The 114,229-nt window shown below is 43.9% G+C and overlaps 6 protein-coding genes across 6 annotated transcripts; 2 read left to right on the top strand and 4 right to left on the bottom strand.

Annotated features, from left to right (window-relative positions):
* Window positions 1-2,501: 2,501 nt before the first annotated feature.
* On the top strand, window positions 2,502-11,015 carry hapln1a (hyaluronan and proteoglycan link protein 1a). The gene is made up of 4 exons (XM_070965457.1): window positions 2,502-2,802; window positions 7,332-7,676; window positions 8,681-8,980; window positions 9,152-11,015. Exons 1-4 carry the CDS (start codon window positions 2,712-2,714, stop codon window positions 9,439-9,441), a joined length of 1,026 nt encoding a protein of 341 aa, XP_070821558.1. The 5' UTR covers window positions 2,502-2,711; the 3' UTR covers window positions 9,442-11,015.
* A 2,007-nt stretch (window positions 11,016-13,022) lies between these two features.
* LOC139332128 (brevican core protein-like) lies at window positions 13,023-73,318 on the bottom strand. Its single transcript, XM_070963849.1, has 12 exons — window positions 73,090-73,318; window positions 65,529-65,912; window positions 64,328-64,502; window positions 64,120-64,247; window positions 61,600-61,893; window positions 20,758-20,871; window positions 20,486-20,599; window positions 18,489-18,647; window positions 18,134-18,216; window positions 15,588-15,732; window positions 15,283-15,465; window positions 13,023-15,164 (listed from the first exon to the last, which is right to left on the bottom strand). The coding sequence occupies exons 1-12, from the start codon at window positions 73,316-73,318 to the stop codon at window positions 15,007-15,009; spliced, it is 2,166 nt and encodes a 721-aa protein (XP_070819950.1). The 3' UTR covers window positions 13,023-15,006.
* Window positions 24,307-47,893, bottom strand: LOC139332095 (serine-rich adhesin for platelets-like). The gene is made up of 23 exons (XM_070963808.1): window positions 47,095-47,893; window positions 45,742-46,134; window positions 45,112-45,411; window positions 44,218-44,784; window positions 43,750-44,142; window positions 43,120-43,419; window positions 42,484-42,792; window positions 41,758-42,153; window positions 41,134-41,433; window positions 34,660-35,241; window positions 34,048-34,332; window positions 32,788-33,288; window positions 32,192-32,466; window positions 31,822-31,870; window positions 30,961-31,332; window positions 30,780-30,894; window positions 29,662-30,686; window positions 29,038-29,337; window positions 28,402-28,710; window positions 27,778-28,077; window positions 27,145-27,450; window positions 26,366-26,820; window positions 24,307-24,321 (listed from the first exon to the last, which is right to left on the bottom strand). Exons 1-23 carry the CDS (start codon window positions 47,891-47,893, stop codon window positions 24,307-24,309), a joined length of 8,646 nt encoding a protein of 2,881 aa, XP_070819909.1.
* LOC139332094 (uncharacterized) lies at window positions 47,952-50,212 on the bottom strand. Its single transcript, XM_070963807.1, has 4 exons — window positions 50,159-50,212; window positions 49,327-49,696; window positions 48,551-49,002; window positions 47,952-48,080 (listed from the first exon to the last, which is right to left on the bottom strand). The coding sequence occupies exons 1-4, from the start codon at window positions 50,210-50,212 to the stop codon at window positions 47,952-47,954; spliced, it is 1,005 nt and encodes a 334-aa protein (XP_070819908.1).
* A 4,431-nt stretch (window positions 73,319-77,749) lies between the features above and the next one.
* On the bottom strand, window positions 77,750-101,472 carry LOC139332921 (DNA repair protein XRCC4-like). Its single transcript, XM_070965104.1, has 8 exons — window positions 101,363-101,472; window positions 96,740-96,881; window positions 95,767-95,960; window positions 85,724-85,890; window positions 85,016-85,180; window positions 84,028-84,128; window positions 81,131-81,263; window positions 77,750-79,380 (listed from the first exon to the last, which is right to left on the bottom strand). The coding sequence occupies exons 2-7, from the start codon at window positions 96,876-96,878 to the stop codon at window positions 81,139-81,141; spliced, it is 891 nt and encodes a 296-aa protein (XP_070821205.1). The 5' UTR covers window positions 96,879-96,881; window positions 101,363-101,472; the 3' UTR covers window positions 77,750-79,380; window positions 81,131-81,138.
* Window positions 101,473-101,543: 71 nt separating this feature from the next.
* tmem167a (transmembrane protein 167A) lies at window positions 101,544-105,593 on the top strand. Its single transcript, XM_070965105.1, has 4 exons — window positions 101,544-101,623; window positions 103,064-103,173; window positions 104,558-104,592; window positions 104,683-105,593. Exons 1-4 carry the CDS (start codon window positions 101,621-101,623, stop codon window positions 104,751-104,753), a joined length of 219 nt encoding a protein of 72 aa, XP_070821206.1. The 5' UTR covers window positions 101,544-101,620; the 3' UTR covers window positions 104,754-105,593.
* The last annotated feature ends 8,636 nt before the right edge of the window (window positions 105,594-114,229 follow it).

Here is a 114,229-nt window from a genome sequence, read left to right as displayed (position 1 = left end):
TAACGTTGTGAAAAGTTTGCGCTTTAGTTAGCTTTAAGCACCAGAACTCTTTTGCATAATTTCACAAAAGATCATGGCTTGACTTTGAAAAACTACACTACTAAGGTGGCACAGTGGCCACCATGCCTTCAGTGCCTGCTGCTCGAGGAAAAAAGGGGCCTTTCTGTGTGGTTTGCATGTTCTCCCCGTGTTCACCTGGGGTATCCTCCATAAAAAACCCCCACTGAGAACATGCAAGATCACCACCTGACCAATGGTGACAGAGAGCGTTGGGTCCCTGGGCGCCGCTGTCGGCTGGCAGCCCATCGTGAAAGTTTCACGAAGCATGGTGTGTGCATTTGCATGATGTTGTGCGTGTGATAAAAATAGTCTTTTTCTGTTTCTGCTTACGCACATTAAGTTACATGCACTTCACTTACAAGAGAAATCAACCTTGGTTTCACATGGGACGCAAACCCCACGTTTCTTTCCTCCAAATCTATCTATCTATCTATCTATCTATCTATCTATCTATCTATCTATCTATCTATCTATCTATCTATCTATCTATCTATCTATCTATCTATCTATCTATCTATCTATCTATCTATCTATCTGTTTCCCTTCATGTAGCTGAAGTTACAGCAATGATGTAATGTAATTATGTAATGCTTCATCACTCTCGTTTCGTCGGTAGAGAACTCCGAGGAGTCTTCATGTTGAGCTGAAATCTCACACTGAGCACAAACCATACAGTTTCTCAGTGGTTTTTAAGTGAGCTGCCAGACTCTTTCAAATGCAGTTATGTTGACTGCTCAAATACAGTTTCATAATATGGCCGAGATATCTGTCGATGGATGGGTAACACATGTTCAGCCAAGCAGCTCTTTTCATTCCTCGTGCATTCACATTATATTGAAGCTCAACTGCTTCAATCTATTCTTTGGATTCTTTTGTCACGCAGGGCTGAATGGGAATATTGTAGCACTGAAGTATTTCCTTTCAAACACTTGTTTGGAAGACTTTTGTGCTCTTCTCACAAATGCCTGTTTGCTGGGAAGGAAGGAAGGAAGGAAGTGCTGATTACGTACAGCAATCTTGCTGTCAGCGGTAAAATTGCTTCAGTTGGGGACTTTATTGGCTTTAATGTCCTCTGAGGATGTCACAGATGCTGTCATGGTGTAGCAGGTGATTGCAGCTCTGTTTCACGGACCGTGTCCAGACTCTCTGCCCTCACACTGGGGCCATGTATAATTTCACTCTGAGCCTATGGCTGCCTTATGTGGCAGTTCTTCAGAGGACTGAGGGATTGAAGGCAGGGGCAGAGGGGGTGTGCCCAGGGCAAAAGGGACTTCAGAATATACAACAGAGTCCCACCATGCACTCTTTTGTAATCTCTGCTGGGTTTGAAGGATTGACGGACACGGCAGCGAGACGGAAAGAAAACAGTTTGGGTTGTACCAGCTGTAATAACTGCATTGATGGAGTGGTGCAGAACAGCTTCTGCAGCGTGTTGCTCCACTCCCAGCCTTGCCATCCTTCAAAGACAATGTGACGGCTGAGAAAACGTTTAGGAGAGACCGCACAGGCCCCCCCTGCTCATGGCTGGTCGCAAATCCATGCCCTGCCACCCGAGAGCTGCTCTGCTGTCCACGCTTCGCTACGGTATCAGAGGAGATTGAGAGAAGCATGCTCACACAATTTCCACTGACAGTGGAAGTGTCTGACTTTAGGGCGGGTGGGTTTTAGCTTTGTAGTTATAGATGTCTGCAGCACAACGTTCAATACATGCAAAAAGGAAGAGACTGAGAAAAATAATGTCGCCTCGAGTTCATGTACAGAACAAATGCTACAGGTAAAGAAAGGCAGAGGGTAGCAAATAAACGAAGCAAAGGAGGATAAGGCAAAGGTATGACAGACCCTCTGTGTGCATCATCTTTATGGCCCTTTTACATTTAATAGTCTTACATCAAATATACATATAAGGCAACAAGGATGCAAAAAGACAACACATCACCTCTACCACAAATGTGTGTGAGAAGTGTTCAGGGCATTGAGAGTAATGCATGACAGCAATATTTAAACTATGGACATTAATCTTGATTTGTGTAATTGAAGCCTAATAAAGAGACCATAAAAAGAGAAATAATTAAATGGGGCATAAAATCAGATTGAATCACTGAAAACATGCCAAGGCTGCAAGTCATGGGACAATGGGTGCGAGGCAAAATTTCCCTTGCTGCAGAGTGAGGATAAATGTGTCAATGACAATGCCAAAGTCATTTTTATTGGATTGCATTCCTCACAGGAATCAATGAAGTTCCACTTCTGTCTAACATGCATATTACTCTGGATAATGATCTGCAGGTTAATTGTCTGGAGTTTTGCTGTACTTCATTCTCCCAAGGGAGAGGAGGGAGTTTGTCTTAAGTAATGTGGCAAAGGGGGCTGTGTGCATGGTGATGGGCTGAGGGGTTGGGGGGAGTGGTCTCAACCATGCTAGGCTACAATAAAAGGCACTTGTCTGGACCTCTGAGGAGCCCAAACTTTCCAGTAGCACCACAGGCGGCTGCTGCACAAAGACAGACAGAAAGAGGGACAGCTGCATGAATTAAAATTAAAAGAGAAGAAAAATTGTTCATTTAATATTTAAACTTAGCGCAGTTTTTTTTTTTCAAGTGTTATATTTATATCTTTATTGAAGAGGGCCCTTTGTGTGAAAAAAAGAGAAAATGACGAGTCTGCTGTGCATCACAATAATCTCCTTGATCCTGGTTGCGAGTGCATACAGTCAGGTGACGAGCTCTCCCCCACCACTGCAAGGTAAGGTCACATTTATGAAATAAAAAAAAGTTTGATGTGTATGTATGTGGAGGATTGTGTATGTGTTGTCACACCTCTTGTGTGTATGTGCAATTGTGTTACCATGCATGGAGGAAAAGAGGATGAGCACACTGGGAGCTGGCAGCACAGCTCAGGCTTGTAACAACAGGGTCGTTGTAGCAGTAGGTAACAGAGTCGTCTCTGGGGTAACACGCACACACGCTTAGTGACTCACCATTGGCTCATTGACTTGCTGCAGGCAGACCACCACAGCACGGGCTGGCTGGTGCAAACTGTAAATCACCCTGTCACTCACAGTGGCTCACTGCCTGTACTACTGAATGAGGACGACACCATTAATACCACTGGCTGCACCCTTGAAATGGCTCACAGGTGGCTGAAACTAGGCTTGTAGTGCTTGTCCTTCTCACAGTTAAGTCTTGACCCTTCATCATTTTTCTGCCCTTTTATCACCTGTCTGTCTGTCTTCCTCTTCCTGCAGCAGAGATGAAAATAAAAACCTGCAAAGGCTTGTTATAAGAGAGCACCTGCACTCCATCATGACGCTGTTATAATTCAAATTCACACCTGCCAACAGGATGACACACTGAGATGGTTGCTGCAACCACAAGCTGTGAAATACCAGAATAGATCCACCGCTGTGGTGACGGGGGGAAAAAAATTGGCTGGCCACAGTCGAAGCTCTTATGTTGTATGAGTGATATTCAATGCGCTTTCAGCAGCCCTGCGAGCTGACTCAGTAGATGTCAAATTAGGGACTACTCAGCTCTCTCTCTCTTCCCAGACAGGAGGAAATGGCTCGTCTGTGGGGGGAATCATTCCTCTCTGGGAGGAGATTATGCTTTTTAATCCAAACACTGTGGTCAGTGATGGTGTGCGTCTATACAGCACATGTGTGTTTAAACATGACCTCACTTTGTGCATTATGTAAAAGCGTCGGCTCAGCTCACTCATTGTTCCATACAGTACAGCTTCTAGCAGCCGTATGAGCAGTGTACTCTGTCTGTCTGCGGGGCGTTGCCTGTCCTTATACCTACTGACTCACTCTGGCACTGAGAGCTTCTGGAAATCTGCCACAGTAGCAGGCACCCTGACAGGAGCGAAGTTAAGATTAACGACCCGCAGCCAAACATATAGAGCCCCATGCCGAACAGCAGCCAAATGACTCTGTTTTTCCCTGTGAGGTAATAGTCTGTTAAGTCTAATGCTTACTGTAGTCGTTGGTTACTGAGGCTTGGCCCGGTTACCAGGGCTGGGTGGGAGTGGGAGCTTGGCCGGAAATGGGCTGAGGCTGGGGGCTAAGTTGAAAATGTGTGCAGGCTGAGAGATGAGGTGCTGGTGCAGCAGAGTTTGATGTAGCTGCGTTCACATTCATTCACAAAGGACTCAAATGATGCCAGTCTACTGTGTGTGCTGAGGATCACATACGTCCCCGTGTGAGCGACACACACCCATGTTCTGTGTTTGCGCTTGTTCTGCATGACAGAAAGCAAGAGAGAGTTTATTGGAATCACTGTGTCGGAGTTGGCCTGCTGCGTTTGTCCCAGCTGTGCTTGTTAATTCTTTCTCCATATTGACACAAATGGGCCGGCAGCAGAGGAGCATAAAGCTGCGGGGTGTTGTAAAGTGTCTCATGTCGTCTAGCTGCTCTGTCAGAGGGTGTGGCGCAGATAGAAATGCGAAGATTTCAGCCTTCTGTGAAGATTTCCATCCTTGCATAAAGGATGTGAGCAAATTTCGCCATGTTGCTCATTGAGTATCTTAAAGCCAAATTACGCTCAGGGCTTGAACAGCATAATTAGACCCTTTTGCGTTCAGAATATAGGTCACTGAGTAGACGCATCACTGTGATGTTGTTGTAAATTTACAGTTCGGCACATGGCTCCAATCACTTGCTAATACGACTTTTAACGGAGTGAGAGAGAATTGTGCTCGGTCATAAAATGCCAGTAGGTCTTGGCTGCAGCTGCAGAGCTTTTTTATTGTCATGTGCACATGTGTTCATTTACTCCTTTGCTGTGTTTTCCCTCCCAGCTTCACTCCACCCAAGTTTCAGATAGAGGCCGTTCTGAATTATTTGACGACCCACTTTTATGTTAAACGTGACAATTTGGCGCCACCTTTGACCTCAGAGGGTCTTATATAAATAGGATGCAGTTTGAGGTGTGACAAAGAAAAAAAGGGGGCTTCCTCCTCTTCCTGAAGGGCTAAGTACACACAACAGGCTGCTGCTTTATGAGTGCAGTGTGCCCCACATGGTCGGGGCCACATTTCCCTGTGGGTCATTGTGTCTGCCCGTAAATGCAGGAGCAGGAAAGAGTGTGGAATTACTTTCAACATGCCTGTCTCTCTGTCTGCTCCCACTGTCTGTCAGGCTTCATTCAAGGTTCCTCCACAACATGAAACAATGTCCCAGAGACAGAGGTCTTTGTTATGCTTGCATTTAGTGATCTGTAAGGTATTAGGTTAGTATATACAGTAATTTGCAAGCTCTTTTCTCGGCATTGTGTTGGCAGAGCGATGTTTAATCAATCCCGTCCTTCCGTCTCACGTTTCAGGACTACAAACCGCATCCAGCAGTTGGTTTTCGCCTCTGAGCAGAACAATGTTTCCATAAGACACTACAATGAACCCCTTTATTCTGTCAAGTCTGATTTCCTGAAATTTGGAAATATTTATTCAGAAATGTTGGATGGCGAGCCAGCACAGACGTCATCGTCGCCTTCACCTTTGCCAGGGCCTTTGATGAGCAGTTTAGTCATCCTGGGTCTCACAGGTTTCAATCACACTTCATGCAACTGCTACCCATGCAGAGAATTTATGAGGCACGACGAAGCTGTGAGTCATTCCTCATTGACAGAACAGGCAAAGAGCACTCTTGTCCGGACTGCTTTTAAAGTCTGCACTGCTTTTAACGGCATTAGTAATTAGCAGCTGCGTAAAATACCTGCCATGTTGTTGACCAGTCAAGAAGGGAGTGAGGCCAGAGGGTGTGGTGATTGAGTAACAGAAGTAGCCTCTGGCATATGAGGAGGTTTGCAGTCTAATGAAAAAAAATGGAAAAAATGGAAGAAAAAGTGGCACAAGTGTTGGACTGAAGGGTAGATTAGGTCTGTCAGCAGTGCCTCTGCTAATTAAATCCTTGTGCAGGAGAGCTCAATACTAATGATCTGAGCACCAGTGGACAAAGTCCAGACATGCGTCTGCTGTGTGGTCAGAATGCAGAGCTGGGACAGTTTAGGCACGGGGCTGCTTAGAAGTCGTTTCAGCGTCGCTCCCCTGCGTGTGTGTATGTGGGCTGTGGGGCAGGTTGATCAGAGCGGAAGGCTGCAATCCAGTGGCTCCAATTACTTCCTGGATTGGCCATGAGGGAAACGTTGCCCCGCTGAGGGGCCGGTGACACAGTATTCCAGTCATGGCTCTGGAGCTGCTGCTCAATGTGAGGCGCCCCAACACAAACGCTTGCATTCCCAGTCAGAAAGGATCCACTGGTTTAGACGCAGATATGGAGTGAGTGTGAGGAAAAGAAATCAGAAACAGAGCGGCTCAGCAGCAAGGGACACTCAAGGGACAGTGTTTAAGACTGAACCTGGACTCAGCCGGGAACTGCTCGGCTAAGATTAATGGTTGTTTCTGCAGACTGCTTATAGCTGACAGGCCAGATGATTTACTCAGTCATGTAATGACCATATTATCTTACAGGTCCTGTGCATTGCAGTTTGACTCCACTTACAAGGTTGATTTTTGAAGGCTGTACCTGTGGTGGGGGGGGGGGGTCAGGAGCTGTGTGCATCCATCTGGTGCTTATTATTATTGGCTGGCACAGGCCACCCCTTGCTGGCTGGGGTCGTCTTAACAAAGCAAACCCTGTGAGGTCTAAACACGGAGGTCAAGGAGACCGTAGAAACCCACGGTGAGAGTTAAATGGTGGCCCAGTTTGGTCAGGGAGGATAGAAAGGAACGGCGCAGGGTGAATAAAACGGATGGCAGCTGGATTCTGTAAATCGCTAACTATATTATCTGCTTACTTTTCCTGTTATTCACATTGTGCCTGATACACTTTACACAAATCAGATGGAGCGGCTCAAAGATAAGCACTTCTTTTTGAGGGTTAATGCTCAGAAACACAGCTTTACAAGTGCCAAGACTGACGAGAGCAGGAAGGAGACTGAAGAGGACGGTTGACTCCAGGGGCTGAAGACTGGCTGCATTCCAGTACTGGATCTCATAAACCGAACAGGATCCCCCCTGACGCTTTGATGGTTTTGTGGGAGAGAATGCTTTTAACTGCATGTGTGTGTTCGTGTCTGCTAAAATGTACAGCAACATACAGTCCACACACGCCAAACATGCTGTGGGAGAACTATGTATGAAGAATAGTCGGTGAAGATGGAAGAATTGGGGAAAAATAGTGTTTTTTTTATCCTTTAATGGCTGGATGCAAGTACCATAATCACTCATCACCACCAAACTCCACTAATGTTGTGTCATGTTTTCCTCTTTTCCAGTTAAGGTTTTTGCTGACCTAGGTTCCAACGTCACCCTGCCCTGCCGGCTCCTGGACAAGGACACCGTGTCCTTTGGCAGCATTGGTGTCCGAGTCAAATGGACCAAGGTGGCGCACGATGAGGCGCTGAACGAGGACGTGCTGCTTTCAATGGGATTCCACAAGAAGACCTACGGAAGCTTCGAGGACCGCGTCTTTTTGCAGGAGCTCGACAATGAAGATGCCACCTTGGTAATAACTGACGTCTCCATGGAAGACACGGGAAAATACCGCTGTGAGATCATCAACGGGATGGAAGACACCATCCAGGAGGTTATGTTGGAAGTGCGTGGTGGTCTCATTGATGGTAAATGCTGTTTTTTTACATGAGTATTTTAGAAAAGTAGCTTGGGGATGTGTCTTAAAATATGATTTAATACAACAGCTGTAACAACATTAGGGGCACTTTCACCAGTCATAAAATGTATAGTTCATGATTAATCATCTTCCACAGCGATATTTGTGTTTCTAGTTATTGAAAACATTCACATTTTCTTTTCTTGTGGAAAAACAAAAGCACGGACAGCTTGTGCTGATTTATCCAAACCGCTGTAATGATTCTGTCATTATTGTATTTGAACACTGTTCACACACGTAAGTAAACAGAAACACATTTCCCATCTTTTCCGCTTCATGTACTCATATACACACCTGATTTACTCATCAAACTGTTTTCCTTTTAAAATGCACCGTTCAAAGCGAAACTGCTTTTCATTCAAGTTCAGGTTATTTCCATATTTATGCAAAGATTCCTGAAAGCTTGCATGGTAACACACTAAATGACTGCAGCATGTTGAGCTGCTCCCACCCAGTTTTTCACATGTGTGAAGGATCAATCTGGGCGGAGGCTGAGCACGCACAAGTCAGACAAAAGCCATTTGAACAGAATAATATTAACCTTAAGCTGTTAAAATTTGAGAAATCTTAAAATAATCATGAAATACAGTTGATAATGTATTAAGGTAAAACTGAAAATCAGCATTTCTGCCATTAAGTCTGCAGCGTTGTGCACATATTTCTCTTAAATTGGATCGCACTGATGTGTAGATTCACATTTGAATCATTATTTTATTACTTCTTGTTGGATCCATGTAGTTAAAGCAGCGTAAAGTACTTCGCTCTGGTCTTGCATGGTATGCATAAGACCATCTTTTCTTCCATGCAGAGGGGTAGACAAGCACAGAATTAGCAAACTGCAGACATTTTGCAAGCTGAAATACTTAGAGGCCTTGATTTACTAACAGAAAACTGAACATAGACTAATAGGTTGGCATGTTATCGGATTCATTTTGTCTCTTTTGCTCCACTTAGGTGTTGTGTTCCCATACTCCCCCTATTCGGGCCGCTACAACCTGAACTTCGACGACGCCGTGCAGGCCTGTATGGAGCAGGATGCTGTGGTCGCCACCCACGATCAGCTGTTGGAGGCCTGGAAGGGCGGCCTGGACTGGTGCAACGCTGGCTGGCTGAGCGATGGCACAGTGCAGTATCCCATCACCGTACCCAGAGAGCCTTGTGGCGGCTCCAACAACGGGCCTGGTCTCAGAAGCTACGGCCGCCGTAACAAAATGAGCCGCTTTGATGTGTTCTGCTATTCCCCTGAATTCAAGGGTGAGGTTTTTTTATTTGTTTACTATTTTCTTGATTCATTATGTTTTTTATGTGTTATTCTCGCGGTGGGAACCAGGATACATATTTAGCATTTTCATGATTTGGCCTTTGGAAACAGATTCTTTGACCAAGAAAATATAGTTGACCACCTATTTCCTTCTCTGCTGTCAGGACGTTTCTATTGGCTGGTCCAACCCGACAGGCTGACCTTTGACGAGGCTGTGCAGGCGTGCTTAGACGACGGTGCAGAGATCGCCAAGGTGGGCCACATGTTCTCCGCCTGGAAGCTCGAGGGCTACGATCGCTGCGATGCCGGCTGGTTGGCCGATGGAAGTGTCCGCTACCCCATCTCCAGGCCTCGCAAGAACTGCAGCCCCACAGAAGCCGCAGTGCGCTTTGTTGGGTTCCCAGATAAATCGCAAAAGTCTTACGGCGTCTACTGTTTCAAGGCTGAGCAGTGAGAGGGGTAGTTGAGAGTAGGGAAGCCGTAACCACCAAAGAGCAGCAACAACCACAACCAATAAAATCAACAATAAAGCATACGAGCTTTGGATCTTAACTAGCATGAACTCAGTACCTTTCTGAAACTGTGATAACCCTTTTTAATGCCTAAAAAACATGCTGTACGTCTTCCATCCATATGCAATGAATGAGAAATTATTTTGTAGCTATTAAGTTTTGTTTTTCTCTAACTGTGCATTCATTCATTTTACACAGACTGTTAGGGAAAAGGCACCAGTGTTAACGTACGAGTGATGTGACAGAGACAAGAGCTTGATGGTTGTGAAACATCCTCCAAGCTCGGTTTGTCCTCCGCAGAACGATTAGATGTGTGACGTTCAAGATTTCGAGCATTGACGCTCTCGTGCAGACGATGTTTGCTGCTTTAACATCCGTCTAAAGAACAAAACGACGTGATATGTTATGAATTTATCAGGTGTCACATCAACAAAAAGGCCTCAGTTTGATTACAGAGTCATGAACAGAACTTGGCTACCACTCCTGAGCTATAGATACATACATGTCGTATAGCAGTAAGTATTCAGCTGGATCCCTCTCTGATCAGAGCTGAAGCTCTTTTTTCACCTCTTAAACTGCCAAAAGGTTTTTCCACCTGAGGAGATGACATCACATTTACTGTTTAACCTGCAAATGAATGTAAACGTCTTGAAGGACTGTGACCTATTCTGCATTGATAGCTCCCAACAGATCGACTCCCAGTTACAATTTGAAAGACATTTTTGCTATTGTAACCTCATGTTTGATCATGTTAACAAAATGTTTTTCCTTTTTTTAATGATGTTTTTTAACTATAGTTTTTTTTTTTTACATGTTCGTAGTGTTCTTTTTAAGTGCAAAAATAAAGATTCTGCCTAGTTTTTAGACATCTTACATCGGGCGCATTCAAAACAGCAAGATTTCAGCCAGTTAGTGAATGCAGACTCTTTTGCCCTGAACACGATTTTGTGCCAAAACATAACTCTGGTTGTCTAACAGTTGTAGCACTTCCTCGAGATAGGCATCTAATATTACAGTAGTTACATCTGAAAAATGCTTGTGCTGAAATCCACTCTGACCGCAGTTTCACAAACTCTGAGAGGTTAGGAGCTATAAATGGTACATTTCCACCTGTGCTCTATTCTACAGTAACACTGATGACACTCCTAAATAAGGATTGATAGATAGTCATGCTGTCGTGACCGGATCTGAAAAAGTGTTTGGGAATAAAAACAACGACAGCATCGAGAGCTGGTAATGTAAAGGTGTGCCACAACCAGAGGACAGCGCCATTTTCAGACATCAGTCACAAAAATAATTAGATGTTTTGCTTTTTGGTACATTATCCCTTTATACTTTTTCTAACTCATGGTGCACACTGCAGGTTTCATGTGGTAATTTGGTGATGCATCGTCTGTAAAAGCAGTACTTGCGTGTACACTCGTGCATGAAAAAAGGGTGAGGGTATTTTTGCATCTTATCGCCATGTACCTTTTTCAACAAAGCAGTTTGAAATAAAGAATACAACCTTTAAATCAGTCATGTCCCTTTTTGAACAATGAACATTTCTATTTCCACTGGAAGCAAATCAGCATGTATTATGTGGAGACACAGAGGTTTAAGCAGAGATTTAAACAGCACTGTCTAAGCTGCCGTGGCCAGGGGCCATGTATCTGGCATGAGCCCATGTCGCTGAGAGGACTTAAGATTAGACTCTCCTCACATTTATTTATTCTTTGGCATTTTTTTATTCAGTGCCAGGCCGCCAGCCCACCACACATTAGACAAAGGGAACAGTACCACAGTCTTTAAGAGTGCCGTGGGAACGCGTGGGAATGGGGTCAGGTTTAGGTTGATACATCAGCAAAATGCCAGACAAATGTAAATGTCTGTGATGCTGAAAAGTCCATTGATACAAGCTTTTTGTTCTGCGGACACTGAGGCAGACAAAAAGAGAGATTAGCAGAACTTTTCATACTTAGAAATTCCTAAAAATTTCTAATAAAGTTGCATTTTAAAATGTAAATGCACAAAACATTTAAGTTTCTGCACGCTTAAGTCATAAAGTGAGCTTTTCTTTGTCTCTGGGTTTGTCTATGCTGAAAGCAGACAGCAAAACCAAGTATTACCAAGCATTTAATATGGTTTGCTTCTGTGGTTTCAACCAATCAGATGTTGTGCTGACTTTCAGCAAGTCCAATGATGCTACATCCCAAACGTTTGTCACTCAGTGGTACCCATATTAAGTAATGTGACAGGGAGATTGTAGGGTAATGAGTGGTGAATGATAGACACTCTGCATCAGACCAGACAGTCTGAGGCGTCTGTCACGCCCCAAGGAGCTATCAGGAAGAGCCAGGGCGCATTTCCTTCCCAAAACAAACCTCGAAAGCTTGTTAAATCCCGCAGGGACCGGAGCTCAGAGGTCTAGGTTTTTCCACTGATCACCCATGAGACATCTGCATTTCATGAGACGGGAATGTGGGTTTTACTCTCGCTGGGGCATCCAGGAGCAGCCTTTAATCACGAGACAAATCTCCTGTAATGACAGAGTAGGCAGTCACAGTGAAAACCGCAGCGACCCCGGCTTACACAAAGATTACATCTACAAACTTGATGTTATTACCCTGGTAGTGGTGCCTTGTGCTGTTAGTAAGTGTCAATGTGCACTTCAAGTCACTGCTGCATAAGGAGGCGGTCTAGGAATAGTGGTGAATTGTAATGTACTGAAAAAGCTTCTGTTTTTACACCAAGGGAATTAATCTGCTTCCTTTATGCAACGCCATGTAGGCGTAAGAACTATTTGACATTCAAGAGGAGCCACCTACAGCCATGCTATTGACTAAAAAAGCTGTAGCGTGGTATGCACGTCCACAGTTCTGCAGCATCAGCCATTTCAGCATGTGTCACTTTCACCTAATCCAGCTCTTGCTCCATATGTTTGCTGTAATTCACAGTGCCACCTCCTATCTGCTCATCCTGAATGCACCGTCTGTCTACCAACAGGCTTGTAGAGCATGTCTGATAGGTTTTTGAGAGGTGTCTGATGTAGGTGCCAGACACCGCAACACTTTGAGAATGGGACATCGATACGATGTTTTAGAGAGAGTGATTGTAATTCAGAGAAGTCAGTACAAATTTTTCACATTATATTTAGAGCTTCCGTGAGTTGTGTGAGTTTTTTACAGAAGGAAATGAAATATCTATCCTGTTCCAAGGTACCGAGCAGACAAAAATCTCAGGTTTAGGGCTTAGTCCGATAGCACTGCCTGCTGGTGAAACCTCTGCACTACTTACTCCATGCAAAACTTGCAAGAGGATCTAAGCGTGCAATAAAAAAATACTATTAAAAGGTTGCTGCTCCATCAAAGCACTAGAAAAACTGTGTGGACTCCACCAAACCCACATGTCTTTGAAAAGAGGAAACCAAAAAAACATCTGAAGAAAACCTACACGAACACAAGCAGAACATGCACAAACGCCATACAGCAGTCCCAATGCCTCTCCCGAAATGTCTGTAAAAAGTCCAAATTAAATGTGATTAGTATATAATATCCATATATTTTATTTCTTTGGTGATTTAAAGCAGGAAAAAAAAAACTGTTTGATCTCGTTAAAAAAAAAAAAATTCACAAACATCCCAGACATTCACATTGTAAAATAAAAAACAGACTGTTATAAATATAAAATGATATTATAGGCACATTAAGGCTGAAACACACATACAAACACTCACACACGCACGCACGCACGCACGCACACACATACACACACGCAGACATTCACAGGCAGACAAAACAAACATTTTTTTTCCATTTTAAAAAATAATGCTGGAGACAAACCATCCACATCTATGAATATTTTGTTAATGTTACAGAACAACATTATTGCCGCCGATGGGGCCCTCCATCTTTGGTCCACTGCTGGCATTACAGATGTAAAAAAAACATGAATCCATTGTATTGTTAAGAGTTTTTCATCTTCATTGCATCCCATTTAGACAGTCTGTGATTGTGGCTGGTCTCCTGTTGCACATACAATAAAAATATATGAAGAGCACTGCTGGGTCAGGTGACAGCATCATATTTTACCTGTGAGTATAAAACAAGTAAGGAGATCAAGAGCAGCTTGAAAATAAATTATATGGATCTCTGCCTAAACAGCCGTTACGTTCAAGTCTTTTTGAGTGTTTCACAAAATACATTCTCTCAATGGCTGATTCCAATGGACCACAATGACGGAAAGTGTGCAGGAGAAAAGCGTAACACAACAGCAACAGATGAGAGCAAGACTCTTGGGCGTGTAATTAGGAACAGCATTGCAGTTATTGTAAACATGCTGCAGCGACTAAGAGTGAGTTATGCACTGAGCGCATGTGAGCAGACAATACAGGCTACTTGAGCCACGCTTCCCTTCTTTCACTTTAAAATAGCAGATGGACATTGGTTTCCATCACTTGACAGAGGCTTTGTAAGTACTTAGAGAGCACTCGCTCATATTAAATTGCATAATATTATACAAAAGAAGAAAAGAAAAAAAATCCGTAAGTTTTTAAAAAATTGCCTCTATAGAAATCTATCCAGAAACATTTCACTTGACAAGATGTCAATGAGATCCAGTGAAGGCTGGAGCTACTGAAAGGTGGTAATTTGGTACTTTGAAAGCTGCCACTACAAAGAAAGTCTCCAACATTTAACCGAGCAACTTGGTGAAACTTCCCCAAAACTTGTGTGTATTATTAATCTGGAATCTGAAAAACGATGGTTAGAAAACTTTTGAAACCATGTTTCAGAATATGATTTGTGCCTCTGCTGATTAGATCTGAAGACTGCAGAAAGATTCTTTAAAAAGGTTTAGAGTCCTATAAATGTGATATAATATTCTACTAATGCAAACTAGTCTGCTGCGTGATCAGTCATTGCCAATGATGCCTCCATTGTGTTGTGAGAAGCCAGACTTGGACAGAGAATAAACATAGCTAAAACTTTGGGGACTTCAATATATATGCATAATGCATGCATGCTCGTTAAAATGAAGCCCAGCTTAAAACAGCACGACAACATAACGGATTCCTTTACATAAGCGCTATAATTTCACAACAGCTTTGTTTTCTATGAATAAGGAACACTTATGGTGATTTTAAATAGCACAGTCGGTGTACAAAGGTATCGGACAACAATGGTGAATGTGTTATTTGATAAGGACAAAGAAAAATCTTCCGCAGTTTCAAAAAGAATGATGAGTGTACTTTTTGCTTTTCCAGTAGCCAGCTGAAAGTATTTTATCCACATTGGCATTGTTATAAAACAGTGCCCCTTGATGAGAAAAGTCATGGATCAACATCTCTTTGAAAGGCACTTCATAAGATTCCGTCGTCATCCAAAATGCAAGAAAACTGCAGGTTATTCTCTCGGTTTCGTTGGTGAGTTTTCTCTTGTGCTTTTCCTTTGAGAATCCTTTTCCTCTTTCCACACGAGCGTCTGCCATGTGTTCTCGTCCCGGGGAGGCTGTGCCATGTTACACGGCAATCACTGTCTCTCCTGCTTATGTGCAGTCCTGTCTCTCCTCCCCCGGTAGCGCTGATGGTGAAAGCGGACGGCCTCATCTTGCCATCTCTTGAAGTTGTTGATGCTGTAGAGACTATTGTGTTGATGTCTTCTGATGAAGGTCCTCTGATAGCCTGATGCTGTCAGAGAAAAATCATGTATTAGCTCTAAACAATGATAGTGTTTGTCAAAGTGTCATACAGTGGGAGACACACAGAGCAACGTCTATCTATTAAGAGCAGCACTTGCTATACTTACGATTCATGCAGGAGATTTTAGGGCTGTCCCATTGTCCATCTCCACGACAACGGATAGTTGGGACGTGCCTCTGAATAAAGCCTGTCCGGCACTGGTACCTCACCAGAGAGTTGATCTCATATCTCTCGCGCTTCTTACCAAAGGTACTTGCATTCTCCACCAGAGGGGGCTGACTACAGGCCACTGAGGAAGAACAGACCACAGACCATGTTTTTACAGTAACAGAAGGCATTCAGCAGAGCTCTGCTTTATGCATCCATGCATATGTAAGAGATGATTTGAGCTAATTCAGCGGAATTTTGTACCTGTGCCCTTCTTGCAGGTGAAGGTGAGGTGGTAGTTGCATGGAACGTCATTCCACTGGCCGTCCTCATGCCATATCATCACAACACAATCCTCTCCAGAGGTGAAGAAGCTGTCGGGCTGGTTGGGCCTCCAGTTTTCATATTGCTGGAATGAGAAAAAAGCATAAAGAGTAAGACATTATGACAGGATTTACGTCCTTTAGGGCAGTGTCTCCCAACCACTGTGCCGTGGCACATAAGTGTCCCATGAGAAATCATCAGGTGTGCCGTGGAAGATTATCCAATTTCATTTTCATTTTTCATTTTCCTGTGTGTCTTTCTTCAATTCCTTCAAGAATATCAGCTTTGTGTTCAACAGACCCAGGTTTCACGCTGAGTAAGTAAATTGAGTAAACTGAGATAAGTTTACATTATATTTCAATAAATATACTTTTTGTGACATTTTTGTTTGGTGGTGGTGTGCCTTGGGATTTCTCTAATGTAAAATATGCACTGTGGCTCAAAAAGGTTGTGGAACACTGCTTTAGGGATTTGAATGCAAATGTATCTTATGAAACCTGTCAAAAAAACACACATATTCTAACCCCAGCATAGATATTATTGTTATTATAACCTATTTTAGGAGTGGTAGTTGCCTGTTATGTTTGTCTGATAATGTGCATGACATCTCATTGAAGAGACCAATGGGATAAAGGTTACCAAGTCAGCGCATAATATTTGTTACAACCATCCCAAAAATAGAGATTCTGTGCTGATTTTGGCAGCAGTTTCCCATCACTGTGATTTTAACTACAGGCCACAAGAGGGAGCAACTGCATCTTTCCAGTGGGCATGTCAAACTGAGCTTGGTGACCTCATCACAGTTCAAGCTGTGAGGGACCCTTGCAGGCGCTGTATAACACAAGGCACAGAAACACACTCGTAAAATGGGCTCGTAAACTATATTCAGATTGCAGCCAGCAACATTACTGCACTGCAAATCTAATTTTAAGATACAGAATGAGCAGCTTTAACAGTGGGCAGGAAGTTTCTAAAAGACAGTGCTGCCCAGTGCACTTCTAGTAAGATCATTTATGAGCAGTGAAAGATAATCACACACTTCACACACTAGACATGATCAGTATCCAGAAATTGCTACGTGTACTGGACTAGAGGGCCTTATGATGATGGAAAGCTATATTATGTCATCATATCACACAGTCTGCATGCCTGGCATTACTGTATATGTGTAATTGTGCAGGCAAAAAAACCCACACACGCTCTCTCTCACACACACACACACACACACACATTTACACATTAATACAGTATACACACAGCTGTAGTGCTGTGGGGCATTCAACCACGAATCGATGCTACCTGCAGTCTTTCAGCGCGTTCTAGGTTCAAACAGTCTCTTCAAAGCTGTGACCCCCCCCCCCCAACTCCTCCAGTCATGCCTCGAGGCTCTGCTACTCTGTCATTATGGTGAGCAAACACACACTGACTTCCTGCTCAGCTCACTTCAATTTAACAAATGGTGACCCATCAGCTGCACAGCAGGCCTGCATCCTCCTCAAAATAACCAAACAAACTTTGATCACCCACACACACACAAACACAAACTCAAATATACACCAGCTTGGGTGTCTTACTATCAATATTAGTCAAATTTCTTTTGCTTTAACTAAAGATAAATATTTCCCAGTTGTTTAAAAGTAGTCTTATTTATTATATTTATATTAACTGGAGGTGACCACCCACCCAGACCCCCTGGGCTGCTTCCCCGGGCACAGGTGCTGTCCATCTGTGTGTCTGTCTGCCTGCCTGGTGGCCCTTTCCCTGGGTGGCTGCCTGCTGGCTGGGCCCTCTGATGCATGTGGGGGTTGTAGGGGGACCATACCTGTCCACGCCTGCCAAACTCCCCTCCGCACAGCGTCACTCACGTCCTCATCACCCTTCAATCTTTCAGCTGAGAAAGAGTCTCCACAGGCAGCCTGTGCTTATCTTTTAACCCCCAGGCTCTCTATGCTTCCCCTATCTCTGGTCCTGGAGGATTATCTTTGAAGTGAGAACATCAATCTGTACAACACGGATGCACATAGCAATTAGCCACTTTCCTGTCTAGTGAGGGGGATCTTCAGCAGCTACAACCACTAAAGCAAACACACTCCCACTTACTGTATGTGCTGTTTTAGAAACACTACATTTATGAACAGTGTGCATTTCTCTCCCTTTCCTATTCTTTTACACTGGATCGAAAACTTCTTGCGTCGTTGCAGCTCCTGGTTTTCTTGCCCTGGGCTCACGTTGATTAAAAGGATCCAGTGGTGCCTTACGGCATGTTCGACAGTACATCAGATTTATTACCAGAGCAGTCACCCAACAGGGTGTAGCAATATGAGGCAGAGGACAGTACGTCATGAGAAAGTCACCACAGCCCCTGAAAAGAACGACTCTCCCTAGATGACTCTATCTGCCATTGGCACTTTTTCCTCCAAATATTTACACTGTCTCTGTGCCATGTTAGTTGAGACAAAAATATGTGAGAAAGCAACCTATCTTACCACGGGGCTGCCGTCAGTCCAGCGGAAGTCATTGTCAAACATCTTATCATTCAAGCCGATCCACTGGTAGTCCTGTCCAAGGCCTGCCATAGAGCGAAACACAGCAGATTATGTCTGTTTGTTGCCACAGTATGTCCTTTTTGGGACTGTTCAGTTGCAGTGCAAGATGAAGAGAGATAGCAAAAGCATTTTCGGCACCTGAATCATTGCAATGCAAGAGCATTTACTGTAAGACTACATTTGTGTATTTGATGTGGGAATTTCTTCATTTTCATTTAGTAGGTTTCCTAAAGTAGGACATGAACACATTCCTGCACTTATGATCGATTATCTACAACTAAGATCTTTAACTTACGGTTGACAAACTGTTGCTCCTCGTGGGAGAGGATGCTGGTCAGATGAGCCCCCTGCATGCGGCACTCTCTCTCTGCTGTGTCCCAGTTTCTTCTGTGGGGGAAGTACTTGTAGCAGTGGCCCTGAAACTTATGCCAGCCATAGCCACACGTCTCCGTGTCTGATGGGACAGAAGGCAAGAGGGAATGAGGTATACAGGAAAAACTGATGACAGATCAAGAGACATTTTCAGAGGACAGACTTTTAGCTGTTGCTTTCATCCACGCATCTACATATTTAACATCACCATGTTGAGATTCATGACATCATCTAATCTGCTACATCAGCAGCTCTCTTTAACACTTGAGTATACTGACCCTTCAGGCCTGCTGTTATCTCTGACTATTGTCTCTAATCAAGATAAAAGAGGAGCAACTTGATGGATTAGTACATCTACATCTTCTAATATCAGTACTGTAAGGACGTGGTGGCAAAACGAGAAGGAATTCTTCTAAATGAAAGTCTACTAAAGAATGGGATTATTCCGCTGAAGAAGATTATTCATCCCAGTTGAGTTAGAGTCAGTGTTATGCAGTCAGAAAAAGTTCAAATTCCTGTTAAAGCCTGAAACTTGACAGGTTTTAAGATGAACAGTAGGTTAAGGTGCAGTGCTAAAATGGGTACATTTTGAACTATTTCACCAAATACGAAGATTTTTCCAGTCACTTGACCCCCCCCCCCCCCCCCCCCCAACCCGACCAATGCTATGTGTGTATGTGTAACAACATATTCTGCTGCACCTAAATTTACTGTCTGTTTGTTCCTCCCTCCCCTCCTCAATCCAGCTTCCAAACATTAACAGACAAAAAGAGAGGCAGACTCTTCCACTGGGTTGTTCCTCTTCAAGTTACATTCTCTCCCTTTCTCCTGGCAAAGCCTTCTGAGGCAGCAGCTGCGTCTGAGTACACAATCTGGGTGTGATTCACTGATGAGTGATCCCAACAAAATTTAGGGTGTAGACACTGGTTAAGAGAAATCAGCCGAGGCAGATGATGCCCTGGGTTCAACACACTTGGGATGAAAGTGGGGCGCAACTGGAAAACTAAAGTAAAATTAGAGGGGAATGGGAACTTCAGAATAAATTAATCCACATTACTCAAGAAAGGCTTTGTGTAGATGAGTTGGGTTATCCAGTAAGTACTCAGTGTAATTCCAGTCTAACTGTGTTGTCGTAGATGGAAATAAGAAGAAGTGATTTGAAGTCTGCAGTGAAGCGTACACCACATTTGCAATCCCTCTTTCAACTGAATGTCTGAAACAGGGTACAGTGAAAATGTGTCAACTGTCTGTGTGTCTGAAACTTGTGGAAACTAATACTCGACGGTGATTGAAGTAACACGAGTCTTATCAGACACGAAAGACCTTCAGGCAATACTAAAAACAGACTTTAAAAGGTGATTGTGGTGATGAGATAAATATGGTGTTAATGACTCAGTCAATGCCTGCCAGGTGTCTGAACACATTATCAAATACAAGACCAGCAATAGTTTATTCTATCATCCATCCATCCATCCATCCATCCATCCATCCATCCATCCATCCATCCATCCATCCATCCATCCATCCATCCATCCATTTTCTATACCCGGGGTTGCAGGGGGGCTGGAGCCTATCCCAGCTGTCAACAGGCCAGAGGCGGGGTACACCCTGAACCGGTCACCAGCCGATCGCAGGGCAACATATACAAACAAACAACCATTCACGCTCAAACTCACACCTAAGGACAATTCAAAGTCACCAATTCACCTAATGAGCATGTTTTTTTGGTCTGTGGGAGGAAGCCGGAGTGCCCGGAGAGAACCCACGCATGCATGGGAGGAACATGCAAACTTCACACAGAAAGGTCCTGCCCGACCCGGGGATCGAACCGGCAACCTTCTTGCTGTGAGGCACGCGCACTACCTGCTGCCACACTCAGAAAGAACCTAAAGGAAAGAATCCAGTAAACCACACACTTACCCTCCTCACAATACAGCCCGGAGTAGCTTGGCAGGCACACACATGTGAAGGAAGCCAGCCCATCAACACATGTACCTCCATTGCGGCAAGGGTTTGACTGGCACTCATCAATATCTACAGAAAAAAAACACACACGCAATGAATAACAAAAGACAAACAACAACACCAAGTCCCTACTACATTTAAACTGGTCTCAGCTTAATTTGATGCATCTCGGTTGAAGTTAAGGCAGTGAGATATTGTGAGAGGAATTTATGATATGATGATCCTACCTGTTTCACAGCGGTCCCCACTGTAACCAGGAGCACAGCTACACATGTACATGCTGCCACTCTTGTAGCAAGATCCTCCATTCAGACAAATGTTTTGTGAACACAAGTGAAGTGCTGTTTAGAGAACAAAAAAAGCAAAATAAACATTTTTAAACTGGAAATTAAAAATCTGATCTTATACATTTTGTTGTATTCCAGTGAAAGCCTTTTAAAGAAATGTACCTGGGATGTCAACAGTCTCGCCAACGACGGTGTGCCCCAAATCCACTCCTGTATCAGGTAGTGCAGTTGTTTCTTCCCCACCTAGTGGTGGTTCTCCTCCAGTTAGTGCTGGAGGTGGAGTTAAATCAGTGTCCTGATTCTTGTCCACCTCGGAAAAAGGAGATGATGGAGTGGTGGCTACAGATGCAACTGATCCTGGCTGGCTTTGTGCTTGAGCTAGTTTCACTGTTGTGAACTCTACATGGGTCCTTGTGGTTATTTCAGTGTGAGGGGACACATTTCCCTCAATCTTTCCCACAGCTTCCTCATTCCCAGAGGTGCTATCAACATTAGCGGAGTCCATCTTTGAAGCTGTGGTGGCATCAACCTTGAATACAGTCTGGATTTCATCTGGGGACAGAGACTGTTCATCTGTACTGTCAATCTTTGGTTTCTCTGTAGTCATTGTCTCTCCAGACACACTCTCAGAACTGACTGACCCACTTTCAGCCCCAGTGTTAGGGGTGGAGGGTGACTTAGTTGTGGCAGATAGAAGCGCAGAGCCAGTGTCCTCAGACTCATCACCATCCATCTTAACAGTGCTTGCTGTGGACATGCTTTCTTCTGAGCTGCTGGTGCTTTTTGAATCACTCTCAGAGCTAGAGGAGGAATTTCCACTGACAGGAGCTGAGGCAGAAGGCAAGACAGTGATAGCTGCTGCTACTACAGGTGACTTGGTTGCTTTTTCTTCTGAGTCACTTTCAGAACCGCTCACAGAGTCAACAGGATGACTCTCAGATGTTTGAGCAAAAACAGGTGGTGTAGTAATAGACACGACTACTTCTCTTGGTGTTGTAGTTTCTTTGTTTCTTGGATCTGCTTGAAGTATGTCAAGGTTTGGTGCATCATAATCTGGGGTCGGATAATCTATATTCCCATAAAGACTGTCATCTGGAGAGGAGGGATTTATTTGGACATTTGTATCTGGAGATGGTTCAATCTTTGCATCACTTGAAACCTGCTCAACAGTGGGCTCAACTGTCTCGTCTTCAACCGAAGCAGATACAGCTTCATCCACCACAGGAGAGGTTTCAGTGGTCAGTGATACATCCTGGGAAGAAGTATCAGTGGGAGGACGGTGTGTTAGTGCAATCTCTGACCTGGCTTGTTCAAATGACTTCTGGGGAGTTGTTAGGTGTTGTACAGGTGAATCTGTTGTTTCATATTGCACAGTGACATCAGAGTGTGATGATGCTGAAAGGACATTTGAAGTAGGTTCGAAGGAAATGTGTTCAGATGGCATTGTGGTGACCACTACTTTAGTATCTGAGCTTGCAAGGTTTGGAGTTGTGTATTCAACCCCAGCAACCTCTGTCCCGTTAGAATCTAGTGTTTCATATGTAGGATGTGACATTATTGCAGCATCAGTTGATGTTTCATGGTCTTCATTGTCTTTATTTGCGCTATCTTCAGCCTCAGTTGAAACTTCTTTGGTTATAGGTATTCCATTTGGTGCTTCGGCTGTCTTATCTTGCAGGGAAGTGGTTGCAACTCCAGTCTGGGGAGTCACATCACTTGGTCCAAAGTGCTGGTTTGACTCCTCACTGGGCAATATTGAGCTGGCTGTGGCCAACACAGTTTTTCCGGAGGAAATGTCAATGTGGGGATGATGAGTGAATGTGATCTCAGACCTGGCCTGTTGAAAAGACACCTCAGACGGTGTTGTATCTGATTCTGAGGTGGTGACAAACTGAATCACCACATCAGGCTTTGAAGTATTATGTGGGGAAGAATCTGCAGATGTAGAAATTGATTCTTCTGTAGATATGGAGGTGATGTGGTCCCTTGTGCTGTCTTCATGCAGTGGCATTGACGTTGCTCCATCAGTAGGAGATGAAACCGTTTCCGACAATGATGCTTTCGCTACCTCTGGGGTTAGCTCACTTGTTTGAGTTTCATCCTCTTGGGCCATTGTGGTGGGTTTTTCTGTGCTAAACAGAGGAGATACTGGAGTGGCAACAGTCTTTTCACTCTCAGATGCTGCTGTCTTCAGTGATGCAGTTGTGATATCTGAGATCTCTTCTCCAGAGCTCCCCATGCCTGCTACAGCTGTGGTAATTGCCACTGAAAGTTCATCAGTGTTGTAGGGAGGAGAAAATGTTGTTGTGGATAGCAGTTGGTCCATGTTCATTGCACTGTGCAGAGAAGCAGCTGTTTGTGTCAGGGGCTCTGTCACATGGAGACTGGAAGCTGTAGTTGATGCTACTATTTCAGTCTTCCCAGTGCCAGGTTCAGGTGAGGTAGCTGAAAATGATATTGGTTCAGCCTTCACTGTTGAAACTGTCAGTATACCAGAAGTTTGATCACTTGTTGTGTCTGTATCTAACACAGAAGTGACAGATGGTTCAACAGCTTTTTCAACTGTGCTGACCATATACTCCTCACTGGACACCGGAGATACCGAGCTTGTTTCTGTTGTTTCAGATAAGGTAAGTTGAGAAGGCAAAGATGAGGAGGCGGCAATCTCAGTGACTACCTCTGTGACATTATCAGTGTCCTCGCCTGATAAATCATTCATCGTGACTTCTGGAACTGGTTTGGTGTATGTCTTAGTAGGAAAAACTGTATGTGGTATAGTTAAATCATGTGTTTCTTCAGAGCTTGACACTGTGGACACAGTAGTGGCTGGGTTGGCCTGTGGTGTAGATGTGATTGTCTCTTCACTGGATGTCTCCATACTAGAAAGAAGATCTCCCACAGTTGATGGTTTTGAAGTGGATAGCAAATATTGAGAGGATGTTGAGTCTAATGATGAATCAGTGGCTGAGCTTGCATGTACAGTTACTGGTGTAGGAGAAAAGATGGTGCTACTGTCAGCTGCTGACCCCTCTGGTTCTTCTGTTATCTCAAACTTTGGTGTCATTGTAACTGCTGTGACACCCCCAGCTTCCTCAGTCTGGACGGTTTGGTAAAATGAAGAGGAGGGAACTATGGAGATATTATCTGCATCAATTATACTATTATCTTTGGTGAAAAACTCAGGAGCGGGGCTGCCTCCCCTTGTACTGTCTGTAACTGCAGAGAACAGCTCATCTTCATTGCTTGCATCCTCTGTGAATATGATGGTTTTGCTGGTTGAGGGTTGAGACACATGTAGGACCATAGTAGGTGTTTGTTCAGTTAGGTCAGTCTTGGCCTGGCTGCTACTGGGAGTGATGATCACGACCTGTTGATCTGTAACGCCGTGATATATAATGGAGGGAATGGGGGTGGACATCAATGTGAGCCCATCTTGCTTATGTTCACTGCTAGAGCTTGCTGTGGTGAAGTCAACTACAGTGTGATCACTTACTGAAGCTCCAACTGTATGGGGAGACATAGTTGTATGAGAGGATTGCGTTCTGTGCTCAGCTTCAATAATGTCATTTTTCCCAGTGCTCGAAACAGGAGGATCTGTTGTTTCAGAAGTGACGGGGCTTTCTGTATCTAGAGTAATTTCACCCTCTTGTGAGGAAACCTGCTCATCAGAGGTTGGTGTAACTGAAACAAAGGTTTCGGTTTCACCTGTTGCTTCTCCAAATGTGACACTGTCTATTAGTGATGGCTTTGAGGTGAAAATCTCAGTGGTTTGGTCACCAGAAATCTCTCCCTCTGTCGAAGTCAAGGCTGGACTTGGTGTTTGTTTTTCAGTTGCAGATACAGACGTGCTAACTGCTTCGGTAGATGTGACGGCATATACTGTTGTTATGTTTGGCTTCTCAGTGCTGTAGAGAGATGAAGCTGAAGTTACAGCAGATTTTGGAATATCAGATATTCCACTCTCATGCAATGCTGTTGTTGTTTTAGGTTTCTCTGTGCTGAACAGGGAAGACACTGTAGGCAATACATTAGTGGTATGGTCGCCTGAACCAACCTCTTCTGTATACACTGAGCTCATATATGTGGAGGTAGCAGTACTACTCAAAGGCAGCTCAGCTGGCCTTTCAGTTAGTCCTGTGGAGGAAGGCGCTGTTTCCAAAAGTAAGGGTTGTTTGCTAACAGCAGAGTCAAAACTCTCAACAATATCCAATAAACCTGAAGATGTAACCGTGGAGACAGCTGGAGACTCTGTGTTATAAACAGCTGAAGATGACACAGAGGACGTTGGAGAGAACATATCAGCTGAGCTCTCCTGAACTGTTGAAGTGTACATTTTAGGAGACACTGTTTTCGTATTGTCAGTGCTGTAAAGCGGAGAAGCAGCAGTGCCAGCAGGTGTTTGTGTAACAACATCGTCAGTGGACATATCTGTTGTTTGGTCACTTGAGCTCTCGTCAGTGACAGCAACAGCACTAGAGGACAAAGTGGTTTGTTTTGTAGCTGCTGCAGTAGTGGACATCACTGGAGAGCTTGTGACTGGTACAAATGTCGTTGACCCATCAAAAGAGTCATCCTCACCTGAAGAGTCATCTGTGAAGTTTCCACTGAACAGTTCAATAATGTAAGTCTCAGTGCTAGTCATATGTGGTGATTGGGTTGATGACATAAATTCCTTGGTAAGCAGTGAACTGGAGTGAGTAGCAGATGCAGCACTTAACATGTCACTCTCAGTCTCATCTGTGGCCACAGCAAATTCATCCTGCGGTCTTGTGGTAGTCTCAGTGGATAACTCTGCACCAGATCCGTCTGGACTTGAACTGGAATCATCCCCCTCAGTTGAGCTCTCTATGTCAATATAAGGAGAGGTTTCCCTTGAGGTAAATACTGTGACACTGGGGATTGCCATGGGTTCAGAGGTTTTAAGTGTATAAGGACTTGTCGTGACTGTTGTAAAGTCTGTATTACTTGAACTTTCCTCCTCAGTAAATGTGGATGTAATTGATGGTCTGAATGTGGTTGTAGCTACAGTTTGTTCGATCGAGGGTTGCTCAGCTGCTGTTGGTGTTTTCAGGGGAGTTTCATTTGTGGATGCGGATGAAATAAAATCACCACTGCCTGACTCAGATACTGATGCTGTCACTGCCTCAGTTGTGGTAGAAAATTGGGTGACAGTGCTGGAAGGCTTGGTAGTTGTTCTCACAAAGGTACTTAAAGATTCAGTTGATGCGATTGGCAGTGCTGTTGTCGTCTCTGTGCTAAACAATGAGGAGACTGTGGGAACTGTAGTGTCTTTGCCAGACATCTCAGTAGTCTGTTCACCTGAGCTCTCCTTACCTGCCGTCGAGAAAGAAGAACTTGTCTCTTGTGCTTCAGCTGGCACTGATGTTGGTTTCTCAATACTGTAGAGTGATGAAGCTGATGGAAAAGCTGTTGTTGAAGTATCAGTTGTTTCACTTTCTGATGCTGTTTCAGCTTTTGTACTTGATACACTGAATGGAGAAAAGACCTCCTTTGTTGTTTCAATACTTTTGTCTCCAATGTCTGTTACTGCAGATGATGTATCACGAGATGTGGCTGCTGTTGTCCCAGTGCTATCCAGAGAAGCCATAGCTGTTACAGAGGAGGTTTGACTGGACATGTCTTGGGTTTGGATGCCTGAGCCATCGTCGTCTGTTGTAGTGAGAATGGAACTTTGACCTGCCATTCCAGTAACAGGAGAAATTGAGGACTTCTCTGTCCGACTTGTGACAGCAATTTCTTGTTCTGTGACTGACAGTGCTGTTGTCTTCTCTGTGCTAAACAATGACGAGGCTGTCGGACGTTCAGTGTCTTTGCTGGACATCTCAGTAGTTTGTTCACGTGAGCTGTCCTCATCTGCCTTTGAGAAGGTAGAACTTCTCTCTGGTGTTACTGATGCATCCTCAGTCTGACTTGTGGTTACAGTCTCTTGTGTTTCAGCTGACCCTGATGTTGGTTTCTCAGTACTGTAGAGTGATGAAGCTGATGGAAAAGCTGTTTTTGAAGTAGCGCTCGTTTCACTTTCATGCAATGCTGTGACTGATGGTGAAACTGTACTCAACACTGAAGAGACAGTAGTTGCCATGATGATTGAATCTTCTGTGAAGTCTACAGTGATGTCTCCAGAGCCGTCTATCTCTGTGGTAAAGAGGACTGATGCTGTTTCAGCTTTTGTGGTTGATCCACTGAATGGAGGAATGAACTCCTTTGTTGTTGTTTCAATACCTTTATCTTCAGTGTCTGTTACTGCAGATGATGTATCAAGAGATGTGGCTGCTGTTGTCCCAGTGCTATCCAGAGAAGTCATAGCTGTAATAGAGGAGGTTTGACTGGACATGTCTTGGGTTTGGATGCCTGAGCCATCTTCGTCTGTTGTAGTGAGAATGGAACTTTGATCTGTCATTGCAGTAACAGGAGAGATTGAGGACTTCTCTGTCCGACTTGTCACAGCACTTTCTACTGTGACTGGCAGTGCTGTTGTCTTCTCTGTGCTAAACAATGAGGAGACTGTGGGAACTGTAGTGTCTTTGCCAGACATCTCAGTGGTCTGTTCATCTGAGCTCTCCTGATCTGCCGTCGAGAAAGAAGAACTTGTCTCTTGTGTTTCAGCTGACACTGATGTTGGTTTCTCAGTACTGTAGAGTGATGAAGCTGATGGAAAAGCTGTTCTTGAAGTAGCACTTGTTTCACTTTCATGCAGTGCTGTGACTGATGGTGAAACTGTACTCCACACTGAGGAAGCAGTAGTTGTCGTGATGATTGAATCTTCTGTGAAGTCTACAGTGATGTCTCCAGAGCCGTCTATCTCTGTGGTAAAGAGGACTGATGCTGTTTCAGCTTTTGTGGTTGATCCACTGAATTTTGTGGTTGATCCACTGAATGTTGTGGTTGATCCACTGAATGAAGAAAATGGCTCCTTTGTTGTTGTGTCAGTACTAATACCTTTATCTTCAATGTCTGTTACTGCAGATGATGTATCAAGAGATGTGGCTGCTGGTGTCCCAGTGCTATACAGAGAAGACATAGCTGAAACAGAGGAGGGTTGACTGGACATGTCTTGGGTTTGGATGCCTGAGCCATCTTCGTCTGTTGTAGTCATAATAGAGCTGTCCTCATCTGCCGTTGAGAAAGTAGAACTTCTCCCTGGTGTGACTGATGCTTCCTCAGTCTGACTTGTGGTTACAGTCTCTTGGGTTTCAGCTGACAGTGATGTTGGTTTCTCAGTACTGTAGAGTGATGAAGCTGATGGAAAAGCTGTTTTTGAAGTAGCACTTGTTTCACTTTCATGCAATGCTGTGACTGATGGTGAAACTGTACTCAACACTGGAGAGACAGTAGTTGCCGTGATGATTGAATCTTCTGTGAAGTCTACAGTGATGTCTCCAGAGCCGCCTGCCTCTGTGGTAAAGAGGACTGATGCTGTTTCAGCTTTTGTGGTTGATCCACTGAATGGAGGAATGAACTCCTTTGTTGTTGTTTCAATACCTTTATCTTCAGTGTCTGTTACTGCAGATGATGTATCAAGAGATATGGGTGCTGTTGTCCCAGTGCTATCCAGAGAAGTCATAGCTGTAATAGAGGAGGTTTGACTGGACATGTCTTGGGTTTGGATGCCTGAGCCATCTTCGTCTGTTGTAGTGAGAATGGAACTTTGATCTGTCATTGCAGTAACAGGAGAGATTGAGGACTTCTCTGTCCGACTTGTCACAGCACTTTCTTCTGTGACTGGCAGTGCTGTTGTCTTCTCTGTGCTAAACAATGAGGAGACTGTGGGAACTGTGGTGTCTTTGCCAGACATCTCAGTGGTCTGTTCATCTGAGCTCTCCTGATCTGCCGTCGAGAAAGAAGAACTTGTCTCTTGTGTTTGAGCTGACACTGATGTTGGTTTCTCAGTACTGTAGAGTGATGAAGCTGATGGAAAAGCTGTTCTTGAAGTAGCACTTGTTTCACTTTCATGCAGTGCTGTGACTGATGGTGAAACTGTACTCCACACTGAGGAAGCAGTAGTTGTCGTGATGATTGAATCTTCTGTGAAGTCTACAGTGATGTCTCCAGAGCCGTCTATCTCTGTGGCAAAGAGGACTGATGCTGTTTCAGCTTTTGTGGTTGATCCACTGAATGCCGTGGTTGATCCACTGAATGCCGTGGTTGATCCACTGAATGAAGAAAATGGCTCCTTTGTTGTTGTGTCAGTACTAATACCTTTATCTTCAATGTCTGTTACTGCAGATGATGTATCAAGAGATGTGGCTGCTGGTGTCCCAGTGCTATACAGAGAAGACATAGCTGAAACAGAGGAGGGTTGACTGGACATGTCTTGGGTTTGGATGCCTGAGCCATCTTCGTCTGTTGTAGTCATAATAGAGCTGTCCTCATCTGCCGTTGAGAAAGTAGAACTTCTCCCTGGTGTGACTGATGCTTCCTCAGTCTGACTTGTGGTTACAGTCTCTTGGGTTTCAGCTGACAGTGATGTTGGTTTCTCAGTACTGTAGAGTGATGAAGCTGATGGAAAAGCTGTTTTTGAAGTAGCACTTGTTTCACTTTCATGCAATGCTGTGACTGATGGTGAAACTGTACTCAACACTGGAGAGACAGTAGTTGCCGTGATGATTGAATCTTCTGTGAAGTCTACAGTGATGTCTCCAGAGCCGCCTGCCTCTGTGGTAAAGAGGACTGATGCTGTTTCAGCTTTTGTGGTTGATCCACTGAATGGAGGAATGAACTCCTTTGTTGTTGTTTCAATACCTTTATCTTCAGTGTCTGTTACTGCAGATGATGTATCAAGAGATATGGGTGCTGTTGTCTCAGTGCTATCCAGAGAAGTCATAGCTGTAATAGAGGAGGTTTGACTGGACATGTCTTGGGTTTGGATGCCTGAGCCATCTTCGTCTGTTGTAGTGAGAATGGAACTTTGATCTGTCATTGCAGTAACAGGAGAGATTGAGGACTTCTCTGTCCGACTTGTCACAGCACTTTCTTCTGTGACTGGCAGTGCTGTTGTCTTCTCTGTGCTAAACAATGAGGAGACTGTGGGAACTGTGGTGTCTTTGCCAGACATCTCAGTAGTCTGTTCATCTGAGCTCTCCTGATCTGCCGTCGAGAAAGAAGAACTTGTCTCTTGTGTTTCAGCTGACACTGATGTTGGTTTCTCAGTACTGTAGAGTGAAGAAGGTGATGGAAAAGCTGTTCTTGAAGTAGCACTTGTTTCACTTTCATGCAATGCTGTGACTGATGGTGAAACTGTACTCCACACTGAGGAAGCAGTAGTTGTCGTGATGATTGAATCTTCTGTGAAGTCTACAGTGATGTCTCCAGAGCCGTCTATCTCTGTGGCAAAGAGGACTGATGCTGTTTCAGCTTTGGTGGTTGATACACTGAATGGAGAAAAGACCTCCGTTGTTGTTTCAATACTTTTGTCTTCAATGCCTGTGACTGCAGATGATGTATCAAGAGATGTGGCTGTTGTTGTCCCAGTGCTATACAGAGATGATGTAACTGTAACAGAAGAGGTTTGACTGGACATGTCTTGGGTTTGGATGCCTGAGCCATCTTCGTCTGTTGTAGTGAGAATGGAACTTTGATCTGTCGTTGCAATAACAGGAGAGATTGAGGACTTCTCTGTCCGACCTGTGACAGCACTGTGTTCTGTGACCGGCAGTGCTGTTGTCTTCTCTGTGCTAAACAATGACGAGGCTGTCGGACGTTCAGTCTCTTTGCTGGACATCTCAGTGGTTTGTTCAAGTGAGCTGTCCTCATCTGCCGTTGAGAAAGTAGAACTTCTCTCTGGTGTGACTGATGCATCCTCAGTCTGACTTGAGGTTACAGTCTCTTGTGTTTCAGCTGACAGTGATGTTGGTTTCTCAGTACTGTCGAGTGATGAAGCTGATGGAAAAGCTGTTTTTGAAGTATCAGTTGTTTCACTTTCATGCAATGCTGTGACTGATGGTGAAACTGTACTCAACACTGAAGAGACAGTAGTTGCCATGATGATTGAATCTTCTGTGAAGTCTACAGTGATGTCTCCAGAGCCGTCTATCTCTGTGGTAAAGAGGACTGATGCTGTTTCAGCTTTTGTGGTTGATCCACTGAATGGAGGAATGAACTCCTTTGTTGTTGTTTCAATACCTTTATCTTCAGTGTCTGTTACTGCAGATGATGTATCAAGAGATATGGGTGCTGTTGTCCCAGTGCTATCCAGAGAAGTCATAGCTGTAATAGAGGAGGTTTGACTGGACATGTCTTGGGTTTGGATGCCTGAGCCATCTTCGTCTGTTGTAGTGAGAATGGAACTTTGAACTGTCATTGCAGTAACAGGAGAGATTGAGGACTTCTCTGTCCGACTTGTCACAGCACTTTCTACTGTGACTGGCAGTGCTGTTGTCTTCTCTGTGCTAAACAATGAGGAGACTGTGGGAACTGTAGTGTCTTTGCCAGACATCTCAGTGGTCTGTTCATCTGAGCTCTCCTGATCTGCCGTTGAGAAAGAAGAACTTGTCTCTTGTGTTTGAGCTGACACTGATGTTGGTTTCTCAGTACTGTAGAGTGAAGAAGGTGATGGAAAAGCTGTTCTTGAAGTAGCACTTGTTTCACTTTCATGCAATGCTGTGACTGATGGTGAAACTGTACTCCACACTGAGGAAGCAGTAGTTGTCGTGATGATTGAATCTTCTGTGAAGTCTACAGTGATGTCTCCAGAACCATCTGTCTCTGTGGTAAAGAGGACTGATGCTGTTTCAGCTTTTATACTTGAAACACTGAATGGAGAAAAGACCTCCGTTGTTGTTTCAATACTTTTGTCTTCAATGCCTGTTACTGCAGATGATGTATCAAGAGATGTGGCTGCTGTTGTCCCAGTGCTATCCAGAGAAGCCATAGCTGTAATAGAGGAGGTTTGACTGGACATGTCTTGGGTTTGGATGCCTGAGCCATCTTCATCTGTTGAAGTCAAAACAGAGCTGTCCTCATCTGCCTTTGAGAAGGTAGAACTTCTCTCTGGTGTGACTGATGCTTCCTCAGTCTGACTTGTGGTTACAGTCTCTTGTGTTTCAGCTGACAGTGATGTTGGTTTCTCAGTACTATCGAGTGATGAAGCTGATGGAAAAGCTGTTTTTGAAGTATCAGTTGTTTCACTTTCATGCAATGCTGTGACTGATGGTGAAACTGTACTCCACACTGAAGAGACAGTAGTTGCCGTGATGGTTGACTCTTCTGTGAAGTCTACAGTGATGTCTCCAGAACCATCTGTCTCTGTGGTAAAGAGGACTGATGCTGTTTCAGCTTTGGTGGTTGATACACTGAATGGAGAAAAGACCTCCGTTGTTGTTTCAATACTTTTGTTTTCAATGTCTGTTACTGCAGATGATGTATCAAGAGATGTGGCTGTTGTTGTCCCAGTGCTATCCAGAGAAGTCATAGCTGTAATAGAGGAGGTTTGACTGGACACGTCTTGGGTTTGGATGCGTGAGCCATCTTCATCTGTTGAAGTCAAAACAGAGCTGTCCTCATCTGCCTTTGAGAAGGTAGAACTTCTCTCTGGTGTGACTGATGCTTCCTCAGTCTGACTTGTGGTTACAGTCTCTTGTGTTTCAGCTGACAGTGATGTTGGTTTCTCAGTACTGTAGAGTGATGAAGCTGATGGAAAAGCTGTTTTTGAAGTAGCACTTGTTTCACTTTCATGCAATGCTGTGACTGATGGTGAAACTGTTCTCCACACTGAAGAGACAGTAGTTGCCGTGATGATTGAATCTTCTGTGAAATCTGCAGTAATGTCTCCAGAACCGTCTGTCTCTGTGGTAAAGAGGACTGATGCTGTTTCAGCTTTGGTGGTTGATACACTGAATGGAGAAAAGACCTCCGTTGTTGTTTCAATACTTTTGTCTTCAATGTCAATTACTGCAGATGATGTATCAAGAGATGTGGCTGTTGTTGTCCCAGTGCTATCCAGAGAAGTCATAGCTGTAATAGAGGAGGTTTGACTGGACACGTCTTGGGTTTGGATGCCTGAGCCATCTTCGTCTGTTGTAGTGAGAATGGAACTTTGATCTGTCGTTGCAATAACAGGAGAGATTGAGGACTTCTCTGTCCGACTTGTGACAGCACTGTCTTCTGTGACCGGCAATGCTGTTGTCTTCTCTGTGCTAAACAATGAGGAGACTGTGGGAACTGTAGTGTCTTTGCCAGACATCTCAGTAGTCTGTTCATCTGAGCTCTCCTGATCTGCCGTTGAGAAAGAAGAACTTGTCTCTTGTGTTTCAGCTGACACTGATGTTGGTTTCTCAGTACTGTAGAGTGATGAAGCTGATGGAAAAGCTGTTCTTGAAGTAGCACTTGTTTCACTTTCATGCAATGCTGTGACTGATGGTGAAACTGTACTCCACACTGAGGAAGCAGTAGTTGTCGTGATGATTGAATCTTCTGTGAAGTCTACAGTGATGTCTCCAGAGCCGTCTATCTCTGTGGCAAAGAGGACTGATGCTGTTTCAGCTTTTGTGGTTGATCCACTGAATGTTGTGGTTGATCCACTGAATGAAGAAAAGGGCTCCTTTGTTGTTGTGTCAGTACTAATACCTTTATCTTCAATGTCTGTTACTGCAGATGATGTATCAAGAGATGTGGCTGCTGGTGTCCCAGTGCTATACAGAGAAGACATAGCTGAAACAGAGGAGGGTTGACTGGACATGTCTTGGGTTTGGATGCCTGAGCCATCTTCGTCTGTTGTAGTCATAATAGAGCTGTCCTCATCTGCCATTGAGAAAGTAGAACTTCTCCCTGGTGTGACTGATGCTTCCTCAGTCTGACTTGTGGTTACAGTCTCTTGTGTTTCAGCTGACAGTGATGTTGGTTTCTCAGTACTGTAGAGTGATGAAGCTGATGGAAAAGCTGTTTTTGAAGTAGCACTTGTTTCACTTTCATGCAATGCTGTGACTGATGGTGAAACTGTTCTCCACACTGAAGAGACAGTAGTTGCCGTGATGATTGAATCTTCTGTGAAATCTGCAGTAATGTCTCCAGAACCGTCTGTCTCTGTGGTAAAGAGGACTGATGCTGTTTCAGCTTTGGTGGTTGATACACTGAATGGAGAAAAGACCTCCGTTGTTGTTTCAATACTTTTGTCTTCAATGTCAATTACTGCAGATGATGTATCAAGAGATGTGGCTGTTGTTGTCCCAGTGCTATCCAGAGAAGTCATAGTTGTAATAGAGGAGGTTTGACTGGACACGTCTTGGGTTTGGATGCCTGAGCCATCTTCGTCTGTTGTAGTGAGAATGGAACTTTGATCTGTCGTTGCAATAACAGGAGAGATTGAGGACTTCTCTGTCCGACTTGTGACAGCACTGTCTTCTGTGACTGGCAATGCTGTTGTCTTCTCTGTGCTAAACAATGAGGAGACTGTGGGAACTGTAGTGTCTTTGCCAGACATCTCAGTAGTCTGTTCATCTGAGCTCTCCTGATCTGCCGTTGAGAAAGAAGAACTTGTCTCTTGTGTTTCAGCTGACACTGATGTTGGTTTCTCAGTACTGTAGAGTGATGAAACTGATGGAAAAGCTGTTCTTGAAGTAGCACTTGTTTCACTTTCATGCAATGCTGTGACTGATGGTGAAACTGTACTCCACACTGAGGAAGCAGTAGTTGCCGTGATGATTGAATCTTCTGTGAAGTCTACAATGATGTCTCCAGAGCCCTCTATCTCTGTGGCAAAGAGGACTGATGCTGTTTCAGCTTTTGTAGTTGATCCACTGAATGTCGTGGTTGATCCACTGAATGTCGCGGTTGATCCACTGAATGAAGAAAAGGGCTCCTTTGTTGTTGTTTCAGGACTAATACTTTTATCTTCAGTGTCTGTTACTGCAGATGATGTATCAAGAGATGTGGCCACTGGTGTCCCAGTGCTATACAGAGAAGACATAGTTGTAACAGAGGAGGTTTGACTGGACATGTCTTGGGTTTGGATGCCTGAGCCATCTTCGTCTGTTGTAGTGAGAATGGAACTTTGATCTGTCGTTGCAATAACAGGAGAGATTGAGGACTTCTCTGTCCGACTTGTGACAGCACTGTCTTCTGTGACCGGCAATGCTGTTGTCTTCTCTGTGCTAAACAATGAGGAGACTGTGGGAACTGTAGTGTCTTTGCCAGACATCTCAGTAGTCTGTTCATCTGAGCTCTCCTGATCTGCCGTTGAGAAAGAAGAACTTGTCTCTTGTGTTTCAGCTGACACTGATGTTGGTTTCTCAGTACTGTAGAGTGATGAAGCTGATGGAAAAGCTGTTCTTGAAGTAGCACTTGTTTCACTTTCATGCAATGCTGTGACTGATGGTGAAACTGTACTCCACACTGAGGAAGCAGTAGTTGTCGTGATGATTGAATCTTCTGTGAAGTCTACAGTGATGTCTCCAGAGCCGTCTATCTCTGTGGTAAAGAGGACTGATGCTGTTTCAGCTTTTGTGGTTGATCCACTGAATTTTGTGGTTGATCCACTGAATGTTGTGGTTGATCCACTGAATGAAGAAAAGGGCTCCTTTGTTGTTGTGTCAGTACTAATACCTTTATCTTCAATGTCTGTTACTGCAGATGATGTATCAAGAGATGTGGCTGCTGGTGTCCCAGTGCTATACAGAGAAGTCATAGCTGAAACAGAGGAGGGTTGACTGGACATGTCTTGGGTTTGGATGCCTGAGCCATCTTCGTCTGTTGTAGTCATAATAGAGCTGTCCTCATCTGCCGTTGAGAAAGTAGAACTTCTCCCTGGTGTGACTGATGCTTCCTCAGTCTGACTTGTGGTTACAGTCTCTTGGGTTTCAGCTGACAGTGATGTTGGTTTCTCAGTACTGTAGAGTGATGAAGCTGTTGGAAAAGCTGTTTTTGAAGTATCAGTTGTTTCACTTTCATGCAATGCTGTGACTGATGGTGAAAATGTACTCAACACTGAAGAGACAGTAGTTGCCGTGATGATTGACTCTTCTGTGAAATCTGCAGTAATGTCTCCAGAACCGTCTGTCTCTGTGGTAAAGAGGACTGATGCTGTTTCAGCTTTTGTGGTTGATACACTGAATGGAGAAAAGACCTCCGTTGTTGTTTCAATACTTTTGTCTTCAATGTCAGTTACTTCAGATGATGTATCAAGAGATGTGGCTGTTGTTGTCCCAGTGCTATCCAGAGAAGTCATAGCTGTAATAGAGGAGGTTTGACTGGACATGTCTTGGGTTTGGATGCCTGAGCCATCTTCGTCTGTTGTACTGAGAATGGAACTTTGATCTGTCATTGCAGTAACAGGAGAGATTGAGGACTTCTCTGTCCGACTTGTCATAGCACTTTCTACTGTGACTGGCAATGCTGTTGTCTTCTCTGTGCTAAACAATGAGGAGACTGTGGGAACTGTAGTGTCTTTGCCAGACATCTCAGTAGTCTGTTCATCTGAGCTCTCCTGATCTGCCGTCGAGAAAGAAGAACTTGTCTCTTGTGTTTCAGCTGACACTGATGTTGGTTTCTCAGTACTGTAGAGTGATGAAGCTGATGGAAAAGCTGTTCTTGAAGTAGCACTTGTTTCACTTTCATGCAATGCTGTGACTGATGGTGAAACTGTACTCAACACTGAAGAGACAGTAGTTGCCCTGATGATTGAATCTTCTGTGAAGTCTACAGTGATGTCTCCGGAGCCGCCTGCCTCTGTGGTAAAGAGGACTGATGCTGTTTCAGCTTTTGTGGTTGATCCACTGAATGGAGAAAAGACCTCCGTTGTTGTTTCAATACTTTTGTCTTCAATGTCAGTTACTGCAGATGATGTATCAAGAGATGTGGCTGTTGTTGTCCCAGTGTTATACAGAGAAGTCATAGCTGTAATAGAGGAGGTTTGACTGGACATGTCTTGGGTTTGGATGCCTGAGCCATCTTCGTCTGTTGTAGTGAGAATGGAACTTTGATCTGTCATTGCAGTAACAGGAGAGATTGAGGACTTCTCTGTCCGACTTGTCATAGCACTTTCTACTGTGACTGGCAGTGCTGTTGTCTTCTCTGTGCTAAACAATGAGGAGACTGTGGGAACTGTAGTGTCTTTGCCAGACATCTCAGTAGTCTGTTCATCTGAGCTCTCCTGATCTGCCGTTGAGAAAGAAGAACTTGTCTCTGGTGTTTCAGCTGGCACTGATGTTGGTTTCTCAGTACTGTCGAGTGATGAAGCTGATGGAAAAGCTGTTCTTGAAGTAGCACTTGTTTCACTTTCATGCAATGCTGTGACTGATGGTGAAACTGTACTCCACACTGAGGAAGCAGTAGTTGTCGTGATGATTGAATCTTCTGTGAAGTCTACAGTGATGTCTCCAGAGCCGTCTATCTCTGTGGCAAAGAGGACTGATGCTGTTTCAGCTTTTGTGGTTGATCCACTGAATTTTGTGGTTGATCCACTGAATGTTGTGGTTGATCCGCTGAATGAAGAAAAGGACTCCTTTGTTGTTGTGTCAGTACTAATACCTTTATCTTCAATGTCTGTTACTGCAGATGATGTATCAAGAGATGTGGCTGCTGGTGTCCCAGTGCTATACAGAGAAGACATAGCTGAAACAGAAGAGGGTTGACTGGACATGTCTTGGGTTTGGATGCCTGAGCCATCTTCGTCTGTTGTAGTCATAATAGAGCTGTCCTCATCTGCCGTTGAGAAGGTAGAACTTGTCCCTGGTGTGACTGATGCTTCCTCAGTCTGACTTGTGGTTACAGTCTCTTGTGTTTCAGCTGACAGTGATGTTGGTTTCTCAGTACTGTAGAGTGATGAAGCTGTTGGAAAAGCTGTTTTTGAAGTATCAGTTGTTTCACTTTCATGCAATGCTGTGACTGATGGTGAAACTGTTCTCCACACTGAAGAGACAGTAGTTGCCGTGATGATTGAATCCTCTGTGAGGTCTACAGTGATGTCTCCAGAGCCGTTTATCTCTGTGGCAAAGAGGACTGATGCTGTTTCAGCTTTTGTAGTTGATCCACTGAATGTCGTGGTTGATCCACTGAATGCCGTGGTTGATCCACTGAATGAAGAAAAGGGCTCCTTTGTTGTTGTTTCAGGACTAATACCTTTATCTTCAGTGCCTGTTACTGCAGATGATGTATCAAGAGATGTGACTGCTGGTGTCCCAGTGCTATACAGAGAAGACATAGCTGTAACAGAGGAGGTTTGACTGGACATGTCTTGGGTTTGGATGCCTGAGCCATCTTCATCTGTTGAAGTCAAAACAGAGTTGTCCTCATCTGCCATTGAGAAAGTAGAACTTCTCTCCGGTGTGACTGATGCTTCCTCAGTCTGACTTGTGGTTACAGTCTCTTGTGTTTCAGCTGACACTGATGTTGGTTTCTCAGTACTGTAGAGTGATGAAGCTGATGGAAAAGCTGTTTTTGAAGTAGCACTTGTTTCACTTTCATGCAATGCTGTGACTGATGGTGAAACTGTACTCAACACTGAAGAGACAGTAGTTGCCATGATGATTGAATCTTCTGTGAAGTCTACAGTGATGTCTCCAGAGCCGTCTATCTCTGTGGTAAAGAGGACTGATGCTGTTTCAGCTTTTGTGGTTGATCCACTGAATGGAGGAATGAACTCCTTTGTTGTTGTTTCAATACTTTTATCTTCAGTGTCTGTTACTGCAGATGATGTATCAAGCGATGTGGCTGCTCGTGTCCCAGTGCTATCCAGAGAAGACGTTGTTGTAACAGAGGAGGTTTGACTGGACATGTCTTGGGTTTGGATGCCTGAGCCATCCTCGTCTGTTGTAGTGAGAATGGAACTTTGATCTGTCATTGCAGTAACAGGAGAGATTGAGGACTTCTCTGTCCGACTTGTGACAACACTGTCTTGTTCTGTGACTGACAGCACTGTTGTCTTCTCTGTGCTAAACAATGACGAGGCTGTCGGATGTTGAGTGTCTTTGCTGGACATCTCAGTAGTTTGTTCACGTGAGCTGTCCTCATCTGCCGTTGAGAAGGTAGAACTTCTCTCTGGTGTTACTGATGCATCCTCAGTCTGACTTGTGGTTACAGTCTCTTGTGTTTCAGCTGACACTGATGTTGGTTTCTCAGTACTGTAGAGTGATGAAGCTGATGGAAAAGCTGTTTTTGAAGTAGCACTCGTTTCACTTTCATGCAGTGCTGTGACTGATGGTGAAACTGTACTCAACACTGAAGAGACAGTAGTTGCCGTGATGATTGACTCCTCTGTGAAATCTGCAGTGATGTCTCCAGAACCGTCTGTCTCTGTGGTAAAGAGGACTGATGCTGTTTCAGCTTTTGTGGTTGATCCACTGAATGGAGAAAAGACCTCCTTTGTTGTTGTTTCAGTACTATTACTTTTATCTTCAATGTCTGTTACTGCAGATGATGCATCAAGCGATGCGGCTGCTGTTGTCCCAGTGCTATCCAGAGAAGTCATAGCTGTAATAGAGGAGGTATGACTAGACATGTCTTGGGTTTGGATGCTTGAGCCATCTTCGTCTGTTGTAGTGAGAATGGAACTTTGATCTGTCATTGCAGTAACAAGAGAGATTGAGGACTTCTCTGTCCGACTTGTCACAGAACTGTCTTGTTCTGTGACTGGCAGTGCTGTTGTCTTTTCTGTGCTAAACAATGAGGAGACTGTGGGAACTGTAGTGTCTTTGCCAGACATCTCAGTAGTCTGTTCACCTGAGCTCTCCTGATCTGCCGTCGAAAAAGAAGATCTTGTCTCTTGTGTTTCAGCTGACACTGATGTTGGTTTCTCAGTACTGTCGAGTGATGAAGCTGATGGAAAAGCTGTTCTTGAAGTAGCACTTGTTTCACTTTCATGCAATGCTGTGACTGATGGTGAAACTGTACTCAACACTGAAGAGACAGTAGTTGCCCTGATGATTGAATCTTCTGTGAAGTCTACAGTGATGTCTCCGGAGCCGCCTGCCTCTGTGGTAAAGAGGACTGATGCTGTTTCAGCTTTTGTGGTTGATCCACTGAATGGAGAAAAGACCTCCGTTGTTGTTTCAATACTTTTGTCTTCAATGTCAGTTACTGCAGATGATGTATCAAGAGATGTGGCTGTTGTTGTCCCAGTGTTATACAGAGAAGTCATAGCTGTAATAGAGGAGGTTTGACTGGACATGTCTTGGGTTTGGATGCCTGAGCCATCTTCGTCTGTTGTAGTGAGAATGGAACTTTGATCTGTCATTGCAGTAACAGGAGAGATTGAGGACTTCTCTGTCCGACTTGTCATAGCACTTTCTACTGTGACTGGCAGTGCTGTTGTCTTCTCTGTGCTAAACAATGAGGAGACTGTGGGAACTGTAGTGTCTTTGCCAGACATCTCAGTAGTCTGTTCATCTGAGCTCTCCTGATCTGCCGTTGAGAAAGAAGAACTTGTCTCTGGTGTTTCAGCTGGCACTGATGTTGGTTTCTCAGTACTGTAGAGTGAAGAAGCTGATGGAAAAGCTGTTCTTGAAGTAGCACTTGTTTCACTTTCATGCAATGCTGTGACTGATGGTGAAACTGTACTCCACACTGAGGAAGCAGTAGTTGTCGTGATGATTGAATCTTCTGTGAAGTCTACAGTGATGTCTCCAGAGCCGTCTATCTCTGTGGCAAAGAGGACTGATGCTGTTTCAGCTTTTGTGGTTGATCCACTGAATTTTGTGGTTGATCCACTGAATGTTGTGGTTGATCCGCTGAATGAAGAAAAGGACTCCTTTGTTGTTGTTTCAGGACTAATACCTTTATCTTCAGTGCCTGTTACTGCAGATGATGTATCAAGAGATGTGGCTGCTGGTGTCCCAGTGCTATGCAGAGAAGACATAGCTGAAACAGAGGAGGGTTGACTGGACATGTCTTGGGTTTGGATGCCTGAGCCATCTTCGTCTGTTGTAGTCATAATAGAGCTGTCCTCATCTGCCGTTGAGAAGGTAGAACTTCTCCCTGGTGTGACTGATGCTTCCTCAGTCTGACTTGTGGTTACAGTCTCTTGTGTTTCAGCTGACAGTGATGTTGGTTTCTCAGTACTGTAGAGTGATGAAGCTGTTGGAAAAGCTGTTTTTGAAGTAGCACTTGTTTCACTTTCAAATGATGCTGTGACTGATGGTGAAACTGTTCTCCACACTGAAGAGACAGTAGTTGCCGTGATGATTGAATCCTCTGTGAGGTCTACAGTGATGTCTCCAGAGTCGTTTATCTCTGTGGCAAAGAGGACTGATGCTGTTTCAGCTTTTGTAGTTGATCCACTGAATGTCGTGATTGATCCACTGAATGCCGTGGTTGATCCACTGAATGAAGAAAAGGGCTCCTTTGTTGTTGTTTCAGGACTAATACCTTTATCTTCAGTGCCTGTTACTGCAGATGATGTATCAAGAGATGTGACTGCTGGTGTCCCAGTGCTATACAGAGAAGACATAGCTGTAACAGAGGAGGTTTGACTGGACATGTCTTGGGTTTGGATGCCTGAGCCATCTTCATCTGTTGAAGTCAAAACAGAGCTGTCCTCATCTGCCATTGAGAAGGTAGAACTTCTCTCCGGTGTGACTGATGCTTCCTCAGTCTGACTTGTGGTTACAGTCCCTTGTGTTTCAGCTGACCGTGATGTTGGTTTCTCAGTACTGTAGAGTGATGAAGCTGATGGAAAAGCTGTTTTTGAAGTAGCACTTGTTTCACTTTCATGCAATGCTGTGACTGATGGTGAAACTGTACTCAACACTGAAGAGACAGTAGTTGCCATGATGATTGAATCTTCTGTGAAGTCTACAGTGATGTCTCCAGAGCCGTCTATCTCTGTGGTAAAGAGGACTGATGCTGTTTCAGCTTTTGTGGTTGATCCACTGAATGGAGGAATGAACTCCTTTGTTGTTGTTTCAATACTTTTATCTTCAGTGTCTGTTACTGCAGATGATGTATCAAGCGATGTGGCTGCTCGTGTCCCAGTTCTATCCAGAGAAGACGTTGTTGTAACAGAGGAGGTTTGACTGGACATGTCTTGGGTTTGGATGCCTGAGCCATCCTCGTCTGTTGTAGTGAGAATGGAACTTTGATCTGTCATTGCAGTAACAGGAGAGATTGAGGACTTCTCTGTCCGACTTGTGACAACACTGTCTTGTTCTGTGACTGACAGCGCTGTTGTCTTCTCTGTGCTAAACAATGACGAGGCTGTCGGATGTTGAGTGTCTTTGCTGGACATCTCAGTAGTTTGTTCACGTGAGCTGTCCTCATCTGCCGTCGAGAAGGTAGAACTTCTCTCTGGTGTTACTGATGCATCCTCAGTCTGACTTGAGGTTACAGTCTCTTGTGTTTCAGCTGACACTGATGTTGGTTTCTCAGTACTGTAGAGTGATGAAGCTGATGGAAAAGCTGTTTTTGAAGTAGCACTCGTTTCACTTTCATGCAATGCTGTGACTGATGGTGAAACTGTACTGAACAATGAAGACACAGTAGTTGCCGTGATGATTGACTCCTCTGTGAAATCTGCAGTGATGTCTCCAGAACCATCTGTCTCTGTGGTAAAGAGGACTGATGCTGTTTCAGCTTTTGTGGTTGATCCACTGAATGGAGAAAAGACCTCCTTTGTTGTTGTTTCAGTACTATTACTTTTATCTTCAATGTCTGTTACTGCAGATGATGTATCAAGCGATGCGGCTGCTGTTGTCCCAGTGCTATCCAGAGAAGTCATAGCTGTAATAGAGGAGGCATGACTGGACATGTCTTGGGTTTGGATGCTTGAGCCATCTTCGTCTGTTGTAGTGAGAATGGAACTTTGATCTGTCATTGCAGTAACAAGAGAGATTGAGGACTTCTCTGTCCGACTTGTCACAGAACTGTCTTGTTCTGTGACTGGCAGTGCTGTTGTCTTTTCTGTGCTAAACAATGAGGAGACTGTGGGAACTGTAGTGTCTTTGCCAGACATCTCAGTAGTCTGTTCACCTGAGCTCTCCTGATCTGCCGTCGAAAAAGAAGAACTTGTCTCTTGTGTTTCAGCTGACACTGATGTTGGTTTCTCAGTACTGTCGAGTGATGAAGCTGATGGAAAAGCTGTTTTTGAAGTAGCACTTGTTTCACTTTCAAATGATGCTGTGACTGATGGTGAAACTGTACTCCACACTGAAGAGACAGTAGTTGCCGTGATGATTGAATCTTCTGTGAAGTCTACAATGATGTCTCCAGAGCCCTCTATCTCTGTGGCAAAGAGGACTGATGCTGTTTCAGCTTTTGTAGTTGATCCACTGAATGTCGTGGTTGATCCACTGAATGTCGCGGTTGATCCACTGAATGAAGAAAAGGGCTCCTTTGTTGTTGTTTCAGGACTAATACTTTTATCTTCAGTGTCTGTTACTGCAGATGATGTATCAAGAGATGTGGCCACTGGTGTCCCAGTGCTATACAGAGAAGACATAGTTGTAACAGAGGAGGTTTGACTGGACATGACTTGGGTTTGGATGCCTGAGCCATCTTCGTCTGTTGTAGTCATAATAGAGCTGTCCTCATCTGCCATTGAGAAAGTAGAACTTCTCTCTGGTGTGACTGATGCTTCCTCAGTCTGACTTGTGGTTACAGTCTCTTGTGTTTCAGCTGACCGTGATGTTGGTTTCTCAGTACTGTAGAGTGATGAAGCTGATGGAAAAGCTGTTTTTGAAGTAGCACTCGTTTCACTTTCATGCAATGCTGTGACTGATGGTGAAACTGTACTCAACAATGAAGACACAGTAGTTGCCGTGATGATTGACTCCTCTGTGGAATCTGCAGTGATGTCTCCAGAACCGTCTGTCTTTGTGGTAAAGAGGACTGATGCTGTTTCAGCTTTTGTGGTTGATCCACTTAATGGAGAAAAGACCTCCTTTGTTGTTGTTTCAGTACTAATACCTTTATCTTCAATGTCAGTTACTGCAGATGATGTATCAAGCGATGTGGCTGCTGTTATCCCAGTGCTATCCAGAGATGCCATAGCTGTAATAGAGGAGGTTTGACTGGACATGTCTTGGGTTTGGATGCCTGAGCCATCCTCGTCTGTTGTAGTGAGAATGGAACTTTGATCTGTCATTGCAGTAACAGGAGAGATTGAGGACTTCTCTGCCCGACTTGTCACAGAACTCTCTTGTTCTGTGCCTGACAGTGCTGTTGTCTTCTCTGTGCTAAACAATGATGAGGCTGTCGGACGTTCAGTGTCTTTGCTGGACATCTCAGTAGTTTGTTCAAGTGAGCTGTCCTCATCTGCCGTTGAGAAGGTAGAACTTCTCTCTGGTGTGACTGATGCTTCCTCAGTCTGACTTGTGGTTACAGTCTCTTGTGTTTCAGCTGACACTGATGTTGGTTTCTCAGTACTGTAGAGTGATGAAGCTGATGGAAAAGCTGTTTTTGAAGTAGCACTCGTTTCACTTTCATGCAATGCTGTGACTGATGGTGAAACTGTACTGAACAATGAAGACACAGTAGTTGCCGTGATGATTGACTCCTCTGTGAAATCTGCAGTGATGTCTCCAGAACCGTCTGTCTCTGTGGTAAAGAGGACTGATGCTGTTTCAGCTTTTGTGGTTGATCCACTGAATGGAGAAAAGACCTCCTTTGTTGTTGTTTCAGTACTATTACTTTTATCTTCAATGTCTGTTACTGCAGATGATGTATCAAGCGATGCGGCTGCTGTTGTCCCAGTGCTATCCAGAGAAGTCATAGCTGTAATAGAGGAGGTTTGACTAGACATGTCTTGGGTTTGGATGCTTGAGCCATCTTCGTCTGTTGTAGTGAGAATGGAACTTTGATCTGTCATTGCAGTAACAAGAGAGATTGAGGACTTCTCTGTCCGACTTGTCACAGAACTGTCTTGTTCTGTGACTGGCAGTGCTGTTGTCTTTTCTGTGCTAAACAATGAGGAGACTGTGGGAACTGTAGTGTCTTTGCCAGACATCTCAGTAGTCTGTTCACCTGAGCTCTCCTGATCTGCCGTCGAAAAAGAAGAACTTGTCTCTTGTGTTTCAGCTGACACTGATGTTGGTTTCTCAGTACTGTCGAGTGATGAAGCTGATGGAAAAGCTGTTTTTGAAGTAGCACTTGTTTCACTTTCAAATGATGCTGTGACTGATGGTGAAACTGTACTCCACAATGAAGAGACAGTAGTTGCCGTGATGATTGAATCTTCTGTGAAGTCTACAATGATGTCTCCAGAGCCCTCTATCTCTGTGGCAAAGAGGACTGATGCTGTTTCAGCTTTTGTAGTTGATCCACTGAATGTCGTGGTTGATCCACTGAATGTCGTGGTTGATCCACTGAATGAAGAAAAGGGCTCCTTTGTTGTTGTTTCAGGACTAATACTTTTATCTTCAGTGTCTGTTACTGCAGATGATGTATCAAGAGATGTGGCTGCTGGTGTCCCAGTGCTATACAGAGAAGACATAGTTGTAACAGAGGAGGTTTGACTGGACATGTCTTGGGTTTGGATGCCTGAGCCATCTTCGTCTGTTGTAGTCATAATAGAGCTGTCCTCATCTGCCATTGAGAAAGTAGAACTTCTCTCTGGTGTGACTGATGCTTCCTCAGTCTGACTTGTGGTTACAGTCTCTTGTGTTTCAGCTGACCGTGATGTTGGTTTCTCAGTACTGTAGAGTGATGAAGCTGATGGAAAAGCTGTTTTTGAAGTAGCACTCGTTTCACTTTCATGCAATGCTGTGACTGATGGTGAAACTGTACTCAACAATGAAGACACAGTAGTTGCCGTGATGATTGACTCCTCTGTGGAATCTGCAGTGATGTCTCCAGAACCGTCTGTCTCTGTGGTAAAGAGGACTGATGCTGTTTCAGCTTTTGTGGTTGATCCACTTAATGGAGAAAAGACCTCCTTTGTTGTTGTTTCAGTACTAATACCTTTATCTTCAATGTCAGTTACTGCAGATGATGTATCAAGCGATGTGGCTGCTGTTATCCCAGTGCTATCCAGAGATGCCATAGCTGTAATAGAGGAGGTTTGACTGGACATGTCTTGGGTTTGGATGCCTGAGCCATCCTCGTCTGTTGTAGTGAGAATGGAACTTTGATCTGTCATTGCAGTAACAGGAGAGATTGAGGACTTCTCTGTCCGACTTGTCACAGAACTCTCTTGTTCTGTGTCTGACAGTGCTGTTGTCTTCTCTGTGCTAAACAATGACGAGGCTGTCGGACGTTCAGTGTCTTTGCTGGACATCTCAGTAGTTTGTTCAAGTGAGCTGTCCTCATCTGCCGTTGAGAAGGTAGAACTTCTCTCTGGTGTGACTGATGCTTCCTCAGTCTGACTTGTGGTTACAGTCTCTTGTGTTTCAGCTGACACTGATGTTGGTTTCTCAGTACTGTAGAGTGATGAAGCTGATGGAAAAGCTGTTCTTGAAGTAGCACTCGTTTCACTTTCATGCAATGCTGTGACTGATGGTGAAACTGTACTCAACAATGAAGACACAGTAGTTGCTGTAATGATTGACTCTTCTGTGAAATCTGCAGTAATGTCTCCAGAACCGTCTGTCTCTGTGGTAAAGAGGATTGATGCTGTTTCAGCTTTTGCGGTTGATCCACTGAATGGAGGAATGGACTCCTTTGTTGTTGTTTCAATACTTTTATCTTCAATGTCTGTTACTGCAGATGATGTATTAAGAGATGTGGCTGCTGTTGTCCCAGTGCTATCCAGAGATGCCATAGCTGTAACAGAGGAGGTTTGACTGGACATGTCTTGGGTTTGGATGCTTGAGCCATCTTCATCTGTTGTCGTGAGAATGGAACTTTGATCTGTCATTGCAGTAACAGGAGAGATTGAGGACTTCTCTGTCCGACTTGTGACAGCACTGTCTTGTTCTGTGACTGGCAGTGCTGTTGTCTTCTCTGTGCTAAACAATGAGGAGATTGTGGGACCTGTAATGTCTTTGCTGGACGTCTCAGTAGTTTGTTCAAGTGAGCTGTCCTCATCTGCCGTTGAGAAAGTAGAACTTCTCTCTGGTGTGACTGATGCTTCCTCAGTCTGATTTGTGGTTACAGTCTCTTGTGTTTCAGCTGACCCTGATGTTGGTTTCTCAGTACTGTAGAGTGATGAAGCTGATGGAAAAGCTGTTTTTGAAGTAGCACTTGTTTCACTTTCATGCAATGCTGTGACTGATGGTGAAACTGTACTCAACACTGAAGAGACAGTAGTTGCTGTAATGATTGACTCTTCTGTGAAATCTGCAGTAATGTCTCCAGAACCGTCTGTCTCTGTGGTAAAGAGGACTGATGCTGTTTCAGCTTTTGTGGTTGATCCACTGAATGGAGGAATGGACTCCTTTGTTGTTGTTTCAATACTTTTATCTTCAATGTCTGTTACTGCAGATGATGTATTAAGAGATGTGGCTGCTGTTGTCCCAGTGCTATCCAGAGATGCCATAGCTGTAACAGAGGAGGTTTGACTGGACATGTCTTGGGTTTGGATGCTTGAGCCATCTTCATCTGTTGTCGTGAGAATGGAACTTTGATCTGTCATTGCAGTAACAGGAGAGATTGAGGACTTCTCTGTCCGACTTGTGACAGCACTGTCTTGTTCTGTGACTGGCAGTGCTGTTGTCTTCTCTGTGCTAAACAATGAGGAGATTGTGGGACCTGTAATGTCTTTGCTGGACGTCTCAGTAGTTTGTTCAAGTGAGCTGTCCTCATCTGCCGTTGAGAAAGTAGAACTTCTCTCTGGTGTTACTGATGCTTCCTCAGTCTGACTTGTGGTTACAGTCCCTTGTGTTTCAGCTGACCCTGATGTTGGTTTCTCAGTACTGTAGAGTGATGAAGCTGATGGAAAAGCTGTTTTTGAAGTAGCACTTGTTTCACTTTCATGCAATGCTGTGACTGATGGTGAAACTGTACTCAACACTGAAGAGACAGTAGTTGCCGTAATGATTGACTCTTCTGTGAAATCTGCAGTAATGTCTCCAGAACCGTCTGTCTCTGTGGTAAAGAGGACTGATGCTGTTTCAGCTTTTGTGGTTGATCCACTGAATGGAGGAATGGACTCCTTTGTTGTTGTTTCAATACTTTTATCTTCAATGTCTGTTACTGCAGATGATGTATTAAGAGATGTGGCTGCTGTTGTCCCAGTGCTATCCAGAGATGCCATAGCTGTAACAGAGGAGGTTTGACTGGACATGTCTTGGGTTTGGATGCTTGAGCCATCTTCATCTGTTGTCGTGAGAATGGAACTTTGATCTGTCATTGCAGTAACAGGAGAGATTGAGGACTTCTCTGTCCGACTTGTGACAGCACTGTCTTGTTCTGTGACTGGCAGTGCTGTTGTCTTCTCTGTGCTAAACAATGAGGAGATTGTGGGACCTGTAATGTCTTTGCTGGACGTCTCAGTAGTTTGTTCAAGTGAGCTGTCCTCATCTGCCGTTGAGAAAGTAGAACTTCTCTCTGGTGTGACTGATGCTTCCTCAGTCTGACTTGTGGTTACAGTCCCTTGTGTTTCAGCTGACCCTGATGTTGGTTTCTCAGTACTGTAGAGTGATGAAGCTGATGGAAAAGCTGTTTTTGAAGTAGCACTTGTTTCACTTTCATGCAATGCTGTGACTGATGGTGAAACTGTACTCAACACTGAAGAGACAGTAGTTGCTGTAATGATTGACTCTTCTGTGAAATCTGCAGTAATGTCTCCAGAACCGTCTGTCTCTGTGGTAAAGAGGACTGATGCTGTTTCAGCTTTTGTGGTTGATCCACTGAATGGAGGAATGGACTCCTTTGTTGTTGTTTCAATACTTTTATCTTCAATGTCTGTTACTGCAGATGATGTATTAAGAGATGTGGCTGCTGTTGTCCCAGTGCTATCCAGAGATGCCATAGCTGTAACAGAGGAGGTTTGACTGGACATGTCTTGGGTTTGGATGCTTGAGCCATCTTCATCTGTTGTCGTGAGAATGGAACTTTGATCTGTCATTGCAGTAACAGGAGAGATTGAGGACTTCTCTGTCCGACTTGTGACAGCACTGTCTTGTTCTGTGACTGGCAGTGCTGTTGTCTTCTCTGTGCTAAACAATGAGGAGATTGTGGGACCTGTAATGTCTTTGCTGGACGTCTCAGTAGTTTGTTCAAGTGAGCTGTCCTCATCTGCCGTTGAGAAAGTAGAACTTCTCTCTGGTGTTACTGATGCTTCCTCAGTCTGACTTGTGGTTACAGTCCCTTGTGTTTCAGCTGACCCTGATGTTGGTTTCTCAGTACTGTAGAGTGATGAAGCTGATGGAAAAGCTGTTTTTGAAGTAGCACTTGTTTCACTTTCATGCAATGCTGTGACTGATGGTGAAACTGTACTCAACACTGAAGAGACAGTAGTTGCCGTAATGATTGACTCTTCTGTGAAATCTGCAGTAATGTCTCCAGAACCGTCTGTCTCTGTGGTAAAGAGGACTGATGCTGTTTCAGCTTTTGTGGTTGATCCACTGAATGGAGGAATGGACTCCTTTGTTGTTGTTTCAATACTTTTATCTTCAATGTCTGTTACTGCAGATGATGTATTAAGAGATGTGGCTGCTGTTGTCCCAGTGCTATCCAGAGATGCCATAGCTGTAACAGAGGAGGTTTGACTGGACATGTCTTGGGTTTGGATGCTTGAGCCATCTTCATCTGTTGTCGTGAGAATGGAACTTTGATCTGTCATTGCAGTAACAGGAGAGATTGAGGACTTCTCTGTCCGACTTGTGACAGCACTGTCTTGTTCTGTGACTGGCAGTGCTGTTGTCTTCTCTGTGCTAAACAATGAGGAGACTGTGGGACCTGTAATGTCTTTGCTGGACGTCTCAGTAGTTTGTTCACGTGAGCTGTCCTCATCTGCCTTTGAGAAAGTAGAACTTCTCTCTGGTGTGACTGATGCTTCCTCAGTCTGACTTGTGGTTACAGTCTCTTGTGTTTCAGCTGACACTGATGTTGGTTTCTCAGTACTGTAGAGTGATGAAGCTGATGGAAAAGCTGTTTTTGAAATATCAGTTGTTTCACTTTCATGCAATGCTGTGACTGATGGTGAATCTGTACTCAACACTGAAGAGACAGTAGTTGCTGTAATGACTGACTCTTCTGTGAAAGCTTCAGTGCTTTCTCCAGAGCTTTCAGTAACAATAGTAGTCATAAGGGACAATGATGCTGTGTCAGGGCTCATGGTTGATCCACTGATGGATGGAACTGACTCCACCATCGTAGACTGACTGCTGCTAACATCTTCCACAATATCCATAACAGTCGATAATACAACTAAGTCCAGACTTGGAGACATTGTTACTGAGCTTGTTCGTGTCTCATCAGAGATTGGAGAATCTGAGGGTTGTCCTGTCAGTGATGGCATTTTTATCTTTTCTGTTTCAAGAGTTTCTGTTGTGCCAGGTGACACTGCTGTTAGTGCCCCAGTGCTGTAGAGAGAAGATGTATCTGTCACAAAAGAGGTCTGAGTGAGCATCTCTTGAGTTCGGTCACCTGAGCCATCTTCATTTGTTGGAGTGAGAATGGAACTTTGCTCTGTCTTTGCAGTAACTGGAGAGATTGAGGGCTTCTCTGTCTGACTTGTGACAGCACTGTCTTGTTCTGTACCTGGCTTCTCAGTGCTAAACAATGAGGAGTCTGTAGTTTTTAAAAACTCTGTACTTGATCTTGCAGTAGTCTGTTTGCTTGTGCTTTCTTCACGTGAAGACGTTTGTATTGAGACTTCCTCTGTTGGTTTTTGTGTCCCTTCATACGATGTTGCTTGTGTATCAGTGCTTAACACAGAGGATGTCGTTATCTGACCTCCAGAGCTCATCTCTGCTGCTGAAGTGGGCACTGTGCTGGTCACTGTGTCAGTGATGCCACTAACTGCTGGTTCATCTGAACTTGATATTTTTTCTGTTTGTTTCATGGTCTCGTCACTGCCTGTGCTTGCTGAAGAGGAGGGAGTTGGGGTCAGACTGATGTCAGAAGAGACGGTAGTCCTTAATGTTACTCCTGAGTCTGATGGTTTTTCCATTCTTTCTGTTATCCCAGTCTTTGATGTTTCAGGTGATATTGTCTCGGCCTCAGAACTCATCCTTTCAGTGGTTGTGATTTTTGATATTTCTGTTTGTACTGGTTTTGTGTCGTCAGTTACACTCAAGGTTTGTGCTGTTGAAACTGCGATTGAAGTAGACTCATCTGATTTGACTGTGCTAATGAATGGAGACGTAGAAGCAGCCACAGGTGTGGATGTCTGATCTCCTGAAGTCTCCTTGTCTGTGCCAGCAGTGGGAGTTTCCTCACTTGATTCCACTTTTTGGTCAGGTAATTCAGTCAGCAGTGATGCACTCTGTGTTGAGTACTGACTGAAATATTCAGTGAATGAGGCCATTGTTGTCTTGATGAGTTCGATAGCACTGTACAAGGGGGAGGCAGTAGTTGCAATGGATTCATGTGAGGGAGGAGTTGTTGTCTCATCTTGTTTCCACCCCTCATGCATAACGGTGGGTGTTGAGGTTTTTTCCAACTCACCAGTGGCAGAAGCAGATGTTTCATCTGTGCCTTCTGTTTGTACTGTTTGTAATGTTACCTCACTCTCCCTTGCAGCTTGATCTACTGCACTTAAACTTGAAGATGATGTCACAGTCCCTGCAGAGGTATGTGATGGTGGGCCAGTTGTAAACATGTTTACTGTTTGAACCCCTGAACCGTCCTCTTCTGGTATAGACATTGCATCAGTCTCAGCTTTCTCAGTAGGTGAGATGGAAGGCATTTGGCTGCCTGTGGTCCCTGCCTGACTTGTGACTGTTCGGTCTGAAGTTTCAGCCAGGGTAGGTGCTCCAGATGCTGATGATTCAGTGCTGCCTGTATCTACAGCTGATATTGTGTCAGGCTTGTCTGTCTGTTCAGGAGAGGTTGAACCACTAGATACTGTAGGAACTGTTGTGCTGAAGGCAAATTCTTTTGGGGTTTGGGTCTCTTTCCCTCCCTCCACATCTTGAGTGGAGCTCTGTGAGTCACTTGTTGTTGATAATGGTGTTTTCCCCTCAGCGTCATCAGAGGAGGGAGTGTATCCAGTCTGTAATGTAGACTGAGTGCTGTCTTCAGCAGCTGGAGTGACAGATGTGCTCTTTGTTTCCTCTGTGGCTTCAGCCTTATCTCTGGCTGTGTAAAGTTCTGTTGAAGAAGTAATAGGGGATTGGTCCATAGCCTTCTCTGTCTGAGTAACTTCTGAGTCACTTTTTACATACGTTGGAGTTCTCCCTGACTTGCCTTCCTCATCTTGTACAGATGTGGTGATGACAGTGGTGGTTTCCTCAGTCTTTGTTGTTTGGGTTTCTTTAGTTTCAGTGACCTGTGGCTCAGCTGTGACATCACTCATCCCGTCTGTGGCATCTGGACCAGCTTCAGTTTTTTGTGTAGTTTTTGATGCAGCCATGTCCTCCACTGTTGAGGCCAGAACAGTGGTTGAATCTTTCTGTGTGGGGTCTTTTGTGGTCAGCTCATCTACACCTGGGAGTATTTGAGGAGGTGTTGATTCTATTGGGATTATATAAGGGTCATAGATGTCAACATCTGGGATCTCTGTAGAGGTCAGCATTGCTGTGGGATCCTCTGTAGATTCAGTGGCGCTATCAACAGTGAAATCTGTCAAACTATAATCAAACACTGTGGTTATTTCATCGCTTCCTCCCAGAGTTGTCACATTTGTCAAAATTTGGGTACCTTTGGCCTCCTTTTCTTCTGGGCTCTGTGGTTCCAATGTGATCTCATGTTTACCATTTATAAAGCTAACAGTTGGAGTGATGGTTACAGCAGCTTGGGAGAAAAGTTCTGGGTCTCCACTCTGCAGGATGGGCTCACCATCGGCTATGGAGGGGGTGGGATGGTCAGGCACAACTGGTATGGCAGGGGACAGAGACTCTTGTGGCTGTAGAGTCTGGTCAACTGCAGAGAAAATAAGGACAATCTGATTAAAAACCAACTGAAAGGTTATCTTATGGATTTAAGTAAAAATATAAGAAACAACATCTATTTCTTATTTCTAAATCCTGGAGTGGTAGGTATAATATTCTATCTTAGTTCAGAAGTTCAATACTAAACTGACCTTTAAACACTCTAAATATGACGCATGGTTAATTTATCGCATTACGTGTTGTGCTCTCAGTCACTTCTCCATCTTCTACTTTGTATATCAGTTTTCTCATATGCTCAGTAAAACTATGGACTGAGCCAGTGCACTCATGAAACCAAAAGTTGATACACACGTTAAACAAAGCAATTTTTTACCAGTTAAAAAACATCAAATACATCCATCCATCCATTTTCTATACCGGCTATCCCTTTCAGGAAGGGGGGGGGGGGGCTGGAGCCTATCCCAGCTGTCAACGGGCGAGAGGCGGGGTACAGCCCGAACCGGTCGCCAGTCGATTGCAGGGCAACATACAAACGCCGACAACCATTCACACTCACACTCACACCTAAGGACAATTTACAGTCACCAATTAACCTAATGAGCATGTTTTTGGTCTGTGGGAGGAAGCCGGAGTGCCCGGAGAGAACCCACATTCCCGCATACATGGGAAGAACATGCAAACTTCACACAGAAAGGCCCTGCCCGACCCGGGGATCGAACTGGCGACCTTCTTGCTGTGAGGCACATGCACTACCTGCTGCATCACTGTGCCGCAACATCAAATACATTCTTTGTAAAAGTCAGATTGTTGAGTTGAAAGTCCAAACACATGCACACTGTATGAACTACTTTTTTGTGTGCTGCATCTGCAATCAAGTCAGTGGACAAATAAGCATTCACAGTTCTTATGAGTATTCTCACAAAATAATTCCTTCAAACCTGAAATAGTTCTGAAATGAATGAATGCAAAATACTGCAAATAAATCACTCTCTGACATATTTGTAGGCCTCAACCCAGTTGTTGTCTGAACTTCATCCAGACCATAATTCAAAACTTTATAATCTAAATTGATGTGAACAGAAAATATTATCAAGAGGCCACTTGAACATAGACTTTGCCAGGTCCTTCAACAATGTCAACAAAGCCCACTTGAACACAGACACTAGCAAGTCCTTCAACAATGTTAACAAAGTCTGCATCTGTTGCTTCACTAAAGACACTACTGATTTACAAAATAAATGACATGGCAGGTAAAGCAGTTCTGTCTTCACTGAAGAAGGATAAGCCATTCAACACAGAAGGTATGAATTATAGTATAGCAGTATGTCAACAACATATATGTCATATAGCATACGCAGCTATAGCTGTAGTTTGATGAAGTTTTGCAGAGGCAAATATTCACATGTATGTGGGATATCAAACATCCTGCGCCAACACCTTATCATATAACACCATCCAAGACATCATCACAGTCTACAGCTTAAAATATACGAGGAGTTGAATCAAAACTTTATATCCGATTCTAACTAAAAATGATAACCTTCACAAAGGTGACATTTATAGTGGGACTGTTCATTTGGATAGCATCCTAACGTAAAAGTGCTGATGTTCGTATGTCCACTTCCTGCAAATGATCTCATCTCAGTATATGGGTGATTTCAGATGTCAGAGAGTGTCTGCTCTTAATTTTAAGCTTCACACAGAAACAGCAATTCTATTATCATCAACAATTGTATTATCTTCCATCTAGGCTATGTTGCTTCAAATTGGGTTTATGTATTTCTATAAATAAACAAGACGTTGCCTGGCTGGAAATAGTCCCCTCCTCTTAGAGATAGTTGCCTTAAATGATGACAGCAAATCCAATCATCAAGATATTAAAGCTGTTGTACTGCAGCTCAGTTTAATAAACTAATAAATGAACTTAATAAATAATTAAACTTATGACCTTTGAAGCCAAGAGAAAGGTTTGAGTCGATGCCCCTGTCTTTAATGAAAATAAAAACTGGTGTGAGGAAAAAACCCTTATGACACCAGATGACCATCTACATAACATGCCTGTGCAAAGGTGCAAGTCGTATATGAAGACTGGCTAAACGACAGCTCCTCATCTCTGATCATCTTCATCTGACTTGTGAGGCTATCCTCCCTACAAGAACATGCATGTCCTTAATTAAAAAAAAAAAAAAAACACATCAAGAGTGAACCATAGTGTCAAGCTTTTGTCAAATCTAATAATATGCATAGCCCAGGTGGCAAAAAGAACACGGCGACGGTTAATCGTGAAATGAACAGTTTGGTGCTCTTGGGCCTGAATTGTTGAGCAATGTTTGCATAGTATACCTCAAGCAAAGGCCAGAAAACGATCATTCACACACAACAACATGAAATCCTTTGGTATATAAACTTGACTACTTCTCTCTCAGTCACTCTGCCCCTTTTCCCCTCTCTCTCTGTTTCCCACAAAGGGTGATTCAGAAAGATTACTGGTTGCAAACACGGACACCTGCAGCAGCTCAGCTCTGCAGAACAACACCTGTTTCAAAGCTCGTCCAGGCCTGGGAACTCAGGCAGTGATCCCAGCTGACTGACCCATGCAAATGTCATACTCACAAGACCTTTCTCTCTAGCCAGATGGCTATCCCACATTAAACATGAATGTCCAAATCAAAGTCCAGTGCAGTATGAGGCCACACCCAGCGGCCAGTTAGCTTAGCTTAGCATAAAGACTGGAAGCGGCAGGAAAACAAATATCTGTCCAACAGATATTTTATCCAAAATCTGCCTATGAGCGCTTCAGTAAATAACCGGTTATATTGCATGTGTTTGATTTGCACAAGAAAAATAAGTGTGATAAGAATTTGTTACTGCTTATTGGCCAGGACAAGTGGACAAGCAACTTTGTCAGATCATTCATTAAGGATCAGTTTAGGAAGACGTTTTATCATAGTGAGAATGCACTGTTGGTGTTTCTGTGCCATGTCTTGTGACATTTGTTGTTGGCACGGCTCAGAGTATCAATATTTCAAGTCAAAATGTGTCATATAAACACTTTGTAAACAGTAAATTTAATTGTCCTCAATTAATCAAAAACACAAGGACATTTTGTTAACATGCTGATATTATTGTGCAATTTGTTCCCATGCAACTAGACAACACACTTCTCACTGTGCCACAATATTTTCCACGAGCTTTTCCCACACAAACTGGGAGGGCAGAAAGAGACTTTGAGTGTCTCAGCTGAGCCACATCAAATGATGTAGCAGTAAAAGTAGCTGTAATCATTCGCTTGGGTCAGGCGGGCTACAGCTGTCCTCACAGAGAGGGGAGACTTTGCGTTAGCGATGACATCACCTCTGTGGTGGTGTCCAGTCTGCTGAAGACAGGCATCTGTGCTTACTCAGGTAGACTGCCAAATCTGTTATTGCCAGGCCTGCTGTCAGTGAGCTGGTACATGTGCACACACACAGAGAAATACTGCAAATGCATAAGGATTTGCAGTACAAATACACCCAACGCACAAACAGAGACTTTGTATATCTGCCTCTTTCTCATACAGTGCTGTGCATGTACACACAAGTATACAGGTTATGCAATGTGTACTCTTGGCAACTGAACTGACCAAACTGCATAAAATGCTGCAGAGCACACCAGCAGCTTGAGTGTGTGTGATCTGGAGTACAGACTGCTGCTCTCTCAGGCAGGTTTCGCACCTTCCACGAAGCCATACCAAAGTCCAAACACTGCCAAATGACCAGCTCATTGCTCATTCACTCGTGTACTTTCCAATTCACCAGACCCCTTTCCTCCAACATGAGCTGCTCCTCAGGGAGCTCAGCTCAGATGCGAGAGCAAATTAAAGGAGTGAAAATTATGCAGCTGCTATTTGCATGTGAGATCATGTGCTGTTGACCCGAAAGTCACGGCCTGAATCTATATTTCTAGAACTAGATTTCTTGAACTTGACTGAAAGCACACTGTACGAGAGAATCATCTCCAACATGAAAATGGGTTTCTTATCACATTTACCAATAATTAATGATTCTCAAAGCTTGATAACTAAATGATTTTTTTAGCTCGTCAATATGCTGATCTACAGTATTAACCACAGATCAAAAGCTTGGGAAGACACTTTTTAATGTCTGATATTTGAAAGAAGACAATTTGATAAAAGATGTTATGACACCCTTTGTAAAATTACAGTTTTTGTGTTTTAAACATTTTATTTGCGATACAATCCTGATACCATATCATCAAGTCTTTTTTCTCTTGCTCTTCCTCTCTCTTTCCCACCTTCTCTCTCTTGTCTATGTTGAAATCATTATCAGGACATCTGCTCAGCTGGACTGACTGAGGAGGTCCTGAGGCTAAGCAGTCTTTCAGCAGCAGTCCACACTGAACACACACAAACATGAGCCCGAGGGAAGCAGGAAACTAAACACTTCAGCTTGGTTCATTGTGGAAGAAATTAAAACTGAGTCACCATGCAAATATGAGTACCAGTACTCTGTAACTGCTTGTATATTACATTAAAATTACCCCATGTCAAGTCACTGAACTTCACTATAATTTAAAGGAACGATCATAAAGGGAAAGAGGGCAATATTGCAAGTGCAAATTTACAAAAAATCCAGCAGAGTCACTATGCATTGTCTATTGTGGGTTTATGTGACCTCCGTTTATTCACACCACTATACATTCTCATCAACAGAGAATCAAACTCCACTTCAGCACCCTGGACAGCACAGCGTCCCCTAACTCCCAGATACTGTAGTGCAACAAATCTGGATTACATTTAAATTACTCCAAAAAAGCTGTTTATGGTATTGCTTGTATGTCTTACCTGCGGTCACGTGGGTGGACTGCTCAGCAGCGACCACAGTACCCGGAGCGGTGGTTTTGTCAGCCACAGCTGAAGCCACGGGAGTGGATGTAAAGAACTCTGTGCCAATCTCTGATGCTGTGTCGCCCTCTGTCAGGATGTCGCCACTGTGCTCTGGCATCTGACTGGTGGACTCATCAAAGATATGCACACTTGTTGAAGATGTCACATCCTCGGCAGATGTTCCACTGTCGATCAGGGCGGCGGTGGCTGTCGCGGCTGCAGATGTGGTTTCCTCCTTGTAGACAACTGCTGGCGTCTCTGCATCCTGCGCTCGAGGTGTGGTTTGTGTTGCAGTGCTGGGAGTCTCTGGTGGTGCTGTGGTGGTGATCTCCACCTCACTACTGGGTTGGGTGTCACACATAAAAGTAGTGTCAGTGGGAATGGCTGTTGTTCCATCAATGCTAGTGGCGTCTGGGCTGGGTGAGAGCTCCCGGTGGGACGGTGGAGTAGGTGGTTCTGCCTCTAAAGCAAACTGAGTCTCAAACTCATCAATGCCAAGATCATAGTCGGGGAATGGTGTTGTTGAATGAAGCCCACTGGTTGAAGGTGTTGATTCTGAGGAGCTGAACACCTCCTCACTGGACAGTTCAGTGGATTCTGTTGAAGTGAGGTCAGAGGTCATTGCTGTGGAATCCAGAACAGTTTCCTCAGTCTTCCCCTCAGCAAACATGGGCTCTGTGATGAGAGAGGCGTCTGGTATGGGAACATCTGGTTGGATTGTGTTAATCTCAATTACTGAGTGATCTTCTGGACCCTCCATGGGCTTGGACGCTGACTCTGTGGTACCACTGCTTTCTGCTGTGGCCTGGGGTTCTGGGAATGTGTCACCACGTGGGGGAACAAATTCACCGGTTACATTTTCACTTACAAACTCATCAAGGTTGAAGACTGTTGCATCGTCAGTGTGCTCATGTTCCTCCCTGATGGTGGGCGCAACCGTTGTGAACAACTCCTCTTCTTGGCGAGTGGGGCGAGGTGGAGCCATACTGGTAGAGAACATCGATGGAGGATTTGTAGGAACTGAGTCTGGAGACTCTTCTGCCTCTGGTACACTTTCAGATGTTGGAGTTAGCGTTGTGGTGCTACTCTCCAGTAAAGGAACGGTGGTAGTGGAGCTTATGGTGGTGGTGATGATTTCAACCACAGACACATCCACAAAGGAAGTCTGGTTGATCACCTCTCTCCTTCCTAAGAAACACACACAGGCACATCAAAAATTAAAAAAAAAAGAAGCAAAAACTCATCTGACTCTTACTCCTTTAAATATAAAACAGAGTTGTTAGAGTGTGATTGTTCCCAAGACACTGAGCGACAAACACTCTTATCTCTGGAGTATCACCTCACCTCAATCGCTTCACTTGAGTCTTAGGTTCTATTTTAAAACCATTCCACATTTCCACAGTGGGTCTTTTGGTTGACAAGAAAATGTCGTATCTGCCCTGTTACTGAGCCAAACAGCCAGGATTCACACAGTGTTAGAACCCAGACACCGTGCTGAGGCATGAAAAGATGCCAGCATTAAATATCCAACAGTCACCTCACTTCAATCAAATGATGGAAATTTAGGATGAACGTGTAAAACTGTAAAAAGTATTACATTGAAAGCATGCAAAGCAGGCTGTTGATAAGACAAACCATAATATTTAAATAGCAGCAATACACCACAGCTGCAATAACAGTGTTACACTTAGCACTGAAGTACCAAGACTTAAAAGTTCCCTAGAAACCTTAGCGAGAAGGACTTCCTCTCGTAACTCTTCATGTTGTTTATAACCTGCACTAACATTAATTCAGTCAACGTTCCCAAAGAAACAGTGGAACCAATGTTTAGTATAGTATCTGCCTCAGTTAACTTAAGGGAGGCCAATGTTATCACGCTGATTGTCCATGTAATAGTCCGTCTTTCGGACCTGATGAAACTGGATAGCTTGTCGTCTGCTCGAGGAAGATGAGGTAAGTTTTCTGCAAAAAGCGCACTTTGTTTATCTAAACATTTCCGGATCTGCCCGAACAGATTCACATGCCTGTAACAGAGGAATTAAACAGCATATAAACCTCAAGGAATCCTGTTTTGTGAGGTTTGCTAGAGTTGCCCTGATTATTTTTGTCCTCTCTTTGCACTCTTTCATCTTTTTTGTGTTTTGTTCTGTCTTTGAGCATCTCTCAGTGATGGTATAATGAGTAAATCCATTTCACTCCTTTACGTTTCTCCTGCCTCTTCCTTGCTGCCCCTCTGTCTTCTCTTACCCTTTCATTCGCTCACACCCATAAAAAGCTGTGTTGCAGCTTTAGAAAGCTTTCCTCGCTGGCGCAGACAGATTGTGTAAAGCCAGCTGTTGGCCATTACGTACTAGCCCTCTTTCTACATGAAACTATCTGTGATGTAAAGTGTGAGACACGTTTTTTCCTAGCAGGAAAAATAGGGCCTTCTCTCAGAGTGCTTTATCTCACCAATGCATTTGAGCTGTTGCTGTTACAGAGGCCTTTGTTTTCTTCAGGCCAATCCAGAAACCAATTATCCCCCTTTTCCCTCTGCACCAACCTCCTTTCTCCCTGTCTTTCTGTGTAGTCTAACTGACGTAGGTTTACATAATATTTCATTTTTGAGATAGTATTGGGAGTGGGAAAGCAGGAAATGATGGAGTGAGTCCAAACAAGGGTACTTAAAATGCACTTAGACGGGGGCGTAAATACAACAGGACTCAGAGAGCTGACATGGAATACACAGAGCAGGAGGTGAGGGTGGGCTGTTTGTGTGCCCTCTGAACTCCATGGGTACTTATCACCTCGACAGTTAGCATAGCTCAGGGCCGGTAAATGGCCTGGCAGGGGCCGGCTTATCTGTCCAACCTCTCATTTGTAAAGATGGAAAGGCCAGGTCAAGGGTCACCAAGGATGACTGAATTTAGAAGTCCAGCAGTAGCTTTGTCCATTATCCAAACGTCTGCTCTGATAAGTACAAGTGAGAATGACAGAGGGCAAACTCTGACAGCGGAAATGAGATGAGAAAGGCGAAAAGGGAGCTAGATAGTGAGACTAAAAAGGCTGTCAGGTGTGGTATTACTTTCACTGCGTCTCCAAATGGCAACTATCACCTGTCATTCGGTTTTGCCCAGGAGATGCTGATTAGTTAAGAACACTCACATTTTGAGGGATTAGCCTAATTCTGCTAAGATCCAGTGAACCGTGAAGTGTCACCGTCTTTAGGGATGCAAAGCTAGCTGTCTTCCCATGGGCAGTAATCACTGTGGTTTACAACATGTCCTACAAGAGTCCACAGGAGGGGAAAAATGTTGACACGACTAATGAATTTCTCCATTCCCAACACCTCAGTTATTTTTAATGTGCTTCTCTCTCATGATTGGACTAACAGTTAGTTTGGCCTTTCATAAATGTGATAATATCATCTAAAATGACCACGAAAGGATGAACAGCACTCGAGTACGTAAACTGGTTTAGTTTGTTCACATCAGCAGAGAGGTTGTATAAGGATAAAGCTTAAGGAGCCTTGATTAGTGCAGCTGGAAGTAATTAAGATAAAAAACAAAACGCAGACAGATACTGAGTGCTCAGGAACTCTCCAGCAGACTATTGGTCATGAATCTCCCCATTCGAATGAGAACTGTCATATCCATTAGAGCTTACCACTATGATTTTACTCTACCCTTGGCTAATTTTGGGCGGGAAACTAAAATGTGAGACAGTGAGGTCAACTGGACACTGTAATCTGTATGACTTGTCTGGCACACAACACACAACGCTCATAACACTCAAAATCATTCCTCCAGTTGGCTCATGCTGTCGTCATCAAAGATATACCATCGCAAAGCAAAAAACAGGTACGCAGGGAACGAAACAACGGACAAGAGATGAGACAGACTATAAACGTTTTCAAATGCTGGTCTGGTTCAGATGTGGGAATGTGTACAGTGGTGCAAAGGAGCAGAAAATCAAAGGGTGGGGGAGCACAGGCGAATAGGGGATGAGATCATAGCTCCTCACAGTCCAGGCCTGGTTTTGACAGGGAATGGCCTGTGCCTTCAATCACTGTCTGCCACTCCCTGTGAGCGAGTTTACCTTTAAAACAGTAAGCTCCGAGCTTCATCCTCGGTTCTGGGAAGCCTGTCTGGTTTCTGTAGCGGTACATGGTCCTGACACCGAGCAGGCCTCCCCCACACTGCACTCTGGGTACCGCGACAGGATGTCGTGCGCTGCCATCAGAGAGCCAGCCGTAGTCGCATCTGTCCAGACCGTGTCGCCAGGCAGCGTGGAGCTGGCCCGGGGAGGCCAGGACAGCGTTCCTCCTCTGACACTCTCTGCTGGCCTCCTCAAAGGTCATCTTGTGGCTCACAGGAGCATAGTACACTTCACCTGAAATACAGAGGGCAGAAAGCAACCGAGTGTTCACAACAAGCACTAACTCAAAGGCAGCATGGCAACAAAATCTGATTACTGTGAGTAAGCAGTCACGCAGGGCAGAGGGCTCAGCTCATTGTTTAACTAATCCCACAAGCTTTGGCATTAATCAGTGCTGTATTACTAACAGATGGACGGTCATTTCATATTTCATTTTGAATTATCCGCACTGAAAACAGAGCTAAAAAGTATCGCATTCGGAGTAACCTGAAGCTACAGATTTTTAGATTATTTTGACCTTTCAGAGGAGCCATAGCCCAAAAGCAGCTGACAAAAGTCACAGCTGTGCAGGGCACGGCCCCAAAACATCTCCCACCGATCATATTTAGGACAACAGTAGTTCATTCATTATATTAATGTGAGGTGGGATAGCAATGCAGACAATGTGCCTGGCCTGTCAATGAATGCGTCTGTACTTCAAGACATTAGGTTTCCCCTCGGGGAGAGTGAACTGTCTTTCTATCTATGTTTCCTTCTTTCGTGTGGTTCATGTCAGGAACTTACCGTCGCAAAGGTCACTGCACTGTGACTGTTATGAGCTTTTGTCTTCGTCTACACAGTAATAGAAATGAAAAACTACAGAGAGGCAATATCTTAATTGAAACCAAACAACAACACAAGAGAGGACAACTGACTGACTAAATTGTTTTCAGTTAGTCTTGGGCGTAACGTTTCAAGTATCCCATGTTGGTTTCATCCCATTGATTTACAATGGCACTGAGATTAGGAGATGCTTTCCACCCAGAAATGTCTTCCCTCTTAAAAGCAGACAAGGGACATGAAATGAAATGTGAATTTTATTGCACATTTTCTGCCCTTTCAAATGTACTGATGACTTTCAGTAAGTCTTATTAGCAAAAGTTCACTTTCCATCTCTCAGACTCCTCTAGACTATGTGGTTATTGCTTAAAATTTAACTCACTGTGCCTCTTAGGGGCCACTAGGTGAATCTTTACGGCTCATTTAAAGCATTAGCGATTTCCATTCAACTTCAAAGCACGTCAAACCTCATCAGCCAAACATGTATTTTCCTAGAACATGTGAAAGGGCAGAAAACTGAGAAGACCTTCATTAACACATACTATTACACATACCGACGTACCCACAATGTCCCCAGTTGAGTTCCAGTGGAAGACATTTGTAGCGGCCGCTCCCCTAACGCCTTCGCTATGTTTTAGGTCACTCTCTACTTTAAACCATGTAATGAAGGCAAAACTGCCCGAAAAATAACGCCTATTATGCTACTGTCTATCACCAGTTAATACACAGAATAATGATCTCACATACAGTCACTAAATCAAAGCAATTAACTGTTAAGCAGAGAGTTGGGATTTATGTCTGTGAAACATAGTTTAACACACCTATGCGGCACATATAAAGAGAGGTCACAGACGCATGCATCATTCCTTTGAGAGGTTGATGAAGTAAGTGGAAGATGTATGCGCATGTCCCTGACGGCTGTGGGGCGGGGCGACGTTCCCTGGCTGACACCATTGTGTACGTCTGCTCATACCGCTGATGACACACATGTCACAATACTGACTGATATCTTCATATTCACGACCAACTGATTTGCAACTTGTGGCGGACTAATTTAAACTAATATTATGTGCCGTTGCAGGGCTGCGCCGTGCAAGTCCCAGATAAGAGGAGCAACTGCAGATGGCTGAGTGGAGTTCAGATGTGTCAGGAGGGATGTTATCAGTCATAAAGCACTCTGAGTGGAGCGGAGTCCATCAGCAATAACACGCCGTGTAACGCACAGACAGAGAAGGACTGTTGGCTGAGGAGTGAAGACTTCTCATAAGTAGTGCCAAAGAAATTTAAAAGACCCATTATCACATTTTTGTTGGTGACTTTTTAAAATACCACAATGGTGGAGAATGAATTCCAATTCATGCTTTAGAGAGAGCTTCTCTCTGGCCCTCGGTCCCTTTCTCCAACATGAGAAATTGTTTGCTGCAAACAAAATATATAAAAGATCACGCATTGTCACAATACAGTATTCTAACTAGACAATTAAGTGTATTTCCACAGTGGTCTTAGGAGCTGTAAAAGTAATTTGCTTTGGCACTGCGATAATTTGGAGGTTTAGTCATTTCTGCCAGAGGGTGTGTCAGTGCCTTTAAACGACACCTCATTACTTAGAGCGAGAAAAGCCTAATTTTGTGGTTGACTCACCATCAAGTTTGTCTACGTAACAGAACACATCATAGGTGTCCGTGGGTTTCCTGGTCCCATATGACCTAACACCAGGTTTACCCTGCAGGTTGCCATAGCAGCCCTTCCTTGGCTTTGTGATTGGGTATCTGCACAGACAGAGAAACAAAGCGCCATTATAACACTGAGAACACACAACAAAATATAGGATTAAAAGAAATGACTTTACCTCACTGTCTGGTCAGCAATCCAGCCAGCATCACACTGATCGAAGCCATCCTCATACGCTGCTTTCAGTTGGTCATATGTGGCGATGGTGGCGCCAATGTTTTGGCAAGTCTGGACGGCCGTCTGGTAGTCCAACGTGTACCTGTCGGTGCTTGCCCGGTAGTGAAACACAACACCTGCGGGGGGAAAAAATGACCATCCAGAAATGAAAGATAATGAAGTTTTGTTTAGAAACATGAACATAATAATCTGGAATTCATCAGCATAGTTTCAGAGCTATAAATTACTGCAAATGACTTGTAAAGCACACACCATGAGTGAAATAATTGCGTCTCTCAGCTTCTTTGGAAAGGAGTAACTTTGCAATAAACCAAGAGGATAAGCAAAATACAGTTCACCACAAATGAACAAGATAACTGCAGATGATGCCATGGCCCTGAAATCCCCATATTTGTGGACAGTAAACAGACGCAGAAGATATGATTGATAGTCCTAATTAACATTGCATATAGTTGGAAAAGAGGTTGTGCAGATTGTAAACCAGTGAAAACCAAAACTATCCCAGTATCCCCCCGCCCCACCCATGTTTTCTACAACCCCAAAACATGAGTTATATCTCCAGAATACTTCTCAAGTGAGAGCATGTAGAATCCACATAATGACACTAGGTGAGGAACTGTAACCCCCCCACCCCACCCCCCTGAGGAGACTATAACTTTTGGCTTGGAGGTACCACAGTAATGTTTAATTATCACAAACACAATTTCGCACTTAAATTTGAGGGGTATTGGGGAATACTGTTATTGCTCAGTGACGGCAAAGTAAAAAGACTTGGTCACACCCACTGAGTGCCCCACCAAGAGGAAAGTCCCCACTGACAAGGTGGTACCCACAATGACAGGGACGGATGAGGTTATAACATAGCTCTTGTTCTGCCCATAACATGTGGAATGCCATCCACATTTGGGCTCTGATGGCTGATTGGGTTAGATGGATGAAGGCTGGAATTAAAATATTGCGGTACTTTGAATGGACACTGACCCAAAGTCTCATCTGAGTCAAGCAAGCAAAAAGGCGCCAAAGTCTCTCGTATGGTATACATCTTTATGACCGCTCGCATTGCATTTCACTGTTATTCAGCCCTTGCAGAAACCCCCGTCTACATTCAGAGGGGAAGCGATTTTAGAGGCTGAATCTCTTACCGTTGACGTCAAGGTTAACTGTATCCTGGGTGTCCTCAATGCCGTACATGACCTCACAGCGGTAAGTGCCCGCGTCACTGGCGCGCAGCTTGACCATCGTCAGTGAGGCGTCGCCTACATCCTCAGGGTGGCTGGGCACTGACACACGGTTCCTGTAGCTGGAGCCTATTTTGATGACCCCGTTTTGTGCCACCAGCACTGTGGATTCTGCTTCCCCCTCTATTTTGGTCCATTTGATCCGCAAGTAGTCTCTGCTATAAATGGTGGTTCCATTGGGACTGATGACGGGTGCTGAGGTTGGGATGATGGAGAAGGAGCAGGGAAGATTTACCTTCCCCGAGAGGGATCCAGTGATTGGTCTGATTATCGATAATGCGTTTGAGGCTGAAAGGCAAAAAGCAAAAGGGTTAAATGTGTTTGCAATTCAGGTTGAATTATTCACTACTGTATTCTTTGCTGCTGTTCACTTTTCTTCCCCACAAACACGTCTCGTCTGTTTACTTTAATTCTCACAGATCAAAGTAAACACTATAAACTGCCCGAGTCATTTACATTGACGTGGTGTGACAACACCCAGCCTAATAAAAAAAAAAAAAAACATGCATCATGGCCTGAAAATGGCTGCTGGAAAGTCAAACCTCATCCTTAAAACGATGGGCGTGGGAGCACATTTAACACTGCCTGTAGTGTACGTGCAGCATGTTTGTATGAAGTTAGTTCTAATTGGTGGAGTCATGGTTGCATCACTTGATGTTATGCCACTGCTGAGTTCTGTGCATGTCAGTTTTCCTTCTCAAATAATCCCACCTTCACCTACATGACAGCTTACTGAAGATGCTGATGATGATGATGATGATGATGATGACAGGTAAAACCACACAAGTTCCCAGCTGAAAACTTACTTCTGATGTTACTCACCAGTACATCGCAGCACAATGTAAGGTTATTTAATTTCATTTTACAATATAAAACATTGTATTTCAAGCAGCAAAGAGTTACACTACAGCTAAACAAGACAAGGTTAACTATGTCTCTGCCCGCCCTGGGGGTCCGCCCACAGTTACAAATGTTGACTGTACCTCAGCCTCACTCCACTTCCATGTGATGAGGCAAAGCAAACGGGATATCAGACAGCATGCCAGACACAAATGAATGGCAACAGGCTGAATCACAGTTGTGGAGAGGAAGAAGATTTACCTTTTTTTTTGCTCCTCTGGGGGGGTTAGGGGTGAGGGTTGGGGATTCACAGGGAACAATGCGGGGAATGCTCTGGAAACAGTGGTGGGACAGCCCCCGAGGCATGAGTGTGTGCTTTAACAGAGGGCCTTATTAGGATGAGGGGTGAAACCAGCTGTTATTTCCAGACTGGAAGCCCAGTCTAATTGAAAGGTGTCCGTCCATACTCAGAGACAAGGCCGGGGACTAGGGACCAGGAGAGCCAGGGGGGCCAGAGGGGCCCAAGATGCAAACCTCAGGGGGCAACACTGTCACCTTCACCTCTGAGTAAATGGTCGTAGGCTTCACAGGAAGAAGACTGGAAGGGGGTAATCACAGTCTGCTACTTTAAGACCAGAGTGAAGCTTTAATGCTGTGAGGCACCGCTGACACATCAGTCAGTTGGCTGCAGATAAGCTGTAAGCAAGCCAGCCGAATGTGGCCATGTCAGATGATTCTGTGTTCAGTGCAATGAAAAGAAGGAGGGAGGAGCAGGGAGAGAGGGAGGAAGATGAAGAGCAGAAGAGAGAGAGGGGGGAGATGGGGAGAAGGAGGGACGGGAGAGAGGAGGTGGCTGTGAAAGAGCCAAAAGTAGGAGGCAGAGAGAGAAGCGTTTACTCATTCAGAGCTTACCTGTCGCAGATGCAGCTTCACAGAGACAATATAACCACAGGATATGCTTTATATTTAGTATCATCTGTTGGGAAAAAAATAAAAGGCTGCATTAGCAAACAACTCATACAAGGTCTCACTTTGATGTTTTCTCTTTCTGTTTGTGCATCCACATCTTCCTCAGGAGACACATCTGTTGAGTTGGACTTCTCAGCTAAACTTTGCAGAAATATTAAGTATCAAAGCATAACTGCAGCATACAGTCTTTCATAACTAATCAACAGTCATCAGAGATATAAACAAAAAGTTTGACCATAAAAATCAACTTTGATTTAGCTTCTTTTTTTTTCTCCAGATAATAATGGATTGATCTCCCTCTTCAGAATATGACACTTTGACAAGCCCTTGAACACAAGGGACATCACATTTCTCTGACATATCACGTTACAACATTTTTCAGCTGTTTGTATTAAAAGTAAGATTTAGAGGGAAACAATGTCCCAGGCTCATGTTTTCTGTGAATCTGTGGATGAAAGAGGTAAAGCTCCCTGAGTTCCTCGAAGTGCAGAGTTTTTGGGGACAGGAGCAGTGAGCCCACCGCCCTCATTTCCACACACAAGTGCTGGTTTGCAGTGGGAGCTGCACACGGTTCTCCATAAAAAGAAGCTCAGCGTAAAATGGCAACTGGCAATGACAAAAGATCATCATCTAAAATATTTCAGGGTGGGTACGATTGTGACTTAATGCCAGCACTCCCACAAGTCTATCCCGAGTCAACGGACCCACCCTAATGGAAACTTAATGAAATGAGACTTTGGGGAGACAAGTCCAGGACTAGTCATGACACATCTCTCTGCATATTTGTTTCTAAAATTTTAAAATGTGGTTGTTGCATGAGGCGCTTAAACTGCAGAGAGTCGCAGGAGGATTTCTAGGAAATCGGAAAAAAAAGAGTAAATCAGAGGAATGTCAGCGCCTCAGCATCACACAGACGTTTAATCGGTGGCACATTTTTGTAGTCTGTGGTCCTTCATGTGCAGCCCACAGATGCTGCTTGGTGTAAAACCAAAAAATCTGCTACTGGGAAATAAAATAATGATACTGTCATCCACTGATGGAGCCCTTTCTACTTCTTCTTTCTCCTTCACTGAAACACCTGTGGCTTGCGGATGCGCAACAGAAATCATGGCAGGAAAATTTGGCACACGGATTATTCTGATTTCAAATTAGAAAGTGTGAATTTAAGAAGGTGTGGAGTAATTGTCAATCCGCAGTGGTGTTTTTTGGACATTCACGTGCAGCACTCTGTAGCGGGACGCAGCAGGTTATCTAAGGACAACACGGCATCACTGGGTGTGTTCGTATTTTAACCTTGAGTAGAGTGTTAAGTTAACTTATACAGACTGATTTCTTTCATTCTGTAAGAAAATATTCCATATTGAGAAAAAATAAGACAAAAAGTGCATTAACAGCCAAATATCTGGTTAAGAGCAATAACGCACAATTTACAGTTAAGCTCAAACAAAAAGTATCGATATACTTACGTTTAAAGATGTTTTATTCCATAAAATGAACAAATATCGATATATGTCCTTAAATCCAGTTATTCCCAGTGAGTAGCATGCGTGCGTAAAAGTCCCCAAATATGTCCACTCCAAGTGGGCGCAGCAGCACTAATATCCCCGGTGCGCCTTTCTCTTCTCCCTGATGCTCCAGAGTTGCAGGGTCCCACTTCGGGATGATCCTTGTTCTGATCGGAGCGACAGAAACCGTGAAGTGCTGGCAAGCAACAAGTTCAATTTTGCCTAACGCACACTGTTATTTCGTCAGTGTCAGAGAGGAGGGGCAGAGTGCCCATCCGAAAAGTGAATGAGACACCTTGGAGAGGAGGAGGAGGGAGAAAAAAGCTTAATTTGGCCCTGTGCCTGAGAGGTACAAGTCTTATCCAATCAGACTGCTCCGAAATCACGCGGATCGTTTGTGCAGGTAGCAGTCTGTCATTTTAGAGAGAGTGCGTCTTCACTCCAGAGCGCCGCATCTGATGATTCCACGTGGCAGAAAAATCAATCAAATGAGAAATAAATGACACCCAGCTCTAAAGTTTATTAAAGACGTGTCACGTTTCCATCACTTGCAGCGTAAGAAACGGAGATAATCCACCACCTCTGATAAGTGAGCTGATGCCCTGTGGAGAGCGCACCGGCACAGTCACGGGTGCGCAATGGAAACGGGGTGGTACAGTCATGTCTCTGGTTGACACTGAGTCACAACCTGTTGTTTGTTCCAACAACACATTTCTGTCAATACTGCGAGGGAGTTCTCCCCCCCACCCCATTGAGCCGCTTTGGACGGAGGCGCACGTCCACGCGCCCACTGGATTTCAAGATGAAATCGGATTGGATAAATAAAAAGTTGTTTAATCATAGACACACGTTTTAATTGCAATGTGGTTGTGAAATACAAACTACAATGGGAGCTTAGAAATGAGAGCTCGTCTACGGGACAGACATGGATCACCTCAAATGGAAATCTCTGATTAAACATGACTGCCTCACTGATGTGGAGGGGAGTCAGCAAACTGTGGCTGGCTGAAACCTCTGTGCTTGGCTTTTCCACACGGGGGAGAGGCTGGACCACAGTTTATCAACTCTTGCCTAATAATCACCAGGATCGGCTACTGTTAGATAGCAGTGTGTGTGCGTGTCTGTGCAGTGTGTGTGTGCGTGTCTGTGCAGTGTGTGTGTGCGGTCGGACAAACACAACAAAGCAGATCGTTTGAACATGTCTGATATAGAGTATTAGACTGAACAACAAGTCTACATTCCCAGTGTGACATCCAGGGATGAGACACAGCACACAATGATCCAGCGTGTCGTCATACATATAGTTTGCATGTTGTGTTAAATGTTTGAATTTGGACAACACGCACTCTGAAGGAAACTTGTTTCGCTCCCATTTGTTAGTATCCTGGACAAACAGCTTGTTCGTGGATGAAATACATGGCAATCTTTTTCCGTTTGGGAGGTTCAGTGTTTCCATAAGTAATTAACCTTTATTTACCTTCAAAGAAAACTATTCAAAAGCAGGTTTAGGCCACGTTGAACGCTGTGATCTCTGTAAGATTTTCAAAGTGCAAAGCAAGCTGTGTGCAATTTTGTTATCATTTTGCTTTATAATTAAACATACAGGGAGATTGTATAGCAAGACTGCATAGCACAAAGCACCTGCACTGTATACAGAGCTTTAATTACATTTTTACCAATTTTGAAACTTGTATTTTATCTAAGCTTAGTTGCTTTGAAGGGTTACAGATTTTTTCCCTCTAACATACTTGACACAGGAGCCTTTTTATTAACAGATCAACATCATGAAAGACTTCAGCAGAAGGCTACACAATGGGATCATGTTTATAGTGTTCCCTAATAACAGCCTCAGCCGACATATTGGCTTCTGCATGTGAATCAGAACTGACGGGTAGGTCTGGTCGCTGACTCTAGTGGGGCGGACTAATTGTTCAAAATCATGGTGTTGCCTTCTGAAGACACTCACACCAGCTGAGAGCGGGAGCAGAGGTGATAAGCCTCTGACAGGGAAGATTGCCCTTGAAGCCCCAGGGGCTCTTGTAAAAAGTTGTAGGTGCCTTTTCCATACCTGCGTGCATTGTAATCATCTCAGGGCTCAGCACCAGTTAGCCACAGCACAGCTTTCCTCTGCAAGGCTGGACTGGTCTGGACAGCCGGACCCTGAGAAAGAGAGGAGGTGAGAGAAGCGCTGGGTGAGACAGAAAGGGAAGGCTGGAGTTAATAGGTTGTCATTTTTAACTTATTTCCCATCTCACACCAACAGCCTTCCACTTACTGTGGCATTGAGTCTCTTTTAGGCAACTGAAGTGGACAAAATTAGGAAATGGCACTTCATCCTCAATATGTGCAGTTTGAGACGTGTTGGAACTCAGAGGAAACAAACGTGCGTGCAGAGCGATCAATCAGTCAAACAGACTCTGACAAAGACAGACCGCATTCTGATGTCAAAGCTCCAGGTAACAGGTTTCATACACAAAGAGCTCAAACTGACCTGATTCTGGGTGGAATTTGCCACCTGACCTCAGCATAGTTAACAGCTGGGCCACTCAGTTTTAGAGTTACGGGAATCATTTAATCATTTTACTGGTTTACCTCCTTAACTGAGTCCTCGTTAAGTTAAAAGTTGCACTTACTGCCGTGTAAACCGTGTCTACTGTATGTGTAACCGTAGAAGTCCTGTTGCCTTTCAGCGCTCGTAAATCAATGAGTCAATCAAAGAGTGTTTGATCCTGGTGATCCGCTGAGCGGGCCCCAAGATGACCCACATATCACATGACCTATAAAGGTGGTCTACCTCCGGCCTCACGCCACCGCAGACGGTGTAAAAGGGGCGTTAAATTTCTCTGACCCTGAGGGATCTGCTCTACTGAACTCCTGATATCGAAAACCAAGGCTGCTCCGATTTTAATGTTTTATCAGCTACATACAAATCAGTATGTTTCTGTGGTTCTGTGAGAGGAAATCATCCATTATCTCCAAGTATACACGCAGGAGAGGAAAGCTGGAATCAATGCGAAATCACCTGATGTGTTTGACAAGATGTTTGCTCCTGAATAAACAAACTAAAGCTAAACAAACAACAAGTGGTACACATCAACATCACAGAATTACTCCTCTGGGCACTGCTGGAAGAAAATAAATTAATAAATAACCGCGTGAAAGCAGCTGTACAATGTAAGTGTCAAACAAAAGCCAAACCTGTGATACACAGAGAGGAAATAAAACAGCTTGCTCCCAAGGAACAGAGAAACAAGCTGTGAGTGAACCCCCTGTTCAGAGCAGAAAATGTGGGAAAATGAAGTTGCCTCTGGACAGACGTGAACCATGATCCTCTGGAGCCGAGTGCGGAGGCCCAGACCACCGAGGCTGATCCCTTCAGCTTTAGTGAGAGGCCAAGAGAGGCGAGCGACAGCACAGGAGCTGATTTTAATCATGTTTCCTCAGACCCCAAATCGGGTCAATGTATGCTTTGCTTGCTTTATTAAAACCAGATTTAGTGGTGAAGGAGAAAATGTACTATGGGGGGAACTTAAAAAAGCCACTGTGCATACAGGCTGGAGTCTGACTGATAAAGGATTTTTGAGGCCAATGCTGAAATTGGCGTTAGAAAAAAAGCACACAGGTGACAGTTTATCATCAAATATTCATATCAGGGAACATTTCTGGCACTGAGCCCTAAAATTTGGTTATTACCAAGAATTACACTCCATGTGGTGATGAAGGATGTTTGACTAAACTCTCCTAATAACCAGGACGTAAACTTGAATTAGGAAAAAGGAGGTCAAAAAACTGAAAAATGCACTCTGTAACAGCTTCCACTAATCATATTTCTATTCATATATGTGCCAACGTAGAGCTCAATATTGATGCATCACACAGGCCATTGCTGTCCGGTCGGTCTATGAAAGTGTATCTAATATTTTGCCTAATTTCTTATTCATATACCTAACTTTGCGAGCCAAGTCTAACACATTTTAGAGGAAATATTCCAGACTTGGAAACATCTCAGTGAACTTTGAACTGTGTTTTAAGTGAAACACAAACAGACAGCAGCGCCGCTCTTCTTCCCAGCCAACCACGCCCACTCGTTTCTACGACTTCCGAACAACATAAAAATAAATGAAAGGAAAAAGAAAGAAAAAGCTGCACACTGCCATGTGAGAACGACTGTGGCACCGCGGTCTGGGGTCGTCCGTACCAGGTGTCTATCGTGTGGCGCCAGGTGTCAATCAACGGGCAGGACTCGGTGGTGGTGGTGACAGCTGGTGGTCTGAGGGGTGTTACTGGGATACATAGCTTTGCCCCACCGTCCACTAATTGGTGCCTCTCGTGAGACCCGTTGATCCGCTCTACCTCTGCTTTAACCGTTTGGAGCTCCATTTTCCTCCCACTTCTGTCTTTACAATCTAACATCTCTTTACTCTTCAGTCATGAGTGGTTGGCAAACTCCAAACTCCAAAGGGACGCCTTTCCTACTTCAGCTCAACCACAGAGGCAGCAGATTGGATCCAAGTCAATTAAATATACATCAGTAAGCACAGGTAAAGCATAAGTAGATCTTTTAAAACTACAACTGCGAGTGGAAAAAGGTGGGAAGCAGAAAATAAACGTAAATAAAACAGAATGCAATAATTTGCTTTTTGATATACACTCAACTGAAAACAGTATAAAATGTATAAAATGTTTGACCTCATCAGCTTCATTGATTTTTGAAAATGTGTTTATTATCAATTTGATGCACAACACGTTTCAAACAAGTTTGGACAGGAGCAACAAGACTGGGGAAGCTGTGGGATGCTCCAAAAACACCTGTTTGGATCATTCCACAGGTAAACAGGCTCATTGGAAGCAGGTGAGAAGATCGTGATTGGGTACGAAAGGGGCGTCCTGGAAAGGTCTTTCGAAAGCGAGGGTTGGAGCGAGGTTCACCACTTTGTGAACACATGATTGTATAAAGGACATTACACCGTGGGCTTGGGAACACTTCGCAAAACCGCCGTCGTTAAACACGGTTCGTTTGCACAGATTGTTTAGAATTGGGGTTTGATGTAAATCATCACCTGTGACGTCAGATCGAATCCCTCAGACGATAAAGACGTGCCTGTAATTCTACTGTAAAACATGCAAAAACATCTTCCTGTGAAACTCATGTGTGTTCCCATTGACAACAAGATTTCAGAAGATGGTGATTCAACCACCCAACCCAAGCCTCGGTGTCAGAGGCCCCGTTGCAAGATCAAGTTTTGACGGTGATCGTTTGAGAGGCCCAGCAGCCTGGAACTGTATGAATCACTGCATCTGCCACCTTCGAGCGAAACACTTTAATCTGAAAGGATGGCAAAGGAACAAAGACAGAGGAAGTGACTGTGAGAGAGAGAGAGAGAGAGAGAGAGAGAGAGAGAGAGAGAGAGGGAGAGGGAGAGGAAGAGAGGGAGGAGGTGGGGCAGAGAAAATGGTTCGATAACCAGAAACAGACCATTCCCACGTCACATCTTTGCCAATTGCAGTTAACATAATGCAGCATTGTGGGAACCATTTAATTCTCTAACCTCATCCCTTCTGCTGAAATCTGCCGGTACATGACCTCTGGGGACTCAGGATTACAGTATTTCAAATTAAGTTTGGGTGTCATATTTGACAACTTAGCACCAAGGTATTTAAAAATGTGTGATCTATGACACATGTGCGTACTGTGTGAGTCCCCATGGTAGAATCCCCAAAGGAGTCATGCGTCTCACTGTACTTCAACCACAGAAAAAATGGGTGTGTGAGACAGTCAGTTATTAAGCCAGTCAGCAATTAGGCCTACACGAGAGAAGGCAATGTGGACGGCTCGTCAAGCCTTTGGTCTCTGACCAAGAGGAAGTCAAGATAATAACATAATGTATTCCCAGCCATGAGAGAAAATCAAGTCAACTGTAGAAAGTCATTTTGGTTTCTTTGGTTCCAATTACCATTTTAAAGGATGTTTTGGTAAAACTGCAATAAAAATCCATTTTGGTCATCCATCAGAATGCTTGGGTGGTACATTGTGCATTTAGAATTGCTCAGTGGTTACTGTACATTACTGTACACTTCGAGGTAGCAACCGGTTGTGAAAAATCATGAAAATGTTATGGTGACACAAGCCAGCACACTTCAAACAACACAATTCAGCTTAAGCAAAAAATGTGAGTCAGATCTCAACCGTCATAAAGTAAGTGGTAACAGTCTTCTTAATGCATGAGTAACTGTGGAAGAAGAAAAAAATATAGGTTAAAGTAAAACCTTTCGTCACAAATTACAAACTGCTTGACGACGTGAAAAAAGAGAAAGTCTCCCTGGAGCACACTCAGCAGCAGGTTGTCATTATCACACACTTAATGTTCAACTACCATCCTCTTAAAACCTGCAGAACATTTGGCTTAATTCAAATAATGAGGCCAATCAGTTCACACCAGCATCTCAAAGAGAAACCGCTGGTTATTTGTAACGATCAAAAGGCCGTTTTAACGACTGGCTGAAACAAAGCGGGGACTCTTCGCCACTGGCAAAACCTGTAGACCAGCGCGGAAAAGGCCCCGCGACTGGAGGACGAGTCAGCGCAAAATGTGGAGATATTTGATTGGTTCAGCAGCAACAAAGGTTTTACCTGCGTTGTACAGTATACAGTTTGCACCATATGAGGCTTTTATGTGAACAGTGATATCTGTGGGCGCTTATATCCAATATGTCTGATCTTTCAGGCATGTGAATGAGTTGATACTGTGTGCTTTGTTTTGTGCCTTTAATGTTTGCACGTGCTGCTTGAAACACTGCAGTGCTGCTATCTCAGCTCTTCAAAAAGAGATTTTGTGACCTCAAAGGGACTTAATGAAGGCTTAATTGATGATAAATTTATCGAAAATACGTATTTATAGACTCCCTCTTTGGTCTTTGGTCATATAGTTTAAACACGGAGCAGAAGGTAGTCCAACAGAAAGGCTCACTGCTGCTTTTCAAATATATTCCCTCAGGTTTAAACAGCCTGCCCACTGCTTTACGTCCACGTGTGTGCCGCCCCCAGCAGAACCGGCAGTACCGCCCACTGGGAGCAAAAGGAGTAGCAGGTAATGCAGTCTGACACCGCCGGCCCAATAAAACTGATTTGATTTCTAGAGTTGGTTAAAAAAAAAAAAAAAAAATCAAGAGGAAGCAGTGTTTAATTCGTTTATTGCTCTGCTAATCGTAAGTCAACGCTATTCTACTGAATGCCAGAATCTGGATGGCTGTGATGCAGTAATCAGAAGTGGCAGCACACACCAATTGGTCCAATATGTCTGAGAGGCGAGCAAACTGTTACTCATAGCGGTGAATTTGATGATACATTCGCAAGTAAGTTGTCATCTTCAGTTTTCAAACATCGCTTGTGTGACGGCAAGTTGTTTCAGACATTACAGCGTAAGGCGGTGAGCAGTGAGAGCAGAGCACGGCAGACAAAGAGCGCTCTGTCTGGCTGCAGCTCTGCGGCGGGAAAGCTGGAAGACTCCTGTCATTTCCCTGCATGATGGGAAGCCTACAGGTGCACGCAGTAAGTGAATGACGATGATAAGCAAGTGACTGAACGTTTAATTTCGGCCTGGCACGGCCATCATCGCTCCCTCACAAACCCTTTCAGCTGCACGGGCTGATCCAGAGTGTCCTTGCTAGAAGGCCTTGTGGTGGTGACTTCAGGGTTTTAGTCCAAAATGCTATGCAAGGTGAAGAAGATCAATAGACTGACAGGAATGTGTCCACCAATACGACTTACACAGGTGTGTTAGTGCAAGTGAAACATTTACCAACGTTTAGCCTAACTGTTGATTAGTCATGATTTCATTGAAACTACTATGTCAGCATGTATTTATGCTAGTAAGTGTAGCACTATAGTCATAGTATAGTAGTAGTTCGTAGTATTTCTTGTCAGCTGGCCTCATCAAAGAGGCCCTGGGCCCCAACTGACACACACTCTTATGGACTCTACACATTACATGAACATTACATGAACATGTCTCCACATTCAATGTGACACATTACATTAACGCACTTCTTTTTATTTTCACACATTGCACATATTCTTTTTTCTTTATACTGTGAACATTTGCACTTTAGTTAATATTTTGCACATTTCATCCTTCCCATTCTAAACAATGTACTGCTCTTTAATTTAGAATACGGATATTTTACAGATTTTAATTGTACATTTCTGCTTTCTTGACTTCTTCGCTACTTGTCTTTGCTTCATTTATTAATTTTAACCGTTCGGCACCATGATGACAATAAGAAATCCGTTGTGTGTGAAAACCGACTTGATAATAAAGTGGTTTCTGATTCTGATGATAAGCCAACACAAAGCAAGTTCATCCATTGGGTCTTACATTTGGTATTATTAGTTGCTCTGGTATAACATTTCTCTTGAGTTCTACTAATTTGTCCACTCTGTAGGCTGCAGTTGCTGCAGCTCATGCAACATAATTAAAGGTTCTTTATTTTTAGAAAAACATACTTTAATAATAACTCTTAATTATTAAATTCTCATTAGAAATTAATATTCTCCAGGCTATCAAATTCTTGCCAGTAATACAGGCTGAGTCAGGGTACAGCACTGTATTAAAACCATCTTCATCGCGTTGATTTAAACCGCACAGAATAAAACCTCTCATGACAGAAGCCGTTCGCGTGTAAAATGAATGAACACGTCGTGGCTTTCAGCTAAATTCACCTGATCACTCTCATTCACAAAATGAATACTCCTCACACGCTGTTTGTATCTTGGGCAGTGGCATATGATTTAGAAAATGCTGAGAAGGTGAAAAGATTGCAAAGTAAATGTTTATTTAAGTCACGCTGAAATTAACATCTTGTGGGACAAGATTTCACGACATGTATTTACCAACATAAAACATCTGAAAGAGATTTCTCATAGTAAAACACGACTTTCTCCTTCCTGTACTTTAAATACATTTAAAGGGAACATTTGTCAAATTTAAAATCAAATAAAAATAAGATTTAGAAATCTTTTAAATAAGAGAAAATGAACACCAGGTTCTGTGCAAAATAAAGAAACATGTGCATTAATAAGTGGGCGTGCTCATCCCTGATGAAACACTCAGTGGACTCTCCTCATCGTCTCGTCCTCCATCGCACGTTGCCATGCGCTCATCTGTAATTCATCCTCAGAAACTGATCTGGACTTCCCTTTATAAAATACCTTATTGATGGGATGTAGAGAGGAGAGTGTGACATTCCTGTGGGGATTACTAAAGCAGCAAGCGCGTGTTGTGGGATTATCCTGGCAGCCACCCGTGGTCTTCAGCAGACATGTAGGTATCATCAGAATCATAAAAGACAGCAGGAAGGTCCAGGAGTCAAAGGTAGAATGGTCAGATAAGACCCCGAATAAGTCTCCATACGTTCATTACTGTCAGTGTGAAGACACACTGTGATGACCTCAGGACCTAAAGCTGGTAGCAGAGGTAAAGGAAGAGGTGAGGAGGTGAGGGCGGCGAGAGACAACATAACCCTATTAACCTTCTGCAAAACACCCCTCAGGAAGTTCGGGCCACAGAACATCTACAGAATAAAAGGGCAGATGAAAATGAGAAAAAAGGGGGAGGGCAAATTATTGTTAGCAAAACGCTAGTTTAGAAAAGGGAAATGACAGAGATGGCAGGGTTTATTTTCACAATGAAAAGAAGGAGGAAAACATCAGCAAGACATGATGAATAAGCAGCAACAAAGCAGCTTCGGTGCCTTGGTGGTGACACCCTGTTCTCTGGGTGTAGCCTGCTGTCCCTCAGTAGTTGTTACTCTTTCTCTGGTCTCACACGGAGCCAAGGCCGAGGGGCTTGGAAGCCAAATGCGAGCTCAGGGCGAACTCTTGAGAGAAATTGCTCTCATATTCCTGGTCCAGATTCTCTACCATGCTCTCCAAGTCATTAGCAGCAATGGCATCAGTTCTCCAGGAGGCGCTGGAGGGCGTTAAGTGCCTGTTGTGTTATCACATGACCGCTATCGCATCTGGGCGAAGTCCTGACGGCAGCAGCAAACGGAGCACGCAGACTGGACCGTTTGGGAAAAGATATCTTCGCCGCTTGTTTGTCTTCTGATTTATTGAAGACGAGAGACAAGCAGCGAGTGTCTCGTGAGAGCTGTGGCAGGTAACTGTCACAGCTAAAGCAAACCAGATGGCAGTAACACGCTTCGGCTTTCTGAAAACTGCTTTCGCAATCTGGGACCAAATCTGGCATCGAATCTGGGGACATCTCCAGGACACCGTTGCCTGGTTGTCACTGTTTTCCTCGTGCGTGTCGAGGTGAGGGCTGACTAGCTGAAAGTTGCTCTCCATAAAGCTGGGCAGGGATCAACAAAGCTTGTTCATCATAACAGCCTTAGGTTTAGGGATTTAATCACGTTCATGATGAGTCCTGGATGTCAGCTATTGACTGAGGAGGAGGAGGAGGAGGAGGAGGAGGGTGGAGACAGGGCAGGGACAAAGTGGGGCAAAGGCAGTAGGGAACAGAGAGGAGAAAGGAGGGAAAGTTAGTGGTAATATATAATTTGCACTAATAAAACAAACAGCACATAGTTAATACTGTAACCCTCAATATGGAGACGTACTTCAGGAACGTACAGTTCAATATATTGACATGAACTCTGAGGCTGAATAATATCACAGTATCAATAAGTTCACGCGAGTTGTTTCGATAGAGAAAAACATGCTTTCTCTGGTCAGATGGTTCATTGCTTGGTTGGTCCAAGCGACACTACACACTGCAGTCATTTTCAGTTCTGTTTATTTGCCAGCCAACACCCAAATGTAAGCTGTGGGAGGATGTTATGAGGACTTCAGATTTAAAAGACGCGTCAGTCCAACAACAACAAGAGAGGTGATCAGCTGGCCAAATGTACCGTAAATGGGCTGACAACATGATGACAGCTGAAGGCTGATGTTACTGTCCAATGCAGCCACGTGATCTGGAGATCTCACTGTGTGAAAAGTACTCATTTGTGTATTTCCTGACGATATAGTGCATCACTGTGATAAATGTTGCTTTTCAGACTTTGTTTTTGCAGCAGGAGCATTCCAACGTTAGTCTGCGCCCGATTTTGAGATCTTAAACTCCAACAAACTGTGATCATTCTCCTGCAGTGAGTCAGTACAGTATGAGGACAACATGCAGCTGCTGAATGCAGACAGAAGGAACAACGTTGTACGTCTGAGCCGGACGTTCAGGAGACACCTCTGAAAAGCCAAACATTAACAGAAGCTGATTTATCTCTTAAACCCTGTCAGACCCACCAGTGAGTCCATCTTTATAAAGCCATGCTGTTAAGGCGTTCACACCCATTGAAATGTTTTCTCCCATGGGAAAATCAGAAGAAGTGATTGGATAGAGATAAGAAATATCATTGTCTGTTGTTTCTCTTTTTGTAAGTGCATTCTAAAAACTGTAATGTCTCTCGCATTTAACCCCTATTTCTTAGGAGGAGACGGCAACTACTCTTGAGCATCTGGAGACCAGCTCCACATCAGAGACCAGTGCTGTGGTCAGAGGCAGCATGAGGAGCGCTGTATGGCCCTAATGAGTAATGCAATCATTGCTACAAGAGTTAAATCATTATGCACAAATGTGCAGAGCCCAGAGCGGACGCTGGTGGATGCTGGGAAGTGTGCATGTGCGTTTTTTTCTGCAACACAAATGATGACGACAAAATGATGATTCACCCTTTTTTAATGGGAGGAGTGGAAGATAAAAATTCAGTAGGGCACCCCACATCTGTTACTGCGGTGGCTTTTCAGACGCTTGTCTGAGTGCCGAAACTGAAGAGAAGTCATGAATGAAGTTTGGGGGAAATGAGAAAAATGTTTCACAGGCCCATAAAACTAAGCTTGAAATGATTTTCCCCGCATTGTTGTAACTATGGTTTGGGGCCACCTGGAACAGTTTATTATTTCACTGAAAGAAGCGTGGAGACAATGGAGGTCTTCATCTGCAGTATGTAATCATGTGAATTTCTCTTGAACGTTCCCATCTAAACTCCTGCAGTGATAAGCTTTGTCTTTGTGCTGCTACTGTATGTGAAGTGAGGCTTCGTCCAACAGCTTCATGAACTAAAAATGTCAGAAATGCAGGGCTGCAGTGGTGATACCAAATATGGCCATCCACTGGTTGCCTTGGTTATCTGACTAACCTGAGATTTTATTCCTGCTCACAGCTCTCTGGGCTCAGGGTGTGAAGCAACCTCCGCTTTCGTCTCGGTTGCTCATCTTCATCGTCAGAAAACGTCTGGTCCAGAGAGATGCCGTGGCACACCAGATCCCGACCTGTACACAACGCATGCAGCACACACAGAACAGCTCAGAAAGCACCTCTGATGCTGTGGCTTGGTGTTCATTACATTTCTTTACAATGAACAGTTGGACTCAAATGCCTCTAAACAAATGCCTCTGAATGCCTGCACACTGGTGTCTTTGCTTGTTCCACATTTTTGGCATTACTAGCATCTTCAGTGCTTGAACTGGTTCTCCATCAGTTTCTTTTGGGGCAAATCTGTGGCAGTTTCTGGGTTCAAATTGCCTCAGATAACCTTTGTCAACCCTGGACACCTTAAGTCCTGGTGACCTTTATCGGGAATAGAGATCTGGCATTCCACACAAGCCCGGTCACACTCAGAGGGAGAAGAATCGCTTACATACGGACAGACATACAAACACACCTGTTTGCCCTTTAACACGGCTGCTAGCCTATTCGAATTCAGAGATCGACAGATTGAGCAAAAAAGTCAAACACTCAGAAGACTTGATTAGGAGAACAAGCTTTTAATGCCAATGGTGAAATTAATGCTGCCGTGAACATTCACAGTATAATGACTGAAGAGTGGAGGGAGTCTGGCATTAAAGTCCCTCTTTTTCATTTTTATCCACGTCTTTGTTCCTCATCTCAGGTCCTCCCTGATCGCTTACACCACGCTGCCTCTCTCCTCTCTATCTCTTTTATCTTCAGTCACTCCATGGTGAGTGATGTGCTTCCCATGTTCTCACAATCAGATGCTAAACCTGGAGGGAACAAGTCGAAGAGAATCTCTTCTTTTGTCTCCGATTCTGCTCTGTCATTACTCGCTCTTATCAGGCCTCGGCAATATGAAAACACGCCCCGAGGCGCGAGGGTTAACTGGGGCCAGCCGTGTCAGAGGGGAGCCGTGTAGCCCGCTATGACGGTGTAGCTTGGGTAGATTTCATGATTGTGCAAATAAATCATCAGTTTGCTATTGCAGTTTCTGATCTGGGTCAAACGGGTGGAGACTCGACTTTAACAAAACAAATGTCAGTGAGATCTCAAATTCACCAAAGTTTACTTTCTGTATGTGTTTACTGAATCTGCACACACAAAGGATTGTTGTGGCTCATGTTGTATGTTTGATTGTGACTGCGGCTATGAATTAATTGATTGCTGGGGTTACCAGACAAGGTTGCACAATATAAACAAGAAAGGGGTAACAATACGTTAGGCATCCATTAGCCTATTGTAACAGCCACCGACGTGAATATGCTGCTTGTTTCCAACAAGGTGGTTCAGGCCAAGAGAGAAACGCCCAGAGACTGATTTGTTGGACAGCTGAAATAGTGCGAGTACTACGGCGAATTTGGAACACACACACGAAATGCTAAGTAGCTCAGAATACGGAGAGAAGAAGGAAACGAATCCATCAAGGCGTAAAGATAAGAGAAAAGCGCCGGGTGATTTTCTCTGACAGGCTGACACCACAAGAAGGCTTTGTAAACCCCTTCTGGACTGCAAACAGCGAAGCGTGTGAGCCAAGACCCTCACTGCGCAATCCGCAACCTCCATCCATCTTCAGTGAGGCCATGCAGGCTGGGACGAAGAGCGGGGAGGGAGTGTGTACATGAGTGCGTGTGAGTGAGTGAAAGTGCACAAGATGAGAGCAAACAACAGAACCTGCTGAAGTCACTGTAACGTCAAAGTGTTTTGCAACTGCATTATCCTCCTGAGGGGGGGGGAGTTTGGCTCCGAGCACAAACACAGCCATTGACAACGATCGGTAGGTTATCCCAGCAGATTGCAGCTCTGTAGCACAAGGGGGGTATGACTCAGCAGATGTGACATCACGCCTGCTCTGCTTGATGCAGGAAGGGGAAGACCACCTCATGGCTGGCCGTGTTGAAGCAATCACGGCAGACTTCACTGGGTGGGTTTATGACTCACTGACGAGTGTTTCCCAGAACCCGGCTACCCCAGGGTATACTCCCTGCTTGTGTGTGCTTTAAAGTGTACGTTAAAACCCCCCGCTTACGTAATCAATTACATTCAACTGTCAAGTTTATTGGACAGTAAAAGCCATTTGAGGAAAGCTTGAACTCAAGAGTTTCACCTCAGAGTCTGCATCGATACTGAGTCACATCGTGACCTATGACATCACGAGTACCAGGAATGGGCGAAAATGTGCCACGTTCAATACGTGCCCGCCCTGCTGCACCACAACACTGTGCACGTGCAACTAACGTGTAATAGTGGAGCACAATGTGTGTGTGTGTGTGTGTGTGTGTGTGTGTGTGTGTGTGTGTGTGTGTGTGTGTGTGTGTGTGTGTGTGATGGCATGTAAATGCAAACCTCCATAAACGTGTCTGAAATCAAGAGAGGAAGCCTCTGCGGGCTGAAGTTTTAAATGACTTTCTGAAAACTCATGTCCTAACGAGTTCAGCATTTAGCTTATTTGACCCGTCATCATCTCTAACTGACGCGTGTCTTATGTGGCAGCTTTGTGTTTCTAAGCTAAGTGACCATTCTCAGCTGCACTGGTTAAGTTCTGCCTTACCCCTCGAGAAAAGCCTTTGTTACTTCATTCTGAGAGATCAGAGGGCAAGGCAGGGTTTCAATCTATTTACCATCATTGATATTGCTGTTACAACACATTCTGACGCAGGCAAAGATGAAAACACTTGTTTTTCATTAGTTTCTAACTTTCATGTTATTCATTTTTTGACATCCAATTACACGGTTACTTAATGGGTTTAGGAGCAGTTTTCCCTCTGAAAAAGAAAACCTACACTCTTAACACTACACACTCACCAGTGATGAGGATAGTTGGCTCCTGAGATGGACGGATGCTCTGGACTGTGTCCTCTCTTCTCTCCTGGCTGTCATCTTCACCATGAGTTGTGTCATTGTCACTAAAGGAAATGAAACAAGTTCGAGAGGAGAGAAAGTGTTTCATGGAGAAAAAACTGTGCGTAAGAGGGAGAGTGTGGAAAAACAAAGACAGCATCTCATTCTTCTGCGCTGGCAAAACCTTTGTGTGATCATCTTTCAGTATTTTACATTATTAACCATAAGGGACGGCAGCGAAGCCAGACACAGAAGTGGCGATTATGAGCAAAATCTTCCATCCACACACTGTGCGCTGCGATGATGGAAGGTTTAACACAGACTTGTAAAAAAAAAAAAAATTAGCCACCATCTGTGTTCTAGCCAAAGGTGCCAAAGGTGTGTCACACATGGCAGCGCTGTGCTGACCTGCTCGGAAACAAAACTTGGAAGTGTGCAACGAAAGCAATGACCTGAATATGCTGATTTACTCTTTGTACAAAAGTCTCAGTGCTAAGCAGTAACTGATCGATTGTCTATGTCAGTTTAAAAAAAGAAAGAGCCATTGGTTGGTTCCAGCTTCTTAAATGTGAGAATTACCTGCTTTTTCTTGCTTTACATTATCGAAAACTTTCATATTTCAACAAGACGTGTGATGATATGACCTTCGACTGGAAGCTGTGCGGCGTGTTGTCAGTTTTCTGATGCTATATAGAGGTGACGTAGTGTATCCACTGACTTTGTGGCTTTGTTTTTGTGTATACGTTCAGGTTGCTTTCGGTTTAGGGTTGAAATGTCAATCAGTCAAACACGCTGCGCCTTGTGAATATCCCCAGTGCAACAGACAAATCAGCGTCTACCTGCTCATTAACATTTCATTAGACCCAGATGTTCTTATAATGACCACATGTATTTATGAAGAAGTAAACGCTGCCTATAAAAAAATGAAAATATGTGAGAATCACATGCTGACCTTCGTCTCCCCTCCTCATCTCTCTGCTGCTCGCCGCTCTGTCGGAGCTGGCGGACGGCATCCTGCAGGCCTCTGATCTTGGCCTTCTTCTCGTTCAGCACCATGACGAAACGTGAGTACAAATCCGTCTCCAGCATCTCCTTCTCCTGAACCTGCTGCTCCAGCCTGGAGAGAAACAACACACAGACACCAACGCGTGTGCAAAAACATGCATACGAGCACTTGGACTGTGTGTGCGCTGGTACGTGGACACACAAGCATACAGAGTCATTGGCTGAGAAGAATGATGCTGATGCCTCCACCCTGCGCAAACACAAGTCAGGCAGTGAACGAGCAGAAAAACAATCACAGAGAAATCTATCTGAAAAGAAGCATCAGGAATACACAAAATGAAGGACATACAAGTGAATCATTTGAAGTTAGTTCCCAGAAATCCCAAGCCCAGTTTGAGAGACTGGGTGGAGCCCTCAATACTCTCAAATGGGTGACCAGTAATGAAGTCATACTGGGTGACTGCTGTGCATATAAACAGCTGGCAGCGTGACTTAAAAAGCAAAGAGAGGTTGCATGCAAACAAGACAACAAATACCAGCGCAGAGCATCTTAAGAAAATGACTAGATTCCATCATGGTTTTTTCCTTTTCAGCTTGACGTTTGCGCTCCACCTCATCTCAACGCAAAGCACAGGGCGGCTCTGCTCATCCTTACTCTCTGAGTATTCTCTGGTGCTCCTCTCTCAGCCTGCGGTTCTCCTCCAGCAGCTTGCAGTTCTCCGACTGCAGGTCCGTGCTGCGCTTTAGGGACTGGCCAATCATCTCCCGGTTCAGCTCTAGAGGGTCCGGAGCGGGCTGGAGCTCCACAGAGCCCAAGTGCACCTGAAGAGAGGAGGGAGAGGAGAGAGCAAGATTAGACTAGACCGTTACAATGCAAAGTGATCAGATCATATTGAGGGTGACGTTTTCTCTGCAGGCTGGCGGACTTCATTATTCAGAAACAGCTGACCAGCTCAGCAATGTGGGAAGACGTCAGTACTCTGCTCTGCAATGACAGGTGACAGTTAAGGTCGTTCATGACACATGGTGGGCATGACCTCGGCGTGGCCCCCTTTGAGCATGCCCGACTGGGAGGAGTCAACAGGACAGATTTAAGACTACGTCTCCCAGCTGCCCCTGGAGTACCTGAGGATCCTCTAGGACAACGTTTCTCTACTCCGGTCCTCGGACCCCCCTGCCCTGCATGCTTTAGATGTTTCCTGTTCCAGCACACCTAATTCAAATGAGTGGCTCGTTATCAAACCACTGCAGAGCTTGATGACGAGCTCTAGGAGAAGCTGGAGGAAGCTGCCTGGGAAAAAGCATGACTGGAACCCCAATCCTGACAAACAATGGGCGAGAAAACTGAAGCGTGGTTTAATGGATGTAAGGCAATAAGCTGCTGCTCACACCTAAAGCAGCTTCCGAAACCTGCTTTTACAGTAAAAAATGAGTAAGAATTTGCACCTCAACGTCATCCCAAGACGCTCAGCAATATAGAGGTGCAAAAACCATGACATCACCTTTCCTTTGAAGCGGGAGACTTTTTAAGATGAGGAGGTCTTTTCGTCTGTCCAGGAGAAGTACAGATTGAACTCACTGGTCACCAGTAAACTATGCGAGTGAGCACACAGTTCCCTCTCTGCCGCTTCGGAATCACAGGCAGGCTTCAGGTGTAATAAAACATTCCTCATTTGGTTTGCATTTTGGCCCGAAATCACAGAGCGGGGCTGAGGCTTTGCAGCGGACAACAGACAAATGCGGAAATTTACTAATGTTTAGTTGATCTGTTAGATTTTCTAAATTCCACTGCTGCGCCCCAATTTTACATAAGCAGAACAGCTATAATTAAATAAAGAATATCGTTGTTTGCCTGTTGCCTCGGAGAGTCTCCCATGCACACAGCACGCTGCCCATGATGCACTGGGAAACCAGAAGGTGATGAGGTGCTAAATCTTCACTGAGCTGCGCTGAGGTCGCAGACCCACTGTAATAAAGCCGCCATCTTCAAAAGCTCTCATAAAATACTTGTCATTTTTGTCCCGGGCTGATGCTGTCCCAGCAGGCCACACAGCTGTTTTCCCCTCCGCTGGTGCACCTGAACGTGCTTCAGTGAGTGGACATGGGCTGCACATCGCTCCCATGCCTGCTTCCATCCATCCTCTGTTCTTTAGGAATATTAAAGTGAAAATCTTGAAGATTTTCATTTAAATAAATCTCTGTTAAGTCACTATCTACTGCCAAACGAGGAAACACAATGGTGAGGCAGCTTACGGCCCACAGGTGAAAGAACTGCAATATTTATATATTTGTGGTGTTGCAAACTGGGTGTTGGTCGTCTCCCAGGTCATGTCATTTTTTTGAGAGCGGATCAGTTTGAAATATTTCAGGAGGAGGAATGGAACGAAGAGGAGGTCACAGTGAGCTGTGAGATGAAGAGCTGCAGGCGATAGGCAGCACACTTCTCAGCACGGCAGCCATTTTCTGGCTGACTTTTCTTATTAAAATGACAATAATTTGTTTTGCTGGCCCCAGAATTGTGACCCGTGGTATTTAACCGCATTGGCTGTAACCACCAGTAACTACAGGTGTCACCAAATAAACCAGAGCTGAATCCTCGAGATTGACACTTTTACTCTATTATCTTCTGCCAAAACCTTAGCAGCTAAAATCCTAATGACACTATCAGGTAGGGCTGGGCCGATAGAACGATAGCGATATGTCTCACGATAGACACGTCATCAATATCAATATAAAATGCGTTCGATAAAACATTCGCTAATTTTTTTTTCTTCGTCGGAAGAAACCTGAAGTTGCGAAGCGAGGTTGATTGCATGAACAAAGGCTCTCGCTCTCAGGTAACTGAGCAACGTAGGGAGTAATCGCTAATCAGTGAGAGAGACACGCTAACACGCCAATCATGTAACAGTAACAAGTTCGGTTGCTCCGTGTCGTTGTCACGTGTTTGTTGCTCAGTGAGGAGTGAGATGAGAAATAGAAAGTGAGCGCTGCAGCGAGCAAAGAAATCGTCGATAAAACAGGGAAAGTCAGCTCGCCAGTATGGAGTTTTTTGGATTTTATAAGTCGGACCGTAGTCAGACCAATATGGTCTGTAACTTATGCAAGACTTTCGTCCCCACCAAGACCGGTAACACCACAAACTTATTTAACCACCTTAGCCGCGCTCACTCTTTGGAGCACAGCCGTATTCGCCAACGTCCAACAACCGCAGCACCACCGCACAATGTTCATATGTGTAGGCTGGTTTTATAGTTCAGTCAGTGTTACTGTACTGTATATCATGTTTGTTTGTTTGTTCGTTACAGATGTCAAGTTTCTGCTATGTTCCGAAAACACTCCACATATTTGAAAACATTTTATTCAGCAGAGGGTGAATCAGCTTGTGAACTTTCTGCACTAAACCTGCAGAAAAAAAGTTCTCAGGTTTCTCTGTTTACATTTTTACACTTTTTTTTACATTTATTATTTGAGTGTTTTCCATGGTTGTGTTGACATTTCCTTTCCTTTCTGCCTTGATAGCTGAGGGGATTATAATCAGAGGAAGGTTAAATTTAAAATAAAAATGTTTAAATTGAATGTATTTTTCTCCTGGTCCTTATTTTAAATAGGTCATAAAAAAAAAAAAAATCAATAATTATTATATAAAACACTTATATCGCAATATAGTTTTCAGCCATATCACCCAGCCCTACTATCAGGTCAAAATTTTCACTTATCCAGTAAAACATGACATTTCCATCAGCCTCAGCTTTACTTTAGGGCTAAATAGCAAACATCAGTATGTGAACACGGTAAACATTACACGTACTACAGATCATCACGTTAGCATTACCACTGTGAGCACTGCTCCTGAGTAGAGTCTCACAGAACCACTTGCATACTTTAGACTCTTAGTCGTCTTTGCATGTGGCCTCCTTCTTGTGTTCTTTTAGGCCCTTGAACAGCAATAACCTTCAGTACATTACCCCCCCCGAATGCCTTGGCCACACGGGCTCATGTGCATCCTCATGTGCTTTTTGAGGGATCGCTAATCAAATAACGCTGCTCAAAAACCCTGCTCTGTGAATTTATAGACTCACTGCCAGCTCAAAGATAATAACTTCATTCTGAATCATTACACAATAAAAAAAATAATACAGATTAAGAGATAAATCTGTAAAAATCTCTTGTGTAGTGACATGGCTACTTGGTGCCAGAGCTGCCAATAATGCCCCGTCAGATCCCAACAAGGGACTCAGTGATTATTAAAGTAAATTTAATAGGACCTGGACACAGAGGAGACCACCCAGTATCTGAAGAGGATGAGGTTCCCCAGAACTCATAAAAATCGAGAGCAACATCAGGATGTCACAGTGATCCAGCGCAGGCTCCTGTCGGGGATTTGGAGGGAATCTGGATGACACCGAGCACCTCAGCAAGTTGACGTAGCTGTAATTCAGTGTTTGTGCAGGACAGTCCACCATTCACAAGAAACGGTGACACGAGTGTATGAAGAGGCGCAGTAAGAACGGTTGCTGCTGTTGAACAGCGTGCATCGTCGTGTCCACTTCAAAGACATAACAACGTACAGTAGACACACATTACTCTCTACGCGCACACATGCCGCTGCACTTTTAGCCAGGCGTGACAACTGTGAAGCTTTGATCTTTCCTCAAACCTCCCCTCCATCCACTCCTCAAAGCCCTCCTCTACCTCTCGCTACCTGTGCCTAAACCTACGCTGCGCTCAAAGAGGAAAGTCACTGGGCAATAAATCAGCCACGTGAGAAAGGATAATGTGAAGGCTCTGGACTCTGACATGCTGAGCGCACTAATAGCTGCGCACTTGTTGACTGTTGCAATGTCCTACATTTACCGTACGAGTCTCACTCCACGATAATGACTGGGGCTTTGTCAAACTTTGTCATCAAAGTTTTACCAACTAACACCGTTTAACACCATAAATCTTCCTGACCAGCATGTTAACATGGAATTACCAGCTAAGGACACAAGATACAGAGATCTAAACTGTGGAAGCACAGCCCTTATTTACCGGATTAACATTGGAAACGACACTCGGCTGCTGTTTATTTCTTCGGCTCCTTCTTTTAAATACCAAAGGTCGTGCGTTTCACTGTCTTTACTTTCAGGCTTTTTTAAAAGGACCTGCTGCAGTAAACATGTCAATTCCAGATCGCCAAAAGTTTACCTTCAGCCTACTGTGCAGCACGGAAAGAGGAAGGATGCACTAAACAACATAAACCTGGGAATGGAAGCAAGCGGCACGCTCATTTTTTACGCATCTGTGAATGTTTTTTTATTGATTTGAGCTCCTCGTTGAAAGACAGAAACAGGCTGAAAAGCTCCCTTTATTTTCTCGAGCTTCTGCTTCTCTCTCTCGAGACGCAGGGATAAAGTTAAAGGTCAGTGTGCACACTGCTGTCAGCCTCTGCCAAGGTGTGGGAGGTCAGACTGTTCGTCTGTGACCCACGACCCACTGCCACATTTTTCTCCTGTGCCACTTGACTAAAACTACAATAAATGAGTAAATCGTTCATAGCTGTTGTTTCAGCCTCCGGCAACATTTGACATTTGCCTTTTATATGACAGGGTGGGCTAATTTCTGACATTTAAAAAATCAATTCAGCTCATGACACAGCACAAAGAAGAGGAAAAGCCATCTGAGAAAAAACTTCATGACCTTGCAAACACTGAAAAATCAACGAGATGAAACATACGGTACACAACATCAAAAAAACAGACTAAACAAATTGAGATTAAAGATTTGGCAAAATCTGTGAATGCAAAGTCTTGGTTTCAGGATAAGTTTGTCTGACTTTACAACATGGTCTGATGTGTGTGTGTGGTCTAGCTGTTTGTTTGTGTGTGTGTCTCCAGACAGCTAGCCAGACCATAAGGTCGGACCCGTGGAGAAGGGGGGACGTAGGTGTGGCGGACAAAGCCAAAAGAACACAGTCCCACTGAAAATGATACCATAACACACCGTGGGCACAGAGGACACAAAGCTTTCCTTATCACACCGTCCAGCACATTGCTGGAGACCAAACCCACCATTTATTCCCATGGATCAGAGGACAAAAACCCCCGTTAATTAATAACCAGTTATCAATAATGATACAGTAAGCGGGCATTGAAATTCAAATCTCTGGCATATTCAATTCTCTCACTGTCTAAGAAAAACTCATACTAATATTATTACTTTATTTCATACGAGATGTGAAAATAATATTGAACATATCTGTGGCCAAATCCCTTCATTCTGTTCTTTTACTATGTCAAAACCAGAGGGAAGTGAGTGGGTGAGCGCTGTGTGCACGCCGACAAAGGGACAGTGTTCAGGGGTCCAGGGGTGCTCAGTATGGGAAGTGTGGGCACTGAGCAGAGATCAGCTTGTCCCATCAGCTCCCTCGTCCGCCTTGCAGAGGCGTGAGGCCAGATAAAGAGCAGGAAGTGAGGGGCGACGGCAGCCGGCCCATCACCGATAACACGAATGTTCCCATAAACACAAGGCATGCGATGCTACAGCACCAACTCAAGAGCAGGTAGTAAATCCTCAAAGTGCTTCATTTCACTTCGGTATCTGGCTACAGTACCGGCTTCAACGATGCTTGTAGCGAGGCAGGAAGGCCTTATTAAGGTTCACTCACACTGATATTGTAAGCACCAACCAGACAGACAAACCAGAGCCCAGCCAGCTGTGAGGTGGAACTTGCTGCTGGTGACAGCAAGAGAAATGCGTTGGTGGATCTGACTCTTCAGTGCGGTCAGGATACAAATCTGGCGTCCAGTTGTACCACAATTTCCCAGACATGAAAAGCAGAACAAAAAAACTTAACTATAACTGTAAAAGCCAAACATGTAACCAGTTTGTCCTAATTGCTGCTTTTGATGTTTGGATGATTGCAGATTGTATTTTATTTTTTTTTTCTGAAACCACAATAAAAGAATTTTGGCCACTTCATGAAAATCTTGTGGGCATTTTAGTTTGGGCCTATCAAAACGTGGCCACTGTTAACATAAAATAATGTCATTAAAAAGAGATCGGTCTCAGTGTGAAGGCAGATGGTGTTCTTTGGCACGAGCGTCGAGATGATGCGGTAAAATATCACGTCGGGCTGCAGTACAATGTTCCACAGAGGCAACGAAACAATGAGTCCATCAGCTTCCCAGACGTCAAGATTTGCTGCTTTTCTCTGTTTTAGTTCACTGTAAGCCGAGTATCTGTGTGTTTTTTCACTTTAACAATGAAAATCTGTTGCAGCCCTACATGCCAGTACGACAACCGCTTCAACACATCAACGAGGAGCTTCACGACCGATCGAGAATCAAAGGCTGAAAATCATTAGTCTATACTGGGAAAACTTCTGCATTGTAAAACCAGAAGGAACCCCACATCAAGGGCCTCATATGCTGTCATTTATCTCCAGTTTGTAGTTTGTCTAGTTCTTCTCCAACTTATCATTATGAAACATTAATTCACGCTGAACCTGACATCCATATTTTTGCAAAAAAGGAGTAAAACATAAAATTTATCCTCAAGATGGAATAACTCAAACGAAGAAAAATCCACTTTGAGGAAGTTAGGGGAGAGAAACAAGGAAAGAAAAAGGTCAGCTATTAATGTACTGTTATCATTTTATCTGTAATGCTTTTGCTTTAGGCACATTATATGGATTCCTTCCTCATTGAATAAACTGTATTCCATTTACAAATACAGTACTGGTGCTTGTAAATAACAGTGATATATGCGAGCTGAAAAAGCTGCAAACACACTCACAAGCACATACTTTCACACTTCAGAAGTTGGGATGATTCAGTCAGAATAAGGAAATATTTACCACTCCAGTCAAATTTGTGGCTGGCATCGTGTGGTGCAGCTGGAATCCCCCATGAACTGCAACGCTATTCGACAAACATAAAATGTGGAACAAGCAGAGTCACATTCGTCCACCGAGACTCAATCAGCGTCAAGAGCGAGGGTCCAGATCTCCTGAAGTCCTAGCACTCCTCAAAGACTGACGGACGGCTGTTTTAAAAGGACAGGAAGCCTCTGGGCCGTCATGCAGCTTGTCACAGCACTACATCACGAATTTCAAAAAAAAAATCCTGCACATTTTATCGAACAAAGAGAGGCAACGAAGGCAATAGCTGATTGATGTGTTAACTATAGTGGAACTGTGCAATCAACTCATGCCAGTGAAGTTACAATAGCTGAAGTTGTCATATTTGGGAGCCAAATCGAGGCAGACCTAAAAACACATGCAGGATCGGTTAATTCCACTTCAAGGCTCCAAAGTCCTGAATCTGAAAGAGCATCAAAAGTCTGGATTGACAAGTGTTGGTTCTGGAATATTTACTTTTCCACCAATGACAGATTGGTCCTTAAACAGACATTAAGGAGGAGATAATGTCTGACTTAGTCATGTTAAACACCTGCTTAGTATTAGTTTTAACAGCAAACACCCAAATTACATTCATCATTACACCTTCTGGGGTCATATTCATAAAATATTAATGTCAGGTTAAGTTCACCACCTGGTTTGTCTCCAGCCTCCTTTCTTCTGTTCCCGAAGGAAACTCGCCTCACTTTTGGTCATTTCTGCACCCTGAAATTATCTGGCTGGGAAAATATGTTCCACTTTTCAACCTCTGACGTGTTCGAAAAAGAAAAAAAGGCAAACGAGGGAGAGCGAGGGAAGAAAAGAAGCAGGTGTTAGACAAGAGTGGTAGTTTGCACTTAATGCAAACAGTCCCCCTGGATTCTTAGATGTGTGTCTACCACACACATACTGCACACTCTAACGACGGCTGTCAGACACAATGTGAGCATGGATTACAGTTTTAAAATGCACACTTGGGGCTGGAGAGATTTGGGCCACCGTCAATCATTTTGTGTGGTCTAGTTGCTCCTTTTGGCAACAACTTTTCCCTGTACAAAAAAAAACAAACACCACACCTACACAAAGTAAGAGAGGTCATTTCTGTCCCGTCAAACCTGGTGAATCTGTTTCACTTGGGAATCTAAAAGTCAAACTACGGCTGGTGACGACGTGCACAGGGAATAAGACTGAGGCATTTTGACACAGAGCATCAAAAAAGCACTACAGATGATTCAGTATCAATAACCCATTATTCCATTTCCTAAAACCTTGACTAACTGGGGATGTCCCCAGCTTTATCCCTCCTACGTCCCGAGTAGTAACACCAGTCAATCATTGTTTGTTTTATTCCGCATTAACAGATAAACTGAGCGCCATCCATTCTTTCTACACTTTATAACATAATTTCATGGCTGAAATACGGGATGTGATCACATGAGACAAAGTCACATCCTGTGAAAATAACCATTTTGTCAAGCACGGCACCCAAAGACGGATAGCCCTCTAAAACAAACACTTCGCCTGCACATGTCCGGACACGGACGCGTGCACACATATGCACACTTATATGCACTGCCAGCACTCATAGAGACAAAGAAAGCCGGGGGGAGTCTGAGACAGAAAGGAAAACAGCTCTAATAAACTGTTGTTTAACATTGTTAGATGGGGATAGCCCTGTCCATAAATCAGGCTTTTATGGTCCGGACAGCGTTCCTAACCCTCTGGCCCTTTCCCTCCGTCCTCCTCTACCTGCACGGCGGTCCCAGGACCCTGAGTGACCTGTTCCCTGGAGGCGACGGCATCGGCTCGCAGTTTGGAAGAACAACACCATGAAAAGCATCGTGACCTATGCGCACCACCTGTCACTCTCTCTGTGTCAGAGTCCCCTTACAGCACAGTGTTTAATACTATCTGTGTCCCAACATTTCCAGTTCGTGTCAGGGACTGGTGCATGAATTCAAAAAGAGGGGAACTGATTGTTTGCGTTTACACAAGACACCTTATCACTGAACAAACTTTCAGTTTACGAGCCGCGGCCATTAGACAACTACTCTGCCGTTATTGGATGACTGAACAAACAGAATGATTCCTATCTCCGGCTGTTTCCACGGGGGCCCGAAGGCAGCCGAGCCTTTCTAATTCTGCTACAATAAACCTTATCTTTTAAACAGCCCCTGTAAAAAATAAGACTTCCTTTCTATTTTGTTGCATGTCATTAGATGTGCTTATCCTCAGGGAACAGCGACATGAGGGAAGTATATGATGTTGTGGAATTCAACTGATGGCTCTATGTAGAATGACGACTCTAAAATTGGTCTATAACAGATTCCTCAACACTTGAGTTTCAAACTACCCACTTTAGTTCATGAGTTTGCTTCTTTCAGATGCTTCATTGCCCCAACACCAGTTTCAGCAAATACCATCCAACTACAGAGCCACAGTATAAGCAGGTTCAGGGCTGCAGCTTCGGTCCAGCCTTGTGTCGTACGCTGGCACTTTAAAATGCAGACATGATGATGCGCTCAAGTATGGCATTGATATTATACCATAATCAACCTGATATGTGCACTTAGACATATTTGCTTGGACAGCCAGTTGGAGGATGTTGGATTGGATTAGTGGGCCAGGTTCAACTTTATTTCCAGAGCCCTCTGCTTTGGCGTCACCGCTGTGCCAATGCAGCGGTCCCACTGAAATAACTGAGGCGGATAAATTTTTGAACGCAGTGCAGTTGTCTACCTGAACACAGCATTAAAGATGCTTCTTTCAGTTTATTATATTCTTTTTAAAACCTAAAGGTTTTTTCAGTTTTTGCTCACCGAGATGTCATTACACGTCTTCTGATATGAAAGATGACGATGATCTGGAGTGAGGTGGAAAGAGTACACCTCCTTCTCGCCTCGTCGCCCTCCTCCTCCTCCACCTCCTGTTAGTGCTTGGAGAAGATCCTCAACATACTTCTCCTTTGTGACTCCGATATCGTCGGCTTCCCTTGTCACCTCGTCTTCCGAAACTGCACACAGAAAAGGCATTTTTCTCATTTTTGCGTCACGTTGAAGTTGTACAGTTGAGAGAAACTGGAAAGCGGGCAAGGAGGTGATAGCAGGGTGCAGACCAAAAGTCTAAACATTAATTATGTAGTAATGCATGGATGCACGTGAAAGCGGATTTAAAAGGAAGCATGCAGAGAAACCGAGGGGAATGTCATCAGCTGTTGCACAGCTGCTCACACGGGGTTGAGGGTCCCAATTAACACATCAAACACAGAAACACAGACGACCCAGAAGCCCGCACATAGCTGTCACAACCCCATCTCTACCTGTCAACTCTGCAGATGGACAGCAATAGAAAACTCGGGAGCAGTTATGTTCCAGGTGTCCTTCAAGAGAAAACGTGCTCATGTGCATATGTAACCACACACGTGCACATGCACGCATGCACGCACACACACACACACAGAACACTGACTTGCACATACAAAGACAAGCCTTGTAGAGTTTAATCTACTTTATACACCTGTAAGCTGCAGCAGCAGAGCAGAGGGGGACGATGAAACAAAGTCACTGCTGTCCCTCTGAAGGACCAACAGTTACAATATTATGAGATGGGGTTCAGCCAGGTGCCTGCACAGTTCAGGCAGTCTGATGAATGGTGACAACCAGGTCGAGTCAATGGTCGAACGATGTCGGTCTTTGCAGTACATATGAGCAGAAATTTCTGGCAAACATCGCCTGAGAGTAGTCCTCCAATCTAAATGTGTTTTTGTACTGTTCGCGTATTGGAAATCAATACCTTCCCCGATCCATGCTGAGTTCCCATCGGTGAGAGCTAAAGTGAATCCAGCAGCCAGATCTCCGGCCCAGTCCACTCGCAGGAAGTAGGGGGCGTCTGAATCAGTAGTTATAGTGATCTGTCGGACTGCTCCACTCATGACCTGCAGAAAGTCAAAGATGGGAGTTAAGAACCTCTTAACAAGGCACCTTTATGGTTCATTTTTCCTGCAGCGACCCATCGCAGTGTGCTCAGGATAATTCAAAGGCCTGCTGTTAGTATTAAGCTCTCAGACCTCCTTCGGAGACAGCCCTCCAGTCACTCCAGTTTGATGTTGTAAAGTTGTGTTAGTCTTCCAGTTGCATCAATGTGCTTCATTGTTTAACTACTTGGATTTGGTAATAAATGTCCCTGTGCATGTCTTCAATGGGGGTCTCTCTGAGTCAGTGGAACCACATGGAGTTTAACAGGTTTTGGCAGGTTTTCGTGCAGGAGTGTGGTAACTGCCCACCAGCGAGGTAATTACACACTGTTAAACACAAGAAAATTACCAAAAAATCCCAGTTTTTGTCTGCTTTTATTCAGCATGTATATTTATCCAAAGCTCCACAGCACGCTCTTAAAGTGACTCAAACTACATCTCGTGAGTTTGCAGAACACGATTTAAGTCTGGAAACATCTACCTGAGAATGGATTGAGCTCCATTAATAAGCTCTTTAAAGTCACAATGCTTTGTAGTAACATTAACTCAGAAGCTGAATGAACCATTTCTAACCTCAAACTTATTAAGATGGATAGTTTGGGAGAAATAGGACATTTCCAGAGGAGTCATCATTCTTGAAAATAGGAAGCAAAGACCAATGACGGCCCTGCAAGTCATTCATCACATGAAAGACACTGATGTGAGTGAAGGAGGGAACTGTCAATCATCAGTGGCTACAGGCTAACACATCTCAGGGCTAATGGTCATGCCAGACCATGGTGAGCTTCTTCTTAGAATTAATACTGACAACAACTCATTGTTTGCCATGTTTTTGCCATGTTACCATGTACCATCGTTTGGTAGTGTCACCTTGCCCTCAGGCCCTCAGATGTCTTGGCTAACTGACTGACTTCTGCATTTAAAGTTTAGTCTCCTGCCAGAAACAGAAGTCCAACAGATCATTTACAAAAGATGCTAATCTACGACTTACAATATAATCCATGAAATTGCTCCATGAAAAGTCTTTTCGTTTTTCTCCGCAAAGGGCTTGAGAAACTTTTACTTGATTACGGATGTCCAGGCCACAACATGTGATTACTGCTTCCACGTGAAGCGAGAGGTGAGCTGGATATCTTCCCTGCTTAACTACAGGGCAAGGCGTGTGGAGATGGAGGGAAAAGGACAGCTAAATTGGCAGTTAGCCGAGCTGGACATGTTTGAAAAAATGAAAATGAGCGGCTTCGGACAACGTGCTATAAGTTAGGACGTGACAGCGAGGTTGTTTTTTTGGTATTCTTCCTTTGTGTCCTCGGCCATATACGCTGACAGAGCAGGTGGTCAAGGTTACTCAGAGTGAGATATACAGCAGAGCTCTGACACAGACATGCACATGTGCCCTCTCCACACATGCACACACACCAGTAAAGACCCTTGCAACAGATTAAAGCTGACCCCTTGTGCTTGAAGAGGGGGTGTGGCTGGACGAAGGGGCTGAACAAGATGAGGGAGCTGAAGGGTTCAACTTTAACCTCATAAAGTGAGCCCAGCTACTCATTAGTTACTGTAACATCTGTTGTGCAGGGACGATGACCTGTGGTAATGACAGAAGGACACTCCAATTAAAGAAACAGCGCTGTCTGTCAGGAATGGAGATCTGCGTGGACCCCTCAAAGCCAGTCCCAAAGTCTTCCTGGTCACTTACTTGATCAGCAGACACAATCGCTAGAACACTTAAATCATCAACCAAACCTCCCTGAGAGCTTTGACACATGGCCTTTTTCCTTTTTCCTTACTCTCTCTATCATTTTTTACTCAACATTTCATTGTCATTTCATCAGCATCGCCGCATGTGAACTGCAAGGCATAGCTGTCTGCAGGAATTGCTAGCCATGAGTGACAAAGAGAGCCTCTAATTAAGCATCTTGTGTCTTAAATGAGGAGTTCATTCAGAGTAGAAGAATCAAAGGCAGTTAATTGTCTCTTTAATGGACGCCGACAAGTGGGCCATTCCTCTCACTGTCCTTTCACTGGACATTCCCCTCATGCTTTCTCCAATACAACGGCTTCGAGATGGAAAGGAGAACTCTTTGGCTGGTCAAGTGCCATCATAATCATTCAGGGATTGAAGCAGTGCTGCCCTCCACAGCAGATGACTGTGCCAATGGCTTTCAATCATTATCATTTCAAGGGAATAGATGTCTTAAACGGCTTGACAAACAGGAATCAAATGAATCAAGGCTTAAAGGCTAAAAATCCATCTGAACTGGCATAAACTATGACCACGTCAGAAGCAGGATTAGTGAAGTGTCACTGTAACTTGAGAGACACATGCCTCAACATAAAGACACTGTAATTCAACCGTGGGCACTGTGATGTAGAGGTAATGGGTCACGCTCCGTCTCACACCATATGACAAAATATGCCTTCTCTTACATGCAGACACATTTTTCTCAACTCACAGATTAAAAAACTTCTCATCACCATAAGCTACCCAAAGCATTTGCAATTGGTGACAGCAAGTTTCAGACCTCTATCCAACATCACTGCTGGCCATGTGTCTTCTTCCTGGGCTACATGGTCAAAATTAGCTGTGATGACACTCTTAAACCACGGGGTGACAAATGAAGTGACAACAGGAGCCGAGCAACAAAAGCACTAATACTGGCAGCGTAATTCAGCTCAAGAAGTTGGTGGTTTGGTTCTGCAAGCCAACATAATAGAGTCATTATTCACGGAAAGTTTTGTGCAATAAATCAAAAAAATGTCCATAATTTAGATTTGACTGAAATCACACAAGGAATAAATTTTACCTCAGTCAATAACACATACAGAATACAAACTGTAGCACCAGCTGTCTGCACAGAAAAAGAAATCTGCAACCTACTGGAACAAACAGGAGTGAACCACAGCCGGGCAGCAATCAAATCAACTTCTGCTCTGCATTTAAACCATTGGACAAACGACCATTTTCAAGAGGGCAATCCTTTTAAACAAACATACGTTGCTAGCCCGCAAGGCTTGTCCTCCTGACCTCAGCTCTTCTGTTTAATGTTGTGCACAACAACTTGCAAACCCTGGATCCAGCTGCACAATAGCAGGTCATTTTCACATCTCCAATATTCACACAGCGACGAGTCAGAGTTGTGAAAAGCTAAGCCTTGCTCAGTCGCAAATGTAAGGCCACTGTCAGTACGGTTGTGTAAAAGCACAGAGGACAAGGCACAACACGAGTCATGTAATTAGCCTAATTTTCATTCCCATCTGTCACATTTTGTTTAGGAGTCAAAACTATGTAGAAATCAAAGTGATCATTGTCCTTGCAGTATACTTTCCCCACCATCAAATTATCAATGTGACGCAAAAGAGTTTGACCTGATTTCACCTCTAACACAAACAGAAAAGGACTGCACACATCAAGCCTTGATTCGACCGGAGTAATCAGGCATGCATGTACGGCGCTGTCGCCCAAATTGGTCAGTGTTTGCACTGTAAACTATAAAACTTAATCACATTAAGAGGAATGCAAGTCTGTTTAAGGCTGACACTTGCTCATGTCTTGCTCTTAAAAACCAGACTCTCCATTCGTAGGTTTAGCCACTTTTCACACCAAGCGTTCATCCTCACTCTTGTAACAAACTATGCGATGTCATATTTATGTGTGGTTTGCAATCTGACAGATTTTTTTTTTTCTTACATGAAGAGCTTTCTAGGAGTGTCTGTGAAGGAAGGGCCGATGGGGATTTATGAAACATGGTTTAAATGCAATCAAGATGCTGTCGTGGCTGGTTACAGGGAGGAGGACTTCATTGTGAAAACTCTGAACGGAAAGTGGACCACAAAAATTTCAGTCTTACGTCAGCAACAGAGACAAGATCTTTAAGGCTATCGACCTATAAATAAGTCAAATTTCTCTATTTCATTTACACTAAGGGTTATTAATATAAACATTAAAAACCAAAAATAAAGTGAAATAAAGTGAAATCTCAAGTGACCAACTGTCAAAAATCCAAAAGAAACCGGCAAATGAAAGTCAGTGTAACAAGTAGTAACCATCAAATCTGTATACAGATTTTTACATGACTGCTCTCGTGAATGTCAAATTAAGTAGTCTTTGAACTACATTTGCTTTAAAATACACGTTCGCGTCTCTCTTTTTGTCATAGTACGTGAGAGTTTATTAACATTTACGGCTAAATTACACTAATATAACCGCTTCCGGGTTCGGCAAGTGCTAACTAGCTAGCTTGCTACTACCTTCACCAGTGGAACAAAGTCTCAACGGTAACACAACGAGCGCAGGTAATATTTCTTAAACGGCGCGGCGCCGTGTCTTAACGTGTGCTGCACTGTATTGCTTTTCATTTACAGTGGTTTTCTTAACAGTCAGAGTAAATCTGGTGTGGGTACAACACTTAACATACACGTTTTCCTCAAACACTTACGGTACAGTATGGCTAACTACTGCGACGTCCAAGCGAAGCAATTTTTGTATGAAAGTGAAAACATTGCTTCTCTGTCTGTTGTCACTTTTTCGACAGACGTTTCAATCTTCGACGCTCGTGTTATCAGCCAATCAGCAAATGAGGTTGTGTGGCGCAGTGCGTAATTACGTAAACGGGGTACGTTACGTTACGTTACGTTGCATTACGTAAGTTCCAGAGAGCAGCAGGAAGTGTGATGTGGCTTTGACTCACAACAAAATGGTAAGTATGTTCTTACTAAGCAAGTACTTCTGTTCCTTTACACTGTCTTTTAAGCATGATCTATAACGTATATTCTGCTTGTAATCTGTTTTGGCAATACACTGTGACAACACCTAATGATAGCGTTCGGTGTAAAGCAGGACGTATAGTAAATGCTAAACCGCCTAGCTAGCATTGGCAAGCTAACACTGGCTAAACTTTTAGCCTATCCTATCTAGCGATTACGTTATGTTTATGTACTTAATATCGTTGTATTGTAGATGGATATCATCACGTAAGTTACGGTCGTGTATCGTCGCGAATAATTTGATGACAAACGATAAAGTTATCGCTAATTAACAAACCCGATAAATGCGAGCGTCGCAATGTTTTGAGGTGTGTGCCACGTAGGTGCACCATAGCTCAGAGAGCATGCATTTGTAGTTTCTGTGTCTGTGGTTGAGCCACCACTATGGATTGGCATTGTGTCGTTGTTGTCTATAAGCTTGCAAGACAGGATTTTTTAAGCAGAAGCTTGTAAGTGAGATAGCACGTGTCTTAATTATTCCATGAAACGTTTAAGGACAAGCGGATAATTTATTAGAAGATCAAAATAAGTAGGAAAAGAAACACCGCCAGGGAAAATGGATGATTTCTGCATCGTTTAACAGAATTATGTACAAATATGCAAGATGTAAAATGACTATAATGGACTTGTTTCACCGGCAGTAAGAGCGTGATAATAATACAGTATTAATATTCTGTTGCAAGAGTTTAATTCGTGACTTAATGTAGGAACGAGACCAAAAAAAAAGAAACTACATATATCGTATAAATACACTTTATTGTCCTCTTTGTCTGATAAAATGCATGATAATGTTGCATCAGATAAATAATTGTATGATGCAATGAACTCCAACAATTGATCAACACTGTGAGCATCCATACGTCTGTGGGATGTCAGGTATTGTTGGCTAAGTTACGCTCCAGCTTAGGAAACAAACCTGCAATCCAGTTTGACATTGTGAAGTATTGTGAATGTGCTGAAGTGGAGTGCCACAGTTTGTTGTAGATTATATGTAATCTGTATATCTTAAAATCAGACAGAGCAGTCTTGGTTCTCTGTTTTTGCACATGGCAGTGTGAGATTTGGAAATATATGTATGTACATACTTGAAGAGGGTGATTTTGGCTGGCACTCTTTGGTGAAAGATGCTATCTGTCCCCCAGTTTAGCATTAAGTGTGTGACAGCTAACTGCGCCCACACAGCCAGCCCTTTTTCCTTTGTCACAGCATCAGCATGAACAGCTGGTTCAACAAAATTCCTCGCAACATGTTAGTGTTACAGAATATTAACTGCACTGAATTCAGTGAGTCGGATTTTAATGATGTATTGCTGATAAGATGCACTAGATCATGTCTGTACTAAACCAAACATATGATTCTTTCTCATCTTGCAGTCGGCCATTTTCAACTTCCAGTCGTTGCTGACGGTGATTCTCCTCCTGATCTGTACCTGTGCCTACATCCGAGCGCTGGCCCCCAGCCTGCTAGACAAGAACAAGACTGGGTATGATCAGACACTGTTCCAGATGCTTAACAATGACCCTGCCATTGATGTCTTCCCAGAGCTTAACTGCACCCTCAGATACCCATCGCTGAATAACCAAATCCTCGGTGCTCATCATAGGCGACATGCTGTGTTGCATCTGTCAGCACACAACACACATTTGAACCAAAGCTTGTTCACCCTTCATTCACTTTAGGATTAGCATTTGGTCATATAATGTTAAATGTCAAGTGTGTTACTGTGATTCAGAAAAGTATTTACGGTGTTCTTGCAGAAGGAGCGTGTCTGAGTTTAACAACATGCTTTAGGACACAGTTTAATGTTCCCATTTCCACTACAGAAGGTCCTTTCACTGCCGAGGTTTCATTTTTTTTATTCCCAGTAGTTTTCTAAAGAGGCTTGTTCTCAGTCTGTGGTAGCAAATCTCATATTTACCAACAATTTCACATGTACCTGTGATAAAGATGACTCTGTTCCACGTCATAACAGAGTGTGTGTGTGTGTATAACTTAGAAGATATCCGTGAGGCGAGTAAAGAAGCAGAACGCCTGAATTTTCAGCATGATTGGATCATTATTATTTTTGGATGTACAAACTCCATGATTCACTTCTAATAAGTCTGGCACAACCCAGGAACAGCCGTGCACACACACACACACACACACACACACACACACACACACACAAGCACACACACCATTAGAGCAGGGAGGGACATCCTCATCAGACAAACTTGTGAGAGAGTGGCAGATGGGATGATTTAATAATTTTCCCTGTTGATTGATTTGTTGAGTTAAGCATGAGCTGTTAATTGTGTTTACTTGGTACCACGCACGCACACACACACACACACACACAAAATTGTTTGCCCAAATTGTAGAAAATTCAAATTTTAAAACCACAGCTATTCTGAGTCAATAAAAGAAAATCTCACAATGGGACGCTGATACCATCTGGTCAGTTTGAAAGTTGAAGAAAGTTAATGCGCAGATACACACACACACACACACACACACACACACACACACACAGCCTCATACACACACACACACACAGACAGGCTGAGAGACGCATCAGACAAGTGACGGCCTGGAATGCCACATGGCCTCAGCTGTCACTCGAGATAATAGGACTTGTCCCCCGTCTTCCTGTGCACATTCCTGACTGATGGTCACCTGGGTTTTGTAGAGAGGTGATCACAGTCCACATGTGAGGTTGAGACAGAGGTCTGATTAGCAGTTACACATCAACCAACATCCAGTCTCATTTTATAGTTTTATTATCACAGCAGCAGAGTCATCCCTGCCTTCACTTCACTTTGACAAACCAGTAAAATAAATCGAGGCTTCCTGCTTGTAATTTTTATAATTATTTTATCTTTTAGGATTCTAGGAATATTCTGGAAGTGTGCCAGAATAGGTAAGCCTACATTAAGTATTTTTCCCCCCATAGTGTAAATGAAATGTTAAACAACTTAGCCTTAAACTTTACATTATTTCTTTTCTCAAGGTGAGCGGAAGAGTCCGTGGGTGGCTTGCTGCTGTGTCATCATGGCTTTTAGTATACTGTTTCTGCAGTAGCAGCCCAAAGAACGCCACAGATGGAGACATTGGGGAAATAAACAGACAACAAGGCATGGACAGTGTGATCCTTGAAGCACAACAGGACCTCCAGTGGTCGTCACTTAGATAATGTAAAAACTGAGACTGGTCAGCACTCACCGTGAGCCACAGAGAGGGAAAACGTGTCTGTGTGTGGGGGGAGGGGGGAGCTGATAGCCCCAGAGTGTGTCCAGATCCCTCCACGGACTTCCAGGTCTGTCCTTGTGTTTGCTTATGTGGAATGTTTACTCCGGATGTATGTGTGTGGGGGGGCCAATGCTTTCTGTTATCCGCCGTTTAGTCAAGAAGAATCACATTCTGGCATCATTTGTGGGATCAAATGATACTTTTTGTCCGAGCATTTCAGATTTCTTGCCCCCTTTTGACCTTTTTGACCTTCATGAACGTTCACACCTGTAACAATTGAGGCTTGTATTTTTAAACTGACTTCTAACGAGGTGTGGCGTTGAATCACCTCAGCACCGTCTTTGTAACCTCCGCCCTGTTTGGTGCATCTAGACATGATCAGACCCCACAGCAAACAACACGCTAGCGCAGCCCCCCAGGTGTCTCATTGTCCGTATTTGCCTCAAAGAGCTGCTGATGTTTTTAAAGTCAGTCAGTTTGCCGCTATTTATTAAAGAACCTTTTTGGAAATCTGGTATGAGAAGGCTGATTTTTGTCATTGAAACTCAACCGTTTTGACTAGTGTTTGCTGTTAGCCTGTTTATGTACATTGTGATATTGCCACACTGTAAGACTGTCATTAATAATGACTTCAGACATGTTAAATACACGTTGATAATGATTACCTATAAACCTTTTTGTCAATCTTCTCTCATTCAAGGGCTTGATCGTGCACACTGCACATGTGAGACTGCAGCAGCTGCAGAGTTAGAAGATTTCTCACTTAGTAGATTAAGAGGAAAGTGCGACCTTCAGTATTGCTGCATTAGGTCACATCTGAAGCGTCGTCCTCATTGACTGAGATGGACAGTGAAGACTTTGCGATAACCTCTTCTGTAACCTTGCAGTCAGCACTCATCCTCGCAGGGTTTACTGCACAGAGCTGTCAGCTGATTGTCCCACACAGTGTGACCTCAGTAGATATCTGTGTCATAGTTAGTCCCACATATGTAGAGTTTGCTGCTTTAGAATTGAAAGCTTCATACTCAGAAGACCTTGAACGCCTCAGCGTATTGGACAGAATTCGAGAGGGAGTGGAGCGTTTTGGAGAAGTTACAACCTCGCGTATTTACAGATTTGCTTTTCAAATCCTCTCAATTTCATCTGGTAACTGTGGACAACTGCGTCAGCATAAAAACACAATCCCAGATGTGACAACATTATTCCAAATGCTGCATGTAATAAACTGAAAATTACACGATTCCTGTGAAAGTTGCAAAGTTTTCACTTCAACAAAGCATCTGACTTCATTTATACTGTCAGCCGCAAAATTTGACCAATTTATCAAATCTGACAAGTGCTGTTTAAGGGAACAGTGGACGGTACGGGTTTGTCATGAACATTTGAAAGAAAAGGGGTAAATCAAAATCTTAGAGGCAAGTTATTTAAGTGACGGCGGCTTCAAACAATCCCACGCACACTTTCTGTTTTCTGTGCGCCACAAAGGGTTTAAATACGGGAGGAAACTTGTTGACACGCTCACCTTTGATACGCTGATCACCGATGAGTGTCTACATCCCAACACCCCCGCGCTCAGTCCCTTGTTAGGGAGCGTGGGTCCATTATTGGCGCGCATCCTTTTTGGCACCGCCCGGTCGAGATAAAGCATGGAGTGAAGCCTGCTGGTAAAGTCGGGATTATCAGCCGGTGACGCAGATACAGGAGACGCAGAGGAGCAGGAAGCTCTCAGTCATCTGCTTCTATCTTGGGAAGCAGAGATACTGGGTGGCTGGAGGGACATCACCGGGTCAATGAGCCACGCTAACGTCCGGGGTGATGATGAAAGGAAAAACAGCACAGAAGGCCTGAAGCCTCTTCCTGGAGCCGGTGATGGCTGTGGAAATCATCCCATTGTGTTCATTCACACAAAATGAACAAACAGAAGAATACTGAATCATTTGTGGTGCTGTGGTAGAAAATAATAATCCCATAAAATATTAAGAAAGTGAACAGATGGCTGGAAAGTGCAGAGTTCTGGGTCAAAGTTATGACTTTTTTCTCTTTCAGAATGGAAATGATTGCTCCTAATCTCCATAAAAGTGGCACCGTGGTAATGACAAAGAGGAGTATCTGGCAGTGACTCGCTGAATGGACGCCTAAAACAACATTTGGATTGTGCCTGTTGTTTCAAAAGTGACTTAATGCGTCTTGATTTCTGTGTTTGAGTTGGATGATCGAAGTTTACTCAGCTGGATGCCAAACGGCCGAGGACCTTTTTCTTTTCAGCGCGTCAGACTTCTGCTTCACGTGTCATCTGTTGACCATCATTACTGTCATCTGACAGGTTTTCGTTTCTTTCCCCTTCAGTCCTGTGAGGCTGGCAACGAACACTCTGAACTAACTGGAAAAGTCAAACTTCCAACTAATGCTTGATGTTACTGCGGCGTCGTAGAGAACGTCTCTGCCTGGCTGCACCAAAAAATGACCTTCAGGATGATTCAGATAACCCCAAAGATTAAATTACACTGCTTGTTTAATCATGTCCAGCACTGATTTCCATTTGCATTTCATATATTAATTTTAATAAAAAATAAAGCTAAGCAGCCCCACAGGTTTTGAAATTGTATTTTACTGTTAAAACAAGGGCAAATTAATTCTCTCTGTGATGCACACTGTAGATGTCAAATATGATGAAAATATCACTTTGCTGGTAGTTTTAGCCTTAATATTTGTACTTTTATAAAAAAAAATAATAATAATAAAAAGTAAATCAATATTCCTCCCCCCTGGATTGTTTCACCGGCAGTGTGAAGAAGCCGCACTTAGACTCCATTTAGGAAAATAAAACTTACACTCAATATAATTTATAAGCAGTTAACTGGATAAATGGAAACTTAAAATATTTAAAAAGCAGGAGACTTTATTCTTCACTGTTTGTTCTCATTATTTTGAGTGCAAGGCAAAGTCATGTTTGATAAATGAGGGCTGCTCGACGCTCCTCAGGCAGAGTTCTCCATGAACCCTCTTACCTTTTACTCTAAATGGATTAGAGCAGCAGCCAAAGATGTGACAGCATGAGGTGGCATGAAATTTAGACATCTAATCCAAAACAGCTCGTTTAATTCAGTGTGGTGCTTCATGCATCATTAATTTACATGAATAATTGTGGCAAACGCCAGCCGTGTGCTGAGGAGGTGCGTGTGATTGATGCAGATCGTCAGGAGTCATGTTGACCTCGCTGATTGGTACAAAACTGAGCTCATTCACTTTCACATGCAGATGATGTTTTTTTTTATCATTTTCTTCCTCCAGCTATGGTGGACGGCCGATAAGGACTTTTACATCAAATGCTCCTGAATCGCTCACTGCATTTGCATTTTTTCCCTCAGCAGATAATCAGAAAAGTGTGATGCTCCTTGTTCACCTCTAAGATATGATAATATTAATAATACAAAAGCTCATATGGAAAGTATTTGTTCATACATCATCATCGTAAAGCTCCAGCAGAAGTGAACCCAAAGCACATTACTCCACTTTCTCCTTCCTCCTTTGATCAGGCAGCAGCGTTTCTTGCAGTCGTTTTGAGGACTTCAAAGGCAATCAGGCTAATAAAGTCTCCACCGTCTCCTGCTGAGCGCACCAGAAGTGTCCAAACACACTTTGACCCTTTAAATGATCAGTGGAGCCTGTTTGAATCACCACACCGGTGGCTGCTGTTGGAGGGAGTGAAAGATGAATGGGGGGGGGGGCTGGATGGTGAGAATGTGAGCCAGATAATGACAGAGAGAGCGAAAAAGAGGAGGAAGAAGAAACATGAACAGAGAGGATTAGTCCTTATTATACCGCCGCTGCATCCCAGTGATCAACCTCCCAGCGACCCCATATTTTACTCCTTTGCTATTTATTTATTTAAAAGCTTGTGGCCTCTTGGTTTACTGATACCTTGGAGGGCAGGCTCTCTATTGTGGCCGCTGGTGGTTCCAGCGACAAACCCAAACTTCTCTTTAGACATGGAGGATTACAGAGGCCACAGTATGATGGATTCAAACTGCCTGACATCACATTCATACTGTAAAGCCTTTGTTCTGTCCTCACTTCCTCATTAGGAATGTGCAACCTTTGTTTTCGGCCTCCGAGGGAACAAACGGCAAGAATAACGCTGCCAGCTGACAGACACCAATATCCTCCATGTAGGGCAAGCCGGGGTCGGCGAGCCTGATGAGGCTGTGTGCGAATGACTTTCCAGTGGGTCGTTTTAACTTGTATCAGTTTATATGGTCTCATTCTGAGACCCAGGCCTTGGAGGTCTCGCTAACTCCTTCCACATGTAATTTTTACCAGAAATTTTACGGCAACAAGAGAAAATTTTAAACTTAGTCCTGGCAGACAGCTCCCCATGGCCACGAAAACTGGGGCACTGCATGTCTCCTTTGAAGGTGGCATTTGCAGTTTGTTCAGAGGACATCTCACTCCATGCTCATTAGCCTGAGGCAGGAGCTGTCTCTGGCTAACAAGGCAGTTCCACAAAGCTGGAGAGCCCAAGGTCCGTGCCAGTGGGGATTTGTCAGAGGTAGAAATAGATATGAAGTAGCTGTGATCTGAATTAATGATGACGCAGAGTAAAAATTTAGACGCTTTGAAGTTTCACGTCGCACCTAAGCGAGTGAGACCACGGGGGGTCCGAGCTTTATAGTCCTGATGTAGCAATTTGTGTCCACAGTTTTGATGAAAGCGGTGAGGCTGCAACAGTGACGGGCTGAAAAAATAAATAAATGAATAAAAAGCTCGTCAGCAGCATGCGGTGGGGCGCCAGCACGCCAAAGGTTATGATGCATTTATGGTGAAACGGTTCCAAATCCTGTTCAAGAGTAAAATTGTTCTATTATGACTAAATTCTACAAATGTGTGAGCATGTAGGGCAGCTAAACGGCACTTTGTCATGTTTTATCTGCCACAAGGATGTCCAAGAGGGCTGCAGTTCAGAGACAAGCAGGCCAGTCAAAAATAGTAAAGACTGACTTTACTTACTTAACACAGGCGTAAGTGATATCATTTATTAACAGCTACATTACATTAAGCTGTGCAATAGCCCCGCTATAATACATGCTGAGCCATTTGCAGCTCATGGAAATGAAGCAGAGCCATCGTTTCATTCTTGTAATAACCATTATAATGTGTTTTTCCTGCTATGACAAGTGGATCATTAAATAATTATTCTATGGTCTCACTTTCCTCCTCTGTCTCTGCTATTTGTGTCCTTGCTCCACCGAGACCATCGTGCACGTACACAGTTCATAAATATAATTACTGTGAGTTAGTGAAAAGGACACCGTGTCGTTATTGTTCTTCAGTTCTTTCTGTGCCTGAAATGTCGAGGATTAGTGCAGGTGGCTTTGACGGCAGCAGTTCTGAAAGACGAAAATCAAGAGGATGATCAGCAAAAACATTATGCAGTGCAGGGTTAAGTACATTTCCATTGATTTATCATGTTCATGAAGTCATTTGGTGTAAGAATGCAGGCTGGAAACATACGCAGCACAACACATGCATTTTCATCTTTGCTCCTCTGATAGCAAAGCTGCACAGTCACATTACATAATTTGCTCAAACTTTTCAAATAAGCAGTGATCTCACATGTCTGTGGAGCCGCAGTAAGATGCAGAAGTCGGTGTGTGTTTCTAGTATTGTTCTCATTCCTGTCTCAAATACAAACATGAGGAATTTGGAAATCCATGTGCAGCCCTGAGTTTAATAAAGCTGGGACGCTGTGAAACAAATAGAACAGAATGTGATCGTTTGTTCATTATTTTTGACATAAACTCAATTGAAAACAGCACAAAGACGATATGTTTAATGTTTTACTTCATCAGTTTCAAACATGTTGAGACAGGAGCAACTAAAGACTGGGACAGATGTGGAACGCTCCAAAAACACCTGTTTGGATCGTTCCACAGGTAAACAGGTTGATTGGTAACAGGTGAGGGTATCATGATTGTGTAGGAAAAGGGCGTCCTGGATTGTCTACAGGATATTAATACGTGGGCTCAGGAACGCTTCTTCAACCATCGTCAGTAAACACAGTTCATTTGCACATGACGCCATTCAGTTTTTACGTTTCACACTGTGTCCCAACTTTTTGGGGAATTTTGCTTGTTGCAGCTCTGAAATACAGTGGAAAACAACCCATATGACAGGAGAAGATGATCTGACTTCAGGTTCTGACGTGTTCTGGCTATCAGATGTTACGCAAGTAGTCACTCGCTGTCATTAAAGGGGGTTTGAACAGGTTCTCTACGTGTCCGTGAACACAGTCACAGTTTCTTGTGAACTGTTTGATAAGCACAGTTTCATGTGAAACTGTAGCAATCCAAAAAATTTGCCTTTAATCAGTGTTATCTTCCAGTCAACTGATGTGTACAATTTTGCAATGAGGGCGTATTCCACAGCTGACATTGTCCTTCTTCTGTTTTCGTTCCCAGTCGTCTTCCTCTCACCAGCTACCTGATCCTGTTTCCTAGTCATGCTTACTGAAAGCGAAGAACAGAATACACTCCTCAGTATATAGCACAGGAATCCCCTTACTTTATGTGTTTAGACTGAAGGCAGAGCAGTTTTTAGAAGCAGCACAACCACACACGACGTCAATGGCAAGTGGACACAAAAAGACATTTGTTCTGTTTGTAAATGAGGACAAACGAGTCTGCAGGCGTTGAAAACTTACCCACCAAAAGAATCCACTTTATGAACGTACAGAGATGGGAGAAAGGAGATAGATCTAATGAAAAATAACCTTGAGATTAGTTTGTATCTGAGCTGTCTCACATACACACACACACACACACACACACACACACACACACACACACACACACACGCACACGCACACACACACACACACACACACACACACACACACACACACACACACACACACACACACACACACATCCTGTCAGTGGATGTGTTGCGAGATACCTCCAGCTAACGTCTTCACAGTAATTTCTGGAGAACAAAACAGGCTGCGTATTTCTGGTTAATAAGCACAGGCTGCAAAAAGACTCCAGAGGTAAGATTTGTGTAAATATATGAAGATGAAAACCATTTAGCTTTTAATCTGTGTGCTCCTTAATGTGACTCAGAGCCTCAGGATTTGGGGCCTTGTAGGAGTCCTTTTAAACACGATTAATTACGTTATCATTCACAAAACTCTGCTAAATTGCTTTTAGTGTTTCCTCTGAAAGGATTCTACATTTCAGCATCAATGTGTGAGTCTGTAAGTGGGAAGCGTCTTTGACTACCAGAGTTTTAAGTTCCTCTATCACTTCCAGGAAGATGCAGGACTGTTTCCACTTTGGCAGCTCAGATGGCAGCCGGAGTCCAGCAGGCAGCTTTCCAGACATGAGCTCCTCCACTTCTTCTCTCAGGGCTGCCATAGGAACGGTGCAGCTGATGGGACAACACACATACTGTAACAGCTTGCACTCGCACAGCTGAGTGAAGCCTGCTGATGAAGAACGCTCATATCAGACTTAGAGTGAGCATGCTGGGATCCTCACGCAGTTCACAGACGTACGCGTCTGCAGGTACGTGGCGAGCACAAACACGCACGTCAGCTACAGCAACACCTTTTGTGACATCTCCTCCGGACCGCTCCATCAAGCCTTCAGTTCAGGCTTCACAATCCAACAGTCCTCGCTGGTGGATATTGTAAGGCTCTGAAACTGAGGTTTATTGCACACCCGCAGGTTACACACGCTTTCAAATCATGCCTGAATCCACCGGATTGACCGTGCAGCGTCTTTTTTGTGGGATGAAATCATAGGAGCTCTGTCAGACATTAAAAGGGAGTGGGCTGGTTTGAAAAGAAAAGGCTCCTTCTGGAGATGTGAGTCTGCCAAACATTTGATGGCCAAGCACCAGTGGTCTCTGAAATACACCCCATTGTTTTTGCAGGCTTTCTCTCCAGTTTCTGCAAGTTTATGGCAGTCGGTACATCTGATTAGGATATTGCATTTTGCCTCTATTAGACAGTTGGCAAGATGCCATGTCACAGTCCTGGGTCACAGTCATGTGACTCTTACACTGCAAAACATTTTCAGTCTAAACGCTGGCCTGTGATTTAATAATCATCACATTTAAGGCTCTTAATAAATGCTGGTACTCGCGCTGCAGACGTCCTCTAACCACCTCTGAAGGGTTCCTATCACAGTCTGTTTTGGAAAGTTTGCACGGTGCAATGTGGAAGGCAGTTCAATATCATGCGTACACTACAGTTTTTCCACCAGAGGACTCTCTGTAAACATCTTTGATTTATCACGACCCTCCCACAGAACCATGCAGATCCTCTCTGCAGGGACACGTCTCTGTCAGTCCTCCACTGCTCTAACCTTAAATGACTTGTAGTGTTTCTCCACAAATGCAGAGGCAGTGCAGTATAGCTGGTGCTGAACTGTTGTCTAATGTTGCGGTGATCCATAGCGTACCCACGGTTGTAGACGTCACCAGGCGCGTCCTGGCAAAATAACACGTATGACAGCAGTGTTACTCACTTCTGCATGTAAACATGCCAGCTAGCTTGAAATCATTAGTTTGATGCCTACCTTGGAGTCACACTGATGGGTGTAACCTCAAATGGTGGAATAATAATAATGATGAATAATCAGTTAAATCAGAGGCTGCACGCAATGGAGCAGGTCTGCAGGCATTTAGGGCAGAAACGTCTTCATTAGACAGATGAAAACCAAAACACAAACAAAATGTTTTTAATTAGCTTACAAGTGCATTGTTGTTTTTATTCATTGGGCTCCCACTTTTTGGCACATTAGTTGAACTTACAGTAAATGATGGAATCATCAGTGATGCAACAACACCATGACATTGCACAGGGCCACAAACAGGACATTTTCATACTCTGCTGGCCAGAGATTTGGCTCTGTTCAATCAAAATAACACTCCTTTGAGTAACAACAGTCCCGCTTTGCTGAGGCCGCTTGTTTTCTGGGGAGAAATTGTGGAAAAAGTTAGAATAACATACAGCGTGTGGTACTATCGTCACACTCAATGGCGTATTCATTGTATACCACGGTTAGCGCAATCAGCATGTTCACGTATGAGCCAGCGGGTCCGACTCCTCCACTGACTTTACATCAGAGGCCTCCACGTATCGGCTGCGCTGGTGCAGACATGGGATGGAGATGCAAACAATGGTGAGAATGTGAGCCAGATACAAAAAATATAAATAAATGTAAGTTTGCAGACTCCTGTGAGCACTGAAGGATCTGAGCCTCCTCAGAAAATAAAGCTTTCCTCCACAGGGCTTCGATATGTCC

This window comes from Chaetodon trifascialis, chromosome 6 (genome assembly GCF_039877785.1).
Source record: "Chaetodon trifascialis isolate fChaTrf1 chromosome 6, fChaTrf1.hap1, whole genome shotgun sequence".
In the NCBI taxonomy this organism is placed as follows: Eukaryota; Metazoa; Chordata; class Actinopteri; order Chaetodontiformes; family Chaetodontidae; genus Chaetodon; species Chaetodon trifascialis.
Note: the sequence above shows the minus strand (reverse complement) of the source record. Positions and strands in the feature narration are given on the sequence as shown.

Bases quoted from the DNA above. Each gene is read 5' to 3' on its own strand.
- LOC139332128 (XM_070963849.1), bottom strand. From the start codon at position 73,318: ATGGAGCTCCAAACGGTTAAAGCAGAGGTAGAGCGGATCAACGGGTCT. The intron at 20,600-20,757 runs GTAGGATCATCA...TTTTTTCTGTAG, and splicing joins TGGGGACCGCTGTGAAACAG to ATATTGATGAGTGCCAGTCA. The intron at 15,466-15,587 runs GTACAAAATTCC...GTTCTTCCTCAG, and splicing joins CACCTGCAAGAAGGGCACAG to TGGCCTGTAGTCAGCCCCCT.
- LOC139332094 (XM_070963807.1), bottom strand. From the start codon at position 50,212: ATGCTCACTCAGACCTCTTTTGTGACAGATACATCTTCTCTCTACAGC. The intron at 49,697-50,158 runs GCACTAACAGCA...TACAGTACTGAG, and splicing joins CTTCTCTCTACAGCACTGGG to AAACCAACATCAGTGTCAGC. The intron at 48,081-48,550 runs GTAACAGACATT...CTCATTGTTTAG, and splicing joins CTCTTAATACATCATCTGCA to CACAGAGAAGACAACAGCAC.
- hapln1a (XM_070965457.1), top strand. From the start codon at position 2,712: ATGACGAGTCTGCTGTGCATCACAATAATCTCCTTGATCCTGGTTGCG. The intron at 7,677-8,680 runs GTAAATGCTGTT...TGCTCCACTTAG, and splicing joins GCGTGGTGGTCTCATTGATG to GTGTTGTGTTCCCATACTCC. The intron at 8,981-9,151 runs GTGAGGTTTTTT...CTCTGCTGTCAG, and splicing joins CTATTCCCCTGAATTCAAGG to GACGTTTCTATTGGCTGGTC.
- tmem167a (XM_070965105.1), top strand. The intron at 103,174-104,557 runs GTATGATCAGAC...TTTATCTTTTAG, and splicing joins CTAGACAAGAACAAGACTGG to GATTCTAGGAATATTCTGGA. The intron at 104,593-104,682 runs GTAAGCCTACAT...TCTTTTCTCAAG, and splicing joins CTGGAAGTGTGCCAGAATAG to GTGAGCGGAAGAGTCCGTGG.
- LOC139332095 (XM_070963808.1), bottom strand. From the start codon at position 47,893: ATGGCATCTCTGGATAGCACTGGGACAACAGCAGCCACATCTCTTAAT. The intron at 44,143-44,217 runs GTACAGTTTCAC...CTTTTCCATCAG, and splicing joins TACTGTGTCTTCATTGTTCA to CTTCATCACTCTACAGTACT. The intron at 42,793-43,119 runs GTATTAGTCCTG...AACCAACATCAG, and splicing joins AACAGACACTGAAGATAAAA to TGTCAGCTGAAACACAAGAG.
- LOC139332921 (XM_070965104.1), bottom strand. From the start codon at position 96,878: ATGAGTGGAGCAGTCCGACAGATCACTATAACTACTGATTCAGACGCC. The intron at 85,891-95,766 runs GTGAGCAAAAAC...TCCTCTCTTCAG, and splicing joins AGACGTGTAATGACATCTCG to GTGCACTTGGGCTCTGTGGA. The intron at 84,129-85,015 runs GTCAGCATGTGA...CATTTCCTTTAG, and splicing joins GATGAGGAGGGGAGACGAAG to TGACAATGACACAACTCATG.